The following is a 144179-nucleotide window of genomic DNA, read 5'->3' on the forward strand; positions in this document are numbered from 1 at the left end:
TCATCATTGCCACCTAATACCATTTCTTTTTATTAATTTTCATCCCAAAATTTTCACAAGCCTTATTTAGATTGTTAAGCATCTCATTTAACTTTGTTACACTTTCTGCCAGCACCAGCAAATCATATACATTCTATTCTTCTACCACCTATTGCCAGCCCTCTATTACCCTTCAAACTACTGTTGATGATTTCTTCTAGACAAATATTGAATAGTGTATGTGATTTGCAGCATCCTTGTTGCACTCCCCTTCCTATTTCTCTCTGTGCTCTCACTTCCTATTCTTACTTTTATTTTCCGGTTCATATATAAATCTTTGTACAAGTCTCTTATCTTTACAATCAATTGCTGTAGTTCTCAAAATTATCATTAATTTATCCCATCTTACTCTATCAAAAACTCAATAGTAGAATTTCTCCATTCTCTCAAAGAGCTTTAAGCAACTCATTCGGCAATTCATCACATCCTCCAGCTTTTCCATTAGCCATCACTTTAATGGCCATACTTACCTCCATTTTAATATATTATAACCCTTGTGATCTTCATGAACTTTGTTAACTTCTATTTCTTGATCTAACTCCCCTTGGTCTGTCATTCAGTGCATATAAATCCATGATGTACTTTTCCCATATTCATTTCATTTCTCTCAATTACTTACTGTCTTTGTTTTTTGACTGATACACTACAACTTTTTCCATTTTTCTTGAATACTATTTCTGCAGATTCTTTGTACGTTAGATCGTATCTCCCTTCTTTTTCTATTGTAGCACACTTTTCTCTTGCTATCTCAGTTTTTCTTCGTAATTCATTATTAAGCTTTCTATAGTTCCTTTTACCTTTCTTTGTCTGAACATTTTTCCATTTTCTCCTTTCATTCATTTTTTCTATCATTTCTTCACTGACCCACTCCTTCCATTTTCTTTCTCTGTTCTTAATTCCTATTATTTCCTCAGCTGCTTCTTTTATACTACTGTTAATATTTAACCAATAATTCACACTGTTTGGCTCCCCTCCTGTTCTTGTTTTTTCCAGTTTGATATTTTGCATCTCTTTATTTTCTTGAGCAAGTTTATTTCTGCTGCTACTATTGTGGTCAGAGTTTTGTCTCCACATGGGTAAGCTTTTGCATTTTGTTGTATGATCATGTAACCAATTTTATACTTCTCTCCATCCAATCTCAACACTCATGTATATCTCCTTTTATGATTTTCAAACATTGTGTTTCCCACTACCATATCATTTTCCTGCAGAACTCAACTAATCTCTTTCCTCTTTTGCTCCTACAATCTTGCCTTCTTGTCCTTCACCATTCACTGCATTCCAGTCTCTCATCATTGATATACATGCCTTTCCTTCCTTTCTCTAGTATATTTTCCAGTTCTGCATAATACTCCTCAGCTCAGCTTCTTCTTCAGTATATTGTGATGTTGGCATATATAATTGAATTATTGCAAGATCTTTATCTCTACCTTCTATCCTATCATCAACATATTCCATATTAATTATGTTTCAGACTAGTTTCTTTTTTTATTAATACACCAATTCCTTTCGGCACCTGAGTAGTACAAGTGGAAGTCCCGACACAATATTTCCTCCTCATCTCACTTCACTCATTCCAAGTACATCTAATTTATTTCTTGTTTTGTGTTTTCAAGCTTACACTTTTGCAGTAGTGTCAGTACATTCCATGTTCCTATTCTTATTGTATTCCCCACTTTATTTTTCATTTTTCTAGCCCTCACTGCACAATTACCTTTTCTGTATCCATACTTTATTCTTACTTCTTCATAAACATGAGACCTTGTATTCCCCTTCTGGAGATCCAAATAAGGGGAAACTTTACCTGCGAAGAATTCCCTTGCCATGATCGACTATGGATATCCTTAAGGATCTTTAATACAGTGGTTTCCCATTGCCTTCTGCATAACAGTGCCGTTTAACTGGTGATTCATCTGTCTTTGGGGGCATTTTCCCTCCCCCAAGGTAATAGAGTGCTCTTCCTTCTACCCACTCAGAGGCTGTTGGCACTTTGTAGAAGGGGGACCATTTATATCGATGGCCAGTTGGTCACCAGAGCCACATCTGTGAGAACAGTATGCACCATGTATAGCAAGCCATAGGTACATTTTGTGAAGGTGTGGTTTACATTTATATGGGAGAGGCTTTTGATGATTTTTTTTTAATCTAAATTAATGATTACTACAATAAATTACCAGTGACTAGAGTTGGCTTTTATTAAATTGAACTCTAAAAAATTTTGTTATACTAACTGTAAGTGTTTTTTTTTTTTTAAATAAACATGGAAAAGCCACCAGTTTTATTAATAAAACTGAGTTTAACACATGGGTAAGAGCACCAGCTATCTGAAGTTTTTAAACCATTTTGCCGATACTAACTCCATCATTAATATTTCTAGACTAAAAGGAGTAGCCTGTCCATAAAATTCACCAAGTGAATTATTACTGATGTTCTAGGCTCTCTGATCATATGTGTGAAATAACTAGCATTGATTAACGGATATCCATCTACAATTAAAAACAAAATGCTATATGAAATTGATTTAAAATCATAAACACAAGTAGTGACTAAAAATATAAAGCTAACGTTCATAAATAATTCCCAATATTTTAAGAAAAAGTTTTTTTTACATAAAAATTATATCCTGAATTTGGCCTTACATCATGTTAACTACTACCCGTTTTAAACAGAGTATGAACAGTTGTTGGTTACACTTGTTTTTTTCTAATTAACAGACCCAATATTTTGACTACATTATTTCCAATCTGTTAATTTTTTTTATCTCATCCTTGCATATTAACTCAAAATTTGAATAACGATTCTTTCCCAGTAAGGATCTTCAGTTTTTATGTGCCTCATTAATGTTTTGTCTAGCTAGCTTTAATAAGATAATATCATATATTGTATTCATTAATGAAAAAAGCTAGTAGAATACGAACACTTCTACTAAAGTGCAATTCTATCTCGAGTGTTGATTCTTATGCAACAGAGTTCCGTAGAATGGATATGCGATCCAAACAGTTTTCTGTTACCTGTAATATTCTTTTGGTACATTTCCTAAATATTAGTCAAATCGAATCGTTATTTTTTAATATCCCTGCAATATAGCCTACTTCCCTATCAATGCCAGTTTCCGTTTGATATGCCTCCTACCAGGAACATCTGTTAACTGAGCTACCTCAATAAAATTAATATTAAACATGAATAAGTATTCTTAAAAACCTTCAATTTTGCCATCTCAATTCAGTTCACAATTAAATTTCATTATAATGCCTTTTAATAATCAATAAGATGAAAAAAAAATTAGGAAAAAAATATATTTATGTGCTTAAAAACTATTTGTACTAACAAATATTATTTAAATTATTCAAGTTGTGATATTTTTTAATTTTATTAAATGAAATCTGCTAAATGTTGTCACTTTCAATATTAGTTTTTTTTACTCTAAACTTTTTTTCTAAAATAAATTAATATGAGCAGACCATTTAGATCGAATCTTTCTGTTTTAGCAAATTATCGTTCTGTGCACTGTGTGCAGGTTAGTACCTTCGGTTGAGTCTAATTTCCTTGTAAGCATTCCCTTTCCTGTCTTTGACGCAGAAGATGGCTGAAACCAAACTGTATGATGTTCTAAACGTTCATAGAGGTGCTTCTGATGGAGAAATTAAGAAGGTAACGGGACATACTTACCCAAATTTAGTTTAACTAAATATCAATTATATTTCTGTGTTATTTATTTGAGAATATCGGCTGCTGATGATTTTAATATTGTGTATTTTTGTGCCCATGGAAAAGGCTGACGAGCACTTTTGTCTTTTTTCGTAATGCTGCTTTAGTTTGTTAAGTTGCATTTAATCAAGGCAAGTGAGAAAAAGATAAGCATGAATTTTGTTTTTATGATTTTTGTGCCATACGGTGTTTGCTAGTGAACAAAATCTGGAAGCTACATTTTTGTGTAGTTTGGTATGAGGTTATAAAAAATCTCTTTGTGTTGTGGAATTCGAAGTTAACTGTTAGGTAATGTACGTTTAAATTGGGATTTTTGCGTTGTAGATTGAATAACTAACCCGATCATTTAATCATAATGTAAGTAGGCCTACTATCTCAAAACATTTTACTTATTTTCTTATAATTCCACTGGCTGATGAAGCACATAGCAAATTTTATTTTATTTTACATTCTTATAAAAGAGGATTATTTACAATTTCATCCTTGATCTTACTTGGTATATATAATATGATCCACTCATTCTAAGATTTTTTAAATATTAGTTTTTATAAACCAAATAGCTTGTTAGGTAGGGCTTCATAATTTGAGTTATTAAAATTTATATTATTGGGTTTAATTTAAAGGGTATTTAATTAAATTTAACATCTATTAATTTTTACGTAGTTGTGTAGTGTCTGGTACATCCTTTGGATTTTTTAATGTTTTTAGTTTATATTATTTAGATTTTGAATAATACATTTCAATTTTTATTGTGCTGCTTGCACTGTTTAATACAGTTGTAGTTAACTAAAAAATAAACAAAAATCCTGAAAAAAAGATGAACATAATCCTGCACTTATACACTTATTGCTACAGTATGATTTTTTTAGTATATTATTTATAAAAGTTTCAGCCATTATTAGAACTGAAACCTTGTTACAACAAAAAAAGTGCCATAACTTGTTTTTTGGTTAGTAATAAGTGATCAGCTTCCTACAAGTAGGGATTTATTAATGTGATTAGTTGAAAGTATAGAAAAAAAATAATTTAAGTAAATACAAAAAATGTAATTAGTTAAATGGAATGGTAAAACTCTAATATTAAACGATATATAGCTGAATTAAATTTTAAAGAAACTATTATCATTAAATTCTCCGTAGATTAACTTACATTAGGAATAAATATTTTTTATTATTTTTTGTTAATAAAAGATTGTAAAGCAGTAATTAATACTGCCTAGATCACAGATTAATACAGGTCTGCAGCAAGCAAAATTATTATGTGGAATCCAATTAGAAAATATGGAGAAACTGGGTGGCATCTGGTTAATGGAAAAACATTAAGTAATAAGTTTATATTTCTATATCCTTTACATTTACTTTACTTAATTTGTTGGATTACTTAAGGCAATTCAGCAAAAGATAATCTTTTTCTACTCAAAAGTAGATTATATTTAAATTATACCACTATTACTAACTCATAGTTTTGCATATCAATAAGAAAATAACATACACACTGAAATATTGTCTTATATTAACAATTACCTGTTGTGATTTCCTTATTATCTAGTTGGACACCAAGTGAAAGATTCTTTATGATATAGAGTAAAAGTATAGTGTATATCACGGTATACCAGTTAGTGAAGGCCTATCAAGTACAGTGAGCTATTTTTTACTCTGTGAAAATTACATCAAAAACTTACTATTAAAGCCAAATTTCTGATTCTGTTTTATTAGATATTAATACTACCACTTAATAGTGAATGGTTTTTTTTTTTTTAATAGTTTGTACAACTTTCAACCTTATGACACATTAGACTTGAGTTATGGTAAGATTCAGTCTTTGTTGGTATTAAATTCCATCAAAGAGCAACTGTGAAATTTTGTGCAGAATTGGGAAAAACAGCTACTGAAATATTTTAAACAGTTAAAGTTATTTACAAAGAAAACTTTATAAAGAACATCTGAAGAATTTTTTATTAAATAAAAAATAATAGCTCTTTCTTGAATAAGTCTGTAAAGACAGTGAGTGGATAGGATGTATTTCAACTTCTCAAACACAAAAATCAGCAGAACTGTTTAAAAACGTTTTTGACTGAGTATCAGATTTTCAGAGGGTGGATGATAGAAGAAATGATGCATTAAGAGACACAGTATGTAAAATTTTAATAATAAGATTTGAAAAAGAAACAGTTGTATGTTTGTAGAAGTGTTTTAACATTTTTTCTGTTTATATAATTCCTTTAAACTGGGTTGTAACAAGTGATGAAAGTTAGTTCTTCATGAAATCAAAAACTCATTAAAAGATGGTAGTTGAATTTTGTGATGTCGAAGTTATTAATTATAAATTGTCTTAAATCAGGCTGTAAAGGATAATTTTATAAAAAAAAAAAGTATTATGCTATTGTCCAATTGACTTTTCATGGAGTTAGGTCTTTATTGTAGAAAATGAGTCCTAGATTCTTCTATACGACACCTCCAGTGCATTCTTTGATTGTTGTTAATTCATTTTTGATAAAGCAAGGAATCTCTATCATTCTATCAACACTAATTGCAAATTTAGCACTGATTGACAGTTTTTCTCTTCCCATGCTCCAAAATGAAAACACTAAAATGAGAGAGAGATAATGTTAAAGGATGTTTCATTGATCCAGAAGAGACAACTGGAATAGGTCCAAGGAAGCATTCTAGGTTGAATTCGATTCATTGTACAAGTGATCTAAGAAGCAAGCATATTATGTAATTAATAAACATAATAAATATCTTTTGAGCATGTAATTAATAAATATTTTTTGAGCATGTAATTTATATTTGGCTCGCTCTAGGAATTTAATTGTCATCTTTGTATTTAATAATAGGACTAGACTATTAATTTCACTTAATCTTGTGGAAGTTGATAGTTAAATAGAAAGAATTCTTTTTAATATTCAAACAGAATTACAGATATAGATTGTGTCTAACCCTCTTACTGAGGGTTATACCTTGTTATAATGTGAGAAATTCTTTTTGCATTTTATTTGTAGAAATAAACAATAATTATTTACAGTTGTGATCTGGAATATACTAAAATTGAATGTCCAGATTTTAATTACAGGTTAAAATACTGGTGATATTCTTTTATTGGGTTAAAATATGATAATTGCAGTTTTTTCTTTATAAGCTGTGGAAAGTACCCAATTATAACAAATGTATAAATATAGAACTTGTACTCCTAGATTTAATAAGCAATCCCTTTTATTAAACCTTTAGTTTTGAAGAGTATTAATATATCAAGTACCGTTTAACTCAAATTGTCTTAATAGTATAATTCCTGTACATTAAAAAATAGTAGCTTATAATGTGTTCATATACTGTTGTAAAATTATACTAGAAATTTCATTACACTATTGTAAAAAAATCATAAACAGAACGAAATATAGTAGTAATTGCGCTTTGCTAAAGAACAAATTATTTGAGAAAAATCATAATGTTTTTATAAGAAAGCAAATGTGGCATCATAGATGTATTAAAGATCGGGAAGGACCAGAACTGCTGTTCATGTTTCAGTCTGCACGGTATTTCTCATTTCATGTTCGTTAGTCATAACTAATAGTTTTGAAGATGGCAGTACATTGTTTTGTTGAATTTGTTTATATGATATGTAGTGAGAGAGTGAGTGAGAGAGAGAGTGAGAGAGAGAGAGAGAGAGAGAGAGAGAGAGAGCGAGCGAGAGTGTGTGAGCAAGAGTGAGTGTTAAAACTCATGTTTTCAGGGTTCTTTTGTAAACTGGATATATTTTGAAATGTTGATTATTATTATAGATTGAATGTCAAAATGAAAATTTGTTTTAAAATTAATATATCTTTGTAAAAAACATAAAAAATATCCAAAGAGACTACACCTATTTCTGTGTAATACTGATTAATTTACTTATACTTTAACATCCTTGTTTTAATTTTAATTTGGGTGGAAAGAGTCATTGGCTTTTTTTTTCTTTTTTAAATAAATGTCCCTATACCTATACTTTGAAGCAATACTAATGATAACTGAGTTTTAGTATAAGATGTCATTATAATTTACTAACTGATAAAAATGAATTTGCTACTAATTTTTTTATAATGTCATTATTACTGATGTTTAAAGTAGCATGTAGACTACTTCAGCATATGGAAACTAATGTTATTCAACAGAAACAAACAATTAAATAAAACATATGTCTGAATATACTCCGATAAAAAAAAGAAGTTATGTATTCTTTATAAAAAATTAATATTATTTATTGAAATTTATAAAAGTATAAAATATTCTGAATTTCAATTTAAGTAATTTCGGTACTTACGTATTAACACCGCCGCAGCTATAGCTTTAGGTTATGTTGACTTCGTGTACTGACAAATCATACGTATATCAAAATAACCTAATTAAATATAACCTACACTCACTAATCTCGGTACTTGCGTATTAACGCCACCACAGCTACAGCTTTATATAAAAACAAAGTAGTAAATTGGATTTTGGTGGATTAACATAATTGGATTTCGGTGCTATAACATTAAGGTTATATTATTAATAAGTTGTATATATTATGCATATTTAATGTTAATTATAAGAGGTTAGCGAGTGTAGGTTATATTTAGTTAGGTTATTTTGATATACGTACGATTTGTCAGTGCACGAAGTCAACATAACCTAAAGCTGTAGCTGCGGTGGTGTTAATACGTAAGTACCGTAATTTCTTACTATGTTGTTCTGTAGATTAATGGTTACTTATTTTCAAATATAACTGTTTGCAACTAATATTGAATCTTTAAATCAATTTACAACAGTTGTAAATTAAATTGACAAAAATTTTATAATATACTTATTAAATTTCAATAAATTACAACGTATAATTATTTCTGGGGAAGTGTGTCGGATTTTACCTTTCATTATTACATCATTTTTGTAAAATATTGTCATGCTTACTCTTAAAATGCTACAAACATTTATATTTCACTTGAAATAAGTTCTGCAAGTATAAATTATAGAATTTTTAAGGATGATTTTGAAACAAAGAATTTAATTCTGTTTGTATACATTTCACGTAAGCTGCTCTATATACTTAAAATTTGTAATAATTGGAAAAACAAATAATTTTTTCCAGACATAGTTAATCTAAAGTTTTTTTTAATTTTTTTTTTACTTTTGTGGTAGCATGAAACTGTAAACTGTTGAGTATGAATTAATTCAATGAATCATCATAAATTTATAAAAATATAAAGGTAAATTTACCAAATTTGTAATTTATTATTTTTAGTTAGATAAATACTGAAACTTGGGACTCTTTCCATTATAATTGTGTTTAATTAAAAATGATGGAAGAAACGATGGTACTAAAAGAAAAGATTTTTCTAAACACCGTAGTTTATTTCGATGCTTATTAAGTGTTAAAATAGATCTGCAACTTAATGTATCTCTTTTTGTGATAATTACCTTTTTTAGATAATTTTATAAAAAAACATCATTAGATAGTTTAGTTAGTTAATAAATTGTTACTGTGTTGGATTAGAACCATCATTATTATATGCTTATAGTTTAGTTTGTATATATATATATATATATATACAATGAGAAAAATGTAATGTAATTATATTAAAAAAATATATAATTCAATGAGAAAAATGAGATGGTTGACAGATTGTTATTAGCAAAGGAGTTGTCCCTTGAAACCATATATATTGGTTGATTCTGGATTAAATTTGCATCAATTATTTGAAATGAAATTATGTCATTTTGTTTGATATCTTAGAATATTCTATGATTATACTGTATAAGTTCTTAGGTCTAGAAATAAACATAAAATCATGTGACTGCTATTTGACAAACATAATTTTATGACCAAAATATCTAAAATAACAAACAAGTAAAAGCAAAATAGGTTATTATTCAAACTCTATTGCACTGAGATTGAAAAAACTGTTGATAATTGAGTGAAACTCAAACTAGGTTGGTAAATGCCTGTGTGAAAGTGTTATATTCCTATATTTTTTTAAATTTTATTAGGAACTTTGTGGTTTTTTTTTTTGCATTATTGCAAAGGTTAAATTGTTTGCTTATGTGTGAATTTTATTGGAGTTTAACTAAACAGTTTTGATTTAAAGCATTAACCAAATAATGTTATGATTTTTTCCCAGGCTTATAGGAAATTAGCCAAAGAGTTCCATCCTGATAAAAATCCTGAAGCTGGAGATAAATTTAAGGAAATATCTTTTGCGTATGAGGTTTTGTCTGATCCAAAGAAGCGCTCAATATATGATAAACATGGGCTGAAGGGACTACAAGAAGGGGCTGCTGATGGTCCTGGTTTCACTCATGATGATTTGTTTTCACATCTGTTTGGTGGAGGTATCTTTGGAATGGGAATGTCAGGGATGCATTCACGAACGCAGCGTGGAGAAGATACAGTTCATCCGCTGAAGTTGGTAGCTTTAATTTTTGTTTTTATTTTTGAACAAAAGTAAGAGTATTTTATTTAGTATTGTAGATGAGAAATTTTAATTTTGTTAGTGAACTCTGTACTGTTAATGAAAAATAATGTTTCTCACATAATTTTGCATTTTTGTATCTGAATACATTGTAACATGTTTCAAACAAGTTTATTGTATTTATATTGTGTAATGTTTACTGTTCCGTCATAGAAATTTATGGGACTATATTTTTATTTTCTTATCATAGTGATTAACTTGCTTATCAGTTTCAGAGTTTATATAATTAATGAGATGAAAGTATAAAGTGGATAAAATTACCATTAAAGAATAACAAAGTTACTTTCAATAAAACCCTCCTTTACAATTGTGTTGTTTATGTTAACGTTCTTTAACAATTTTAGAATCTTCATGAGAAAAAAGAGGTACTATTTGAATTCATATATAAAGAATGGATAATCAACTGTTGGATGTAACTTGCTAACTCTTTGTAAGCAATTTTCGGAATTCAAAACACATCTTATAGAAAAGTTAGAAATTTTGAAGAATCACTTCATTTCAAAATCTCAGTCTGAAATTTTAAAAGATTTAAAATGTCAAGTATTAGACATATAACTTAATAGCACTTTCTCTGATAATTATTGGTGTTTCAGGATGAAAGTTCAGTCATTTCACTGGGTGAATCGCTAGAGAACTAGTTACCCTTCATTGTGCATTTTAAAAGAATAAGAAAATGAAATAAATTCCATTAGTTTCTTTAATTGGTAATTAATATTGTTACATGTAAAAATATTTTAAGAAAGAAGTTGTTATAATTATTGAAAAAGTTTGACCAATCACAAAAATATATTTGTGGATTGGTGTGTGGGATTTTATAAATATTTGAAAAACATTAAATTTGTCCTATTATAATGAGGGCTGGAATACTTGCTGAGTGGCATATTTTCGCTATAGAGATTGTGTAGAAGGTAATGTTGGAGTAAACAAAGAAGTGTTGAAAGCCAATTTAAAAATTAAATTCATTCATTTAAATATTTATTGTCTACAGGTATAATTCAAGTGAAAAATAAGTTAAAAGGTTGATTTAATCTCCTACCCAACAGAATATCACTTTTAAATAAATTATAGCATTTTAAATAAGTTTATGGGCATTATTTCAAGATTAGACAAATTTATAGAAGTAAATATTTAAAAAAAAACTATTTAAACAGTGTGGTGTCTGAAACTGACATTTATAATGATTTAAAAATTAATTAATAAATGGTGAACATGATTGAAGAGTTCAATTTTCTTGTTGGAGGTGCCATTATGATCTTTTTTTCTTAAGTGTGATGGTTAATTAAATAAAAGAATATTTCTAAAATTACACTATAAGTGTAATTATAAGATTTAAAAAAAATTCTTAACCAAATCTTATCTAATTTACTGTTATTTGTTAAAAAGTATCCAGATTTTTTGTTCTCTGCTACTTCTAAGTTATTAAACAATAAATAAATATAATCTATATAAGAAATTTAATTTACTTCCTACATTGCTTTAATAAAACAAATAATAATGTTATATCTCATTTTTTTAATGCAATTATACATTATAAAAAAAAAATATTTGCTACCAATTTTCCCTAGCTTCATTTCCTGGTTCTGAAAACCAATTTTTGTAATTTTCAGGTTAAATAACATACAAAAACACTAATTTTTACCAAAATTAGCGTCTTACAAAGTAGTACTGCATTGTAGTATCTACAGAGCAAAAATCAGTGAAATCTTTACACAGCCATAATTTGAAAAGTGTATTTTTGGATCTATGTTAATGTAACTTTTTTATATCTAGCTTTAGAATCACTTTTTGAAATAAGAAACCCTCCCTGTATTAGTATGTGTTGTTATTATAAATAACAGTATATATTATTATTATTAAAAATAACTGTATATATCATGGTCTCGCAGAATGTTTAATTTCAGAAAAATTCTGTCGACAATTGCCGTATTTTATAAAACTTGAGATGTTACTACGCATAAAACAAACGTGACTAAAAGCTTTTTCCCCTACAAAATATGTATGTACAGGAATTGAAATAAATTGATTGACAAAAGACTGCTTTTCTGTGAATGGTTTTATGTTTTATATAAGAAGGTTCTGATTATATCTATGATGTCACTTCCTTTACAGTTGTAGCTTGGTTTAATTTGTTAGGATATTTTAATTCCCAGAATATGTGACTGGTAATAATATAACCCTCACAGTTTGCCAAAGTGACCAAAATTTTTACGTGATTGAAAAATCAAATTGAGGATTGGTAATTATCGTATTGCAGACCTTATATTCTTTGAAGAGACAGTTACTGGTGATTGTTATTGAAATTTTAATGAACTTCATCGGTCAATTCACAAAAGCTGAGATCAGTTAGTGTACAGTTCCAACAAGATTGCATTAAAGAACTAACATTGATTCAGATTAGCAACACTTCTTTCTGTGATTTCTTTGGAAAATAGTAGACTTCAAGGGGTTATGACCTCTCGACAACCAGATTACTTTTTGTTGGAAGCAGGAAAGTAAACTGTGTATTGCAGAAGAAATAGCATTATTAAACATTTGAAAGCAAGATAATTGAATACATGTGTAACATTTCATGAGATAACTTTTTTTTATGACTACAATGCAGTCTATTTTTATAAAGATGAATTTTCTTTTCTGTTTAACTTTCAAAAATTTTCTTGTAAATAGGTGTCTTTTCATAACTCTTAATTATTTATATAAAGTCTAGTCTATACATTACACTATGTGCTGCTACTTAAATCAGTTTACTTCATTTTTGCTTATAAATTTGAAATGCTGTGTTTTGTTTATTACATTTTATACTTTTTGTCAAAATTTTATTTAATGTTTAAAACAGTTCAGCATTCTATTGCGTGGCTTTCACTGGAGGTAATAAACCCTTACTAGTCATCTTAACGAGATTGGCTGCAGTTGGTTTAAGTAAACATGCAAATTAACTAAAACATGTTCACTGAACAACCATTGTAGGAGGTTATTTCTAACCACCTTTTATGAAATTTTCAGTTAGATTGTAATCCTTAATATGTCTTAAATCTAATAACATTTAATCAGCTATTAATAGTAATTTGTGAATGTATATTTACATAGTTATTATTCCCCTAAATTTAGTGCTTACTGAAAATCGGATCACAGTATACTGTGTAATGTATATTGTGACAAAATGAGATATACAAAATATCCATTCAAGTAACCAAACATATGTTTCAGTCCCTTCTATTGGTATTGTAGCAGAGTTTACACAAAGTGCAGTTTGATAACTTTGCTGTACCGTTGTAGTTGAATTAGCTTATTGATTTTAATAATTAGTAAATATAACATGCAGTTTTACATAATTGAAGAAAATTATTATATTGTTATTCAATAAGGTTTGACTTTTATTTTATTTTTAGGTTACCATATAATTTTTTTTTTTTGACAGGGTATCACTAGAAGACTTATACAATGGAAAAACAGCAAAACTGCAATTAAGCAAAAATGTTATTTGTACTGTTTGTAGCGGGTAAGTTTCTTTTTATGTATTTTTTAATCATACATATTTTTAACTCTTTATTTTGAACTGCTCTGTCTCACAATCTCCTATGGTAATATCAGGGAGGTTATTCTGTTAAAACAGGAAAATTAGAAAGCTGGTTTGGACAGGTGTAATGTGTTTTTTTTACTTTTGCAAATTTGCTTCTTATCAATTTGCATAATTAAATGTGTGTGTAAGCTTTGAGCAGTAAATTGTTTGTTTATATATATCCAGCTCTAGAGAAATTTATTATTGATCAGATTTTCACATTGGATGGCATGTCTGTCATTAATCACTTTAAAGAAATAATTGAATTAAAAATTTTGTAATGGTTGGATGGGACTAAATGGACCAGTACAGTGGCTACCAGCTATCAGATTTATATTATCTTGACTTTTTGTGTAGTGCTAGCTTTAAAGTATTATTAAATAAATAACAGTATTTGACCTTATTGTGGAAACGAAGCAATTTGTAAAACTAGACACTTTGAAATCTGTGCAGTTAGTAAAGAAATCAGAACTGTGTTTTTGAAGTAGAGAGCAATATTAATTACATTTTGTGAATGAATTTCATTTAAGAAATTATTTATGTTAGATTTAGAATGAAACATTTCAGTAAATTAATTCAAATAAATTTAAAAAATGTTACCTACATTGAAAAATGTTTAGGTATATTTTCTCTATATTTTCTTAATTAGTATTGCATATAAATTAAAAATTGACAATTATTTTATTATAAAGTATAAATTTATTATTAATATTCTATGGTTTTAAAGTTTAAAATATTTTAAAAAGCATATTTTTGGTATGAATGAAAAAGATATTCTTCAGTTTATATTTATTTATCATTTAAAAATAATAAATGTATATATTTTTTATTTCAAAAACTCTAAAATAAAAATATTTAATTTTTTTTTTGTAATATTACAAAATAATTAGATTTGAATGTACTTTGTAAATTTTAATAGTTAAATGGACACCATTCCGTTTAAAAATTTGAAACAATAATTTTTTTTAATATCAATATTTTTGTCTCTTCAAAGGAATTAGTAGAATGATGTAAAATTGTTGTACTCCCATTGAAAACATAAGTTATCTGTCTCCCTAAGAAAGACTAGTGCCTGTTTTTTAACAGTGTAAAACACAGTGTTTACAAAAAGTAATATCGGGGTTTACAGCTATTTAATAGCTCTTAATATTTACTTATAGTAATAAATCGCAAATAAATTAGGAAATAACTCTTACAGTTTTTCTCTGGAAATATTCAATGTGAGCACCTTTTTTCACTCAGTACACATCCAGTTGATAGGAAAGTTCATCCCATATTTTAATCAGCGTGTCTGGTAATAGAAGCAACGAATGCTTCAATCCTATGTATTAAATGAGGTAGATTAGTTGGTAGTGGAGGAACATTTACAAAATCCTTTGTAAAATGACAGAGAAAAAATCACATGGGGTCTGATCAGGCAAACTTAGAGGTGACCCTCAACAAGTTTTAATAAGGTTCATGCTGACCAATCCAGTGGTTGGAGAAAATGTCATTTAACCATTCCATTACAGAATTATGTCAGTGAGGAGACACACCATCTTGTTGCCAAATAAAATTGTATGTAGCATTCCAAATAAGAAACTCTCTCGCTTCAGCAATAAAAAAATGGTCCATAAACTTGCCATCAGGGTATCATACAGAAAGATTTAATTTTGCCGAGTCTGTTTTGAATTTTAAGAGTATTTAGAGACCCCTCCATCTACAAGCATTATGTGTGTTAACTTTTTCACTAAGATGAAATAAGTCATCACTTAACTTAATATGATGAAGAAAGTCATCTTTATGGCAAAATGTTGATTGTGAAGTTGGCATGCACAGTGTAGTCAGCAGGCTTCAAAGCTCTAACAACTGTAAATGGTATGGACACATATGTAAGAGTTTTCGTAAAAAATTCCTCATTATCACCATCACTGATAGTGTTCACCAATGTGAGAGTCGAATAGCATCCGCATTCACGCTCACTATTCTAAATGCTGTAATCGTAAATTACTTAAGTGTGAATAAAACACACTTGTTCAATTGATTCTTTAATATTTCTTTGTTTATTTTACACATTAAGTTATACTTTATTCTTTTTACATGGTGTTGTATTATATTATTAATGAGATGAGATGAATATACCTGTCTGAGTTATGAACGTGATTTCTGAATATGAAGTGAACAATACAATATATAAATTAATATACATTTTTGACATCAGCTGTATTAAACTACCTAGATATATTTATCAATAAGAAGAAAATTTGACAGTGCAAAATATATCGTAAGAAATGTAATAAATAACATGGGACTGAACATACTGCCTGCCAAAAAATCAATGATTTTTTTCTTCTTAATATTGTAGTAAAATGTAATAACTTAATATTGTAGTAAAATGTAATAAATAACAGTTTTTGATCTGTAATCTCTCAATTGTACAAGAAAGTAGATAATATAATATTGCATTGTTGTATATTTGTACATAAGTTACAATCATACAAAAGAACATATAATTTTGCAATAATAAATATTAAGCATATGTTACAAAATAAATAGTAATATACAATAGGGTCATTGTAATAAAAGTTAGTGCTAGACCAATTTAAAGCCTAATAACATTATTGAGTTCAGCAGTACATAACATATTCTATGAATATACGTAATATTATATTAATAAATAATAATGTTCAATTACATAAAAAATGGCTTTTGAAAAATTATAATGTATTCTATGCCTTTACTGTCATAGATCATTTTAATTCTTGACTATAAAAATTAATTTATGACTATCCTCAATAAGTAGGATATGTCTATATGTTGTGTTTTTTGTGCATCCGATGGCCAGACTAAGCATGATGCTAATGGATATTTTGGCCCATCATCACCATGGATGTATAAATATGGGACTTCTTCAAAGTATTGGGGCTCAACTAGAATGAATGCTTAGAGGCCGGTTAGACTAAGCATGATGCCATTAAATATAAAAGTATACGAGTAAATGTCTTGGGCACCAATTATAAATAGATATAATCTTATAATAAAGATATATCTCATGTGGTGCATCCAATGGCCAGACTAAGCATGATGCCAATGGATACTTTGGCCCAACATCACCACAGATGTGTAAATCTGGGACTTCTTTAAAAGTGTTGTTTCTAGGGTTCAACTAGAGTGAAGGTGAATTCAATTGCATGATGATCCACTGAGAATCTGTACCTAGGATTACTTGGATCTAGGATTTCCTTTAAAAGTGTTTGTGAAATTCCATTCGAGAGAAACTGTGTTCAATGGCCAGACTAAGCGTGATGCCATTGAATATAAAAGTGTATGAGTAATGTCATGGGCAACTTAGCACATGACTTGATGAATAAATCATCTAGGTGCATTAAAAATACAATCTAGTAGTACATGTATACGTGATATGTGTAGTATGTGTGTTAACTGTAAAACAGTATAATAATAGTCTGTAAAGAGTAATATGACAATAATGTTATAATTATAATAACATAAGTATATGGTATACAAAGATTTACAATAACAATTGATTGCAAAGGTAACAAATTAAATGAAATATAATAAATTTTATTATGACTTTAAAAATATGTTATTACTATCTAAATAATTAAATCATTGGAAATTGGGAGCAAACATAATTTATGTATAGGTCTTTTGATTTGTCCTTTAGCAGTATTTAAATCCACAACCCTTACCAACTTGTCAGGATCTGATGAACTTGGGTAACAATTCCATGCTTCCAAAGCATGGGAGCAGAATCCTTGGTCATCAGAGCTAGATCTCCTACCGAAAGGTTATGGGAAGGAAAACACCATTTATTGCATTGTAGATAATGCAGATAATCTTTAGACCATCTATATATTCCAAATTGAGTGAATAAATTTTTGAACAAGTTGCCAGTGGCATAAAAAATTAATCTTAAGATAGGATTAATTTTTAGATAGGATTTTAATTTTTGTTATCTTCTGATAACTGGGTTCAGGCAAAGGTGTAAGAGGGCATCCAGTTAGAAAATGTCCTGGAGTGAGAGGTTCTGGATCCTTATGGTCTGTGGAAACAGATAACATAGGATGTGAATTGAGACATGCTTCTATCTGAGTTAGAATTGTATGTAACTGCTCATAATTCAAAATTGTCTGTCCTATTACACAATATAAATGAAATTTAATGCTCTTTATTGCGCTCTCCCATAAACTGCCAAAATTGGGAGAAGCAGGTGATATGAATGACCACACTGTATGTCTTGTTTAGTTGAAAATAAGTGTATGTCCGATTTAAATTTATCTGATTTTTAGAGTTTATACAGATTGTAGAGGATATTTCTAGTGCAGTGAAAGTTAGAAACATTGTCAGAAAAAATTTGAGCAGGAATACCTCTATAAGATATAAATCTCTTTAACGCCACAATAAATGCTTGTGATGTGAAATCAGTCGCTAATTCTGTGTATGGCCTTAGTAGCAAGGCAAATGAACAGAGGGTTATAAGCCTTACCCAGGTACTTAGATCTCTGCCCACCATGACGTGTTATAATCGGACCACTATAATCTACTGTACAAGCAAAGAAAGATCAAGAGGTAGTCACTCTATAGGATGGTAGTTGACCAAGCTGTTGAATTTGTGTTAATGCAGTAAACTTAAAGCCAGTTAAACATTTATGAATGACTGATGAAATAATTCTTTTAGCATGTAGTATCCAATACCGCTGATGCAATGAATTAGTGGGTACCAACGTATAGAAGTCTTAAATGTTCAGCAGTAATAATTAATCTGGTGATAATAGCATCTGGATGTATAATAATAATAGGATGCTTTGCATGGTAATGTAAGAGAATGTTGTAGCCTACCTCCTGCAATTGATCCAAAAATGGATGAAGAGAAGTAAACTTACTTTGTTTAACGATAGTTTGATTATCTTTAAGACTTTATCTCATTACCAAAGTGTATAGATTGGGATTGTAGCAAGAAAAAGATTAGAATATGATTTAACAAGAGTGTTACGTTTTTGAGAACAAAGTTTACATATATTAGAAGAATGACATTCAATGATTGAATGTCCTTTGAGATAACAATGGTTATGTCTAAAAAAAAATCTGCCTATCATCATTGGATAAATTTAAAAAATCTTACAAACATACAAATGATGATTATAATTACGAAATAGATTCTTATAGTTAGATTTTGAATAATATTTAAGAGTATTTCCCTTATACTGTTTATTAATATTGGAAGTGAAGCCTTTAGTAACAGATATAGTTGGATTGTTATAATGTTTCCCTCTAGCATGTTATTTCCTATATTATCCTGTTGAATTGACATACTTGAATTGGTATTTTCAAGAATTTGATGCTTTGAATTGAGAAATGCTAGGAAATCTTAAAAGGTGGGCAACTGTTGAGTTTAATAGTCTCTCATTCCATTTTTTAGAAGTGTTGAAATCTAATTTTGCATTTACATAAGAAGAGACTTCAATAATAAATTGGGACATGTTCAAAGATTCTCCCTTTAAAGAATTTAATTTTAAAACTTGTTTGGTATTCTGAAAGGCGACAATAAGTATTAGAATCACTTTTTTAATAGCTCTAGTGCTATGATATAATTTTCATTTGTTATGGGCAAGTTCAACAATTGCCAATGTATTATCCTTCACTGAAGAATGTAAGTAATGCAAGTTTTGTAGGTTAGTCAAATAATTTCTACTATGAACAAGATCATTGAAAATACTAAAGTAATATGTTGCTAATCTAATACATTGCCTTTAAATATTGGTATATTAATTGGTTGCAGTTGTAGTTAGTTAATTGCTGTGTTTACATTGGCTTCTTGGTTATTGTACTTTGAGTATTATTTTTTATTGACATTGTAATCTGCATTCAGTGGAACAAAACTTATCTTCAGCCTGTATACGATCTGATGAAATATCATCGTCATAATTAAATTCCATTTCAAGGCGAGATTGTATAATATCATATTTTGTAAATCAGAAGATTTCTTAATTTGATTTGAAAGGCATATCATCCATTGTAACATCAAAATTATCAATGAATGTATTAATTTGTGTAATGACAGATTTAATAGTCCGTCTCTGTTTTAATAATTGTTCTCTATTCATTATAATTAAATTCTTTACAATATAAAGTAACTAAAAATAAATAAATAATATTATATAAATCCTAGATAGATAAGATGATGTAACCTCAATTTCAGTTTAAGACTTCAACTTCCTTTTTTTTACGTATTACTCTGGATCCAATTGAAGATTAAGTGTAATTTTAATTTGAAGAACACATATTTAAATTTTCACTATCACCAATAAATGTTCTAATTTGACCTGAAGGACCAAAAAATTTTCATCAGTGTGAGAGTCTAATAGCATCTGCATTCATGCCCATTATTCTAAAAACTGTAATCCATAAAATTACTTTTAAATAAAACACACTTGTTCAATTGGTTTTTTAATATTTCTTTGTTTATTTTACACATTTAGTTATATTTTATTTTTTTTACATTGTGTCATATTATATTATTAATGAGATGGGGTGAATATGTCTGTGTAAACATGAACATGATTTCTGAATGTAAAGTGAAAAATACAATATATAAATAAATATACATTTTTGACATCAGCTGTATTAAGCTACCTAGATATATTTGTCAATAAGAAGAAAACGAGACAGTATAAAATATATCATAAGAAATGTAATAAATGACATAAGGGTCTGAACAGGTAGTTTGTGGGTTGGCCTTCCTAACAGATTTTTTAGCATTACATAGGAAAGTCTCCCTGACACATCAGCATTTTCTTCAGACACTGTTGGTCATCGTGTATTATTCCCTTTATACAGACATCTGGTTGTTTCAAATTGATTATGCTATCGACAAATTGGAGGATCATAATTAAAATTTCTACAGGACAAAGGTTGAACTGTAACTACAGATTCACATTTAGGAAATTGTAAAACACAAAAGGTCTTCTGTTCAGAAGTCACAATCTTTGCTAGTGATGCCTGTTAAGTGGAAATGTAGAGAATCAGTCTACAGCAACATGTGGAATTAATACTGTTGAATGAACACTATACACTAAGAGATATTATAACAAATTAAAACCCTGATATTCTTTTATGTACAATCGGATGCACGCTACAACTCATAATTCTGCCTTGTTAAAATATTAAAATTCAGTAACTATAAAGAATTTTATTTGGAATTAGAACTTGTTTACATTCTGTATATATATTTACACATTGATGTATGTATTTACAAAGAAAATAAGATGTAACTTTGATGACAAGAAAATGTTTGACAAACATGTGTTGACTAGAATATACTTAAATAAAAAACTTTTTGCACTAGTATTACTTTGGTATTTCCAAATGTAGTTTTGTATATTCTCAGTCCCAGTAAAATCTGTTTTACAGAAGATGAACATATACTTGTTACAGATAAGTATTATGAGCAATCTGTATTGTGTTCCTTTTTTGTGATTGTTATTATTTTTATTTTGTGATTTTTTTAATCCCTAGGCTGTCGCACAGTAAAAATTTGATGAACTCATCTGATCACCTTATTTACTTAACAATACAAATACAAAATCAAATAAATTTATTAGATCATGAAAGATGGTTTAATAAATAAACATATAAAAATTCAAATTTTTATTTGTTATTTTTGTTTGCCAACTTAAAGATGACTATAAAAAGCTTAAAACTGTGGCAGATTCTCTTTCTATGGCAGTAATAAATAAAGAAAGGATGATAAATACAATTTATTTAATAGAGCTAATTTCTGTATTTGTTGAAATAATTTCCACTGGATTTCACCAATTATTGAACATTTTAATATTAAAGGTAGCAGTTTCTTATATAGATTTCTTGTTTTAGGAAAGGATCAAAATCTGGTCTAACTGACCCATGTAGAACATGTCATGGAAGTGGCTTTAAAGTGACATTTCGTCAGCTGGGGCCTAATTTGCATCAACAGTTACAGTCACGTTGTTCAGATTGTGCTGGTGAAGGTCAGTCATATTTCATTGATTACCATTTGGTTTATATATATATATTTTTTTTTTAAATTCAAATAATTCATTAATATATTGACCACTGTGCTAATAACATTTAATATTAAATGAAATTTAAACAACAAAAATTCAGTAAATAGGTAAGTTACTCTACTATGTTAATTCTAAGAATTGATTCTCATGGGATCCCACATTTTTAGTTTGTATTTAATTCTATAATTACATTAATAAGTTGTTTCTATAATTATGAATTTTGGATTTGTTGAAAATGTTACTGTTTTATAAATTTTGAAGTACTAGTATGATGTAATATTTAAAATGTCTCATTTTCCTTTGTTCTAATGTCATTACTGCCAACTGTTAAATTATATTTTATTATGTTATGATAATTAAATGTTAATTGGGTGTTCTTCATTTTAAATTTTTGTTTATATTTATAAAAGTAATATGTTTTTTATTTATTCATTTTTTTATCATTATTACAAACTTTCATCTCTCAATTTCTGAACTATTTTTGTAATCAGTAAATACTATGTTTGCATTCTAACAAATAGTAAAAGCAGTAATAATTTCAAAAAATTCAAAATTAACAAATCATAAAAAAATGTATTTTAATGTAATTATAGAATTAAATACAAACTGAAGATGTGGGATCCCACAGAATTGATTCTTGGAATTAATATGGTAAGTTTAACTTTATTTACAGTGTTTTGGTGGTTTAAATTTCATTAAAAAAAATATATTTATATTTACATTCTATTAAATAAAATACCTAGTACAGAATATGGAGGTAAAACATATCTTACTTTAATTTTTCATGAAAGTAATTTCATGGGATCCTGCATTGAAATAATTCCATTATTGCATAATAAAAATCTAAAAATAAGCAAAATAATGAAAATTTCATATTAATTTAAGAGTGTTATTTATTGCAGTTTTTATGTCTCCCTCAAACACTGTCTGTTGGTTTACCAAATTGAAATTTTGTTTATATTTATATATGCAATATTTTTATAATATATTTAATTTTATGTCATCTTTATTAATTTCTAAATTTGTATTATCAGAAATAGAATTGTTAGTTATGATGTAAATAACATGTATACTAGCATCTATAGACAATAACAAAAATAAGTAAATTAAATAGTAACCAAGAAGATCCAAAATTTATTAAAGGTATCATACTATTTTAAGAAATATACGTCAACAAAACTATTTGAATTAATTAGAGATATTATACACACAAAAGAATTCCTTACCTATGGGATTTCACTATCAGCAATTATGTCAAGAGATTATTTACAGGATTTTAAGAGTAAATTAATACATGGCATCATCACTCATACAAATAAAGTTTTAATGTGGACACAATAAGTTGATATTCTCATTATATATGATCCGGTAATAAACAATAAACATCTAGTAATATTAACACATAAGTGCTATTCCAGTTCCTGGGAGTCTTGAGACAATATAATGTTAACTGTGGTGCCAAGATTTTCTGTCTTCAAATGTCTTAATTTCCTCTCTCCAATTACAGGAACAGTACTAATCAATCAATCTATCAATGTGGCTCTTGTTATCAGCACCCAGAATATAATCATTATTAGTGGTGCCATGTGTTGCATCATGATGAACTAACGTACGTTGTTACATAAAAAATGGAAAATGTTATGTTTGTGCAGTTCCTATTCCTTGAGACAGGAGCTGCAGTAAATGTTTTTTTTTTTTTTATACTCTACTCCTCTGGGCCGGTCCGACTGGTTGGTATTACGCCTCCCAGGGGAGTGTCTGCTATACTGTAACGAGCCTTCCCACCTACCGGCTGTATGTCCGGCATGGCAGGTCGGCTCGCCGGTCAGATCTTTTGAGTACTTATTTTATTTTTGCCCTCTTTTCTGACATCACGCCATACCATGATTTGTCTTGATGTAGTGTCGGGTCTTTTTTCTTTTATTTAATTTAATTTTACAATTATTCCCCTAACCTAAATTCCCATGGAGTCCCCAGTGGATCCTTGAAGCCGGCACACCTCAGCATGCCGACCCTCACCACTGGGGCTGTCCGCCTTTCCCTATCACTATCCCTAAAAACCTAGTGTCCTCTCATCCGCATCCTTCTGTGATATAACCCCCCTCGCAAAGTCCGCCACCTCCCTCCAATTATTCTCGTTGACCATCATATATGTAAATACTTCTATGGGGCTTTACCCATCAATTCCTGAGGTGGCCCTGAGTGTTCTCCATTTACCACACTCAAAAAATGTGTGATCGACACTGTCTTCTATCCCACAATACATGCAGCCCGGTTCCGGCCTTCTTCCAATTCTACACAGGTACTCATTAAAATTTCCGTGACCTGTAAAGAACTGAGTAAGATAGAAGTCGACCTCTCCGAATCTTCTATCCAACCTTTGTTCGTTTGGCGGTCCCCTGCACTCTCCATCTATTTGCCACCTCGTCCTCAATCTATTTTTTGTTTCTTGTACCTCTATCCCCTTTCTTTCTTTCTTTCTTTTTCCTGTTTAGCCTCCGGTAACTACCGTTCAGATAATACTTCAGAGGATGAATGAGGATGATATGTATGAGTGTAAATGAAGTGTAAGTCTTGTACATTCTCAGTTCGACCATTCCTGAAATGTGTGGTTAATTGAAACCCAACCACCAAAGAACACCGGTATCCACGATCTAGTATTCAAATCCGTGTAAAAATAACTGTCTTTACTAGGACTTGAACGCTGGAACTCTCGACTTCCCAAATCAGCTGATTTGGGAAGACGCGTTCACCACTAGACCAACCCAGTGGGTTGTACCTCTATCCCCTGCATCCTCTCTACCCTACTCAATGCCATTAAGTCTATAGGGGGGACCCCAGACAGAACACCTCATATGAGACTTCTGTAGGCTGAGACCACTCCCAGCAAAAGTATCCTATGCACCCCAGTCAGTCTGCGAAGATTTCTCTTTATTTCCACCGAAATTTTGTTATTTCCACCAACACCGCGTACAATATTGATGATACCACTGTAGATGCGATATCTCTCCTCTTTGATGGCCTAGGAGCTCTCTTATTAGACATAATGACATTAAGGTTCTTTGTCATTATCTCTGCTTTATTACATACATTTATGATATGTTGCGTAAAACGACAGCTTTTATCTAGGGTAATGCCCAAATATTTAACTGAATGGGCTTCTGCTATTGCCTGTCCATTTAAAGTAATGAGTGGAGATTCTAATTGTCTTTTCCCTGTAAACATTAAGAATCTGCTTTTATCCATAGCTATCTCTAAACCACGTTCTGCTACCCAACTGCTGATTATCCCTAATGTTATATTCGTTTCTCCTGAACCTCATTGATCGTTTTACCCTCTACAATAATCGCCAAATCATCGGCGTAAGCCAATACCTGCACTCCACATGGATACCTCATTTGAAATATCCCATCAAAGGCCAGGACCCAATATTGAGCCCTGTGGCACGCCACCTTACAAATCAAATTTTAATATCTCTTCCTGTGCTTCCACCTGACACCTTCTGTCTGAGAGGTACTCCCTAATTTGTCGTTGTAGATATGGACTTATATTCTTCTGAGCCATAGCTTCAATAATTGATGACCGTCTAATGGTCCCAAATGCATTTTTAATATCTAAGTGATGAACAAGGGAATACACCTCGTCCTTCAAGTTCCTCTTCTTGTCTCTAGTCCCCAATCCATTACTTTTTGTATTGCATGTATTGTGGATTGCCCCTTCCAGAAACCGAACTGGTTATTGCTAATACCTACACCCTCCTCTGATGATGCGGCTGGCCAACATTTTTTCCACTACCTTCCCCAAGGTATTAAGGAGGCTAAGTGGTTTGTAAGATATATCTCCATTTTCCTTTGGACTTTTCTGAAGGAACACAATTCTGTCTTCTTTCCAGCACGCCGGGAAATTTCTATTCTCCAGGCCCTGACTGGTAATATCCAGCATTTCCCATGGGACTCCCCTAACTAGACCCTTTAGGAGCGCCGTAGGAATCCCGTCCAATCAGGGGCTCCTTTAATTCTCAAGATGCCCGACCGCTGCGTTTAATTCTCCAAGTGTGCACCTCCTGCTGTCACAATTAATGATTCCCTCTATCACCTCTTCTGTACAAGGAAATAACTCGCTAATTTCCTGTTCCGCTTGCGATTTACTTAAAATCGGCAGGCGCCTGCCAAATCTCTTTGTAATTATTTTATACACCTGCCCCCAGGGGCTGTTATCTAACTCCTCACACAATACCCGCCAGCAATTTCTCTTTGCTGTCCTAATAGCCCTATTTAATGATTGTCTATCTTCAATATATACAAGGGTCGCTGCCTCATATTCTTCTCCACCTGTGATCCTTGTTTCTTTCTCCTGGATTTTTGTAACTTATCTCTTAGGGTCTCTATTTGCTTTGACCACCAATATGTTGAGCTTCTCTTTCTGCTCCTACTCTCCTCCCTTTCCATCTCTTGTTTGGCTACATTGGTCAGCGCCAGCGGTGTTAATTCACTCATATTTATGAGCCTCATGGATGTCCTACTAACTATTCTTTCTATCTCTTCTGCCGTAAACTTCCGGGGTAACGGTCTTTCTATAGCAGCAAACATCGGATCATCAATACAAATTCTGGTCACTAAATGATTACCTCGCGATTTCGTGAGAATACTCGCCAGTCCCCCCATTGCTCCCCTCTCCACCTGTTGTCCAGGATTGTAAGGTCCAGAACCGACGAGTGCCCTTGCCTGATAGGTGGGGGTACTGTCATTGACACAATGACTGCCAATAGAGCTCATAGTGTCAGTCAATATTTCACCTCTTCTATTTGTGCAGTAAATGCTGGTCAAATTTTCTTCACATGTGGATCCATTACCACACTGTTGAGGAGCAGTGAATTTCATACATGTGATGAAATTCAGCTTTTATGAGTTAGTGATTTACTTTCATATTAGTCTAGCAATTTTTTTATTTTAATAAAATACTTTTGAGGGGCAGGTAAGACTACGAACTGCAAAAAGGAGAATGAAATGATTTGTTAATGCAGAAACAGCATAAAAATTCTATCGGTACAAATGAAAACTAGTTTCATTTGACAATAAAATTAATGTAAAAAATAATACTGTAATTATCCTAAAATAAAAATAACACGATGAAAACGATAAGCAATAAAAAGGATACTCAAAGCTATTAGAAATTAAATTAAGAAAGTTATTAAATTATTATTTTACTCCATAAATCAGTTAAGATCAATTAGTATTGATAATTACTATAATGTTCAGAAAAAAAAATCTTAAACAAAAAATAAAAACACTAAGCAATAACTAATAGAAATTTGAGTTTTTCAGAGTTGTTTTCATTAAAATTGTTGAGTGAAATAATTAAAACATTTCAAACAATATCCTGGTTTTTCTTGTATCAAAAATAACTTTCAACTAGCTTCTTTGCTAGCCATATCGTTTCCTTTAGGTTTTTAGTATTACCTCTGCACGTTTTTCATTTATTTTACCCCAGACCCTCTAGCTTGATGAAACTGCAGCAAAGTCTCTTGTCTGGTTCTTTTTCTGTTGTGTTGTTGCATAATACTCTTTGCTAACGTTCTCTTGAATTGTATTATAGTAATTTTATGTTACCTGGAACCATCTTATAAATAACGCTTTGCATTAACTACTGCCACTCCAAAAAGTAATTTGAATGCTACTTTCCTGTACCGTTTCACTTTTTACGCATAATGATATGATGACGTCTGGTCATTAACATCTACCTCTTTTTTGCTTTATTATAATGTATTACACTTTGTTTTTTACTGCTTCGACTTTTTTATTTATCTTAGTACTGACTAAATTGAAGTCATGAAAACATACAGTAGTTAACATCATAACCGCTCTTTTATCTTTACATTTTATTACGTTATATTTATTTTTTTCTTGCCAATGATTTCATCTTGTTTTAACTTTGTGTTTTTTTTTAGGAACCTCTTTCCAGTTACTTTGTAAAGTTCCATTGTACGCAGCTTTCTTTTCATATAATTTTTTTGCAAGAGGTATACCAGAATAAAAATTGTCTGCCATTAGTGTTCTTCCTGCTGCATATTATATAGCACTTATTAATTTTAATACTATTTGTTCGTTATGATTTTCTTTTGGATTAGTTGTCTCTTTACCAGCATATATTCATTTCACATGTGAAGCCATTTATTGTACAAAGTTTATTCAAATTTATGCCAAACTTGAGTGTTTTATTGGTAATTAGTGCAATTAATCATTAGATACAGGTGATTCAGGAGGATAGGGCAATACTTTGACAACTCATTCTGGAGGCTAAAAATAAGAAAAAATTTCATATAAACATAAGTCCGAAAACGCTTTGTTAGCGAGTTATACAGGATGAAAGATTTCGCCCAAGTTTCAGTTCCTCCGGGTAAATTTAAGCCTTTCTGAAATTCTGGGAAGGTCAATTAAGGGACAAATTCAATTGTTTTTGAGCTCGGAAATTGAAAAAAAATAGGTCCCAGAACTGTATCTCTCTTAGTTTCTAAGATATCCCATGTAAAACGCCAAAAATAGGGCCAATAAACACATTTTTTTTTACGTTTGACGTACAATAATGTTGTTAAATTGACAATAAATCATACATTTTTTAAACATAAATTGTAAAGAATTTAATTATAAGAAGACTGATGTAAATAATGTCAACAGAAAACAAATAACATTTTAAACATGTAGACTTTTATTAACAACAAACCGATTCATTTTTAACAGATTGAAAAAACTTTTTCGTTATGTACAGTAGAAAATAACTGGAGGAAGAAAGAATATTTACTGTTTTTTTATAATAATGATAAAATGCTGCATTTTATCATTATTATAAAAAATGATTAAATCATTATTATATTAAAATGTTGCAGTCAATTTTTGCGCCCACATAAAACACATTATTGAATGTTTACTTCAGGACATGGTTCCCAAAACCCTACATTAGCTAAACCCCATTTTGATTGAGGATTGTATTTTGAGAGAATAGATGAGGGTGGTATTTCTTGCATTATCAGTGGCACAGATACAAATGACTCAATTGATGAATACTGGCAATGTAATGGTGAGGGAAGGTGTTTCCCATGATTAGATAATAAGTTGAAAAAAATATCACAAATTGACTTTGCACACTTATAGGCATATTGTTCTATCAGGTGAAGAGGAGCATGATAAGACAAAAACCAAATCATCAAAATAAATGTTGATCAAAGAAAAATATGTCCATGAACTTGCTAATAATGTTCAAAAATGATAGCTCAATAATTTAAAAATAAAAAATATTGTTTTTATGTAATGTAAGTTTTTTCATGTTGTCAACTCCTATGTAAAAATAAGAAAGTGAAATAAGTGAAAGTAAGCCAATTGATATAATATCAATTGGCTTACTTTATATGTGTTTATTTTTGATTTTGATGATCTTGGAACATCTTGATTGACGCATTGAATATGTTTGCATTTGGTAGGCCTATATCCATTCATTTTTCATAATTTTTTTTGAAGATATGAACTTAAAAGCAGTCATTTTACACATCACTCATGTTAAGCGGTTGAATAGCAAACTGATAATTTTATTATGTTTCTGTTAAACTATCAATAAATTTTGTCTTGCTCTATTTCAACAGTCAAACTATAAGTTACAGGAGTTTACCTTTGTTTTTGAATGAACGTTGGAATCCATAGGTGTCTACGGAGACTACCTTAGCTGCCTAAAACAGCTAATCATATTTTCTTTTTATTTAGATAGTCAAGTGTTGTTTAAAAATAGGCTTATAGAGAATGATCAGTTATTTTTATTCTCATCACTTTCCAGGTAGTGATTTCTTTCAGAATTGTGTAGTTTGCTGAGGTAGATAGACCCCTCTTAAATATATTTTAAAATTTATTTTACCTCATCATAAATAATGGTCGGTAACAAGAAACTGTAACCTATGAAGTGTTTTTCAGTAAATTCTTATAAGATACTGTTAGTCATCATTTTCCTTTTAGTCTTTTTATTTCATTTATTTGAATGTTTGTAGACTCTCAACTGCTTTAATTTTAAATTAAATTTTAAAATTTAATTATTTTATTAATTAAAATTTTAAAATTTTAAATTATCTGTGAATAATTACTTATCTGTATCCAGTAATATAAAAAATAATTTTTTTTTAGGTGAGGTAACAAATGAAAAAGATCGTTGTGGACATTGTTCTGGTAAAAAGGTTATTAATGAATCTAAAATATTAGATGTTTATATTGATAAAGGAATGCGAGAAAGTCAAAGAATATGTTTCCGTGGAGAAGGAGATCAACAGGTATATTTTCTACAATTTTTTTTTTATTAAACCAAATAATTGCTTTTTATAATTAATAAAGTTTACAATTAATTTAAATAAACTTGATTAGATTGTTTGTTAATGCTGAAAATTTTTGTAAGTTATTCAACAAACATTTCTCTGTAATTTTTTACACGCTCTTTCAAATTTATGTCGCTGTAAAAATAATTTGTGAAATAATAGAAAAAAAGAAATTGAACTATCAAAATGGGGATTTATCTCGAGTTTTTGATAGTATATCTTAGAACAAATTTGCATATTTTGAGAAAAAAATTATAATATTTCTATAAATTGTAAGTAAAACTACTAATATTTTATCATGGCTATAGTTTTTTAGAATATAATTTATCTTGTATATATTATTAACTTTATTCTTATATTGTATATAATATTATATTCATTTCACTTACTTCTGATTCCGAACTGCAGTGTTTTTGGCCTGACATTAGAAGCTTGAAAGCAACTCAAAACTGCCGATGCAGCTAGTCTCTGAAAACGTAAGATTTAAAGCTTTTCATCCTGTGAAAACCAGAACATTTCACACTTATTGTAGTAATAGGGATTGATTTAGTTAGAATATTTCATTAGGCTGTTATGTATTAAAGTCTGTAACTTTATTTCTACAAAACTTCCAGCATTTCAAAGCTGTTTGTTAAGTTATTTTTTTATTTAAACATTATTTGCTTATACCCAACTACCCATACCCTTGCTACTTATTTTATATATATAATTTCTAGCATGCTAAAAATTTCAAGTTTTAGCAGCACTCAAGCTTTTACCTGGCATCTTTTGTAAGAAAGAAGGATGCATAGCACACAGTTATTGTTTATCATAAAGCCTCAGGGGAGAAAAACCTTGCCTGCTTGATGCTCAATAAGAAGTGTTGATTCTGTCTAGAGAACCGCCATATCTTTCAGGTTCTATTTACTTTGAAAATATATTAGAAGATGTAATCACATTTGACCACAGTATATTGTGAGTTAATTATCTCTTAAAATCAGTATTTTTGTTGTGTGAATTAAGTAATATAAAATACATTACTGATTGATGTAATACTAAATTTTCTATCATTTTACTCTATTTTCCTTATTTTCAAATCTCAAGAGATGCTACCGGTAGTCCATTTAAATTGCAAAACAATTTTTTTAAATTTGATGCGGACACCGCATGACTTCTTTGTATGCCTATTAAATTACATATACATATTTTTTTTAAATGAAAAGTACATAAAATTTTATTTCATTTGTAACTTCTGATATTTTTTTTTATTATTTATTGTAAGATTTTTTTTCAATCAGAGGTTAATAATTTAAAATGAATAAATTTAAATTAAAACAAAAAAAAGGAGATTAAGTCTGATTTGAACCAATGTGCCTTCCCCTTTTAAGATCCAAATATTTCATTAATTAAAATTTTATTTGGCTACAACTCTGCAATCAATGAAAATAAATAGCACTTATGATATATCGTTAAAAAGCTCTCAATGACACCGTATATTACTGCAGTTAAAAAGTCCAAAATAAAATTTTGGTTTTTTTTGGACACTCTTGGTTGAGTTGATTGCAATCAAAAGGGAGGTACACAACAACTAGTTGTTACAACAGTCCTAAATCCAAAATTTCAATATTTTATGGCTAATTGTTTTTGAGTTTTATGAGATACATACATACGTATGTACAGATGTCACCGAAACTAGTCAAAGTGGATTCAGGGATGGTTAAAATGGATATTTCCATTGAAACCTGAAACTGAAATTTTTTTCCATCACAATACTTCCTTTACTTTGTCCAAGGAAGTAAAAATTGCATTGAAAAATGTTTTACTCCCCTGAAGCTTTATAATAAACAGCACCTCTGCGCTATGATTGCATCCATCTTTCTTACAAAAGATTCCAGGTAAAAGCTTGAGTGCTGCTAAAACTTAAAATTTTTAGTATGCTAGAAATTATGTACATATAAAAAAAAAGTAGCAAGGGTATGGGTCGTTGGGTATAAGCAAGTAATGTATAAAAAATAAATAAATTATGAAATTTCTGTTTTCACTTCTCTTTGTAATTACATTCAGGTCATTATAAAAAAATAATTGAATTAGTTGAAATATTTATGATTTTTAAAAATATAACAATACCTTTTGTGAAATTATATTTACATAATTATAGAAATTAATGTAAATATTTTTAAATTAAGTTAATATAAATTTTAAAATATTAAAATTTGTACAAGGGTAAATCAAAGATAAACAGAATTTTATTTTTTTTAAATTTATTTATTGAAAAGTAAAAGGCAAATGTAATTTATTTTTTTACATAGTTTCCTGCTTTAGAAATACATTTTACCTAGCGAGAAGGAAGGTTTTTTACCACAGCATCGTAGACTGATGCTGGTTGCATTAGGAGCCAACTGCACACTAATCTCTCCATGTCCTCATCATCTTCAAATCTCTGTTCTCCTAGAGCTTCTTTAAGCAGCCCAAACAAACAAATGAAAATTGCAGGGCAATAGGTTCTGGCTGTATGAAGGATGATCAAGTTGAGTCCAGTGCATTTCTTCTAGTTTTGAGACTGTTATAGCTGCAGTATGGGGCCTGGCATTGTCGTGGAGGAGGATGGCCTCTCGAATCGGTTGGTCTTGTCTTTTGCAGCGATATGCAGCCCTGACCTCATTCAACAGCTTGCAGTAGTAAGCAGCATTGATTGCGTGTTGCTAATGCAAAAAAAATCAATAAGAAAATGCCTTGCTGGTCGACAAAAACTGTTGAAAGAACCTTGCCAGCTGACAGTCGAGTCGTGGGTTCTGCTGAGGCTGCCTTCCCTTTCCTTCGTCACTCCATACTGGCTTGTTTCAACTGGGGAGTAGTGGTGGACCCATGTCCCACATCGCAGGTGATAATCCAACTTAAAAATGCATCTCCTTCTTTTACAAACCTTGTAAGCTTTAGGCAGTCCTCCAAACTTCTGATCTTAGATCAAAGAGGGATCCATCTGGCACACACTTTACGGAACTGTAGGTCATTGGTGTTATCTCTTGACAGCTCCCATAACTTATTCCAAACTGTTCTGCAATTTCAGATACTTTTACCCGTCGATCGTCTTCAAGAATGTCTCAAACTGCGCGAATGTTTTTGTCTTGTTCTCATTCTTCCTTGAACTCTTTATGCCACGCAAATACATGAGTCCTTGACAAAGTTTGGTCCCCGAACTGTGCAGTCAATTTCCAGAAAATTTCCATCGCTTGAACTCCTTCACGAGCAAGAAATTGTATAATTATGCATTGCGCAATGGAGAAGTGCACCTTTTGCTTCAATATTTTGAGCATTACTGACGAATTTGTTGGGAGTGTGGAATGGCTAGTTCACCACACTCCTAATAAACCCACCAAAGCATACTAAAAGCACTGGCCCAGTCCTACCTACCATAGATGCTCAGGAACAAAAATCCCGTTTATATTTTATTTACCCTCATATTAATTTATATAAATTATTAAAAAATTTTATAAAATATTTATAATTTTTATAATATTTATTTTATTTTTAATGTTGATGTTTTTTTTACATGCTCATTCTGTGATAGTAAATTCTTTAGAAGAATATTATGTCAGCGACTACATTTTAGAAATTGCATGTTTTGCAACTGTAACATTTTAGATTTTCATTTGTGTTTTTAAGTGTTTCGATGAATTTGACTGAATTGCTGATTGCTGATTGTTATCAAAATTATAACGGTCTATTTTTCATGTTTTTTTCCTTTCCATAAAGAAATTGTGTTTATATTTTGCACAATTTGTACATGACAAGTTAGTGGCAAGACATGTGCATATGTATCTTTATAACAACCATCTGCCTAACACACACAGTCCTGCATGCACTTCTTGGATTTAGTGCCAATTAGTTTCCAGTTCGTGTAGGTCTTATGATTAAAGATAACTTTATGAAGATGTAGCTACAACCTTAGTATTTTTGTTTGTTTTACAGCCCCGTGTGTTTTTGTGTTAAGATGTTTTCAGTGTCAGATTCATTAAATTTTTTAAGTAGAAATGTCAAAGGATACATGGTAATTTTACACTGGTTCACTGATTTAACATTTAATTAATAGGTTATCTTTTCCTCTGCTAAGTAAATTAAATTCATATTATTTATAATATAATAATGCAGTTTGTCACACTTTTTTTCAGCCTGATGTTGAACCTGGCGATGTAATTATAGTTCTTCAACAAAAGCCTCATAATAAATTTCAACGAAGTGGTGATAACTTGTATATGACTCATACAATTTCACTGACCGAAGCGCTCTGTGGATTTTCTATGGTCATAAGGCATCTTGATGGACGTGATATTTTAGTCAAACATCCAGCTGGGAAAGTAATTAAGCCAGGTGCAGTGATTTTAATTGGATTATTATAATGTCTGTTTCTTTTGGATAATATTCCTATAAGTAGTAACTATGATTTTGTTTTGTGATTACAGGGTTGTAATTAAATGTTAAATTTTTTTTGTATCTGTGCCATTTCTGTTTTTTATACTTGTTTTATATTATTTTATTAACTTGATGCAAAAAATTTACCTTTTTGTAGCAAACTAAAGTTAACAATGTTAAAATCCCTTTTAAGTCAAACATGGCACTCTATAAGTGTAATTTATTAAATTAACTCTTGTTGAGAAGTTTCTTTAGAAGAATGCTGTATGTAGGATTGTGTGTGTAGCATGCTTATTATTCAATCTGTCAACTGGTTTATTTCAACATGTCACAGATTATAAACAAGAATAAAAATTAACATTACATGAAGGATATAATATTTTCAAAATCTTGTTAATGAAAATTAAAATATCATGTTAATAAAATAGAATCTTAGAAATTTTTGTGATTGTTTTTGTTACATTTTTTCACAAGACAATATTGTATTTCTCAAAGAAGTATGGAAAACTGGTTTTATCTTTTTTTTTCAGTTCATCCATGTTTGGATTACTTCTAAACACATTGGTCTTATCCATTTTTCATTGGTTTTGTTTATAACTTTTAATAACCATTTCCATGGTTTTAATTCTAAATGGCGGGGTGTAAATTTTTTTTTTTAAATTTCACTTTCATAATTTAGAGGATTGACTGTAATTGAAGTAATGTGGAATTTCTTTCAAGATAACACAATGCTTTATTTTTAATTTAACAAATAATCTTATGCAGTAGAAAATATATCAAGCCAAGGAGGTTTCACTAGGTTAAAATATAAGACTTATCTTAAAATAAAAATTTGAAAGAAAATAAAAAGCCTTTCAAAATATACTACATGCTATACTTCAGTGAATTATCATAATTAATTTAAAACCCGTACATTGTTAACTTCAGTATAGCAAAAAAAACAATTTACATAAAAATTAATCCCTGAATTTTCTCCCCTGCATATTATATAGAGTTCAAAGTTTGTGTCTTAACATACAAAAGCTGTAAGGCTGTAATATATTTAATTATCAGTATTTATTCACATTATTTTGGTTATAAATGAGATATCTATATCTGTCTTTCTTGTTGCATATTAAAGTTATTAATTTTAATAGTAAAATTAATTTCTATCTCTTTTGACACTGCTTTTTTAAAGCAGTGTCAAAAGAGATAGAAATTAATAAAGGATAAAATGAATAAAATATTTCATGAATATAATCTAGAGATATCAGCTACAAAATAAAAAAATGGCATTTTGAGGAAAGGGCCCATGAGACATGAAATTGTGATAAAGGTTCCATTTGGAGCAGGTTAGTGCTTTCATATATCTAGGACATACAATTATCTATTGAAAGGATGTAGTTGTTTATCATAAAATAAGCAAGTTTCAGACATTGTGTGATGCAATACATAGAAGCCTAAAAAATAATGTCTTAAGAAGAGGCAGAATTGAAATTTTATATGATAATGGTCATACTTGTATTAATATATGGAAGTAAATTCTGAGTTTTGGGTAAAAAAGAAGAGTTGAATCGAAGTAGCAAAGATGTGTATTTTAAGAGATGTGAAGGTTGTACAAAATTAGATAAGATGAAAAGATACAATTAGAGAGAAGATCTGCAAATAGAATCTTTGAATTAGAGAATTAAAAATTACAAGGAAAAGTGAAAATATCATATGGATATAGGATGCTATCAAGAGAATTCCTGCAGAATTTATGAAATATAAACCTATTAGGAAGAGAAATATAGGTTGACTGAGAAACTGATGGGTGACCATAGGGTGAATTGAGGCTAAAAAAAGACCAGAACAGGTGTAGATACCTATGCTGTAGAGTTTTATCCAGCGTTATTCAAAATTGCATGGCAATACTTTTGGAAGCTGATTTTGAATATTAATTATAAACAAGAAATTTCTATAAACATAATAAAATTTTCTATAAAAATCATAATAATTGCTAAAAATAAAAAAGATATTTTAAAACAAATTGTATTTTTTCATGGAATTTTTTATTTCATGGGTTATCAATAATGGCTGATAAACAAATTTTTTTTTGTTCTTTAAGAGTAATTTTGCAAGCACTATAATGTTAACAATTTAAAAAAATTGTTTATTTGCTATTAATATTTGTAATCGTGAGACAACATGAATTTAAACATTTTTGTTTATTTGTAATTTTTTTTTTTAATTTTGCGACAATTTTCTTCAAAAACTAATAGAGATTCAGCATTATGGAATTAAATTTTTCATATCAAAAGACAAAACCATTGAATTTGTCCCACATTTTGGGTCCCTAGAATTATGGTATGGCTTCATTATAATCTGGAGAAGAAACACTTGGAATATTTTTCTTACATTAATGTTCCAAATCAAGAATAATGTTCTAAAAGTGTTGCTGTGCAATTTTGAATAACTTGTACAATGTTATGTAGTCTCTTAATTATTCATTTGTCCAACCAGTGTTAATAATTTGTATTGTTTGGTAAATATTAAATGAAATTATGTGACTAATGATAAACTTCAAGATGCATACTCGTGGTTTAATTGTAATTGGCAGAGTTATTATTTTTTTTAAATACTTGTTTTTGAAACCCTCAATGCCTCAAGTTTATATTTATTGTATTCATTAGTTTATGATTTTTGTTTTTGATGTAATTATTTTCCACTATAATTTTAAGTATCTTAACGACAGAAGTTATTTTCTTATGTAAAGACTGGGGAGTCTTCAGTTTTGATAAATAACTACTTTTAATTAGAAAATTAAAATTAATTTTGTGAAAGATATTCATCCTCAAAATAAAGAATAAAATGCAATCTTTTTTATTATTCACTCAATAACTTACTTGATAATGCCTTACAATGTTTAAATGAAACAGAATGAAGATGTGAAATTGTAGAGATTCCTACAGATGTGTACGTTCAATATAATGATCTCAAATAAAACTTAAGTGTATGTTGATCCGTTTGTAAGTTGTAGAGAGAAAATGTTTGTATAGCTGAGTATCTATAAATTTAAAAATGCTGTGTATGTATGCAATTTCTTTAGCTCTAGAGAAATTGTAATTGTCATTCACATCTATATATCTGTGTAATAGTTGTAGTTGCAGTATATATATAGTGCAGTTTTATTTATTTTTCCTAAACAAGCAAAATCTTTCACATACTTTTGCCTTTTTTATGTTTTTAGAGTAATTGGATAAATTTTATTTATATTTTGATTACTATTATTTTATTTTTAAAGCAGTTAATTTTCAAAAGTTTATGCTTTTCATTGTCTATTATGTCGTTATATTTTTAAATTTTCGATCATTTTTTTTTTTCTGGAGTATGTGCGCGATATCATTGTCGTATTGGATCTGTTGTTATTATCAACTTTTTTGTGCATTACATTAATGCATATATTTCTGTTATTTCACCGATTGTGTCCATTAAAAACTGGAGGTAAAATTCTTTACTTTCCCTCCTCCCAGATCAAACTTGCAATTATCTCATTTTATTCAACAACTTATTGTAATCTACCTTTTCATTTTGGATATGCAGTGAAAGGTTCTGTTTGGTTTATTTGCACAAGCAAACTAGTCTGTGCAAGTTCGTTCTGGAAATTAACTGAGAAGGACAGCAATTTTATAAAGCCCTGTAGATCGATATATTTACAGAGTACTGTTTAATATGAATAAATTGTTAGGTAGCCATTAGAATTATATACCCAGACAATTTTACTTTTATAAATATTATTTTTGTATTGGTAAACAGAAGTGGAGCTTGTTTGTTATATTTAATCATGATTGTATGAGATTTGTTCAGAAAGTTCCCTTTTTCTTTTTATTAATTTTTTGGAGATAACCTATTAACTGAATGATGCTGCAACAGCTGGGGGAACAGCCCTGATAGGCCTCTTTCAAAATTATTTGCAAATTTTCTTTAATATCTTCAACCACCTCAATTTGTCATCCTTTTAAAGAGCATTTCATTTTGGAGAATAAGAAAGATCTGCAGGAACCAGGTTAGGTGAGTGAGGAGGATGGCTGAGCAAAGCATAGTTTTCTTAATTTGAGATTAATTTTTAATTTTTTTATCAAAACCTCAAATTTTTTTGAGCATATGCAAAGTCAACATCACATGATGTTGAAACTTGTTCAAATACAGATTTCACTTACTGATGAATGGCAGCCCTTAAACCATTTATAACAGTGCATACAGCTCATATGTTTATCACCATAAATCTATTATGTCATTACATGAGTCTCTATATACATCTACAAATTATAAGGAAAATTCAATGTCGATTCATTACTCATAAATGTTAATCTTTCTAATTTTACTAAACACATCTTACATAAACAAACAGCTGTAGCTCTTTGAATAACCGTAGTGGTATGTTGCAACTACTAGCAAATCAGACTTGTTAATTAAAGATTACTAACATGTGATTCGAACATCACTACTCATTGTTGCTTACTTGGTAGTGATACCACTACAATGGTGTACTCTTTTTTAAAGTTAGTGAATTTTTTGAAAGAGACTTTATATATGTAGTAGTGAGTTATTCTACAAAAAGTAGAATAACTTCAGTAAGTAAACTGTTCTCTTAAAACTATATTACCATTTTTCTGTCTATAAATTATGAGTTGATCTTTTTCTTATACAGGTGATATTAAAGGTATCAGTGGACAAGGTATGCCTCAGTATAAAAATCCATTTGAATTTGGAAGTTTGTATATAAAATTTGATGTCAGTTTTCCAGAAAGTAATTTTGCTCTTGAGGAACAATTGAAGGTAATTAAAATTTTGCTTTCGTAATATTTGCTTTATATTCAATGTTTATATATTTTCTCATTAACATTTATTGTAAAAGAATTTGTATTCTGTGAAAACATCTATTTTTAAAGGTTGGTTGTTAACATTTTGTTTTACGTTAAAAACCAAAATACTTTTAGGTGTAAAGGGAAAAGAAAATAACCTAATTTTTCAATGTCATACTTAGAATTCAAATATTCAATTACAAATGTTAAAACTTAATTATATGTGTGTGTGTGTGTGTGTGTGTGTGTGTGTATTTCAACATGATCCACCCAAGTACAAAAAATAAATGAAATAAAATGACCTTATTTTTTCATATGACTGCAAAAGTACTTTTGTGGTAACCTACATCTTCAGTTGTAGATTAATTTTTGTAAAATACTTTGTATTAATTTATATATTTAATAATTATATTTGAAATAAGTAATTTCCTCTATATTTGTACTGAGACTGTTAACAACCATGAAGAATAATTATTTATCACTAGCTTAAAGTAATTTATTGTTTTTACTTCTGTAAGTAGAAGCTAACTACAGTATTTTTTTTTTTGTCTAGTCAAGTTGCCAGAATGGATTATTAATTCTGTTATTTTCAGAAGAAAAATAAAGTATTCAGTCTTGTCTCTTCCTCTACCGACTCATTAAAGAATAAAGGAATGAATAAATCAATATCTTTCTCTCTGAGATATATATATATATATCAAACTAAATAAGTTAGAAAATTATCCAAAATAATAGAAAATTTTCTAATGCAATTAGGTCAACTGCCAAACAAACAAAACAATAAAAACAAAAGCAGAAAACCTCGACATTTCGTCCAAGATGCAGGACTTTATCAAGACAAACCACAAATGACAAAAAAACAACACCAGCAAACACTTATAAACCCCTGACCTCCTAATCTAATAATTTATTACTAGTGAAAGATTTCATCCTGATTCCTTGGCAAAGAGTGAAATCAAACCATATTGAAATTCTAGGAACCCAAATTAAGGGAGTAAACTTGATGGTTTTTGTCCTGACAAATTGGATAAAACAGGTTTTATGCAACTGGTTGAATATGAACCACCGATTGTACTGGTTCAGTTTATTCAAGACGATGTCAATAACCTTTACAACGAACATGCTTGGACAGAAGTCAATCCACACATACAACAGTATGTGTGGACACATATATTGACACTGCTTCAGTGTCAATTTATTGTGTAGTCTAGTTTACGATCAGCTAATTCATTCTCACAGGGTGTCTAAATTCCAACATTTACTTGGAATTACTTAAGGATCAATTGCCACTGCTGTTAGAAGATATTCGACTACTATGAAGATACCACATGCACTTTCAGTACGGTGGTGGACCTCCCCGTACTTCTCATGTGATGTTTCGGCATATTTAAGTGAGCAATTTTCAGATCAGTGGATCGGTCGTGGCAGGTCACACTTCTGGCAACAGCAACTAATATTACCTGATCTAACACCAGATTAAGATTTTTATTTGTGGGATTGGATGAAAAGTATTGTGTGCAAGAGAAGAGTTCATACATGTGAAGAGTTGGTTGCTCATATGACAGATACTGCTGCACAAATTAAGGAAAGTCATGCAGAATTGCAAACAGCAATGTTACCAATCCTAACACATGTAGCCAAATGTATTGAAGTAAAAAGACAGATTTTTGAAAATTTACTGTAAATTTTATTAAATGTATGAATCACAATTTTATTTTTTAACATTGTATCAGATTGTTATCTTTTCTGTTTTTTGTCGTTGATTACATTTAAAAGTTTTCATATGGATTTTCTCAGAAAATTATAAATTCTTTTTATAAGTTTTGATAATAAATCTTACACATTTATTAGTCATAACAAATTTTTTGTATTATGGATATAAAAATTGTGTGGTTTTAGACAATAAATATTTCTGTTTTACATCTGATATGAAATTATTGGAGATCTGGTTCTGGAATGTGTTTTATCCAATTTGTTAGGTCAAAAACCATTAAGCTTACCCTATAATTTGGGTAATTGAATTTCAGTATGGTTTTAATTTACTCTTTCCCAAAAATGAGGGTGAAACCTTTTACTAGCTAGCTTGCTAATGGACTGTTTCCAGACCCACATTTATATGAATATTTTTCATTATTTTTGCTAGTAAAATGAGCTCAGAGAATGCTGGTAACTGTGTGAATCACTGTGTGTGCATGTGTGTGTTTATATATCTTTGCATGTGTTGAGCTGTATACATTAATCCTTAACCTTCATTGTGATGACAGCCATCAAGAAACTATAAAAAAAAAATTGTCCTTATTATTACAATCAAATTTCACTAAAAGTTATGCTTATAAATCAAAGTAATTTATTTAATAGTTTTCAGTTTTCATAAAATGTTAATTTTATGACTTTACATGACTAGACTTCTTTTAAGCAGGCTCTAAGTTTATTACACCTGAGAAAATTCCATGAGAAATATTTTCAAGGCTTACATCAATTGTAGCAAAAGAGAAACAAACACTTGTATTATTACATGACAGTTGCATCAACAATAATTATTTTCATCTACTTCACCCTGCCGAAACTATGTATGATGACAAGTTCTTCTATTAGCCTGTTTCAATATATACACATCTAAGATTTTAAAATTAAAAAATTAATAATAGTTTGAGAAATTACTGTAGTAAGTACAGCTTCTTATATTTGTTTTATTCATAATACTTACTTAATATAAAACAGAAATCTTTGTTATTCTGAAAGTTTAGATTAATAGTCAAGAATTATGCATAGTCTTGTTAGATATTTTAAACTGAAGGTTATATGGTTAAATTATCCAATGCGCATTGAACTCTAGAAATTAGGAGTTCTTGTTTCTAGTGCGTTCATTGTAATTATTTTTCCTGCCATATCCAGTATATTTACATGCAAACATCATCGAGACTACTTTATTTTTAAGCACTATATATATTTCTTTAAAATTCAATTTGTCAATTCTCCCAAAACTAATACATTTGGTACATGTTAATCTTTGTAAGAAGTAATCAAATTGTTGGTGTAGCAATGACCCATAGAGCCAAACCCTGAGCATGATTATGAGCAAATCATTCAAACAGAAATGCCTCTAGTCCAGCATTCTCAGCTGAACATTTTATTTTAGATGTACAGTTTAATTAAACTATAGTAGATTTACTTAATTAAATAAAGTAGCTAGAAAAAAACATGGAGTAAAACATATCAGGAAGGTTCGTCTGTTTAGAAAATGCTCTTTTCTGATTTAAAAAAGGGTGAATTATAAATATGTATATACATTTCACCCTGGTATTCGTGAATGAATTCACCTCTTATTTTACATATATGTACATAATTTTTTTATGGAATCTGAAATTTAGATTGGCGATAGAATGTTAATTTTTGTAATTTGTTTAGATATTATCATCTCTGCTTCCACCTGCTCCGCAAGAAACATTGCCACCAAGTGATGAAGTTGAAGAAGTTGACTTGCTTGATTATGATCCTAACGTACGAAATAATAATACAAATAGAAGTGAAGCGTATGACGAAGAAGAGATGAATTCTAGCGGTACTGGGTTCCCTTGTGTCCATCAGTAAACTACCAACCGTTTATGTTTATATAAATGGAAACACGTGAAGTTATAAACGCGTTTTGGTTTTTATCTTGAATATTATAAGTAATACGTATGTAAAATTTAATTAAAATTATGTATAATGTATTGGTTTATAAGGTGATAATTAATATTAGTAATCAATCAATATTAAACGATCTATATTGATCATTTTTTCTCTAAAATATCTAAATACAATTTTTTTACATGTTTCCATATGTCACGTGTATTATCTTAATGTATGTTAACAAAATTTAATATTTATTTTATCTTATTGCCTAAAACCATTTCAGGTTTTGTTATCGAAACAGTGTCAGATTAATTGGTGGTCTGTATTCCATTAAATTTAGTTTTATAATTTTTACAGTTCTTGCTTTTTTTTGAGGCAGCTGCTTGATAAATGCATATAATGTAATCAAGTAGTTGATTTAGTAACGAATGTTGTTTTAAGAATTTTAGTTTATAATTTATTTATTATTAACCGATAAAACAATGGAACTGTGATCATGTATGATTTTATTATAATTTTGAATAGTTAAGCACCTCTAATAATATTTAATTACTTGATCAATAAAAAATTTATCTACTTGGCTTTTTTTTATTTAGTATTTTACATTAACCTGCATGAATTGTTATTTTTATATGATTTCTTTCAGTACAGTATTTTTTCAACAGGAGTGTTGCTACAGTGTTAATTTGGGTTATCGTCTTTTTTACATACATTTTGACATCAGATTTATATGATGTATCCACCTGTCGATGTATTTTTCTTTTCAGGTTTTTTTTAATACTAAATCTAGAAAATTTGTATTTATATTATGTCAAATGATTAGTTTCTTCTACCTTTTCCAAAAAAAAGGGAAAATATTTTCCATTGATCCTGTATGTGGATAAGCATAATATATTTACTGGATTATTCAGATACATTTATATTTATTTTATTTTTTAAAAAGGAACAACTTAAATGATTATTTTAGAAATCAAAGGACAGCATTATGTGTTAATTAAAAATATTTCGTCATATAAAAAATAAATTCCCAGCAAATTAATTTAAAGATTATCTGAATCCTTTATATAAACCTGGTTAACTATAGACCTCACTGAAAACAAAAACTAATAAGTAAAAAAATTCCATTTTTAAACTGCGCTAAAATAATTAGTTCTTAATACAATTTAATAAAAATAAAAAGTTAATTCACTTAACATACTAAATATTATTTTAAAACCTCTTTTTCATTTAAAAATTAATAATGAATAAGTATACATATACTTGAATAAGTACTACATGCAATGTACGTATGCGTTAGTCATATCTGACTAGACTGAGATGTGTGTAGAATTATTATTGCAATAGTAATGTGTAAAAAAAAAATCCAAGACTTAAGATGGTTTACAGCCCAGAAGTTGTCTCGTATTCAGTTTCTGTCACGTAATATCGATAGAAATTCAAAGAAATATTTTTAAGTTGCCGTGTTTGGTTATGAGAGACAATGAATTTTTTTTGTGATGCATAATGTATCAAAATGTAATTTTTTAAAATTGATGATTAATTTAAAAATATTATTTTAATCGGATAAGATTATAGTTGGTTTTTATGATGCGCTTACAGAAATAAAACCTGAGGACCACATAATTTTTGTTTCCTAACATGTGTTACATGATTTTAATCTGTTTTTTTTTTTATGCTGAAAATGAATATGAACTCAGAATCTTTCTATCACAAACCATTTTTGAAATCTTAATTAAAGGAGTTTTTTCATTTTTCAATGTACAGTTAGCATTTTAAGTTCCTATATTGTATTTTGTTAGCTCATTTTTTATTGTTTAACATAATTGGTAAGCTGTAAATAAACAATACTAGACAAAGAATAAATCATATAGTAGTCACATATTATGACATCATATCTAATACTAAAGAGTGAGTCTTTATGAACAAGATTAATCGTGTCTGTGCAGGTCAAAACATGTAGCTGAAAACACAGCTGTGTTGTTTGTATTAAACATAGGATTTAAGAATGAATTCATTTTGTTCAGTCTTATTGCTGTCTTAAGTTTGTTAACAGTGCAGTGTCATAATGCCTCAAAATTATTTAAATGATGTGGATGCCTTTTGTTATGTATGTGGTGAGTTTACAGTAAAATCAAGTATAAAAAACATTACACCTTTAGTTAAAAAATCATATCGTTTGTACTTTCAGTGTAAAACTGGTGGTTCCTTTCAGTGTAAGACGTGGGTTCCTCATATAGTATGCACTAATTGTTCTGAATATTTCAGGGGATGGTTGAAAAGTACACAGAAGGCTTTGCCATTTGGTGTATCTGTGTTTTGGCGTGAACCAAAGGATCATGTTACCGATTGTTACTTTTGTTTAGCAACTGTGTCTGGAATTTCTAAAAAATCTAAATATACTGTAAAATATTCGTCATTCCAAAGAGGCCTCTACCTCACAGTGTTCCAGTTCCAGTTCCGGAGCCATCTGTGAATGTATGTTTAAAAGCAGCGATGAGGAATTGGGCAGTACTGAAGAAGACAACAGTGATTTTGATCTTGAATTGCTTTCCAATAAGCCTCATCTTATATCACAAGGTGAATGACTTGGTTAGGGATTTAAATTTATCAAAAAATCAAGCTGAACTGTTTAGATCAAGACGGCAAGGTTGGAATTTACTTCAATAATACAAAAATTTTGGGCTTTTGAAGCCGACAAAAAGAACTTTCTCAGTATTTTATTGATGAAAATAATTTGGTTTATTGCACAAATATTGATGAGCTTATATTGCACCTAGGACAAGTTTATAAACCTGAACACTGGTGCCTTTTCATATATTCATCCAAGTGTAGTTTAAAAAATGGTCCTACTACACAACGGTAACAAATATCCTTCGATATTAATTGCTTGCAGTATTAATTTGAAAGAGACATAAGATGTGATGAAAGACGTTCTTGAAAAAATAAATTATAAAAAACATAGCTGGAACATATGTGGTGATTTGAAAGTGATAGATATGTTGTTAAGCATGCAGTTAGGCTATACTAAGTACATGTATTTTCTTTGCAGATGGGACAACCGAGCTAGGGATAAACATTGTTACCAAAGAGTGGAAGAAATGGACAACTTAACTCCAAATGGGAAAAATATTATCCATGAGCCCTTGTTGAACTCAAAAAAATATTTTTACCCCCTCCATATCAAACTAGGACTAATGAAAATTTTTGTAAAAGACGTGAAGAAGGATAGTCCTGGATTTTTGTACATCAGGCAGAAAGTTCAGAATGTAAATTAAAGAAGGAATATTTGTTGGTTCTCAAATAATACAGTTGTCAAAGAGGATGTATTTAACCCTCTGTTAAATAATGTAGAAAGTGCAGTTGGGCTTCATTTAAAAACATTGCAAAGGTTTTCTAGGCAACAAAAATCCGACAGTTACGATGATATTGTTAATAAACTTCTTACTTCATACAGAGCTATGGGATGTGATATGTCTTTCAAAAAACATTTCTTCCATTTACATCTGGATTTTTTCCTGGAAAACCTCTGAGATGTAAGTGATAACACAGTGAACGCTTCTACCAAGACATTTCAGTGATGGAAAGTTGCTATAAAGAGAAATGGAACACTAACATGCCAGGCTATTACTGTTGGATATTAATTAGGGATGTCCCTGAGGCTATTTATAAAAGAAAACCATCAGCGAAATCATTCTTACACAGGTATGGCCTTGCAAAATTATAAATTTTACAGATTTAAACTACATTTTCCCTTAGTTTTTTGAAGCGTAATTTATTTAAAACCAAAGGTGATAGAAAAATTGTATTTAAAGTTCTGTAATGTATGCAAAAAAGCAATTCAATATATGGTATCACACATAGAGAAACATTAAACAAATTTTTTCTGTCTATCAGTGTGATGAATGTTTTGAGTTCTTGTAGATAAGAAAATTTTAGCTTTTACATTAGATTCCAGATAAGGTAGTTTGAAGAGTTTGTAAGTTTACAAGTTTGCTTGCAGGTAGCAAGTTGTTGACCAACCCACCAGGTTGGTCTACTGATGAACTTGTCATCGCAAATCAGCTGATTTTGAAGTCAAAGAGTTCTACGGTTCAAATCCTAGTAAAGGCAGTTATTTTTATACAGATTTGAATACTATATCATGGATGCTGGAGTTCTTTAATGGTAAGGTTTCAATTAACCACACATCTCACAAATTGTCGATCTGAGACTGTACAAGACTACACTTCATTTACATTTATATATATCATCCTCTGAAGTAATAATACCTTAACAGAGGTTCCAGAGCCTGAACAGAAAAAGAAGAGAGGTAGCAAGTTGTTAGATATACTTCTTCTGCAGATAATTGAAGATGATTATCTTTTCATAAGCTTTAACAACTGGAAATTGAATCACAACTTTTTTAAAAAAATGTAGGTCGTTCAATAAATCCTTAGAAAAAGATAGAAAAGCAATAGATTTTTTTTTTATTTTTCAACATAATCTTTTAATTCTATATACTTTTCCAAGCATTTCTCCAACTTTTTTAATCCATCCAAAAAGTAGGATTTTGGAAGGTCCTCAAAATAATCATCTGTTTGGGCAATGACTTCCTCGTTTGATGTGAACCGTTGCCCACTGAGCCATTTTTTCAGTTTGGAAATGAAAAAAATCACTGGGAGCCGAATATGGTGGATGAAATAATTTGAACTTTAATTCCATAATTTTGGCCATTGAAACTGCGCAGGTGTGCACCTGTGCATTGTCTTGATGGAAGAGGATCTTTTTCAAATGACGTTTTTCTTGATTTCTTCTCTTGACTGGTGCAATAATGACGCATCATACTCTCCAGTTATTGTTGCTTTTTTCCAAGTAATCAGTGTAGATGATACCGAAAAACTGTGACCATCACCTTGCCAGCCAATTTCATTGTCTTACGTGAAACGGGCATTCTTCGGAGCCCGTTTGCCTTCAGAAATCCACTGCTTTGACTGTTCCTTTATGTCTGGAGTATTGTAGTTTACCCATGTTTCATCCACAGTTATGTATCAATGCAGAAACTCGTCAAGATTGTGAAGGAAAAGCGCCAAAACAGCCTCAGAGTCGACCACATGATTGCGTTCATTCTCCTCTGAGGACACCCATTTTGCCAAACTTTTTCACACCCAATTTTTTGTGCAAAATTGAAAACACTACCTTGCAATATGTGTGGCCGCAACTATTTTGCGCACTTTGATTCATCGATCAAACAAAACTATATTGTGAATTTTGTCAATCATTGACCTAATGAGTGTGTAAATTTTAATTGTGTATCTTCAGTTGCATAAATGGTAAACAGTTAATATTGTATGAAATAGGTTTAGGTTTTACATTTTTGGAGTTGGGCTAAGTAGATTAATAAGACTTATGTATATGCCTTTTCTAGTGTTTACTCGTTGAAGATATTAGAAAATTTATTGCCTTTTAATGAAAATTATAGTTATAGACTTTTTTTAGTATGTTGTAGAAATTGAAACTGACCCAGATTCTGCAAAAGTTTTAATTTTGGTTTGAAGCATGGTCTTATTTCTGCATATTATCAAATGCTTAAACTCAGAAGTGATTTTAATATAATACACTTGGTTACTTTTAAAAATTTGAAAATGAAATTGCCATCTTACGAGGGCTGTTCAGAAATTAACTTCTGATTTGTTATTAAAAAAACATCAATTGATAAAAAAAAAATTTATTATATACATCTTATAGGTACAGTTTTAGCTACTTTTGTATATAATTGTCGTCCAAATTAAGGCACTCGTCATATCTTTAAACAAATTTTTGAATACCTTGTTATTATAAACCTCTGTTGCCTGTGAATTAAGCCAGGTAGTAACACTGTTTTTCAACTCCTTGTCATTTTTAAAATACTGCTTTACTAATCATTTCTTCATTTTCAGGAAAAGGTGATCACTACGAAACGTTGGAGAAATTGAGAAGGGCCATTCAAAATGGCTACAAACAGCATGCTGAGCTCAGGCATTGTTTTTCTTTATGACAACACTTCCCTGCATACTGCAGCAATACACTCTAAACGCCAAATTTACAGTTTGAAATGGGAGTTGTTTAACCATCCTCTATACAGCCCTGATTTGGCTCCCAGTGATTATCACCTTTTCCTGAAAATGAAGAAGTGGTTAGTGACAGCATTTTGAAAGTGAGAAGTTGAAAAATGTTGTTATTGCCTGGCTTAATTCATAGGTTTATAATAAGGGTATTCAAAAACCTTTTTACTGATATGACAAGTACCTTAATTTGGACGGCAATTATGTAGAAAAGTAGCTAAAAGCTATATATATAAATGGTTTTTTTTGTTCAAATATCAGTTATAGTACTACTTGAACACTGTTCATACTGTTGGTTATTCCACAATATGATTTCTATTTATAATAAATCCTTTTTCATGCTATCTTTTGAAATATTTTTGCCAGATAATATAAAGATTGTGGATAAGTGAGCCCCATTTTGTGTGACTGTAGTGTTTGCACATTCATTCTACGGCATTCAACATGAATATTTTACTGTAAGTTTTTCAACTTATTCTGTTATATACACATATGATTGATTGCTTTACAATGTCTGTCCAGTCTTGTTGCTTATACTTAACACCTAAAGCAGAAGAAACACATGTAGAATAGCCTATTCTGAGGATAATGATGTTTATTACTGTTCCTTTTGGTGAAAGAGTGAAGATATTACTTATATGGCTGAATATCACATGCATTTCAGTGGGGCTGGAAAGTTGATATGCTATAATATGAGAGGTGGATCAAAAAATAAGTTACACCCTTGCCATGTTCTTGAACTGAAAGTGGCGGCATTGGTGTGTTGTCTTCATGCTTCCCAAGCAGTAATTGAGTACATCTATAGTTTCGTTAATATGGCGTGTCCTCTGGAGGTTTTGTCCAGGATAGAAGTGCATTCAGTAGTCTTGATTTTTGTGAGGAAAAAATTACAATTTTGAAATTCATCGCCAAATTGTTGTATACGGTGAGTGAGAATGCAGTGTCATGTCTGCTCTTTCTTTTCTTCAACTTTATTCCAGGACTGGTTCACAGTTTTAGAAACAAGTCATCACGTGGGATGAGAGCTTGGTGTTTTGTTACACTCCTGAGACTAAACAAACATGACATGAATGGAGACACAAAAATTCACCACAGCCAAAAAAAGTGAAAACATCCCCGCATTTTTGACAGGTTATGCTGACAGTTTTTTTTTTTATTCTGAAGGAGTTGTTTATAGTGAATTTATGCCCCGAGGAACAATAATCAATGCCGAATCTTACTGTGGGTTTAAAAAATTGCGTAGAGCCATTAAATATCAAAGACCTGAAAGATTAAGCGATGGGGTCGTTTTTCTTCACAACAATGTTACTCCTCATTCAGTTCAGAAAGTAGTTACTGCAAAAATTCAAGTGGGATGTATGACATTAAACGCCTTACAGCCCTCACCTAGCACCCTGCTACTACCACCTGTTTGGTCCTCTCAAGGGAGACCTGGGAGGGGAGTGTTTTGCTAATGAACTGAAGGAAGCAGTCCTTAAATGGTTAAAGGAAATTGGATGAAATCTTTATGAGAGTGGAATTGAAAAACTTGTTTCAAGGTATGAAAAGTGTTTAGAAAACTTGGTGATTATGTCGAAAAATATGTAATTTTTTGTTCAATAAAAAAACAAAAATTGTCTTATAAATATGTTTGTAAAATAGAGGGGGTGTAACTTACTTTCTGATGTCTCTTGTATATTTGGATGAGAAAAGAAGGCAACAGGAAATCACTTCCTCACTATTCTTAGCAAGCTTGGCTGGTGATGCTTTTAACTCATTTGGATGTTGTTTTAAAAGATGACTTGTGATTAATGTCATGTTGTTTACAACCATTACGATTATGGCACTGCTATTTAATTCTTAAGTCATATCTTTGTTAGGAAGTTAGCATTATACTTAAACTTACAAGAAAAGACCACATCGTAGTCTCATTGCCTATATATATATATATATATATATATATATATATATATATATATATATATATATATAGATGTTTGTTTGTTTGTCCTGTATGTGCTCCTATACCATTCATCCGATTGCGATGAAACTTTGGTGAGTTGTGCGCCTGCCCGTGAAGGTTTTTGAATTAGTTTGGAAACCTAGGTGGCGCTGGGGTTGAGATATTTTGAAAAATTGTAATTATTGTCGGATTTGGCTCATATTCAGATTATACCAGGTGTGTAAATATGAAACCAGAATTTTTGTGTAGAAAATATATGTTTATTGTATGAAAATAATAAAAAATATTTTATTCAGAATATTGTCCATCGCTAGCTATACATTTTTCCCATCTCTCTGACAATTTATAAACGCCATGCCAAAAAAATTGTTGCTCTTTTGAGGCAAACCAGTAATTTTAGTACATTTTCATAAGAAGTGAAGTGCTGCTTAGCAAGTGCGTGTCCTATTGATGCAAATAAATAATAGTCGGACGGAACCAAGTCTGGTGAGTAAGCCGCATGTGAAAGTATTTCCCAACTGTACGTTTCAATCATTTTCTTGACTGGTTTGGCGCCAATGATGCAGTTTGATGGTAACTACATTGACGGCTAGGGCCATCTATAGACAAATTCTGGTTTCATATTTACATACCTTGTATATTAGTTGCATGAAAAGAGATATTTTTGCAAAAAATGGACTTGCTGGGGTCGAGATGTTTCAAAAAATTGAATTTATGGTCTGATTTGGTTTATATTCATATGTGTTACTTTCTGAAAAGAAATACCTCTGCAAAAAATGGACCTGCTAGTTAGTGCTGGGGCTGAGATATTGGAAAAATTGTATTTATGGACTGATTTGACTCATATTCAGAATATATATTAGTTTTGTGAAAAGAAAAATTTTTGGAATTAGGAAAAGTGAAAGGTTAAATTTTGTCAAGTTCCATAATGTTCAGTTTTTTATGTTTTATCAAACTTTCAATTGTGTTCTTTTAGTTTATAAATATACTGAAATCTAGCAATAGCGAAGCATTGCTGGATCTGCTAGTTATATAATAAAAAGATTTTTGTTGAAAAAATTAGTTTTCACCATTGATGAGTTTTTGATAATTAAATAAACCTAAATTTTTTTGTAATAGAAAAATGTATGCTGAACATAAATGAGTGTCAAATCAAAATATTAAATATATTTTATTTAAAATTAACATTCATAATTTTTCTCTCTTCATGGTGTGAAAGTAATTTTGGAGTACCTCAGAAGTGTATGAATATCTCTTCAGGTTAAGAACTATAAGCTGTTTGGTGGAGAGTGTTTACCTATGCACCTCCTGCTTTTCATTTCTTTATGTCAATCTCTATGGCGGAATGGTAGTATCTCTATCTTTTATCCAGAGGTCCTGGGTTCAAATCCTGGTTAGGTATGGTTTGTTTCATATGCTATAAATTTCCATCTGGGCTAATGACCATAGCAGATGAGCTCGTGATCAAAAAAAAAGCTTCTTTACTGAATTTGAAAGAGTTTCGTACATTACCTCTTTGAGCTGTCCAAAGCTATGAAAATCACAAACTGGTAGCAAGGTCTGAGAAATACCCACATATGGAAGAACCTTGAAAGTCAAATTTTTTTTATGGTTGCAACTTTCAAACAGTATATTTCAACTGTTTCTGGGGTTGAGCATTGTCATGTAACAAAACACGTGAACTTGATTGTACCTAACATTTGGACTTGATTGCAGGATACAGGCAATTATTTAGAAATTGCATGGTGGTGGTATTCTTGGCTGGATTCAAAAATGTTCCCTTGTTCATTTCTAAAGCAGAAGACAGAATAACTTTCCCACTGTTGGTCATCATTCTGCAGAAATTATTTTGGTCATCTGTGTAGAATTATTTTTTTAATCAAGTAGCTATGACCAAGGTCATAGCAAGGTCCTTGCTCTGTTTAAAGATTTCTGGTTGGTGGTGGACCTAGGCCATCTTTAGTGCCAATTAATTCTTCCTAGAAAATTGTCGTCTTCTGCCCCAAAGTGCCACAAAATTTCTTTTAGACCTAAACATGTTCCAGTTGTGTAGTCAGCAGCATGACAGCCGATTTAGACAGTTGATAGTATTACAGAATATCATGGATTGCATGGCATGAAGTCATTAATTTGAGTTCAGTGTGACCCTGCCTGGTTGAGAAGAATCTGTTCCAAAGTATGTTGGCTGGGAATTTCTTAGTCCATTCATAATTGCTATAATGACAAACGCATCACTCAACTGAACTTTATTAATTTTTGTGGATTTCATCCCTTCACTACTCAAAAAATAAATGAAAGAATGTTTATTCTCTTTGGTACATGTTGCAAATTTATCTACCGTTTACACTACACCGTAGTTGTTTTTTTAAGGTATATGCTGTTAACAGAATGTTTTGTTGCATTCGAGCAGTGTTTATCACTTGTTTTCCCATTCTTCATATGACAAGCATCATTTTGGTTTTCACGGTGTTGCCTGTGTACAGAGTTACATATGTAAAATTTGGTGTGGTATATTTTACCATAACTTCAACAAAAATATACTCAACTATGACACTATAACTGTTGGTAAAGTAGATTTAAGAATGAAATAAAACTAATGATGATAATGTGAATAAAGAATTTTTTTATTGTGCAAATATTTTTAATAATTTGTAATTTTATAGAAAACTACTCAGCTGTATTTTGTAAATTTACCTGATTTTCTGACCATTGACACAAAATTAACTTTGATTGTTGGAAGGTGTATCAGATTATTAGCATGATACTATGATATAGGGTTAATATACTCCCACAGTTGAAAACTGTTCTCTGTTCCACATGACATCACTCACTGACAACTGTCAGTTACTTTGTAGTATATCCACAGTTTATAACTCTATGTAGTGTATTCACTATGTAGTATATTCACATTAGTGTGAATTGCCATCGTGATCTGTGTACTTCTGTGCTAGATTTACTTATTCAAGTGTATTGTTTGCATGTAAATTCTGTGATAGTGTGTATTTAAAAACTGCATGTAAACTATACTGTATGAGTGTGCCCATTTTGAGTTTGAACACGGGTGGATAATTTTACGAATTCAAAATTGTGATGTGTGCTGTTTTTGGGTGCAATAACAATAATAATAAAAAACTCAGAAATAATATTTATAAAATTGATAAGAAGGTTATATTTTACTCATTCCCATAATATAGTACACAAAGAAAAATATGAGTAAACAATTGGCAGCAGACAAGGCAATTTTAATGTAAACGTGACAATTTGTAGCATACATTTTAGACCGATCGCTATGAGTGAGACTTACAAACTGAACTTTTACATTATGAACCGTGAAGAAAAAAATGCTTTTCCTACTGAGCCCTTACCTAGAACAGGAACTGACAGTAGATTAACTGGTTCAAGGAATGTACATAGAGAAAGGAAGAAACAAATAAATGAGGTGCTATGAAATAAAAAAATTGATGAAAATTCATCAGTGACTGCTAAAAAAATCTCACCATGACAGGTTCTGAGAGAGCCGAAAGCATTGTACTAAGTACATCTACAGAAGGTGAAAATCTCAAGCTGTTTAGTTAACTGAATAATATCAAGTTAGAAAACAAACATTTACAGGAGAAATGTCAAAATTAAAATCAGAAAAATCATTAAAATTATTTACTGAGGTATTCATCATTTTTGTAAGTACTCTTAATCAACTTCACGTAATATGCAATAATAATAAAACAAAATAACAATACACATGTAGGATAATGATAAGTGTTTTGTCCATTTCTTTTGGGTCTGGTCCTGTAATAAATAATAGTTATTTTTCTATTATCTAATTAAAAAGTGTCGACGTTGTAAATTATAATCTTATGAAACCATAACTTCAACAAAAATATAATCAACTATGACACTATAACTGTTTGACAATACCTCAAACAGCGTTGACAATGCATTAGTCAATCTTCACCTGGTGACAAGTTGTCAGGAAATGATGTCAAGTGTGGGAATGAGATAGAGCTACACATGCGCAAGAGACTATCTGTTGTCGTAGTGTCATGGATTAATATTAATAAGGGCAAAGAATATGATGGTATTGCTAAAATAATTGTTTAGTTAAAAAATCTACACCAAAGCTTGCATATTTAGTTTAAGTTTAGAGCAAGGTATTTTCACACTGCTTTGTTAGGATACTTTTTTTATACACACGGTTAGTAGAAAAAGGATCTAACTCTGGTCGAAAACTATAGATTTATATCTGATTTTAAAATCTGCTAATATTTTAGAAAAAAGTGAAACGTTAGTTAAATAATTACCTAGAAAATAAAAAATTAAAAAAAAAATCAATTTGGGTTTTGTAGTATCATACAAGAAAAACTTAGATCTGTGACATTAATTATTGTGGACTAAACTAAAAGGTATGCTGTTATTTTCTTGGACTTTGAAAAGGCTTTTGATACTGTTCACATAAAAAACTATTTATAAAGCCAAAAAGGAATGTTGGAATTAGGATTCTATTCTGTGGTTTCACCTGATTTGAAGTATGAGAATCAATACAGTAGAGTAAGATAGTAACAGTGCTTGATTATATAATACTTGCTTATTAACAATTCTTTTAGACTATTAAAACTGTTATAACATTTTAAATGTAAAGAGCTTTGTAGGGCATCTATGTAATGCTTCTTACCTTCTGATGAATCAAATTTTGGTTATAAATTTTCTGACATTTACACTCATCATGTATGGTGGGGGGTGGGGGGGGATCATGCGTTACTAATAAATTATGCAGCCATTTTTTTGGTTTTAACCATCTATTGATCAAATATTAAGACAGTTTTAGCAGTTTAAAAAAGAATACATTTTTAAATGTATCAATTCTTTAAACTATCATTAATTTTTTGTGGGAAATTTATTCAAAAATTTCATTGACTGGGATGGGATATAAGATGTTTTAAAATTATTCAGGATTTTTTAAAAAAATAATTGATATGTTAGCTTAGAAGAATTAGCTGCACTTGAAAATTAACTTTAAATTACTTTGTCATGTCATTTCTTTTTGTTACATTCTTTATCATTGTGCACTAATATAAGGAGGATATTATTTCAATAGATACAATAACATTCTTTGGGTAATATCACCAATTCACTAAAGGATCAGAATTAGTAACATGACTAATTAAGCGATTTTTTTTAAAAGTTATTGTGAAACGAAAGCAATGTTAACGAGTAATTCGATTGTTAACATATTCTTCACATTTTTTGTTAAGAATGTAGAATGGTTGTAGTGATAGGACAATGAGGCCTGAGGGTTATGCTGAACTTTGCCCCTTTGTTATTGACAAAGCGAAGTATGAAGTGGTAGCCGACGTTCGGCGTAATCCTCCAGTACGAGGGAATGCCAACGTCTGGATTGGTGGAGGGGATGGTAGCCGAGAGGGTCTTCTGCATCGATCGGTTGCCGCCGCTTGCAGGTTTGGGCGGAGTCTTCAGAACGGTCACCATCGCCACCGACTGATAGACAAACCAACTGCCTCGTCTATGCCACGCTGTATAGCGGGTCTGGTGGCCAGAGGAAGTTTGTTTTCGGTTTTACTAGGGAATTTTTTGTCTAATATTTATCCAGTTTGTCTTAAAAAATTAACAAGTTGACGGATTTATTAACATTAATAACCATTGGTTGTAAGAATAAACTTGATTAGACTGTATTTCATTGTATTTTGCGGACTTTTTGTCGGGTAGCTGAGGGTTTTGGAGTCTGGCGCCGGATTACAGAATATGCGCAAGGTAAGTGCAAGTCATTTTTTTATGTAAGCATTTGTTTATTTTACATAGTTTTATTGTTTTCACCTCATAATGTTTTAAATTAAAACGTTAAACAGAAAATCTAAGAATTCCCTATTTTCAGATCTGTTTTATAACATGTTATTTAACAAATTTTTTGTGAACCCTTTCATTAGTAAGACTTGAAAGACTCAAGAATTTTTAAAATTAGAAACATTTCCTTTTCTTTATTTAAAAAAAACAGACTTTTAGTATTTAGGAATAATTATGTAAAACAAAATTCATAGATATAGCATTAATAACTAGCTAAGAAAGTGAAATAATTTGTATAAAATGTAAGTTAATAACAGCGATGTTTTGAATGGCGATGCAGATTGAAGAACCAAAGGGAGGTTCGCTGTGATATAACTAGACGCTCTCCTAATGAGGAACTTACATCGTAGTTCAATTTTTATCCGTTGTGTTGCGCCACCTAGCACTGACATGAGGTTGATTACTTCAATTGCAAGTTACTTGAATCACGATATTTAAAATTATATTAAACCATCCAAATTAGTAAACTCTTTCATGGACATTTACAAATTTTGAAAATAAAAAGCGTTCATTGAACCCGGCGTACTGCAGTATATATAATATTTTTAATATCTTATAAAACATAGCAGACTCGAGGTATTTATTCATCATACTTTTACAATAAACTGACAGGTTATGAAATTGGACAATTAGGCAATCTGTAAACTTGGATCTTTTTCAGAACTTTTACGTTGTTGACTAATCTTAAGGAAAAGCTTACACAATCAATTTTAAAAACATATCGTTTTTTTAATTTTATGTATTTGATTATAATACTGTTACTAGTAACCCATTTATTTCATTCATATTTCACGTAGTTAAGTTATCGCAAACAATTCTTAAATCAACGGTTGTTTATTAAAAAATTATTTCGAAATTAAATTGCTTTTATCTTGTAATATGACCAAACGAAAGACAGTCATCAGAAAATACAGATGAAATATAATTAAGCAGTATTATAGTCTGTATATATTTAGTAGATTACCTGTAACCTAAGGGTTATAAAATGAAATTGAATAAAATAATGATAAATAAATACAACTTTAAATTGTTGACGCTACTAGCATCGAAACGCGTTTTAACTATTACTCAATAGATGAGAATATTAGTTAATGACATCACAAAAGTTATTTTAAAAAATTCAGATAAAGCAGAATGGTATGTAATGTAACCAATTGCTTTTAAGCAAGTGGTTACACTTATTAAGTGGGCCTATATATTATTAAATAATTCATATAAATAAGTAACAAAATCATTCTAATATAATACATTAAGTTTCGCCATTTGTGCCATTTTTTGGTTATAGGGATGTACGGATTGATAACCCTCATTTATGGATAAATGAATAGAAATAATACGGGTTGATAAAACGGACTGCATTTGTATTATGCAGTTAAAGAAATATAGATTCAAGCTCGAATGCTCGTCTAGAGTATTTCTATTCGTATAGAAAAATATGTATATTTGTCAGTGTTTTGTTATATAATACCTTTCTTAGTAATGCGTTGGATATTCGTACCCAGGAAAAAATTATAACGGTTCAAGTTTAAGTTTTCGTTATTAAATCGGCGTCATAGAAAACGGAAAAATAATTAATAAAAGCAACAAATACATTTTTAAAATTACATTTGTTAGAAAATGTCCTATTTTATGTAATTTTGTAAATCATTGTAAACATAAAACAGCAATAATACAGGTATTAAAAGTTTGCTAGTTATATTTCTATCGTTAACATCTTATCAATTGTTTTGTATAAGAATCTTTCGGTTTAGAAGAGAAGTGCGTGCTCAAACAATGGGATGCTCTAAAGAGAACATTTGCCATCTGGGTGTGCTGTTCTCTTTCTTTATATACTATTTTTTGTCTTTGTATTTGCCTGTGCAGCATAATAACGTTAATCCTATCTCTTCTTTCACTTTATCGTGTAATGACTATTCGTATGTATATTTTCATTATTTCTTCTCTATCTTATGTTTTTAAGCACAACGTTAAATCGTATCGAAATATTTATATATCGATAGTCGTTTCACCTGCTTGATCAGTACCTTTACGCAACAACTACTATTTTTTTTTTCAGATCTTGTTAATTTTTATTCGCCGGAATGTCGCACATCAATTGTAATCGACATTTATTATTATGTGATTGACGGCAATCGATCTGTACTTTAGGGAAATTGTTTCTCTTCAATAAATATGGAGAAGTGGTAAAAAAGCAAGTTCGAGTAAAACATTTTAGCTTTCTGGGTAATATGAACGTTAAAGTATAAATAACTATTGTTTAATTTATTGCGTAAATTAAATTTTAAAATTATGGCTCTTGATGAACATGTTTATCGTAACATCGCGGATAAGTTACGGACGGAACTAGAGAAAAATTCACCGTCTACCCTAAATTTAATTACATTTTTTACTTTGAATGAGATTTTTCATAAAGAATGAATATGATAATTTTTGTTTCTAGCGACTAGATAAATTCTGTGTAAACTGTTTTGCGTTAAAATATAATTATACAACACTTCTTGAATGCTATATGTTGAAATAATAAATACATATATTAGCTATATATTATTCTAAGTCTGATTTATAAGTTTTACTACTGCTAAGACTTTTAGTGAAATTATGATGGCTAATTATCATAACGACTGGTAATGACTATCCTATCACGTTTAATATTTTATCTAAATTAGGTAAACAGTTTTTAAACCCATCTCATCAAGTATTTTAAAAAACCTTTTGTGGATCCTAACAAAAGTTTTGATCTGGGACTGGAATCTATAATTTATTTTACACTGATTAACTGTGGGGTTAAAGATAGTTGTGATAAATTTTCTATTCCTTTATTTTGTAAACAATTATAAAAAAAATAATTTAATCGCGATCTATATTTATGAACGTCAATCAATTTTAGATCAACACTAAAGAAGTAATCTTTACCACTACTGAATTATGTTATTTAAATTTTCCCTTGCAGATTTCTGTTTTATGTTTCACCTAGAAAAACGCCAAAACGTTTAACTTAATGTCTTCAACCTTTAATTTAATCTTCCTACTCTAATATTTTTTTAAAAACCCACCGATTTTCAAGAACAATTGAAAAGAAAAAGTTTGAATTATGTTAATGTATTCTGTTCTTATGTTGATATTTAGGATGTTCTTAACTAGGTCGAATATTACAAAATCCAACTAAGTGCAAGAAAAATTTATAAGTTCCCAGCCGTGTTATCAAAATAAATAAAACTCCGAACTGCTTTTCTTGACATCCAAAATGTTATTAACGCGCTCGATTTCTGAAATAATAAAAAAAAAAATTTTCCAGAAAACTGTTATATTTTTAACCGAAACATCTAGAAACATACAATTATATAATTATACAGAATTATAGAAATTAAATTTTGTTGTTCAGAGAGTTTTTTCTCAAAATCTACTTGGTTGGATTCCGGAAAATTCATTCGTTTTTTTGTTGTAAAGCAGGAAACTGTTCTTCTTATTTACCGATCTACAAAATGTTAAATTAAAATTAAAAATTCACAGTTGGATTCTACTTTAAGTAGAGAAATTGTATTTATTTTCAAGCAAATAAAAATATCACTACAATGTGTATCTCAACATCATCTGTACTTAAAAAGCAGGAACGGAGTTCCAAATCTAACTTTTGGTTCTCAACTACTTTAACATTATATACAGAGTGATTTAGAAGGAAAGAGAATTCATTTGGGAACTGATTCTAGAGGTTGAAATAAAGAAAAAGTTCATGCAAACAAACTTGTGTCTCCGAAAATGCTTTGTTATCGAGTTAACGGCTAGTGAAAACTTTCGCCCGGATTTCAGTTCCCCCGTGAAATGAGGTATTACTCAAATTTTTAAGCCAGTATAAAAGGGGTAAACTTGATAGTTTATTATGGTTTTGACATGAAACGTCGAATAAAACAGGTCCCAAGTATTCATGATATGAAACGTAAAACAAAAAAATTCGGTGACGGAAAACAAGTCTATTTTTAGATTTGAAGTACAATAACTTTGTTAAATGAATAACAAATGCGTAAATTTTATTATCAAAACTTGTAGAGAATTTAATTCTGAGAAAAATTATGTAATAAAGTCTAACAATCCGCTTTTATTATAAAAACAAAACATAAAAATATTATGATTCTGTAAAAATTAAAAACAGCTGTAGAAATTTTTAATAATCTTCGTGAGAATAGTACACATTCCAGCGCTCATATTTCATCTGAACGTCAACCGGTAGATGGTGATGAAAGGGAAAACATTCTTCAGGTGGTACAGCTTAGTCTTACAACGAGCACGCTAAGAATTTCTACACGACTCAACATTCCACAAATTTCAGTATGGAGGACATTACATGCTCACGGACAGTGTCCTCATCACGTTCGGAAAATTCAACAATTCCAGCTTGGTGACCGTGCCAGATGACTGTAGTTTCGTCCACAGTTAACAAGAATTACCACTTAATTCGGTTCATACTATTTTCGGACGAAGCTACTTTTACCAGAAATGGCATAAACAACATATAGAATTCACATCAGTGGTCTGAAGAAAATCGGCATGCTGTACTTGAATCAAATTTCCAGCAACGATTTTCGGTGAAGGTTTGGTGCGGCACGATCTACTATCATTTAACAAGCCCCTTCGTACTAAAACAACGAGTCACTGAGAGAAATTATCTAGAATTTTTGAACAATGAATTTCTTAGAGTGCTTGAAAATTTTCATTGGCGAAACGAATTAAAATGTACTATCAACTTGATGGATCGCCAACTCATTTCACAAATGAAACTAAACAATTCTTATATGAAATATTTACTGGTAAATGGATTGGAAGTAGAGGGCCGGTAGATTGGCCACCTAGTAGATCATCGGACCTTACTCCCTTAGATTACTGTTTATGGGGATGGATGAAATGCGAGGTATACAAGCAAAAAGTAGTCACACGTGATGAACTGATGGCTCGCATTCTCGGTGCTGTTGCCCTCATCAGGAACGCAAAGATATCAGGTTGGCAGCAGAAAATGCAAGGAAACGATGGAAGGAAAAGTGCATCGTTGTCAACGGTGAAATTTTAAACACTTATTGGAAATTAATACAGTATAATTACATTGAGTATTTTTTTTTAAGGTAAATTAAAAGTATTTTAATTTTTTAAAGGTTTAAATTTATTGTGCTAAAAAGAACTGTTTTTAATCTTTTTAATTCTTAACATTTTTCTGTTAAGTTTTGTTCTATTTTTTTATAGTAATAAAAACTGATTTTTTTTTCATAGACTTTATTACATAAATTTTCTTAGAATTAAGTTTTCTATAAGTTTTGATAAAGTTTACGCTTTTAATAGTTATTTAAAGAAATTGTACTTCACATCTACAAAAACCTATTTTTCGTCGCGGAATTTTTCTATTTTAAGTTGGATATCATGAAAACTACGGGAGATACTCTGGACCTGTTTTTTCGATATTTCTGGTCAAACACTCATAACAAACCATCAAGTTTGCTCTTATATAATGCCTTAAGAATTTCAGTATGATCTTATTTCACCGGAGAACTGAAATCCGGGCGTAATTTTTCGCTTGCTGTAACTCGATAACAAAGCGTTTTCGGATATATGTTTGTATGAACGTTTTTCCTTATTTCAAGCTCTAGAATCGGTTCCTAAATTATTTCCCTTTCCTCCTGAATCACTCTGTATATTTTACGTTACATTAGTATATTTATTCCAAATTTTGCCTAGTTATTTAGATTTTCAATGTACTTAGATCACCTACGGCACACATTATTAATATCAGTCAGCCTTTCGTTAAGTAATTGAATGGAGGTACGGATAAAAACAGTTGCTGGTTTCAAGCAAATAGGTTAAGCCAGATTAATTAAATTTCACTACTTTAATGCAACTCAGTATTTAGTTTTCTAACACTGAATTGTTGCTTTCATTCTAATAATATTTTACCGAGCTGTTATGGATAATATAAACAAATCAGCCCATTTTCCACGTAGACAAACTAATAAAATTTCTTTTTTTTAGATAGAGAAATGTTGCATGCTTAAAAGACCATAATGTCAGCTGAGCTAATGTATGTCATATTAAAAACAAAGTTCTGCTTTATCGGTCCTCTTTACTTCTATTTTTTAAATTGTCATTTTATTTTACAAATAACTCATATATAGTGTAGTTTTAATTAGATCTAAACTTTTTAATTAATTCCACTTGTACATTTTATTTATTATTCGTTCCAAATCAAAGAGAATTTTTTTAACTGCTGAGAGTCGTCATCGTAGCTCTGTGATAAGGTACAAATAATAATTATTGATTTATTGAAAAAAACAAAAAGACTAAAATCGTCCGTAGTATTGAACTGAATAGGCATGCAGTTGTGATTCAAGAAAAAATTATGACAAATAAGACATTTTTAGTGTAAAAATACTATAAAAGTAGTATTTTATAATGTAAATGAAAAAAAAAAACAACAAAACAAACACTTCTGGTTGTATTTAAAATATTACCACTTGCTAATATCACATTGATGTAGTACGTGTATATACGCTACCAGATTACAATTTTATATGAATTAATGAAAGGACCTTTTTTTTTATTCTTTATCTTGATTTTTCAGTGTTTTCAGGTCAATTTTATATTTTACATTCATTTACAAAGAATAATTTTAACAAATTCTGGTTAATAATAAAAATCTTTTTCTCAACTTTTATATAAATTTTTCTGCGTACATGTGTATGGCAATTTTTGACGAGTAGGAATTAAGTTTAAGTAGATTTCATAAGAAAGCTACCTACAGTAAATACTATACTTACCGTATAAATAAAAACAATTAATATTTAATCGAATTGAGCGTAAAGTGGACAGGAAAACAGACACAAAATTACAACATCAATTTTCTGCCATAACTCGGCTATTTGTTAACCGATTGGTTATTTTGTTCAAAATAACGGGCTTAATATTTTAGCATAACATAAATTTTGATAAAACTAATATTTACGGAGATATAACAAATTGAAAAATAAACATGGTCGCCATTTTGTAATTTGCAAAGGTATTTAATTCCTGATCTTTTGCTAATTTTAAAACATTATTTCCAAGACGTTTGCCAAATATTAATGCGATTCCTCTATCCGACCTTGAGATGTAAAGTTTTGTATAAAAATAACAAAATTGCTGACAGAGGGAGAACGAAGGAAAACTGCCATTTTTCCTAAGGATAGTTTTTGTTTAGTTTTATACGTAGAATCCGAAAAAGTATAGCCAGCTCACCATTTTAGAAACACTTTTTATATATATATTTAACTTTCTTGTGGACACGATAATTGTAGTAATTTTGCGCCAATCACTTTCAAATTGATATATAAAGTATAACGACCCAAAATCTCGGTCGAGTTCGTTAATGGGCAAGGAACGACCAAAATCCTCCCAAAAAAGCGGAAAAAAGAAAATATCGCTATAAATCTCTTATTAAGTGAAATATCTAATTCAATTAAAGTTCTTACTATTCTTTGGATAAGGGTCTAAAACTTATCTAAGTAAAGTTTTCTGATATCATCAACCATTGGCTCAGGGGCTGGAAAAAACGAGGTTTCGAAGACAAATAAAAATCATACCTCCCTTAATAGGTACAGTATCGAATCGGTTTAAAGCGGTCGTTAGTCCTCTAAACATTACCTAAAACTTTTGTCTGTAACAACTTTTGATATGACCAACCCTTTCGGCAAGGGATGACCAAAATGTTGCTTGAATTGTAAGATGGGGCTTATATGCTAAACAAGTGAAACTTTTTTCACATGCACCATTGTCGTATTGAATAGATTTGAAGTTTTTCTTGACTTTCAGGTGGAAAAACTTTCTAACCTCTCCTTAGCACCGGTGAAATCTACCTCCGCCTTCGGGCGTACCGAAAGGGATTTTTTTATGCTTATGTAACCGCGTGGTACTCGTGTGTGTAAAATAATTATGTTGTCAATAAGTTTTACAAGCTTTTCCACTGTTATTATATAAATTAACCGCTGAATTTACTTAAACGTTTGTGTTGATGATAAAATAGTTCTTAAAAGTGACGTATTTTGTAGAAAACAATTCAATTTTCTAAATTAAAAAAAATTATTGTTGTTCTCTCTTTTATTTTATACGCGCGCGCACACACATACCTATATATATATAAAACGGTATATATATTTTAATTGTGTGTGTATGCATGTATGTATGTACGTATATATTAACACACACACACACCCATACGTGTGCAGGAGAGAGAGAAGAGAGAGTATGCAATGTATGTGCCAGATTTCATCTAAAGATGGATATGGTAAAGCTAAGTAGAAGGCTACGCCTTAAGTTCGATCGATTCTTGACAGGAGAGGATGGGTAAGCCTTGTAGGAAAAGGATCGAGAAGTAGAGGGGAATCTTCTTAAAACGGACGACGATAAGGTTTAGGAATAGCTAAATAAGATGACGAAGTCGGTGACGTGTGACTGATAGGCGTCCTTGACTAACAACTGTTGTCAACTATCTGCTCTTGCGTATTCTTTGCGACAATAATGTAACTAACAAATCGTTGCAGACATATATTTAACCTATATTTTAATATAAGTATATATCTTTTCCTGGTATACTGATAATTAAAATTTTCATTTTCTAGTAAACTATAGCTGATTAGAAAACTTTTCAACTGCGAACTGTGATATTATATTTGATTTTGTTTATAATATATACATATATATATATATTTATTTATTTATTTATTTATAACTAATATCGAGACCTAGCGTCTAGTCTGTCTGGAAATTTGATCATTGATAATTTACACGCGCCTGCAACAACTGTAAATTCATTTTTAAGTTTATTTTCACATCCGTATTTTCCCATTGAAATTGGTCAGTAATATTCTTATAATGTTCTGGACGTTCCGGATATCTTGTGCAGCTTTCTTGATTCGGATCGACAGGCAGTGCATCCCTTGTTCGGATAACGAGTGTACCTGTAGCTTGTTAAATTCATAGATAGCCAAGAAGTCTTGTTAATTAAAAACGAGCGCAATAGATTGATGGCGGGGAACAGTACCGAGAGGCTAGTAGCGTTAAAAAACTTGTTGGCCCGGAATGAAAGCAGAAAAAGGCAAGGTCCTTGAAACGATTCGGGTACCTAGGAACTTCTCGTTGACTTGTGTTATTCGATGAAATCATTAAACAATTGATTGTAAAATTATTGCACGATTATTATTTGAAAATAGGAAGGAGTAAGCAAGTTTGAGGATGATGGTACTTGGTCGACGCCCTCGACTTGGGTGGAGTTTAGTAGTTTTTGTTTTTCTTGATGATTTTTTAGCTAAACGGAACTTCAAAATTGAAAGATAATTAATGTTTCGGTAAAAAAAGTCTAAATTATTTTCGGTATAGCTATATTTTTGGTTATATAAACACTAGTTATACCGGAAGTAAAACGATTCGCTTATTTATATCGCTACAATGAGTAAACGTGAGGCGCTATACGTAAATTATGATCTAATCTTCAGTTAGTGCATTCATTTTTGCTTTGAAACGGCTAATTCTAGACCAAATAAACTGGGATGGAATAGGCCAGTTATCCTGTTACTTCTGGATTTAATGCCCTTTCCAGAGGAATTCAGTGTTTGTATAATTCAGACTTTAGTTTTTAAAAAACAAAACCGTATTAAATTTTTATTGTCGTAGAGTATATAAAATATAATATATGCGGTACAGAAACATTGTTTGTTTTATGTTTACACGTGTTTGAACTGGTGCGGTATGACGTAGTAGTTACAGGTGTGCTACCTGAAATCGTAATTCTGCGCCGACTCGCAACTTTGCTGTGTTTCAACACTTCACCGATCTCTGTCGTTGCTATGACTCCTCTTTGTACCTGTATAATCGTTTTGGATTTTAAAAAAAACTGTCGCACTGAAGTTCATAGAGGATGTTGAACTCTAAATTTATGTAATAAATTGATTTATATTAAAAGAAATATTATCTTCCTCAAATGAAAAAAAAATTCTAATGCGGCTCGTTAAATATTTATAATTATCTTATTAATATCATACCGTAAAAAAATTTTACCTTTAAAGATAATTTTATAACATTTATCGTGTATGTACTTATTCGTCACAGCTGAATGCGATACGAAAGCGTCTCACTCTTTCGAAGATCTCAAGTATTCAATATTAAGTTACTAGTTGTTTAGGTTTTAAGGACCAAGAACCAATATAACAGAATCAAACAAAAGAAATTATCCTGGAACTTTTTCGCCTATTTCATATATATATAAACTTAGCAAAAACAATTCTTTTGTTATTGTATTTGTCCATATTCCCCTTTGACTAATATCTCAGAAAAAAAGTATAAAAACCGTTTACCACCAACAGTACAGAATTCGATAATGCTTCTTACCTTATGCTTATTATTTTTTTTGTAATAGCGCTTTCGAGGTTTTCCCTCATCATCAGTTAAACATTTTCTTCTAAATCACAAATTAAATTCAAGCCATTAAAATTACAACATATAAAATATGTAGTCATTTTTTATTATTTTTAGTAAAAAAAAAAATTAATTTTATATGTTTTAATATTTATGATACTTTATGGAATTAAGAGGACACAAAAGAGTACCTAACAAACATAAACCTTGTTACGAGTATATTGTCATATATCCATTACGATTTGCGTAGCTAAGAGAATATCTCTTGAGTTTTTTTAAATGAAAACTGGCACCAAATATTTATTTTTAATAATAAAGAGCTCAAAATATAGTATCCGATCAGATACGTTTTGCTCATCGTTTTAATATTTTAAAACGGTCGAAATACTTATGCTTGTAGGTACCGCTTTTCAGATGAATAAATATAAATAAATAAATTGCCGACCTTCGTGGTAGAATGAGAGTGTTTCAACCTTTCATTCGAAAAGTACTGGGCTTAAAAATTTCGGAACCCTAAGCAACTATATCTCATTATACGCTTCCCGATTTAACAAAATTGTTCTTTTAATTTTTGTGACTATTTTTTTTTAAATACTGCTGAAAAATTCTATACTAAAAATATTACTACAAGGATTTTAAAAAAAATTCTCGAGTTGTTCAACTTAACTTATTTTAAACTGAAGGAGTTTTATTTGACATCCGACCTAATGAATATCAATAATATGTTGTTTTTCATTTTAGAAAAAAAATGACTGAATATCCGCCATTTTATTTTCTGTAAATTGTTATACATCCGTTGTTACCTGCGTAATTAATTAAAAGAATCGATCCAGCAATTCCATTTAATTTATTTAAAAATAATTTAAGAAGCTTCACCGGAAAGAAACTCGATTTTAATATTTTACTTCACTCGTTCGGGTTGTGGGATGTATGTTATCCAGTTTACTCAATTTTTCTACTTTCTTTGTAGAAAAAACAGAAGAGGTAGGAATGAGGTTGTAATCTTTTTTATGGAATTTAAAGCTCTTACATAAATTTTTGTGTGAATATTTTACGTTAAAACGTTATCTTAGTAATAGACATAATAACTATATCGATATTTATTATTAAAAAACGGACGCTAGGCATGCGTATTGCAGCTGATTCAAAATGTCCTTACCACGACTAATAATAAGTAACTTATAATATTATTATAATTTTAAATCTTACTTTAAATTTTCTTTTTTACCTATGATGGAAAGGAGACGGTAAATGCATTTGGGGTAAGAGGTTGTGTGTGTGCTGTGCGCGCGCGTGTATGTATGCTGTTACAATTTTCCTCAAAAACTACTGGACCGATTTCGATACGGTTTTTTGCATTACATAGGTATCACTTCAGAGCAGATTCTTAGATTGGTTTTACGTTTATAAGCCGCCAGGGAGCACTGCAGGAGAATTGTTTTTTTCAAAACAACTTTTGAATGTTTTCTAAGTCTTTAATTAATATTTTTTTACTTAACGTTTATTTCGTCGTGGGTTTTTTAAATTTTATTTACTTGTATATTAGACTACAACTTTAACAACATCCCAGCCTTTTTTGATGTTTGACTACCAAAATCTAAGATACTTGAACTATTTAAAGATACCAAATTATTCTTTAATTACTCATATCCGTAATCGGTCTTACAGTTTTGAACTTACGATACGGCTCCTCTTCTTTAATTTTCTGCTTTCTTGTTATGAGGGGAAAGAAAAATCGTAGAATTTCAAAATTGGAAATAGCTTTTTTCAATTATGCGTGGGCTATTACTGTCTGAGTTATCACTATTCACAACTTACCGGATAAAATAAAATGTTTAGATAAAAGATATGTTCTCAAAAAAAAAACTGTTTAATGAAATCAGGAGCATATTGAAATTGTTCAAGAACTACTTTGGTCCCAGTACGGCGAAGTCCAGGAGTTTTAACATTCCATTTTTTGACCGCGCAACGGTTACTTATTTTAAAAGTATTAGGTATTTGAATATCTCTGAAATTCAGATATTCAATTTCAAGGTGATAATCAAAAGCTGATTTAATACCTAACGTATTTCTCGAAGATTGAACTCGATTTTGAGCCGAGCGTTATACGTTGTCTCATATCTTTGACAACGTTTTGGCGTAGATTCACATTAGCTACGATCATAAATTCTGGTAGCCCTAGAAGTTTATCTTTCTATCTGTGATCTTCCTGACCAAGGCTTTATGAAAATATTAATACAAAATTGAAAGTCGAATCTATGACAATTATGTGTACGATTTATCTTGATGGAATTTCTTAGTTCACTACATAAAAATCTACAGAATGCTGTTTTACTCGCATGAGGATGAGTTCTCGTGGGTCGCTGCCATATTACATAGACAATGGCAATAAATTTAGTAAAACAAAATAACTTACTAAGAAGAATAGAATCTAAGATAAATTTATGTTATTAATAAAGAAAGATTCGTGTAGTGCGTAGAGAAAAAATATGGACGACAAGAAAATCAGAAAAATATAAGCCTCCGTTTTTAAACGTTGTCTTACATGAGAAAGCTGAAAATTAAACGGGATGGTAAAGTTGTAAATGAAGTTTTAAGATAAACGGGAGGAAAAAAGCGGACAGATTCTTACTAGAAGAACTAGTCGGTTATCATAAATAAAGTACCAAGAATTTATTAATTAAATAATGGAAGGACGAATAGAAGAAAAAGACTTTATTCTCAAGATGAAGATTAGAATACACAAAACATATAATTGAGGATGTAGGATGCAGTTAATATGTTGAGTTTAACAGATTAAAACAAAACAGAAAAAATTAAGTATGTCAAACTAGTAGAATAGTTGATCTTAAAACAATTCATATTACGTATTACATTTTTGTTAAATAAAAAAAAAATGGTACTGTAAATTAAATTTTTTGGCTACAATAAGATTAAAATAGAAGCAGAAGTGAATCTATATATACGCAGTTTCTTCCTCTAATTTATTTTTGAAAATAAAATATCCGCAACACGATATATAAAAAAATCAGGATTTTGCCATCTGTACAAGTGTTATATTTAACAAGTGTTGTCCCACACGCACAGAACATAGCATTATTTTTCTATGCATCTATATCAGCCGTGTGTATAATTATATAAACCTTTTTTTTCGATTAAATTTTTATAGGATCGTCATCGAGTAGGAGTTCTGTTTACTTAACAATATGTTGAGCTGATCTTGTACATTTTAAAGTCGGTTGGTTTTTACGACTTTTTGTATTAGACTTTGTTGCTGTTGTGATAAAAATTCCAGGTTTTCTTCCTATCTGGTCACTTTTTACATTTTCATCCATACTTACTTCAAAAATAGGTGTAATCTTTTACATGGAATAAAATAAAAGACAAAAGTAGCTAATTTAATCTACAGTGTTTGTAAAGAAGATTATATTATTCTTTGTTTTTCTTCAGTATATAAATGCTTTTGCATTATATACAATACATATATAAATATTAATTAAAGTAGAAACATTTTTATCCTGTAAAAAGATTTTAAGTTTATTTGGCACATTCTGAACATTTTTATAAATTAAAATTATTAAAGTAACACTAAAACATTTGTAATATTTTCATATGTGGGTTTTTAAATTCAGATTCTTAGGAGCGGGTTGGGATTTTAAATGTTCAATGTCTCTGTTTAAACCAGGGATCGTTGATGATCCGGATAAGATGTGTAGGATAGAACCTTCCATATATAATTGGAAGATAAACTTTACGAGAATTATATAGAAAACATATTGCCTTTATCGTTAAATTATTAAGATCGGGTTATAAACATTATTTTTTCTTTTAAATTAGACTTGTTAAACTTGTTTGATATCGATAAGTTTGATTACTCCGTTTAGAGATAAAAATTTTAAACGTAAATCTAGAATTATCGGGAAAGTTTTATTTCTTAGCTTATTTTACTAAAACGCTTTCGTTATTGCGTGACTTTTTATACACGATGATGGAGGCTTATTATAATTATGAAAATCCTCATAAGGTTACAATTTCATAAGTTGATTTATGTTAAATATGGATAGGTATGCAAGCATGCCGGTACAATAACGTGAGAGTAGGGTACAGTATACCGTCTGATCTATCTATTATATTGTCGCGTGTTAGCGGCTCGATCAGGATATTAAGAGATTGTCAATTGAAAATTGACAAGTAAAACAGACAAATCAATAATAATGACAGCAGTAGTAATAATAATAATATTAAGCGACAATAATAAACTACTCACAGTAATAATCAGAATAATGACAATAATAAATAAACAAACAACGATCGTAGTAATCACAACACCATATAAAAAATAATAAATAAATTCAGTAATAATAATTCAGAAATAATAAATTTCAGTAATAATAACAGTGATTACATACAAAACAGGATTTAAAGTAATTGTCAGGATTTATTCACAAGTAGATAAATAATGAAAACCAGAATTCAGTCCCATAAATACATTAGTATGACCGCTAGCTTAACCACTACTAGTCTTGTATTAACAACAATAGTACAATAGATAAGACAAATAATATTAAGTTCTTTCACAACAAATACCTTTGCTGCTCACAAGTAAAACTACCCTTAGAGTTTATGAATGAAATTCAGTACATCATCTCTTTCACTTATAGTCTTACAGTAAATCACCGAATCATTTCTTGTTTTCGTGTACTGGAATTACTTGTACTGTCACCATAATCGCGCCGAACTTAGTTCACTAGAAATTCGCTTTTTCACTGACCTCCTCGTAGAATACTCCCGCTGACTGACATCATAACGTCTCGCGTAGACTCATTTCTCAGTACTGATCTCAACTGGTCTCCCTGGAGTATTTAAACTCCTATTTTCTTTACCTGCCGGACCAGACCCCAGTTGAACGTGAGAACGATCGACCGAGCCCTTTCGTTCCCATGCATTCCTAATCTGGGTCCGGTATCTCTTCTTACTGAAGAACATCTATTTATTATGTGTCAGTGGGAAGTATTATAAAAGACGATTGTTAAACGGACCTGTTACCTTTACTAAAATGGTTTCTTTTAGTCCCTTTCTGGATTCCTCCAGTTATTACATTTTCTACTACTTTCTTTTTAATTGGCAGGAATCCGTTATTCGGGTTCGCTATACCGGTCTTGTTACTCGTATATGAAATACTAGCGGTTTCTGTGAGTCTATTACTCTTTCGCGTAAAAACTTTTCGATCGATTGAGCTGAAATCTTGCATGAAAATAGTTTTTATTCCTCAAAAGGCCGTAGTACTGTTGCCGTTACGAAATATTTCACCGTTTCAAGATGGTGGCCGTTTTAACGGTTTGCGGTAACAACTTTATTATGTTCCTTGTCGATATTCAACTTTAATTGGCCAAACCGTTGGTCAAATCGAATTCAGAAACCGCTTACAGTATCTAAAATTAAATTTTCAACATAAAAGATCTTATTTTATATCTCTTTCGGTTATCGGTAAAAGTAAATGTGTGATGTGTATATTCCTTTAGACTTACCTTTCATTTTCAAGCGCCTCCAGTTTCCATTTAAAACTGCTTTTTCGATGACATTAAATAAGTCATAAGGGACAGACGCTTTAAGCGGCCGGTCTCCACTTGGAAAATAAATGCTTTTCACATGGGAAACTGTATTTGGCTTGTTCCAGATTCTCCAGTGGGAACAATTTGTGTATATACACTCTAGAGAAAAAGCTGAAAAAATTGTATGCAAATCCATTCTTCAGATAAAGGTGTTTACAAACTGTTTTATAAAACATAAAATAAAATAAAATTTAAAACTGAGATACGAATTACGCTCACGTCCTCGTGTTTGTCGAATAACGCTAAGAACTGTGCAAAATAATTTTTTTACCCGTCCTTTTTAGGGTAATCAGCTAGCTATTACTATTATTTTTAAGATGAGGGCCAATTATTTTAAAACCCGCATATTTCAGCTCACTCAAAGTTTCGAGTCTTGTGCTGACCAAACTGTTGATCTGATGAAATTACAATACACTGATAGTTTTTATAAATTGAAAAAAATTTAATTGTTATTTGCAACATTACTTTCATAAGATGAGGGTAATGAACTCAGTGGGGGTCCAGGGGGCTTTGCCTCCTAGCTAGACGGAAAGGGCAAGCGGAGCGAGACCTAACCGGCTAGTAATGTATAATTACATTATAAATAATGTATATTTCCAAGAGTTGCCGATCTCCGTAGCGGAGTGGTAGCGGCTCGGCCTTTCATCCAGAGGCTACGGGTTCGAATCCCGATCAGGCGTAGAATTTTTCATACGCTAAAAAATTCCATTTGGGCTAATGACTTTAGAAGTTGATGCCCATATATCTAAAAAAAAAAGGGTGCAGTAAGGACCGCAATCCTTTGAAACCGGTCAAGTACAACTCTATTATTAGATAGCACATCACCATTTCGGTTCAGTTTATTGGCAGTATACTTTTCTAAGACAGACGTGAATTTGTGTATGCAATCGCACCCAAGCTCTTTAAAAGGAAGAGAAATAAAAAAGAAGGAAAAGTTAAAGTTTTTAAAACCTACGTAATATGAAATAAGATTATTTAGACTACTTGTAGCAATAATCAGTCGAATTCATTGATGTCGAAATTACCTAAAATTCCTCTTCTGTAATATGCTTCATATAATATTATGATATACCCTTAAAATTGGAAAACAAGGACCAATTTTTTATGTAAATTCATTTATACTAATATATTCTTTGATCGATCGGTTTCAGTATCAGCTTTATATTATTTGGAGTTATATCTTTTGACGATTTCCCGTTTAGTTAGTGATAAATTATATTTACATATATCAAGGATTAAACGATATCAAATGTTTTAATAAGTTATAAAAGTTTCTGTAAAATTTTGAATGAGGTGAGAAAGTGATAGTAACAGTCACCCGTTTGATGAATCAAAATTTTTCATATATTTCATCATTTTAGATAAATACATACATATTAGTAAAATTATAAATAATATTAAAAAAAAAACTAAAAACTTAAAAAAAATACATGTATGTAAATAAAAGCTACTAAATAAAAAAAGAACATTATATAATTAAACGTGTATAGAAATAAAAGAACATCATAGGCAATATGCTGACGAGCGAGCGTTGGTACACGCTGATCTCGCATGGCGTGGGTGATTCATCAGAAGAAAGTTCGGGTAGCGAGGGGGTGATGAACAGTTCTCTGTGGAGTCGTCGTTCGTTTGGGCTTGTTCGGATGGGTGGTGGTGAGGAAGCAAGGGGACTCCTGACCCTCCAAGCTGAAAAGATCGAGTCCCGGCGGGGTTGCCCGTCTGGGGGAGCCCTCGTTAGAGGCCAGACATCAAAGGACCGAATCCCGACTACTAGGTTGGGGCGGCTGGGAACGGCATAGCCGGGCCTGGCTCTGCCCCTTTCATGTGTTTAGAGGCGACGGCATCTCCCAGGTCCGTGTTTTTGCTTAAATGCGGATCCGGCCCTGGAAAGCAGGGGAAAAAGAAGAAAAAATAAATAAAAGCTACTGCAAACATAATGTTCTTTATTGTTTGCAGTAGTTTTTTAAACAATTAAGAAAAATGATGTTTGCAGCAGCTTTTATTTACATACATGTATTTTTACCTAAGGTTCTCTTTGGTAACGAGTTTGTATTATAACAGTTTTATTATATTTTAATTTATAAGTCTGATGAAATTAATGAAAAAGAATTGCTGAAAATTAAAGCTTGCATCCATTTAACTAAAAATTACAAGCGGGGAGCTGTAAAACATTTATGATAATGAGATCTAATTCCAGGTATAAAATATTTAAAAGTTAATCAGAAATTAATTATATCTTTTTATTAATCGATTATAAAAAAAAACAGGAGTGTAAAAATTATAATTATCACCGTTTGATTAGTTGTCACTACAACGAGTTGTAGGATCCTGAGGTTCAAATCCAAATAAAAGTACGACTATTTCTATTTAGCAGTAATATGTTTCTGTCGGTATGATTTGTCGTTGGGGTTTAATGAACGGTACTTTTCCATATTTGTCCATTGAATCTAGGCAAAACTAACGTCTGAGCTTTAAATAATTTGTGAGAAAGTTATATATTAATTAAAAAAACATGGTTTTTAAATACGCGTTATTTGAATGTATTACATACATTATTCTTCTTTTTAATTAATTAAATAGATGGAGATGTAGTTGGGTAATAAGACAATGATAGCTTAGCACACTATTATTTTTTGTTACTGTGTTTTAAAACTGTTTCTTAAGTAAAAAAATGTTTGTTAACAATGGTCGTAAAGAATCTCCTTACTGCCTGCAGTGCCTCTGCCTACATTGTTGTGTATGTGTCTATTTGCATACACATCCCCACAGATATTTTTGTGTTTGTGAGCGAGTGTATATATGTGGGTGTGTGTAGGATAGCCAACTGTCGGAATATACTTTTGAACGTCCATCCTTCCTGTTGCTGATGCTGCCTTTACATCCCATTCTCCTCAACGACAGTGCCAGATCACCCTACCATCATCTAACCGTCTTCCGATACTTACAAAATCCTTGCTGTTTCTCTTTCGTTTTCTTTCTTTTAGAAAAAGAAACCTTTATACATTCACACACTATATATATATATATATATACTAGCGTATCCCCGCCGCGGCTTCGTCCGCGCTGTATGGTTATTCGCGTTCCCCGTCTTTGTTAGAGGGATGTTTAGCTGGTCAGGGGTCGCTTCGCTCGCCCTTTCCATCTAGCTTGAGAGTTCTTCCCTCTGGACTCCCTGTGTTCATTAAGCTCATGCTTGTGAGAATAATAATGATAAATAAAACTTAAAACCGGTTCAATGTATAAAAAAACTATCAGTGTAAAACAGAACTCACTAGTTTTATTTTAGATTTCCCGTCGCGGCTTCGCTAGCGAAATAAATAATCAGAATTACAAAATAAATTACCATCATAATCTTACCAAATCTCATAAAGATTGATTCAATAGCGGTAATCAAAGTTTGTCTAACTCAAAAAAACGGCAAAATGTTAAAAAAAATTTTAGATTTTTTATCCCCTTAAAATATTAAAATTAAAAAAATCGAAAACAGTTTTTAGATATTTATCGGAAGAGTGTTTTCAAGCCAACCCACATCAAGTGAATATCTCGATTTTTATAGTCGGAAATAGGGAAAATTTGCAATCATTGTTTAAAGGTTTTTTTACCTTTCTTCACTCCTTTCAAGGTCGAATTTCGAAATATCTACAAATTCGATTTTAGAAATTCACATATGAAGATTACGTAAACAAAAAATCAAGAGGATATCCGCATTTTTTTATAGAGAAATGATAAAAATAGGCAGTTTAAAAACAAATTCAAAAATGTATTTTTACTCTTTAAACTCGGAATTTCAAAAATCTAGAAATTCAGTTTTACGTATTTACATGAAGATAACACACACGAAAAATCAAGTTGATATCTTCGTTTGTTACGGAGAAATTAAACAAAAAATAATAAATTTCATTGTTACTCCATTTTAACCTTTTAATTTAGAATTTCAAAAAAACTTTCTTAGTGTGCACTTACATCGTAAAAAAAATATATATGTATATATATATATATATATATACAAATTTTCATCAATTTTACTTCAGTAGTTTTTGCTAGCTGTTGATGAATCAGTCAGTCAGGACAAGTTGCGTTTTAGGTACAGATATATATGTGTATGTTTGTGCGCGCGCGCGCGGGGTTTAAACGTTTTTTTAAAGCTTGAAGTCTGTAAAGCCAGTACAGTGAGATCGTTTGCAAACGGTGAGAATGAATTCAACTTCCATTTCACTCTTATTTTGTAATCTCGTAATGGATTGTATTTCATACGTTTGTCAAATTATACAAATAAAATAAATTATCGTATTTTCATCGGTAAAAAAGCTTTCAATTTATTAATAAGAATATCAAATTATAGCCTGATACCGTGTGTGAACAAAGTAACGTATAATGAAAATTTCTACGTGTCTCGTACTTTTTTGTCGATATCACTAATTGCAAGGATTATTTTTCTTGGTGCAGACCGGATAATTTTGACTTTCAAAATGAAATACAATTCTGTTTGTGTAAGTAATTTATATAAATATATATCTTGATTTATAAATAACTTGTATTGTAAATAAATCATGAATAAGAATAATCTAATTTAAAAAGTGTCTTTTTTACTGTAAAATATCAGAAGAAATGTTTTGCCTGATTGCATTGGTTTCGCCATAAATTTAATATAGAATCGCTATTTAAAAAAAAAAAGATGTATATATGTTTTTGCACATATTTATTAATGTGGCTTTTATTACTGATTTATCCTCTGCCTTTACACATACATATTTACCCATTAATCAATAGTAGATATATTATATAATATGTTTATCTTTTAAAAACAAATAATTAATACGATATAACTTTTATTAATAATTTTTTATATTTATATGTCGATTAACTCACACATTATATTATTGAGTTTTATAAATGAAAACTACTTATTGAAATTAAACCATTCATAAAGTAAATTTGCTTCTACATCTAAATGGCAGTGAGAACTTAATTAGTAAGTTTCACTGATCTTGTCCCAGATGAACGGTTACCAAAGCAGAAGGTTAGCTTCTTATTCATTTAACCTTCATTCATTTATTAGTACGCTTAAGCTCTTTATAAATGTATCCTATTGTTATTGTTAGGATAAGATAATATTCATTTATTATTTTTTCAGATACTTATTTATATCTTTTCATTGAAATTACATTTATTAAAATCGACGTTGTCAAAGCGATGTCCATTTTATGATATTTAAACGACTCTGTACTGTGAAAGAGGTTTCATTTTGGTCAGCAGTTTTCTAATGCAGTTACCTTGTTAGAATTAAATACAGATAGTATGAGTGAGTAATTATTTTTTATCATGACCGCGAGTATGCCTGCATGAGTATTTTAATGAGATGGACGTAATTATTGGTTAAAAGATGACGGACCGTTGCAGGTAGTTGAACTCGAGATCGGTTTTTACAAATGCTAGCATAGTAACCATTACATAAACTGACGAGCCAATAGATAGAAATAAAGAATCGATGGCGTTAAAAATTAAACCTCCTCGTCTAACCCTTGATCTATTGAACTTCGTATGGAATAACTGCTGCGCTATTCCGATACCCGTATTTGCATTATCTCACCAAAAAAAACTTGTCTTAGAAAAACTGTTTTTTTTTTTAACTATGTGATGAAAAAAGAACTAAAATTTATTTTATTAATTTTTTTTTTTTTTAATTAAAGAAAATCTGTAGGAATTACAACGATTATGACACGCAGCAATATTTTCCCTCGATTAAATTATAATAGTTTGTCGAATAAAATTACCGTTTTAAGTATATTTGATGCGAGTTTGTTAAGAATATTAATAAAGATTTTTAAAAAGATTAAAATAACGGTTTTTAATATTTCCATTAAATTGTTTAACCATTTTTAAAAAATTGTTATTTAAGCACTCGATAAAGGTAAAATACGGAAACTTATTCTAAAGTACCTCTAAGTAGTGAATGGAAAATTTCTTCCCAAATCAGCTGATTTGGAAGTCGAGAGTTACAGCGTTCAAGTCCTAGTAAAGCCAGATATTTTTACATGGATTTGAATACTAGATCGTGGATACCGGTGTTCTTTGGTGGTTGGGTTTCAATTAACCACACATCTCAGGAATGGTCGAACTGAGAATGTACAAGACTACACTTCATTTACACTCATACATATCATCCTCATTCATCCTCTGAAGAATTATCTAAACGGTAGTTACCGGAGGCTAAACAGGAAAAAAGAAAGAAAAGTGAATGGAAAATTATTCTTCCAATTGAATTATAAAGTTTAACAAACCGTTATGTGCGTAGTTTAAAAATTCAATTAACGATCAGGTGGAAAAAAGATTGTGAAGGTAGTATTTCCATTAAAATATGTGGGAACTTGGTCCTCCTGCTAAGAAAGAGTACAGTCACTTCACGTAAGCATAGTACACGGTGCGATTACTACGTTTGTCTTTCGATGAAAACTGTGAAGAGATTGTGCTGTTAACTAACATGAGAAAATTCATATTTTTTTAAAAAAAAAGAAAATCCCTGCATATCTATATAAAAAATTATACGAACAAAAAAAAAATTATAGGTTTTTTAAATTCATTATTATTATTCACTGACCAACTTTCTATATAAGATTATTTTTAATAGATCCAAATTAATTTAACTTCACTTCATTGAACTTTGAATGTTTAAGAACAAAAAATAATCACTAGTAACATAATGAAAAAGAAAAAACTTTTTCTGACTTTTCTTCAATTTCTTGGTACCTAATTTTCTTAACACAATCTTTATAAGTTTCCCTAGGTCCTGGTACAACAACCTGCGATTTTGTTCCTAAACCCGCTGTAGTGATTCTCCTTTCAGTTTCAGTAATACTAGTCCTGCCCTGATTATTTTTACCTAAACCCATTTCCTTTCTGATTTTTTTGTAATAATTTATTGCCAATTATCTGAACCCAAACCCATTTTTGTCGGTTCTTCGTATGTTACTGTCGCTTCTCTAGCTTTCATGTAAGTTTCCTTTAATTTATTTGGGTGCGGTTGATCTGGTTTCCATATTTAAGTAGTCTTTCCTTTGCTCTATCTCTGTATTTCTGAATTTTTTGTTGCGGATCTGACGGATCTAAGATAATTTGGGCAATAAATTATTACAAAAAATGGGTTGGCAGGAAGGAATGGGTTTAGGTAAAAAGAATCAGGGCAGGACTAATATTATTGAAACTGAAAGGAGAATCGCTACAGCGGGTTTAAGAACAAAATCGCAGGCTGTTGTACCAGGACCTAGGGAAACTTATTTATATTGACACTCCGGTAAAAAAATATTCGTCCCATTATACGATTACCGGAAACGACCACACCAACACCAATTTTCTGATCGTGAAGTGGACGCTCGAATATCTCGTAAGGATTCCTTGCCGTCCAATACCTGTGTTCTGCGAATTTAGATGGCCGGATAAATAAAACCGTACCTCATCTGACATGAAATACGACATCGGGTCTATCTGTTCACCTACAATGTTTTTGAGAAGCCAGTTGCAATAATCAAGTCGTTTCAGTTTGTCTGTCTTCTTCAGTTGTAACGCGGTACGATTTAAATTTTAATTCGTGAAGAATTTTACAACAGATGTGTGTTTAATACCAGATTCTTGGGATAACTTGCGTAGTGATTTTTTTGGACCGGCAGTAATTTTCCTTTCAATAACGGAAATGGTCTGAAAGGTTGCCTATTTCGTTTTGCATTTGAAACCGAACCTGTTGTACGCCATTTTTTAAATAAATCGTGTATGTTACTCTTCGTTGGGTACAGGCATTCGGAAACGTTTTACGAATACTCGACGTGATTCTTCAATTGATCTAGAACGAATTTAGGCCTCAACTATAGCTATCCTCTCCTGGACTGAATAAGACATTTTATACAAACAAAACTGCACTTGCAGTACTGCACTGCAAAAAAACTTACACTGCAGTGATACGTAACCACCTGACAAACGGCAGCAACAATCAGTAGTAACATACACATCCACCAGTCGCGCTAGTTGTGTAAGCGTTCATAAAAAGTGTTGGGTAGCGGTTTCATTATGGGTTCGGTTTTTTGTTACTCTATATAAAACACAATTATTTCTAACAAATGATTATAAGATATAACGTTTCAAAGACAAGCTTTTTGGTTAAAAAAGTAATAACAAAAAAATAAAATCCCACAGTAAATTTCAATATTTGTGTTCATTTGGATTTGAATTATAAGTAATAAGGGATGTTTAAAGATTATTTCCATTATTTATGTTAAATACGATAAAGGCTTATTTTTCATCATTTATTTCAATCAGTGTTTGTTTTAAGGTAATATTTATCTCCATCCTTTACATTTCTCGCTAACATTTTAATTTCAATATGTTTGCTTGTTTAGTTATTTGTTTTAGGTATTCAAATTTTGGCTTCTATGTAGTTTTTATCTTCGTCTACATTAATGAAAATAATGAAAATTATGAATAGAAATTTTTTTTAAATTAACATTATTCAATAATATAAATAATATTTCCTGAAGCAATCTTAATATTTTTGTTGGACTTCGACCAGAAAATTCTTAGAATTTTTACGATATTTAAAAAAAAATCTTCGTGAATAGAATCTCTTGTATCATATTATGTGATTTGTTTATGTTTGAAACTAATTTTTAAAAGTATTAAAAATAGAGTAAACCTATTTAGTAATCGAGTATATTAATCTGAGTATTGGCTAAATATTGGTTTAATAAATCATGAAAATTACAAGAGTAACCGTTTTGCGTAATTGTAATTAGATATTTTTTTTTCTTGTTGGATAACTAAAGATTATAATAAATGTCATTCATACTTAGTGTGATTTTTTTTTAGGAATATGCTAATTTAGAACTTCATACTTAAAAATTTTAAGAGATAATATTACAGAGAAGAGATGATGGATTGAAAATTGTGGTCGATCACGATGATGCCGGTCGGGGGGCTTCTTTTGTAAAGTCGGTTTCATCTTGCTTGATATCGCCTGACGTTACCAGACAAGTATGGAGTATTTCTGTCTTGCGGTATTATTAAGTTCCATCATACGATATGCCTTTGAAACATAACCGAGGCTTTCACAATACTCATATAGATAATGCGATGCCATCGCATACATATCTATGCAAACAACAATCGTAAGAATGTTCGTACCATACACACGCGCAGGCACGCGCACATGTAGTAGCTACTCACAACTGATGCATTTCTTTTCTTCATTTTATTTCTGCATATATAAAAAAATAACATGAATTTATTTATTATTTATTATTACGTTTTTAAAATAAAGCTTAAATTTAAAATATTTATTCAAAATTTCAGTCGGCGATTTTATAATTCTCGAATTTTGAAATATATCCAAAATTAAAATTATTTAACAGTAATTGTTTAATACCGAAAATGGCGAAATGTGAAGATGTCAAAACTTGAAAAGTTTGAATTCAACGACTAAATCGAAAACAGAAACATAATTTTTTAGGGCATAAAGTAAGGACGAGTTAATTAAAGTATTAATGAACAGAAAGAGGTGTTAGCATCAAAACTTTTCTTAATGGAGTTTGATAATGATTCGAATGAAATAATCTACCAGTGATAGAAAATATTACATGAAGGTACTGTGACCGATTACTTCTGTTCGATACTTCGCGTAATTTTATAACATATCCGCAAATAATTATATAAAGATTACTTTCTTTTTGTTATTTTGTAAGGAAAGAATTTTGTGAGTGAAATGTTAGCCGCTTTTTATATTAAAAATTCAGCCTATTTCACCAGTTTTATTCATCTTTCCAATTCTTATTTGTTAATTCTATAGAAAAGCATTTTAATATAAAATTAATTATTACTTTTTTGCTTAATGGAAATTGTGAAAATATAACAAAAAAAAAAAAAAACATTATATTTTAACGTACATATCCTGGGCTTAAAATTATCAACTATTTGAAAAAATTCATGAAGCGACGGTTAATTAATTTTGTGTTTTATTTTTTTATTTTTTTGGTTATTTTTATTTCATTAATTACTTCTGTATTAGTTTTACATTTTACCTAATAATGATTCTTATTTTAATTTAGTAAGTTATGATGATATACACTGATGAAATAATAGATAGTCACCGAAATGAATTTCACACTAATTCTTCTGAAGTAGATTTTTCTGCGGTTTTCCTTTTTAATTTACAGAAAATTATTTTTTTAAATTGGAAATGAGTGGATAATCAAATGTATCTGTTTATAATTAATACTTTGTAAATTTTATCCTAATTTGTTATTTACGTAATTAATTGTCATTTATTTATTAAGGGGAATTATTGAGGGAGTACTGTATCGAATTAGGTACATTGTCTCTGCTTTGTGATATTTCACAAACATTACAAAGGCATTGCTGTTTTTTAATCTTTCTTATGAGTTGAAAGTATCGATGTAATATAGTACGTATTAAATTTTTTTAATCGCATTCTGACCGATACTGTTGAAAGAAGCAAATTCCTTCAACAGAAGTGCATCGCGGAATGGACAGGATCAGCATAATATTAATCTTCTTTTTTTACATATGTAGTATTTTAGTGTTTTTATTTGCCAGTCAGTCTAGAGTATAATAGAATATTTTGCTACAAAACATTTCTTGTTTCTTTGTATTTAAATTATTTAGTACTGGAAATCACACTTATCCGATTATATTTCTAGAGAAAAAAAATTATTATCGGTTATTATACGTGCACCCATGATTTCAGAAGTCAATTTTTTACAGCGGATTACCAGCTAGTTATAAGTAATTTTCTTTGAAGTAGATATTATAAAGTAGAGTAGGGTGAGAATGATTGGTCAAAAAATAAATCAATTTAGATTAGATTTGCGTGGAATATATGACGGTATGTTAAGATTAATTGATTTTATTCAACCAGATGAGTTATTATACAGAAAATTAGGTAGTGAGGAAACATACGTTGTTTTAGTTAATGAAATTCAATTTTATAAATTGAATTTATAACAATCGAAGTGAATTTCAAGAAGAAATATTTTTAAGAATTGTTATTTAGCAAAGCCGTTCCACGATGTCTACCATCAAACTGAAATATAGAAAGGGCGTTGGTGATGACGAACTAAAAGAAGTATGGAGGTATTATTACTAACAGGGATACAAAGGAAAAGAGAGAGCTGTCGACGGGATGGGACGGTTCACAGCCTGTCATTGTTAGAAGGGCGGTGGCGTTCATTGCTCTCTGTCAGACTCTCCCCTCTAGAGGCTTTGTAGAGAGTTCTCCAACTCGGCTCTACTGACTGCGGGAAATCGATGTGGCACAGGAAGATGATGGTGACTTGAGGTCGTGTTTTATGTTATGGTCACTTGAACTGTTTCTTTGGTCGCTTGATTTCATTCTTTCTTACTTATAGTACCGTACTGTAAAATGTAAAATATTTAGTCAAAGAAAAAACTACGACAAAATTTTATTTTATAAAAACCGATCGCGCTGGATTATTTTTTATAATTACTTAACTTATAATGAATGCTCGTGTGATGATTCCTCGTTTCATCAAATCTACAGTTTACGGTACGGTTCTAACTTATCAGAGTTTTAATTATTTTGGATAAAAATCAAACTCAAAATACGGATTTTTTGTAAATATTTCTTTTTATTTAATGTTTCATTATATTTATGTTGTAAAATAAAAGCCATTATTCATTGTTTATCGAATAGTTTTATGTAAACAGAGTTTAATATTGTAATTCAGTCGATTAGAGAAGGCCATCACGTCATTGTATGCTTTAATTATAAAATATACAATTAATTGTTTGTTGACTTTTTGAAGTCCAAAATCATATACCTGAAAATTATTCTATAAAAAATGCAACTTTACCTTAAACAAAATTTTCTCCTAAATATAGGTAAAAACAATTAAAAGGTCATGCAGTTTTATTTGTATTAGAGGCAGTAATCAAACGGTTGTAGGCGACCTAAGATGGAAGTCACCACCAGAAAATGTTTCAACAGGAAATTAAAAATTCACATCTCAGGCTGGGTAGTTTAAAAAACAGAAGTGTTTTATGAAAGTACGTCAAAAATCCAGTACGGTGAGAAACCCGAAATTAAGTTCTGTTTCATTTTTTTAGGAAATCCTTTTGGTACGCTTCCTTACTTTAAATCTCTACAGCAAAACTTATGACTAGAAATTTGACTGGCATTTCGCTGCTTAAATCATTCTTACGATCTTACATCAGATTTTTAAATTCAATCATTATAATAGAAGATTTTATTTTCAGTCTTATTCAACGTGAACAAAAAATAAGTAAATAATTGAAAGTAACCGGTTCATTTGCATAACGTATTAGTTCTGCGTCTTCGTTTAACGTCACAAAAAGCAAATGTCCTTAAAAAAAGCCAAATTTCCAAAAAAAGATCGGTTAAGGTTTAATATTTTTAACGTTTGGCGCCGCTGGTATTATAAAATTTATGTAAAAATAGAGTATCCACTTACCAACAGTTGTGAGTATTAATTATGCTAGCGCTTTAGGATAATTCCTCCATCATCAGAGATCATTGATTAACTATGAATTTTATAGTTGTGCATAAAGCATTTTATAAACAGGAATTATTATGAAAATAAAATTTAAAATTATTATGTTCATAACAGTTGATTGTCAATGGTTGAAACAATCAACTGTTATGAACATAATAATTTTAAAACTTTATATGCACCACTATAAAATTCGTAATTAATCGGTAATCCCTGATGATGGAGGAATAATCCGAAAGCGCTTGGATAATTAATACTCACAATTGTTGGAAATTGATACTCCATTCTTATATAAAAAGATTGGTTTATCAGTGTAAAAGACAAAAAAAAAAGATTGAATTAGAAATCATTACAGTTACCTCAGTTATGATAACTGAAATGAGATTATACCAAAAGTGGTACAGTTGTACCTTTTTTATACAATTTCACCTCATAAATGGATAAAATATATATATTTTTTTAATAGAATCAATGGAATATGGTACAAAATGGGGATAAAATGCAGTTTTAAAAAAATAGTAAATGTGATAATAGATTTGTATTACTAACAATTGAAGAATTTGTCATTTTTAGATTCGCGGTGAATCATTCCATTCGTATAAATTTTTCACGAAATTAAGCATTGAATTAGACTACCTTTATGCTGGTTCTCCATCCACCAATGGCTGACATTTTCCATTATAGCATTTTGCTGTTAGTTTCAGACAAGCTACCGAGTACTTCCTCTCTTGTTTTTTTTTTAATTTTGCAACCTTTAAGGCGCCTTGTATTCTTCCATAAATAAAAAAAAAACACTTCATTTTAGTACGTACTGATACACACACTACGATTGGGTACATATTTTATATAAGAACTCTTATTAATTATATCTTATTAAATAGGGACAGTTTTCTACTTGCTACAGCAGGCCACATTCTGAAAATTAATACGGTAGGCTTGTTAAAACCTTACTTGCAGAATGCGGTAAGGTTATATTGAGGGAATATTGTAAGGCTATACGTGCAAACATTTTCAAAGGTGAAACAGTTTCTCAGTTCCATTTTACATATGCGCGCGCACACAAACTCACACATACACAATGTTTTTGCATCTTTTAAATCTAATTGAAAATTGAATTAAAAGTTGAATATCACAGACAACTGGTAAAACTTTCTAATAAATTCCTGTATTTGAAATTTTTTCTAGATGCTTGTAAGTTTTAACAAACTTAACGCTAAATAACTTTTTCTTCAAATTTGTATAAAATTAGTGTAATGGTTTTATCAAAATCATCACATCTTAAAAACTAGTTAAATTTTATGTAGCGAACATTTACAGAGTTCGTACTGCTGAATAATGTCACTATATTCAAAATACGAGTATATGTAAGTTATTTTAACATCTCGCTTAACTGAAAAATCTAATGTGGACACCACATGACTTCCTTGTACACCTATTAAATTACATATACACATTTTTTGGTGTACTTCATTTAAAATTATTTCATTTGAAAGTGAGATATGATCCTCCAATTCTTTAATAAAGTGGATAGTTACACAATTGCTGAAATATTAGTTTTTATTAACATCAAATATTTATACATTTATTAATTCAACAATCTTATCTGAAATATCATGATAAAGTAAAAGTCCCTTTATTACTCTTTAAATAAATGTAAGTCTCATAACATTTAATACCATTTTTTTTAAATATTATGATGTAAGCATCAACAAAATGAAAACAAAAACGAATAATCAGATGTTTTATCAAACTGATGTGGACACCACATGACTTACTCGTACGCCTATTAAATTACATATACACATATTTTTAAAATGAAAAGTACATAAAATTTTATTTCATTAATAAATTCTGATATTTTTTCATACTTTTTTATTTTACTGTTATTGAATTATTTATTGTAAAACTTTTTTACAATCGGATATTAATAATTATTAATAAATCAATATATTTAAATTAAAAAAAGTTATAAAAAAATGAAATGACGTCTGATTCGAACCGATGTGCCTTTCCCTTATAAGATCCAAATACTTCATTAATTAAATTTTCATTTGGCTATAACTCTGAAACCGATGAAAATAAATATCACTTTTGATATGTCGTTGAAAATCTCTCATTGAGAGCTTATTACTGCAGTTAAGAGAAAGTGCAAAATCCAGATGTTTTGGATTTTGGGCTTTTTGGACACTTTTGGTCCAGTCGAATGCAATCAAAAGTGAAGGTGCACAAATTTTGGAAAATCCAAAATCCAAAATTTCAACATTCTACGGCTAATCGTTTTTGAGTTATGTGAGATACATACATACGTACGTACAGACGTCACGCCGAAACTAGCAAAATGGATTCAGGAAAGGTCAAAATAGATATTTCCGTTGAAATCTGAAAACCGAAATTTTTCGCGATTACAATACTTCCTTTACTTCGTACAAGGAAGTAAAAAGCGACGTCAAGCTACAAAACTTCTGAAATAATTTAAAAAATTGGAAATTTTCAACCTGATTTATCTTAGTTTAGAACGTTAACATTAGAAGTGACTTATCGTCACTTTACTTCCATTTCTTTTGAATTGAAAGAAAAAATTATATACTTTAAAATAGCGATAACTAAACCACTCGTTAAACTTTTTAACAGTCTCAACATTTATGTAACGTGTCATATTTGAAAATTCGCTGGAATCAAATGTGCTTTCAGCCAACGAACTACCACAAAATTAACGCTAATCATATTTAAATTGAAATGAATTATTCTGAATGTTATGTTATAACAGTCAAAACAAGTTAAAATGGTAAACATTACTTGACCAAATATGAAATAACAAACTTTGAACGAAAAGATAATCTAAACCAAAATACAATTGAAAAGCAGTTTGTTCTGCTCAATCAGTTTAAGTTTATGGTGTTCTATACGTAATTATATGCACAACAAACAAAATTAATCTATGCATTTGTGTGTGTGTGTGCGCAGGCGCGCATGTGTTTGTATGTTATACAATATACAGGGGTAATTAATATATCCTACTTAATGGAACAATAATAATACAATACTACACAATTAGTAAATTGGAATACAATAATGAAAATTATTTATCTTATGCCTATATCCAACTTGAAAACAAACCAACACTCAACCGACAGTTAATTCTGGTGTTCTAAAATAAACTTTATTTACTTCTAAAATACATAGATAGGTAAAGATGTAACACGATCTATTTACTTAATAAAAAATATGTTTGTTTAATAAATAATTAATTTTTATTTAATTTGATGTATATCTGCAAAATGAATTTTAAGATCAGAGTGTATCAAAAAATATTACTACAAGAAAACATAATGTAATAGAAAACGCAGAATAATTTTATTTGGATAATAAAATTAGCTTAGGATAAATTGTTTTTTATTAGATGAATTATTCGCAACATAAACTCAAAGCTTGTGGGTAGGCATAGGATGTGAAATGTTGGTAGTGTACTCAAAATACGGACAAGTCTGACCGAGATTCGAACCCAGAACATTATTGATGAAAGTCAAAGACTCTCTCTACTAACGTCTCCGCTGTCGAGATTGGCAGAGTTAAGAAGGAATAAAAAAAAAAAACAACACAGAATAAAAAATCGATGATAGTTTTCATACAGAGAAGTCTGCAATTGTGAAGAATCGATAAAAGAATTGAAAGATTTGGGAATTAGAGAGAAATTTCAAAAGTTTTTTGAATAAATTTTTTATGGCAAAAGAGAAAGAACGATTTTGAAATATAATTTTACAAGATAGTATTGAATATTAGATGAGTAAGTTTCGAAATTAAATTTTAAGGGAATGAACAGCAGAGAAGACAGTGAAATGCCAGAACCTTGTAAAAAGAATTACGTTTGGGCACTATCAAAAGCTATTCGAGGACGGTTAATTTGAGTGATAGGTACTGGATGAGTTCGTAATGATTTGCTTGTTTTTTTATCTTATTGTACTCTAGGGTATTTTTATGACTAATCAAATCGGTTTCTATTTTACCGGTTGGTTTACATTTTAATCCCTTATAGGCGAATTGTAACCTTCATTCATATAAAGATATTTTGCGTTTTAACTCTATATAGGAGTTAATTTTGTCTCACAATTTTTTCATGATTGTTTTATTTAGCGTTTATTCTTAAGCGTAACCTGTAAGTGCATTCTGCGTATTTATATGATATAGTATATAAATTTGACTATGTTTTTGTGTTAATTTTAATGCGGAAAAATAAGCCTTTCAAGAAATCTTTAAAACTATAATATCGATACACACAGGAGCTGAGTCATCTATTATTTCGATTTCTATTATTATTTCTTCAACTTCATTGTAATATGTAGTTCGTCTGTTGTTTTTGTGTGTGAAAAATGTTTTTATTCAAAGAGAGTATTGTTATCTTTCAATTCTACAAAATAAAAATATCTGGTTTAAAACATCTAAGTAACAATTTTGAACCATCATTGTAGAATAATTGAAGTCTTGAATATTTAATATAATAATAAAACGAACCGTTGATTAATGTGTACCTAGCATCTATTTATTTATTTTTTTGAGTTTTTGAGAAAAAGAGTAAAACTTAAATTTTACAATGACTGCTGGCTGTGTCGATCAAGGATAATAAACACATTTTTAAGCCTTTAAGAAGGGCGTCATAATTTATCTGTAGATTTGGAACGTAAAACTTATTTCAATATATCACCAAAATGAGTCGTTTTTAAAAATGCTCCCGAGTACAAAAAGGAAAAAAAACGAAAAGCAAAGTCGGTCAAAAATCACCACTGATTCTCACAACCTGCTATTTTGATAGTAGAAAAAGGAAGATTAAGGTGGTATGAAACTGAAGGCAAAAAAAAGAAAATTTGTAAACCAGATAATTGATGTTGAAGGATGTAATAAATATTTCGTAATTAAATTAGTCCGTATTACATCAAAATGCATAAAAATTATCATACTCTTCAGTAATTTTGGAGATAGATATTGCTACTGTAATAAAATTATAAGTAAATAAATTTACCGATTTCCAGTTAAATAAATTTTAAATACAGAAATAAATATATACATAATATAAAATTATTATCAGTTGTGTTTTTAAGTTTTAAAAAAGTCTATCGCTTACAGTGTTCAAATTCTCCATTGGGAATTCAAAACCCCACCCGAATTGCAATAACTGTATCTGTTTTAAGTCGTCATCCATCTCTGTCCAGTTGCTTTCTTCTTTAACATGATATACGTCACGTTTAGATCCCCTGTGACGTTTCCCTCAATCATTCTTGTTTGGATCTCCGATCTTCTTTTCCTTTTTCAGGAGAAAACCGATGCAATAGAAAAAAATAAACGGGAACATCATAATAATAAAAAAATAAAAAATAATATAGTGATGAAAATTATAGGGATTTTCAATGTTCGTACGTGGTATTAACTTATCGAACTATTATATAAATTCTACTTTACAATATTGATAAATCGTTTTCAAATGTAAACTGAATTTCTTTGAAAAATATATTTTTAAATTTATATAAGATTTACAGTACTTTTGGTATGTACAGGTCAATACTTTTTATCTTTTTTTTTGGTTTTGAATTAACCTTAATAGTGTATATATGTATATATATATATATATATATATATATATATATAATTTCCTAATTTTTACGCTGCAATAGGTTCAACTAGTGAACATTAAGCAATCCCCTATGGTCCAATGAGATGAGATGATATGCTTGACATGTAAATGAGGTGTAGTCTTGTTAGACTCAGGGAGACCATTCCTGAGATATGTGGTTAATTTAATCCACTAAAGTATACCAGTATCCACTGTCTAGTATTCAAATCTGTATAAAAGCAACAAACGTTTCCTAGGATTGGAACTTGAAAGTTTCAACTTCAAAATCAGCTGTGAAACAGTAATGGGTTTGCGACGACGACTTTACCACCATACCAACCGGGTGGGCATAAATAATACATATGTTTATATATATTTATAAATAAATTAGTTATACTGAGGGGAAACGTAAATAATAAATAAGAAAGAAAAATTGCTAACACTAACAAAGTAACTTCGTTAATTCATCGTTTTAAATTTAGTAAAAAGATTTTACACAAAAAACGTAGTTCTAATAAAAAAAATCTACTTCAAAGTTTGAATAATAAATTTTTTTGTGTAATCTTGTTAATTTATTACCACTGAGGCGTTAACGGATCCATTGATACATAATAATTTATACCCACGACGGAACGGAGACGGTATATCTGTTTAGGATAAAAAGCTTTCTCTCTCTCGCTCTCTCTCTCTCTCTCTCTCTCTCTCTCTCTCTCTCTCTCTCTCTCTCTCTCTCTCTCTCTCTCTCTCTCTCTCTGTATGTGTGTGTGTGTGTGTCAAAAATGGCTGGGCCGATTTTGATGCGGTTTTTTCATTACATAATTATTTCACCTCAAAGCAAGTTCTTAGATTAGTTTTACGGTTATAGGCCACTAGGGGACGCTGCAGTAGATGTGTTTCTTTAAAACGGTTGGGCCGATTTTGATACGGTTTTTTGTATTACATAGGTATCACTTCAGAGCGAGTTCTTAGTTTAGTTTTATGGTTATAAGCCGCCAGGGGGCGCTGTAGTAGATATGTTTCTTCAAAACGGCTTTTGAATGTTTCTAAATCTTACTAAATCCATCAAGACTATACATTATTGCGTAGATTATTAAATAATTTGCACTGGTCAATTATACTAAACTTTCATCATCATCAAACATCCCACTGTTGGGCAAAGGCCTACTAATCTTTAAAAATCTGATGTAGACACCAAATGACTTCCTTGTACGCCTATTAAATTACATATATACACTTTTTTTAAATGAAAAGTACATAAAATTTTATTTAATTAATAAATACTGATATTTTTATCATGTTTTTTTTTTTATAGCTATTGAATTATTATTTATCGTAAAAATATTTTACAATCAGAGGTTAATAATTAATAAATCAATCAATATATTTAAATTTAAAAAAAAAAGTTAAAAAAAAGGAGATGAAGTCTGATTCAAACCGATGTGCCTTTCCCTTCTAAGATCCGAATATTTCATTAATTAAACTTTTATTTGGCTATAACTCTGGAACCGATGAAAATAAGTACCACTTATGATATATCGTTGAAAAAGCTCTCAATGACGACTTATTACTGCAGTTAAGAAAAATCCAAAATCCAAAAAGAAGTTAGATTTTGGACTTTTTTGATTCAGTCGGTTGCAATAAAAAGGGGAGATGCACAACTAAATGTTACAACAGTTCTAAATCCAAATTTTCAACATCCTGAGGCTAATCGTTTTTGTATTGTGCGAGATACATTTGTACGTACAGACGTCTTGCTGAAACTAGTCAGAATGGATTCAGGGATGGTCAAAATGGATGTTTCCGTTGAAATCTGAAAATCGAAATCTTTAGCAATCCTTTACTTCGTACAAGGAAGTAGAAAGTAATAAAACAAATTAAAAGTTTAAAAAACCCACGACAAAAATCCTTAAAAAAACGTGATAATAATTAAATATCTATATTTTTACCTTATAATCGTCTGTGACATTGTGATATAGTTTTTAAAACAATAATTTTTATGATTTTGACTGACCGTCGTGCGTGACCCGTAGACTGAATAGATAAGCTTTAGTTTTCATCATAGTCACGCACGACGGTTAATCAAAATCTTAAATTTTATTGTCTTAAAAACAATATCACAATGTCACAGAGGATTATAAGGTAAAAATACAGTTATTTGTTTCGTGTTTTTTAAGGGTTTTTCGTCGTTGCCTTTTTAAAATTGTTAATTTAATTTTTTATTAATAAAGTGAACAAGTGATTTTTGCTTACATTTCCGATGAAAGTAACAATTTTAATTAAACTCCGTAATCCTTTATACCTGAAGCGGTAAGCTTAACTGTTTATAAGAAGTAACTTGAATATATATTAGCAGTACTACTCAAAATTATTATTCCCCAGTTTTATCACTTAGCCCACCGAGTTGGTCTGGTGGTAAACTCGTCGCAAATCGGTTGTTTAACAACTGATTTTCGAAGTCGAAATCAGCTGACTTCAAACCTTCGAAATCAAAGGTTTCAGTTAGAATCGTAGGAAACGTTTGTTGCTTTTATACGGTTTTGAATTCTAGACTGTGAATACCGGTGTATTTTAGCGGTCGGGTTCGATCAACCACACGTCTCAAGAATGGTCGGCCTGATTCTGTACAAGACTACACTTAATTTAAATGTCAAATATATCATCCTCATCTCGTTGGGCCGAGGGGGAGTGTTGCTTATTGTTCACTAGTTGAACAAATTACGACGTACACATTAGGAATACATAATATTTTTATCATTTATTTTTTTATAATTTCATTACAATTACATTATCACTCGCATGCCGGTCCCTTGCGTCCTCTATATGGCATCCTGAACAAGTAAAAGATTTCTACGTAAGACATTTTAAAAAGATTGACTGATGGATTTACAGATGAGTAACTTAAATAATTTTTTAACATTTTTTATAATTAAAAATTTAACTCAACTACCTGATTTCAAATATTTCAAGAGTATTACACCTTTGAACACGATGAAAAATGAACTATTCGATAAAATATTTTAAATTATATTACATATATATGATTAATACAGCATGATATTTAATTTTCTCGTTAATATAAAAAAAAAACGTCATTTATAGCTAGGATAAATAATATGTCATAACAAGTTCGGTGTAAATATACAGTATCTGGAAATAAAAGCGTTAGGAAGATCTCTGTATCAATAAAGGTCGAATTCTCGATTAAATTCACAAATATCATTCCTACCAAAGATGTTTGAAAGTTTAGTTCATGTATTAATTTCAGTGAGATTCTGCTAAATTTTTTTCCGAGCCACCTGATCTAAAAAGATAAAGCTTCCTCAAGAGTAGAAGGAGATAAAGCGAAGATAGGAAATTTAGAACTCATCATTCTAGAAGAGTTATTAAAAATGTCTGCTTTAATATGCATTTTTAAAATTATTTTCAAAAGAAAATTTTATAAAAATGAGCAAATGAAATAAAACATCAAAGGAGATGCAGAAACTGTTCTAAATTTCGAAAGATTTCAAACAATATACTTTGTTCGAATAGATATCGGATACTACCTACCGTCAAGAAGATCGCGGCCGTTTTATAAATGTTAATTTCAAATTGTAGTTTATATTTAAACTACGTTTAAGTTAATGTCATCCAGAAACAAAACATAAAAGTATTCAATTTTATGTATAAATTAATTTAATAGTCCGAGTTTTTGAGAATTTCTTAATCATCAGAATCATCACATTTGGAGAAAGGCTTGTCGACTTGTTGCCAACTAAGAAATAAGGCCGACTAACCAGAGAATTCCTTAAAATAAAACTCTGATGTGGACTCTACATGACTTCCTTTTACATCTATTAAATTACATGTACACATTTTTTGCTGCCCTTCAATTAAACTTATTTCATTTTAAAGTGAGATACGATTCTCCAATTCTTTAATAAAATGGACAGTTACACGATTGCTGAAATATTAGTTTTTATTATCGTCAAATATTTATACAATTGTTAATTCAACAATCTTACATGAAATATTAGGATAGAGTAAAAGTCCCTTTATTAGTCGTATTACTAAATCAGTGTCATTCGTATCTTCGTGAGTTGCTGATTAACAAACGTTTCAGATTTCTGGTGTGTCGTATAAATAAAAGTTAATAATAATTAAACTATTCCGTTTAGTAAACTCCTGTATACTGATTACAAATGTTAATTTCGACCTTACGGTGAAATTGTTCAGTTTTTATTATTGGATTACTTAGTGAATAATCAAAAATGAAAAAATAAACAATCATACAGGAAAAAGAAGGATAACATGAAGAAATATATCTTAAAAAAACGACAAGAAGATGAACATGAAGAGGAAGAAAATGTTAAACTCTAAGAAAGAATAAAAACATTAAGAGAAGATAATAAATATAAAGAGGAAGAAAATGTTAAAACCAAAGAAAGAATAAAAACATTAATAGAAGATGATAAATCGGTCATGTACGCATCAGTGTATATATTGTTCTTGAGAAGGTCTATTTTTCAGTCACTCTGTAGTTAACGTTTAATGTAGATAAGATTAAACAGAAATTTCAGAATAATTAAATTAAACAGAAATTAAAATCCGAAAATAATACGATTCTAAATTATAATTTTCAATTAATATTAAATAATCAGATGTTTCACCAAATCTATTGCATATACACATATGCAATAATGCCTATTAAATTACATAATACACATTTTTAAAAGTATATAAAACTTTATTTCACTAAGAACTTCTGATTTTTCATATATTTTTTATATGTTATTATTGAATTATTATTTACTGTAACAATTTTTTTTCGATCACGGGTTAATAATTATTAATAAATCAATATATTTATATTGAAAAAAAGGTTAATAAAAACTCAAAAAAAGTTAAAAAAGAAAAAGGAGATGAAGTCTGATTCGAACCGATGTGCCTTCCCTTTTAAAATCCAAATATTTCATTAATTAAATTTTTATTTGGCTATAATTCTGGAACTAATGAAAATAAGTACCACTTACGATATTTTGTTGAAAAGCTCTCAATGAGAGCTTATTACTGCAGTTAAGAAAAAAACCAAAATCCAAAAAGAAGTTAGATTTTGGACTTTTTTGATTCATTCGGTTGCAATAAAAAGGGGAGATGCACAACTAAATGTTACAACAGTACTAAATTCAAAATTTAAACAGCCTACGGCTAATAGTTTTTGTGTTATGCGAGATATATACGTACGTACAGACGTCACGCCGAAACAAGTCAAACAGGATTCAGGGATATTCAAAATGGATATTTCTGCTGAAATCTGAGAACCGAAATTTTTCGCGATCACAATACTTCCTTTACTTCGTACAAGGAAGTAAAAAAGACAAAAGATACATCGATTTGTTTCTTTGTACCAGTTAACTACTATTTGTTTGATTTTTGTGTTTGACTTAAGTGAATAAAATTTTAACCCGAAAAAATTAAAATCAGTAACTTAAAGGTAATAATTTAAGTATTTGTACGTCCATGTTAAGAAGCCAAATACAAGTACTGACCATAAATAAGTCGATTTTAAGCAAATTAAATTAGATGAAAAATTTATTTCAATTTTAGCTTAATCGATAGTGGAAATTTATGTATATATATATTTTAAGTTTAGGATACTCCATCATATCCTACATGAAAGTGTGGTTTTAAGTCAGAATTTTTTTTATTATTGCCGCTGAAAAATTTGTGTATTCGTATTCCATCGCTTTATTCAGGACGATGCCCGCAACATTATCATTCGATATAGCTTAATTACCATTACTATGGAAATATACTCGACTCGCCGGGCCGGGGAAAAACACTCTGCGTTTACACATAATAGCAAATAGTAAATTGTTTAGTTCATAAATGATAACGATGTCCTCTCTCTCTCTATGTATATATATATACTAGCAGGTCAGGGGCGGAGCTCCATGGATCCCCGATGCATTCGTTATCCTCATAAATGCGAGAATATTCAATATTTTGGAGATATTAATTAAAGAAAAAAGAATTAGTAATTTTATTTCACTATATCTCTGTTGTCATGGTGACAGAAATATAATGAAGTAAAAGAATTAATCTTTGTTTCTTTAATGAATATTTTAATCCCCAAGAATGCTAAGGCCTCGATCTATGGCTTCAGACGTTATCTGGTATAACACGAACATATCCTGAAAATTTGAAAACAGTCGGTCGGTCGGTTCTCGCTTGATGCTGTTGAAAACAGACAGATCCACAAACTTTCGCATTTACGTCTTTACCGATCACATATTAAATGTTTTAGCATCCCCGTCGCGGCTTCGTCCGAGATATATGGTTACTTGCGTTTCCCATCGCGGTCAGGGGATATTTAGCCGGTCATGGCTCGCCTTCGCTCGTTCTTCTCGTCTAGCCAGAGGGCTCTGGCCCTTGGACCCCGCTGTGTTTATTAAAATCATGGTTGTGAGAATAATAATGATAAATAAAAATTACAGCCTGTTCAATTTATAAAAAATATCAGATTATTGTAATTTTTCAGAGCAACAGTTTGGTCAGCATAGGACCCGAAATTTTGAATGATCTAAGAATTGGGTTTCAAAACAGCCGATCTCCATCTTTTTTTTTTGTTTAGCCTCCGGAACCACCGTCAGGATTACTTCTGAGGATGATATGTGTGAGTGTAAATGAAGTGTAGTCTTGTATATTCTCAGGCCGACCATTTCTGAGATGAAACCCAACCACCAAAGAACACCGATATCCACGATCTAGTATTCAAATCCGTAAAGTAATTGTCTCTACTAGGATTTGAATCGTAGAACTCTCGACTTCGAAATCAGCTGAATTGCGAAGACGCGTTCACTACTAGACCCACCTGGTGGGTTAATCTTGATAGCTGCTACTTTAAAAAAATCCGATGTGGACAACACATGACTTCCTTGTACGTCTATTAAATTTCATTTACACATTTTTTAAAATGAAAAGTACATAAAATTTTATTTTATTAAAAACTTGTGATTTTTTTCATATCTTTGTTTTTGTTATTATTGAATTATTATTCATATTGAATTATTATTAGAGGTTAATAAATTAAATATATATTTAATTTATTAACCTCTAATTGTTAATTAGAGGTTAAAAAAAGGAGATGAAGTCTGATTCGAACCGATGTGCCTTCCCCTAAGATTCAAATATTTCATTAATTAAACTTTTTTATTTGGCTTTAACTCTGGAACCAATGAAAATAAGTACCACTTATCGTTGAAAAGCTCTCAATGAGGGCTTATTACTGCAGTTAAGAGAATCCAAATTTGTTTGGATTTTGAGCTTTTTTAGACACTTTTGGTTCAGTCGATTGCAATCAAAAGGGAAGGTGTTCAACTAGATGTTACAACAGTCCTAAATCTAAAATTTCAACATCCTACTGCTAATAGTTTTTTAAGTTATGCGAGATATTTACGTACGTACAGACATCACGCAGAAATTATTCAAAATGGATTTAGGTATGGTCAATTTGGATATTTTCGTTGAAACCTGGAAACCGAAATTTATTGCGATCACAATACTTCCTTTACTTCGTACAAGGAAGTAAACCTCAGCGAACTAGAAAACAATTGATCAGAAAACATTCCACTTGGATCAGAACCATGAGAAAATATTACATAACTCAAGAAATTTTTTCCGCCTTTCGCTAAATTACAGTCTTCTTAAATAAAAAAATGTAGAAAATTTTTTACCTCTTTAATTTTCTTCAGTTTGCTGAAAAAATTGAGTAATTAATTAAAATTACATAAGTTATCAGAGAAAATTTTGGGTTTTCATTAATATTAAGTCCTTATACTGATAAATTACTGTTCAGTGTAACTTCAGATTTCAAGAATCCGTATAGCATTTACTTCTTATTATGTATAACTTCGTAAGAAGTACTCTAAAATATAAAATGAAATTTTATATGACCGCCTTCCTCGCATTTTTTTACCATTCTTATGAGGTTATTAAGCCTCAAACTCATCGACAAAAATGTACTGTTACTGGTATAAATATTTAATTAAATGTTAAAACTTTTGTGTGGGAATGTCGTAAAAAATACTTATTTTCTCGATCCAAATGTAATTTTACGTAAGCGCGGACATGCACGCGCACACAGAGAGACTGTCATCTATGTATATCTGTTTACTTTTTTGTTTTTATTTATTTACTTTTTCATCGTTGATTTCTTCTATTTACTCAAGGTAGAAGAAAATTATCATCGTTATAGATAGGCTTATTGGCCACACCGGACGTATAATATGATTTAGGTTATGCCGGTACTTAAAGATAGTTTATTTTAGTAAATTAAGTTGTTAAAATAACGTAGATAAAATAACAAATAAAAATACGTAGACTTTATTGGCTTATTGCATCGGTATTTGAACTTACCATGCTTTAATTAATAAAGTTTTAATTTTTTTTTCAATTTTTAGTAAAATTATTATATTAAAAATGAATGAACGGTGTTAACAATTTTTTTTATTTATAAATTGTATTTACAATAGTAAATATTTTAGAACGGAAAGTGTTGATTAATAATGAATTTGAAGGCATAAATATTTTAAATTATTTAACTAAATAAAATTTGAATCGTTTAACGTAAAGAAGACTACAATATTTATGTAATTACAATAAGAAAATTGTGAATAAAAAATAAACATTAATGAATGTCGGTAAAAAACTGTAAAATAAAATGAAGATTATTTCGTTTCATGTTTGTGCATCAAAATCTCTAACTTAAAGAGGGGTGGATACGTGGCGGGTTAAGTGGAAAGGGTGTGAGAAATTTAATCATTTTATTAGGCAGACAACCGAACACCATTCAGCGGTTCGGTGTGGTTTGGGAGAAGGTGGGGAAATTCAAACGATACGCAGCACGAGTAAACTGCAACACAGTGGTGTACACCAAACCGCTTTTTAATTTTAATTAATAAATAAAACAGTAATTTATTAAAATTTTTTAAAGTAATTTTAACTGTGCTTTTAGTAGTTTTAAATTCAGAGGTACACAAGTCGCTGGCGATAATAGTGGTAGTGTTTTCAGGCGGGGTGGTTCTGCGGGAATGTATAACGCCGGCCTGCCGGGGATGGCGGCTGCTACGCCCTCGGCGCCTGCCTGTGCTCGTTCACAATCAATACAAGCGAGCTTGAAGGACTTCTTCGAGGAATCCCATTTCCGACCCCCTCTGCCCGAGGGAGTACGTCGCAGAAATACTCTGTTAGTTTTCCCTTCTACTGTATCCGACCTTATAGCTTTGTTGTCTTGGAGTATTTTAAATTTACCAGCAGATCTACGATGATTTTTTAATTATTATTCATTATTATATTTCTGTCGATCAGCTCTGTACTTTTAGTACTACCGCGCTGGATAATGTTACATAATTTTAATGCAAATTCTATGAACTTATCTGCCGTTTAAATTTCGTATGTAATCTTAAAATTATTATTTTTAAAACTATTAAAACCGGGTTTATTTATTAGGTCTACATATCTTCGTAAAATAGATTTAATATCGTTGCCATTAGTTTACTAAATGTCGATTCTGCATATTCTTGATCGCTGTGAACATTGAATATCTGTTAGAAGATAGAAGGGGTATACGAGATTTTTACAGTCGGAACGTCTTCTTGACGGTTACGTCCAAGAGAATGTAGCACACTTGTAAATATAAAGAAAGTAAATACATAACGTTTATATTATCTTTGCTTAACGTTCAAGCATTCTTGTAGAACTTAAAAATTTAGTATACAATTCTATCCAAACGGATTACCACTTCTTACAAGACCGGTTAGGAGTAAAGGTAAAGTCTAAAGGTTAGATTTTCAAAGCCTAAAGGGTTCTTAAACTGAAACAGTATTAAATAAAAATATACCTGGAGTAAATTTTTGTTTAATTTTCATAATTTATTATATTCTATTTTCGTAATTTTTTATTTACATGATTTTAAGTTAAATTTTGTTTTAAAATCTACAACTAATCTCTTTTCATCGAGATATATTTCGCTTTATAAATTTTACGATCTTATTCCAACATCTTCCGGCTCTGGAGAAGAGCGAATTTCTAAAAACAATTATATATTTTTTAAAGCGTAAAGAATTTCTTTTATTTTAATCAAAATTTTAGTAGTTATTCCAGTAAGAGATGGAAACGCACGAAATTAAAACAGAAACGTTACGAGTAAAACCTCTAACCATTTGTTTTTGTTTCCTGTAGAAGAAGCAAACATTTTGTTAAATATGCAAATGTATTGCGACAGTCTAAAATTAATTATTTTTTTTAAACTACAGATTTTTTCTCTTACAAATTTGGGTCCTATAAGAAGGAGAAAAGCTTTATAAGTTTTTCAAAACTGCAGAGTTGTAAAATATGTAATGTCTTTCTTATATAAGGTCATTCTTGTCCTTCGTTCCTTTTTTCTTCTTCCGACAACATATCCAGGACACGATAGCACATTTCAAATGCTTTTGTTCTTTACTTCTATATTTCATATTTTCCTACTCTAAAAAGTCTTTCCAGGTTTTAATACCCTTGTTTTTTTTTTTATTACATTTTGTTTTTAGTTAAAAACGTATGTGCTTTGCAAAAATATAGAAGGATAAGTACAATAATATTTCTCTCGTACGTATCGTATTATGCAATAGTAATGCACGCAGTTCACTTGCAACTGTAATTTAAACAATTAGTCTATGGTGATAAATGACGTAAATTATTGAATGTATTATATCTCTTATTACAAATAATTACGTTTCATCGTAATATGATGCAATTTAATGGCATTTATTGAACTTTATTTAAATTGTTGATTATACCTTTTTAGTATTATTATTATTATTATTATTACTGTAACAGTCACGAGACATCAGGCGATGATTTTTTAATAATTTACTTCATGATAGCAGTAAATAATGTAGTTATTTTATTCGGCAACTGTCCATCTTCTGTTAACCCGTAAAATTTCAATTAGTTTTCATTAAAATTGGAGGAGAATAAAAGAAAACTCCCTTTTTCTGTCTACATTTTAATTGACTTAAAACTAAACCCGGTTTAGTTTAAGTCGAGTAATATTATAAAACTAATATTGTTTAACTAATAATGTTTTGTGAAACATTAGCAGACAAAAAAGAATCTAAAATAGTACACTTTAATCTGCGTAAGAGCACATCTTTTCTTACAGTCCCTACCTGGTTTGAGTATTTCTCAGTAATACCAACAATTTAACAGTTTTCGGGCATTCTTTTTTTTTATTTATAACAGCCGTGTCAGTCAGCAATACTTATTTATAAAAACTAATATATACTAAACATATATTCGTATTGGTAAGTAAAACATTGGCTAAATTTAATTAAATGTTTTACTCTGTACGAGCGCTTCACTAACTTTCACATGGAAATGACGCTTTGACTCTTGTTTTCTAAGCAGAAATCCTTAAAAGTATTTTTTTTTATTTAAATATAAATAGAAGAATTCTATTTTACAAAAATAATATATAAATCCTGTAAATATAACATTTATGTAACATCAACTGACCTTTGCGAAAGATTTATTTATTTAAGATTATTGCCTATTATTTAAATTTCACATGATACATCTTTACATATATTACTGGAGTCTTTTTTTTTTGCTGTAATAGTAAATTCTGAATAAATTATAATAATAATGAGTAAAGTAATCAGTTTTTCCCCAGTAGTTAGCGTAATAACAGATTACGTTAAAAGATTTTTTTTGTACCATTCACCCTCGTTATAGTAATATATTTGACTATTGGTTATATTTAATTATTTATTTCAAATTATTATTAGTGTACCAGACTCAACTTATCCAGTTTATTTTATTTTTTTAAGTAATAATTTCAGACAGAAACTATTACTTGAAAAAAATGGCCGATAACTAGAAATCGCTAGTCAAAAACCGCTAAAATCGGGTGAAAATAAGAATGAGAAAACATTACGAATAATAAATACTGAAGGGTTTTTAGATGTCACATTCACTTCGTAAAAATTAGTCAAAAGGAGGAGGAGTTTTCTTTAATTTTCTTTCAGTTTTTATTTTGGGAACGAAAATTGCGTAGGTTAAAATAGAAGTGGTTGGGGAAGGGATAAAGTAATATAAATAAGATCGTTTTCGATTTTTACCGAAACTATTAAACCTCAAAGTCGTTAAAATATGCTTAGTATGGTTTGATATTTTTTAATTATCTATTACAATTCCTCAAACTTATGTTCATTAAATTAAGTTTAATCCTCACGAAGATAGAACTTCATTACTTCGTTAAGATAAGAAAAACTTCAACGATTTTTCAATTAATTAAAACGATTTAATATTTTCCCGTATTATAATAATTTAAAATTGGATTTAAACTTTTTCTAGGGAGTAATGTAAATATTCTCATCCAGTTTTATGTGTGGTCGTGGAAAACGTCTAGTTTTATCACGGGTGGGGACAAGATGGTATAGATCGGTAAAAATTGATCACGCAATTTGTGTACGGCTCCATATTTAAAACCAAATTTGGTTATTAATACTTTATTAGTTAGTACTTCAGTACTTCGAGGATACTTTCCCTAAAAAAAAAGTAAAAATGCTTAAAAATTTGTTAATGAGTAAAAATGATAGTTTCCTACCGATCAGAACCCTAAATAAGATTACCTACCGGCCAGAGTATTTAAGCTTACGAAGCCCCAGTAGAGTTCAGTCTTACTAACAACTGCTCCATCTGGAAAGAAATAAGAATGCAGATGTACGTATAATTTTGTTATTTATATAACGTTTAACGTTTCTCATATTATTTAAATTGTCTGTAACTCGTGAGCAAAATATTTCTCGTAATACCGTTGTCACAGGCGATGCTACGCAGTATTAATAAACTTCAACGCAGTCGAGTAGAGATGTCAAATTTTGGCACAAGTACTGTAGGAACAGCCAACTAAGGATTTCACAAAACGTTTAAAATGACGCTGTCAAACGATAACAAGGCTTAAAGATTTTCCGTAACAGCAACAAACTTGTTTTTCCTTATATTACTTCTGTCATTCTCTTTCCTTTACCCTTTTACCTGGTATTGTGCGGGTACCAGTGCATGTGATTGTATAAAAATAAAAATAACGGTTTTATAATAATAGAGGATATGTATTTATGTGAATACTATGTATTGTCTCCGTCTTAATGTATTATTTATGTAATTTAACAGGTATTTAATACCTTATTAAATTACAAGTAATATTAAGCCGTTTCATAATTTTACGCCCGGTTATAATTTAAACATTAATTATACTCTGTAATTTAAGTAATGCATTGAAATGTTAATTAAAACGGATGGCATTCCTCAAAATATATATTAATGAATACAAAGATGTATATATATATATTTTTTTTTTCTGAAAAAAATTTTAATATTTTATTGTAGAAAAACACCTAACGCAGTTATATAAACATTTAATAAACTACTTCCAAGAGTTAATTTTCGCGGTTATCCTGCGTCGTCGGTTGGTGATTAATGTAATAATTAATGAAAAAAAAAGTGAAAAATTAAATGAACATTTTTTTTCATATAATCACAATATTAATTACCAACTGACGCTGCGGGATTATCGCGAAAATTAACTCATGGAAGTAATTTATTAAATGCTTGTTTAACTGTGTTTGGTGTTTTTCTTTACTGTATCATCTTAATATATATATATAAAATAGTATATAAATTATTTAATATTCTCGATAAAAAGCTAGGTTCATATTTATTTAAAGCGTTAAAAAGTTGGTATCATTATTTTGAAAATATTATTGCGATACGAATTTGTCAGTCATTAAAAAAATTCTAATAAATTATCATTTTTTCCTTAACAGTAAAAGAAATTAGCGAAATTTGATGTTTAATAATTATTTATCATTTTAAAATAAAAAAAATAATATAATATTTTTATTATCATTCATTTCTGCATTTAAGGACGGTGTTTGAAATCGAATGTTTCATGATTATGCGATCCTATGTTGTTTTCTGTTCCCAAAATCTCTTCATTCTTTGACTGTGTTCCTGTTTCCTCTGCTCTGTCCACTTTGTTCCTGTTTTCTTCTTTTTTCCACCTCAGATTTCGTGTCCATAATTTTGTTTCTAAATTTTCTTCTTTCTTCCATCATTTCCCTGTTGATTCCTGCCTGTCTTATGTCGTCTTCTATCGTGATGCCGGTTGGTTTTCCTAATTGAGCCGTTAACTTCATCAAAGATCCTCTTCGTCAGTCTGTTCTTGTTCATTTACTGTATGTGCCCGTAGAATGTAAGTCTGCGTTTTCCGATCATGTCTGTTCGTTTTTATAATTCTCTGGTCGGTCTCTTCATCCATATCTCTATATACTGTTCCAAAACGTTTTCTAAGTACTTTCCGTTTTATTTTTCTGTTTCTGTGATACCTGATGCTCCAATTGTGGTAGTTTCTAATGCGTATAGCGCCTCTGGTGGCATAACTGTCCTGTAGTGTCTGAGTTTGCTTTGGCTCCATATATTTCGTTTGTTGGAGTGCGACCATGTGAGTCTATGCTTTCTGAAGTTTTTCTGTTGTTTCCATGTTGAATGCCTTGTTTGATCGTCCCATTTGTATACATTCCCCTAGATATTTGAATTATACCTAGGGAATATAAATGATCTATACCTGATTTATATATATATATAGCTGTAAAAAAATTACTTATTCAATGACAATGGAACTAATACTACTTTTCAACAAAATCCCCGGCTACGTTTAAGCACTTGGCGGTGTCTGAGCCACTCTTGACCTGATCATTGCTGCAGAACTAGATGCCGAATAAAAATATTTTCATGGGAGCAAACAAACAAAAAATCTGATTGTGCGAGATCGGGTTTGTATGGCAACACCTTCCGATCCGCCTTTTGAATAACTTCCCATGTCTTTTGAGCGGTTTGGGGACGGACGTTATCATTCAAAAGAATTACCCATTTTAAGAGAGAACCAGGACGTTTCTTCCTTATTTTGGGTTCATTTTATTTTCCCACACGAGACAGTAATAGTAACTTCTGTTAACTGTACGTTGTTCTTCCAAATAATCGAAATAAATTGGGCCTTTACAGTTCCAAAACATTATTACCATCACTTTACTGGCTCACCCGTAGGTTTTGAATTTTTTTCTGGCCGACGAGCTCGGATGTTTATATGTTTACAATGCAATGAGGTTTATACTCCGACGCTAAATGATAATTCTAAATTTCATTACAAGTTATTATGCGATATAAAAAGCATTATCTTCTGCTAAAACCCATTGTTTAAGTTCCGTAAAATGTGAATTCGTTTCTTTGTGACTTTGAGTTTACTGTCTCGGAACCACCTTCAGTACATTTTGTGGTAATCATAAATTCAGCTCATCATGGGTAATGGAATGAATATTCTAGCACTACAAATTTAAAAATTTCCACATTTTATGCGTCTGTCATAGCGATTAAGAACATGATGCGATTTTACAAAGCGTCAGTCGAAGTTTACACTGATCTTCCGCTGTGATGAAATTCGGTGACACTTGTTCTGCCCGATTTAAACTATTCTGTACACTTATAAAAACTTGCACGGTTAATACACTTTTTACCGTACTGTTTTAACATCCGTGATTGAATTTTGGCCGGTTTTATATCATCAAAAATTAGAGTCTTAACTCAATCACAACAATCTGTTCCTCCACGATACATATTTAAGCAGAAGGACCAAGATTTTGAAAAAAAGGTGCTAATAATTGAAATTTTTTTCGAATAACTGATATTTTCTATGTCAGAGGTGCAAATCAAAATCAGACAGTTTTCATCTTAATTCATCTTAATTTTAGTTATATATATATCTCATAAAAAAATCCTTGTATATTTCAAAATTTCGAGTTACGTTTTAAGGTCTTAATCACTGAAAATCTTTACCTTTCTATTTATCAATAAAGCGGTGTATATACTTGTACTTTCCGGTACGAATATAAATATGCTAGAACGAGTATAAAAATAAAAACTAACGGAAAATAGTAGAAGTTTTACCGGTTGTTCAGGAAGTTTCTGTCATACTTTGTAGGCGTATCCCTCTCATCAGAGTGAAGAAAAAATTTCTTACAAACGTACGCGTAAGTCTGAAAACACTGTTTTCAAGTTATGAATAGCGCGTCAGGTTTCTACTCTCAAGATCAAATAATTCCATATTAAAACTCTATGGACACAAATTATTGAACTAAATTAATGATTTTATGCGCAATCTCTCATGAAAAGTTAAAAAAGAAGCGGTCTCAGTAGTGTACTTTAGTAATTTCCGAGAAAATTGTTGTAAAACCCAAAACATTGAAGTTAAAAAAATCACGATTTTTTAAGTTTGGCGTAAATTTTCTTTCATAAATTGCCAATAACCGAATAATTAACGAATAAATTCTAGAAAAAAATTATTAGAGAATTTAATTTTAAGAAAATTGATGTGATTAATGTCAATAAAAATCTATTTTTATTAAAAACAAAACGTAAAAGAAATTTTTGAAAATAATGCGACGAGTAAAAAAAAACCTTGTTCTTTAAAAATAATATTATAACAAAACCGTACAATTATTTAACATACCATCTAATTAATTTATTGTGATAATAGTAGCTGCTGAAATGCTATAATTGATTCTCTGAACGTACTACACTTTCCAGATGTACATACTAAAGATGGAGTGGATGAAGACCTTCACGGCGTAATGTCCTTCATATACTAACATGGGGAATTTGCGAACGTGCAGATAATCTTCGTGTACTTATTGAAGGACCTCGCTGTGTAATAGGTAATACCTGTTCACGACTGTTACTTTCACGTTCTAGATTTACTTCGAATGACCCTCTTTCTTTAAGTTTTCTATGAATAACTGTAAATACCAATCTAGTTGGAATAATTGGATTAGAAAATCGACTACGATATTCCTCAACACCTTCTTTAGTATCAGTTTCTATTATCCGTAGATAAAATATGTATCGATGAAAATGTGTCTTCCTCGTTTGTTAATGTTTACGGCATTTTTCGGTGTCGTTTTACCAAATCACCATCGGTAATATTATGAATATAAAAAATAATGCCGTACGAACGGTAACTAGTAACCTAAAATCACTAATAAAAGTTTGTACTTTACTCATTTTTATTTAACGTTGAACTTTAATTTAATTGAAATGAGTTCAGAACAAAGCTAATATAAAATATTTAAAACGTTAACGTGTGGTATGTTTTGAAACGGAAAGATAAATTAATTATTGATAATATCATCTAGATTAGCGCTCCTAGCGGGTTAAAAATGCATTAAAAGCAAAAAAATAAGTACTGTATAGTAGAAATAACTTTTTACTCGATTGCAGTGCAACATTTTCAGATTTTTATGTTTTGAATGATTTTCAATAAAAATGGATTTTAAAAATTTCATTTGACTTTTATTGACTTTAATTCTATGATTTTTTTTTCAGAAAAAAATTTTTTTTGAAGTTTTATTTCGTTTTTGACGGTTTAACGAAGTAAATTTACCCCAAATCTAAAAAAAAAACTTGCATTTCAATACTAATAATTTAAGTTTTACGACAGTTTTTTCGAAATTATTAAATATACAGTACTGAGACCCATTTTTTTCAATTTTTAATGTAAGATTGCATATAAAATCATTAATTTTGCTTAATAATCTAAGTCCGTAGAGTTTTAATACGACATTATGTGATCTTTAGGCCAGAAATTGGGCGAAATCTTTCGCTAACCGTAATTTAAAAAAAGAGCGTTACCAGACCTTTATTTATATGAACGTATTTCATGATGTGGATGACAGGAGTACGCCTGCGAAGTTTGACAGAAACTTCCTGAAACACTGTGATTGTTATTTAAATATTCTACTTTTCGCATCACAAGTGCAATACTATATTTTAATTTGAATTCGTTACTTAATGCTGGTGTGCTAGAATACATACATACAAGGAGTTATAAATTAAATAATTCATACAGGAAGAATATAATATGCTATAACATAATATGCTATACAAGCTTTACTTAAAATTATAATAAGGAAAATACAAAAGAGCGGATTGTATGAAGAATTACTGTTTAAAAAGAAAAAAAATGTTCACTACTTAAGTGATTTTATTAACTGTAAGCGTGTATGAGCATTCTGTTTTGTAATACTGCTATCAAAATACTATTTATTTTCAATATTTTTTAGTAGAAATAGCACTTTATCTATTTTCCTCAATATCTGCCGAAAATTTGTGTTGTAATAAAGTCAAATTGTACAGTAAGAATAAGTAATTAAGTCGACTGAAGATTTATTATTCTACTTTTGATGGTAATCTCGACGTTTCATATATTTTGTAAGTTATTATATTTCTTTAATGATTATCTTTTAACGGTCGCAGGAATATTAACGGTGTATCGTTAGAGTGCTCCTTAAGCAGCAACTATTAGAGGAGATAAATTCCTTGCGGAATCGGATGGAACCAGAGTTCTAGTAGTAAATCTAATAATCGAAATTTTCGAATGCGCCCGCGGTAATAAAAACATTTCATATCGCGTCCCTGCTTTATTGAAGAATTCCATTTCCGATAGCGCCTGTTTCGTGAAAGTCAGGTTAGGAGGAGACGCACTGTTTACTAAAGTCAACAAAAAATTTAAAAAAAGTCTTATTAATAAACTTTTTTGAGACGAATTTAGTAAATTTTCAATTAATTTACTTAATATTACCGCAAGAAAAGTACTTAATAATTTATATTTTAATGATTAATAATTTATCTTTCTTAACAAAACAATATTATTTTCTATTCCTCCATTTAAAATTACAGGACCGGAGGAAAATATAGAATCATATCTGAAAAAATATTTTTAAAATGTTTAATTTTTTAAAAGTTTCAACGGATCAGTTATCAAAATTTTTCACTTTTAATAAAAAAATGTTCACGATCACACACTCCGATTTCTTGTTGAAAATATTATATATTCAACTAATAAAACACTATACGACATGATATATTTTGTTTATATATTTTACAGTTTCTTTTTTACCTTTTAACTAAAATTAGAAAATAAATAAATAATAATAATAGAAAATAAATCATAGAAGGTTTAATGCATTTAAAAAATAAAAGCAATGGATAATTAATAAAAACTCCCTTGTAGATCTAGAAATTTTCCATGACTAAGATTCCACTATGTTATTTTCAAATTTTTTTAGTCAATAAATATAAAATATATGTAATAATTACGTACAGACCATATTCGACGGAAAAGCAGTGTCAAAACGAATAATAGATACTAATAATATTCATTTTAAATGTAGAATGAGGTTCGGTTCAGTTATTCTCTTGGAATACTCCCCCAACGACATAATCCTGGGCTCAGTTAGCGAGCTTAATCGGACTTTCAGTCTTGCAGTTAAATTTTACGTCTGGGCTCTATACGCAGTCATCCACCGGTTTACTAGTACAGGAGTACTTTGTTGAAGTCGTTCATTTGAATTAGAAATCTGGGGTTATATTTTTTAACAGCGATTGATAATAGAAATGAATCTTTTTTTATCTTATTGACGTACAATAATGCTGGACATAATTTATTAATAGATACCAGGTTTTATGTACCCCTAGTACGGCGGGATTCTAGGTCAGCCAGTTATTTTAAATGGAGCTAAACGACAAGTAATTCAAACGGATCATCATCCCTACTTGCATTCAATTAAAAATATAAAACCGTTGTACCGTAAGTATAAAAAGGTTTTCTGTTCGTAGATCCAATTGGTGTCGGGTAAATTGTATTCGACCGTTACGCTCGGTTACTTGCACGTTTAGATTTTTAAGATCACAAAATAAATTTTGTGTTATTGAACGTTCGACTCGAGATTTATTATCATTATTATTTTTTTATTATTATATTAAAACAGTACGGTCTGTGCTGATATAATTTAAAATACGCTGTGAGAAGACTTAAGATATTCAGTAAAATTTAAATTTGAAATTAAATTAAACAAAGAAAACATTAAAACTTCCAAATGATGATTCCAGTCATACGAAACTTAGACTTTTATTACTAAACATAAAAATAATAATTATATTAAGCGCGTTACTTTTTGCGGTAGATATCATTCATTCATAGTGTTCTACCATTAGGGCAGGTCCTGTCACGGCTGCTGCTCCCACCTTTTTTTATCCTTTGTTAACCTTTTTGTTTCAGCATATTTTCCCTTTTTCATAATTCCACCCGTCATTTGAAATTTCTTTATTTCTCTTGCTTTCCTTTCATTCACCAAGCTCTTCTATCGCATCCACTGATAAACATCTTCTCGTGCAATAGCTAGTTCCTTTTCTGTATTCGATCACGTTTAGCATTTTCCTGTTCTCTCCGACTTTTTAATATTTCTTCATTTGTTACGTGGTCTTGCCATCTGAAATTTATCATTCTGCGCCACATTTCAAAAGCCTCGATTCGTTTTCCGTCTACCTTTCTCATCGTCCATGTTTCAGCTCCATAGAGCATTACACTCCAAATAAAACATTTCATTAATCTCTTCCTTAATGCTAAGTTTAACTTTCCACACAGCAGTCTTCTCTTCTTATTAAATGTCTGCTTACTTCGTGATATTTTTATTTTAATTTCTATTGTGCAAGTCGGGTCATCAGTTATAAAGCTCTTTAAGTACTGAAATTTCTTCACCTGCTCTAAAACTTCATTTCCTATCTTAATCTCAATCCTTCCCTCTTTTCCACCTGAACCGTACATTTTGTCTTCTTCTTGTTTATCTTCATACCCTGAATTTCGCAAGCTACATTTAAGTTATACGTATTTCATTTAGTTTACTTGGGATCTTTGCCAGTACCGCCATGTCATCAGCAAAACGTATACATTCTATTCTTCTTTCCCCTCTATCTTTATTCATCTTTTCTCATTCAGGTAGCATTTAATTATTTCTTCCAAATATATACTAAACAGTGTTGGTAACATACAGCACTCGTGCCTCACACCTTTTCCAATCCCTATTCTTCCTGTTATTTCGTCTTCTACCCTCACTTTTATTCTGTGGTTATAGTTCAGATCTTTTATTAAGCGCCTCTCTTTGCAGTCAACTCCCTTCTTTTCCAAAATTAGCAGTAATTTATCTCACCTTATTTTGTCAAACGCCTATTCTAAGTAGACAAATGCAATATACACTCTCCGTCTTCTTTCCACGTATCTCTCACCTATTCTTAGCAGCCCTACAGCGTCCCTTGTTCCAACGCCTCTTCTAAACCCATACTCTTCTTCCTCAACACCTGCCATCCAATTTATTGTATGTCCTCTTATTTAGAACCCTCATTAGTACCTTAGCTGCATGTGATATTTAGCTAAATCGTTCTATTTTCTTCACATTTCTTTGTATTTCTTTTCTTTTCTGTTGGTACCACTATTGTATCTCGGAAGTCCTCCGGCCAATTTCCTTCTTAAAGTATTCTACTGCATACGTCTTGTAATAACAATTTTTCTGACTCTCCTAGCGCTTTGAACAGTTCAACTGATATTTCACCACATGCCTCAGCCTTTCCTTTTCTTATCGTTTTAATTGTCTCATTTATTTCACTTTTTAACTTACTGTACTCTTTTTGAATTTCATGAACTTTGTACTCTTCTTCCACTCATATTTATTTTTCTCCTAATGCATATAAATCCTCGTCAGTGTACTCTTCCCATTTCCTTTTTATTTCCTCTTTCTCATTAAGTGTTTTGCTACCCTTTGTCTCTTCTTGATGGTATCACCCAATGTATCGGTAGATACCATCAAGGAGATTAATTACAAGGAGTATTCTGAAGGCGGTTTTAACGCTAATACGTTTAATTGAATTAAAATATTTCTTCTCCCACCGTATTTAACATCACATCATTGAAGATAAAGTTTTTTTTTAATAAATTGACATATTTTTCTTAAAGTTTTGATAAAGAAATCCTAACTAGAATCTCGATATTTTATTTACAGGATGCTCTCCAAGTGGAATTCCGTTTATTAACACAGATTTTAGTACTGCCTTTACACACCGCCAATTTCCTAGACGTTGAAAGTTTTTGTTTGGCCCAAAAAACCGAAATATATTACGGAAAGCAAGGCGCAGGTGCTTTCTTCTCGTTAAAATGTGATTTCAACGAGGAATATGATTTAATGTTAATACTTAAAAAAAAAAAGAACGGGGAAAAAGTATTTCCAAACAAGATCCTTCTGAGGGAAACAACTGATCTTTTGTTTTTGTTATTGGTTTATCTAATGCTAAATGATCTTATTTTTACATATAAATTAATAATTTTTAATAAAATTTGTTCTCTATCGCATAGTTTAAACCTATCGAAGGACTAATAGGCGTACTTAACCATAATTTTCGATCATTTATAAACTCATTTTGTATAATCTATAAATAAATAAAAAGCAGTATTCGTGATGCTCCAGCTTTATTACTGGGGGTTGAGTCGACGTACTGGAAACTGTGTCTTGCGTCAATATAAATTTTCCCCCGGTATCTTCTTTCTTGTTAAATTTATGGTAAACATTTTTCAGAATCATTAATACAACAAAATTTCAGTATTTTTTATACACATTCGTGTTATTATTATTGTGTTTAATAAGGAAAAAACACAATAAAATCCTGTTTATAGAATGTTGTTGTTTTATTAATTATAATAAACACATCTGGTAGCATTAAGTATCGTTTTTAAATTATTTATCTTATCGTAAAATTTATGAGAAGCGCAATAGATATTTAAGAAGTACTTCGTTATCATGACGTACTATCATTAGTAGCTTGTCGATGAAATGGTGACAAATACGTCAACTGTATAATTTATAGATCGATAGCTTCAAACTGGATCGATTTGAATCCGTGACTTCAATTGCTGACGCCTTCACTCAACTCGTTGCTGAGGTAGAAAATTTTGAGTTTCTATGCAATTTCTCATTTACGCCGATATGTATTATAAAGATTGTCGATGTCCTCTTGTCAAATTCCAACAGAATCCTTTTGGACTTACGGAGTTTTTTGCACTCCTTATGTCAGTCAATTCGCTTGACGGCTAATATTTTTTGCTGTACAAAAATATTTAACCTTTGCCAGGATGAAGCGGTCTATTATAATTAAATTAATCGAAATTTTTCATTTATCCCGAGAAACGTAAGCGTGAACAAAAGCTCTCAGTAGTATTTAAAACCTACTTGCTTTCTCTTATATTTTCCTGTTTTGTGAATCGTAAAAATATGTTTAATATACGGTAGACTATCTTCGATACAAACTTATTCACACCTTAATCTCTTTTAATTACTTAGTTTAAGCCGCTAAGTTAATTTACAAAGAACGCAATTAAATGGTCGATAATAATGACAAATATTTCAGAAACAAAATACTATTATCAACTCGATCATCCGTTAGTCGGAACAGTTCGAATAAAACTTTATCATTTTTTAATATCAGGCTAAGTATGTTGAATGCAATATCATAATAATTTCTGAAATCTCGGTTCTACGAAGAAAAAAAAGAGTAAATTACTGTTAACGTTATTTTTTATCAAGATTTAACCTAATGAGTTTCGTAATCTGAGTCAGAGTACTTCTTGGAATCGTGACTGCATTCCTCTTTGGGGCTTCCATTTGAATATTTTGGCGTCGGACCAACTTTAAACCATTTGTTTCTGTTTTGTTACCGCCTGACCATGTTTAACTTAAAGGCCACTTTGGCAACAACTTATTCGAATGCGTATTATCACTTAAAAATATATATATATTGTCTATTGTTATATATATATTGTCTATTGTTATCGCAATTTTATTTTTATTTCTAAAAAGATAGGGTGTTTATGATATGATTGTTAACGACAAACTTTTACCCGGTTTACATTTCACTTGCATAAAGATGTTCACAAATTTTCCTTATTATCATATAAACATTCAACAATATATATATATACATATATAATATATATATATATATATATATATATATATATATATATATATATATATAAACAAGGTTATTTCCTCTCCCAGTGTTGTAAAAGTAATTATCTAATTTAAGCGAGTGAAGATTTAAAAGTGAATTTTCTGTTACATAAATTCTTCAAATTTATTATGGATTTACCAATAATAAGTAGGTTTTAATTAATTTAGGTGTATTAGAATTTATAAATATTGGAAATAAAATAAAAATAATATTAAACGATTGTGTGTAAGCTTACTTTTTAGTTTTTAAATATCTATTCTTATTTAAATTAATATGGTTTGTTATACAACAAATCAAAAATTATATTAAAAATATTACGAAATCAAAGTTTGTAGACAGATACATATTTTAGTTTCTTACTTATGTAAAAATAATTTTCTTTTTTAATGACATAAGCACACAGATGATACTCGGTAAGTTTAAATCTACACTAGCAATGTATATTTTTTGTAAATAGAATTCTTAACTACAATTCTTAGGGTTATTTATTTAAACATTTGATTTGCAGTTAATAGACCCTTTTCAACCTTAACAAGGTGAAAAAAAAAAAAATTAAGGAAAATTGTAATAAATTTTATGCATATTTAACATCATAACTTTTAGTTTAGAGTTTATAAGAGTTAAAGCTCCCTTTTGAAGACTCCGTATAGTTTTGGTTTCTATACAGCCGGGGATTTGGCTGCCAAAATCGTTTTTTTTATATATCTGCCATGCTTGTGACTAAAACTGTTGTAAAATGCCACGCAGTAGTTTATGTTATAATTCTTTAACTTATAATTAGATAAATTTTCCCGCTACAAACAAATATTTTTACTGTTATTAATGTAGATTTGTGAATAACCTAAAAAAAGTATAACACTTGTCCGTAAAAAAAATGTTTTTTCTTTTTCTCCAAAAGTTAAATTTCGCCGAAATTTAATCCTTTAGTTTTAGGCTTAATATCTTGTTACATAATAGTTTTAAAAAATAACAAGATAAAATAATATAATTTATCTGAAATCTAAAACAGTCATTTGGGTTCAAGATAATATCCCTCCCTAATCATGTGTGATCTAATGTTTCAGCCGATCTGGATACGTTTCTGTTCAGTTTGTATGCTATGTTACGTAATGTTCTGTTCGTAAAGTATTTCTTGCAACTCGTTCATAATAGTTGAAATCATTGTGTTTTTTTAAATTTAATTGTAAAAAGGTATTTAGTAAAAATGTTTCAGGCATTAGATATATTTGCTCGTTATTGTAAAGTATAAACAAATATTGTTAATCTACTACTTAATTGATGAGTAATTTTCCGGCGAAATAATTTAACGGTCTACAGTATTTGAGAAAAAAGAACCGATCAAACTGAAATTAAATTTTATCCAAACATGGAAGTATTTCCTCACAAGATAACTAACGTCACCTGTAAAAACAGCAGTTACACGTATTTATTGAAATCTAAATATGTTGATACGTTTCGGGTGACATCATTTATAAAATATTATATTGTGAAATCTATGAAGAATTGCAGATTCATTTCTCCTTTCCATTCTGTAAGCGTGTAAAAAAAAAACATTCTACAGTAATTTTTGAAAGTAAATTTCTTAAATGAGTTTTGTTAGTGTATTGTTTTAAGGCGCATCTTGTTTCCATTGTTATTAATTTATTATTAATTTTTTAAAATATATGCCAGCATTAATGTTTATTAATTTTATTTAGTGGAAAAATAGCGATCGCGTAAGTAGTAAGTCATGTACACTCCTCATTCAGTTAGGTACATCATAAGAAAATCAATAAGAGTAAAAAAGGATTTAATATAACATAAAATTAGTTAGCGGATGTAAATTTCAATGTCAGAAATACCTCCATCATCTTGTTCCCGTTACGTTTGAATGACTAATTACGTCTGTTGTACGACTAAAAATCATTTTTAGTAAAAATTAAATTTTTTTTTTTCTATAATGAATTTTTATTTTAAAACTGTTGGTAAAGTATATATATATATATATATTTTTTTTTTTTTTTCAGCATAACTGAAATCAGTTAAACGTATGTTTTAACAAGGCGGTCTAAACTCAACAGTAATTTTTCTTTCCCGAGCTTTCCATCTGATGTTCAAGCAGTTACCCCGATAAAAACACCGTTAAAATCTACTCAAAAACTATTATCGTATGTATACAACCAACAGACGTTAAACAACTTTAATGATGTTTTACAACGTAAATAATGAAATAAGTTTTCTCCTTTATTACATTTTTTTAAATAATTTTCTTTTTATTATGAAGGTGTGGGCGTTAACAGTTTCGGTCGTTAGACCGGGTGGAAATTGGTAGCGTATAAAGATTCCATGCCTGACCGGGATTCGAACCCGAGACCTCCGTACGAAATGCCGAGAAGCAATTTACTCAGCCAGGTCGGCTGAGTAGGTAGCGGCATTATTCTTTATAGTGATTATATTAATTTTTCTTAAATTGTTTCCGATGGTTGCGCGTAAGATATGGCAAACTTTGTAAGATTTTAACTTCTTTAAAAGATGTTAAATTATTTAAAATAATTTATTAACGGTAACACTTCTGTTCTGTCTCCCTTTTATTACTTTTACGACCTACTATAAAGGTGTTGTGTCTTAAAACAATACCTTTGTTAAGTTTTATTTGATCTCACTGATAATGGTATCGTAAAATATTTATTATGAGGTAACACATGTTTATAGATATTCCATCATTATTAATACTTTTATCTCTCAATTTATCGATTATTTTCAGGTACATTTATAGTTTCCAGAATTAAGATTTGGTAGCTATTAATATAGTGAATGTCGATTAAAAAAATGTATAAATATATTCAGTCGCTACTTCGATCCGTTAATTGCAACACACCGATTTTATATAAAAGCCCTCACTGGATTCACAACCCGCAAAATAATTTAAAAGTAAAATTACTTTTAAAGTTAATAAATGTTACGAGTGTTTGATCGCACATCATCGTACAAAGGATGAGGTTCTTGGACTATAATTAATCGACTTAATGACGTGGAATGAACGTATTTAAACGAAATTACTCTTTAACTCCCTAATAAAATTGTATGTCTACTACCCGGTTTCCACAGTACAGGATATTATTTGTTGACATGTCGGTTTCACAGGCCGATTGACTATTTGGTCTTGCGGGATTTTGATTATTGTGCTAGTTATATATAAAGGGTTAGGAAGGGATATCCGTACAGTTATCGAACTTATAGTCCAAATTACACAAATCCAATAAATAATAATTCTTATTTTTGTGTATCAGGGAAAAGTATTTTAAGTAATATAAAAATAATAATTTAAAAATTAAATTTTTGTAACAATAAACGAACCGAGTTGTACAACAAAAGCTTTTTGAAAAATTTATTTCTATTAGTTTTAAATTTTTGCGATGATCATTATTAAGTTTTTAAGAACTTTTTATTATGTTTAATTTTTTAATTAATTTTACCTCATGGATAAGAACATAATAAACAACATCACAAAATAATATTCATTTATCTCAACTTTATGTCACAATCTAAGTTCAAAAATAATCATTCGATAATTATTACATCACTTACACACAAATGTAATTTACGTTTTGCTATCTTCTTTCTGAAAAAAAATAAAAATAATATTTTGGTTGTCTGTAAATTTCAGATATATATTAAATTAATTTATGTAACTTATGAATTTATTTTCTTAAATGCAAACTGATTAATTGTGTAAAAAAAAGTCTATATTAATTACAACAGAACTATATAATAACCGAACTGCAAGCAGTATTATCAGTAAGAGTAAGGAAAGTTTTGTCAGTTTTGCGAAATTTTTATGATTTGAGAGCGGAAAAATTTTAATTTAATCAATAATTACATAGGTTAATAATTCGAGCGATTAAATTGCTTGTACTTCACATTGAAAAACAAAAATAAAATTTCGAGGCTTTAATTTATTAAATAACCTTAAATTTTGTCATAAACGCAGTTATTTTTTTGTTTACGTTGAAAATATTTTTAATGAAACTGAATTTCGATAATTTTATCGGTTTAAACAACCATGTCCTTATTTGGACTTGGTTGTTTATTTTTATTATTAAATAATTTTTCATAATTCAATCGACCGGTTCGATACGCTTTCAATTAATTCCTTTCCGTTTTTTATTAACCGTTTCACATATTTACAATATCCTACGTCTTTAATTATCTGCAAAATTTCATTAACTCGTTTAGAAATATCTTAAACGAAAAGGAGTACGATTCGCTTACGACTTTGATTATAATTTCATCCTTTTTTTTCAATTATAAGTGAGGTTACGTAGTGTATCGGTCACTGGGGCTTGTTGATTCGCTTTCCTATCGACTGCTACAGCACCAGTCCTCACTGGCAGTGCAGGGTGCCAACACCAGCTGTTACAATATACCCCACTGTGTTTGTATCGTCTTGCACAAGCGTGCTAGTTCGCCGTGTTATTTCTGTCTTGTTCTAATCTTGTGGTACTACTTGTGTAAGAAATCAGTACCGAACAGTGCATCTGTTGATACCGTCTCGTTCGATGTACTAGTACTGGGGTGTTCAAAGCGGAACACACACACACACACCTATAGGTCGACACGTGCTGTCGTACCGTGTCATCTGACTTAGCGATCGATTAGTCGACCTCCGTGCTATTCTTCTTTACTTCTTCGCCTCGCTTTTACCTTTGATGAATGACCCTTATATTTTTAGCAAAATACCGGAAAAATCCGAATATAACGCGGCCTTGAATGTAACGCCAGTGTTAAATTTTTTCCATTTTTTGGGGGAAAATTAAAAATAGAGTAGCAAAATATACATAGATTTATTTTTACCTTTATTCATGTTGTTTTCAGCTTGTATTATAGACATTTTAGGCTGTCTTCTAATGCTAGCTAGCTTTCATTTTGCAGATACAAAACGGTTACATAATATAACCTAACAATTATATATTTTAAATTTAAGCATATTTTTGTTCCATTTATGTTTTTTTTTCTTCTACTAACGAATAGTGCACTATTTTATTTATTTGTAGTCATCAATATTATAACTTCTTGAATCTTACTATCGGAACGATCACTGCTGTTGTAGATTCACTTTGAGCTAATTTTACCATAAAATATTATTTTCACTTCTGTTAAATTCATTAATGATGAAAAATTATTAGGAACCACTTTCTACTGATGCAAGAGACTTTGTAGTTTTAATCGATTCGATTAGTTAAATACGGATGATTTTTTTAAATTTATTTTCTCGTGTCATAAGCGAATTATCGCCGGTTAAAAGACTTACAGATGGCCAGATCCTACAATTGAAGTCGGATTTTAATTCCACCCAGTATAACTTTTAGATCTGTATTAATTTATCTGATTTTTACGCGTTGTTTCAAATTCCATATAAGGTGACTGCGAGATGCGACAAATGTATGAATGAAGTGAGTTTTTCTAATCCTACTTGATTTTTGCCTCCCACACAACTTTTAGTCAGTAGATTACGAAAGTTTTCATCATTAATTCTTTTTTATGAGCACGAAAGATGATATTCCCTCGGGCAATGTTTTGCAATTTAAAATAACATACAACAATTCGAGAGCTTACATCATTTATCGTTACATTTGAGATCTGTCGTTTTTATTATGACTGATTTCGATCCTTTCTTATAAATTAGCTAACATAAAAAGAAAAAAAAAAATCGCAATTTACTTAATTTTATCCAAAATCACATAAAAAACATTGAGCTTCTGTCATTAACTCAATGTCCGGAAGAAAATGCCTGTCGTTGATTCATTCTTTTACGTCATATACTTTAAATAATAATTCTTAAGTAATATTTTATCCATTTTTTTCTTCCACACCATCTAATCCACTGTCACTCAGTGAATCATAATGAAGCCACCTAGTAAATCGTAATATGCTGTGTTATTTTGCTAGTAATGCATGCATAATGCAACTTTATTTCGATAGTTTTGAATATTCGATAGTTCATTCATAAATACTGAAATTAACATTATAACGTTTTCCGATATCCGTACAGAATTATCCATCTAAACGTGTCTGAAATTATTTTCATTCAATTTTATCCGTATTACAGTTTATTGTTTACCTTTAATACAATGTATTCCTTATTTTACTGACAGTGATTATTATAAAAGGAAGGTGTCGCGATTTTATTGTTTAATTTTACTTAAACAATAAAAGGCATCTTATTGTGAACGGTGGTTGAATAAAAATAATTTATGTAAAAATAATTAAATTTAAACTTCAGTGATTGAAAATAGATAAATAAAAAAAAGATTGCCATTGAATTACGAAAAGAAATCCAAGTACAGATCAACTGTATCTAAATAATTTAATATTTTTCTATCGTGAAAAACTTGAGTCGTAGAGCTTATTTACCATTTCCTGTAAGTGTTAACACTGGGCTGACTGTAAGTCTTATCTCTAGGAAGACTGCATTACATGTTACGATAATATAACATAATAGAGAGCGGAATAAAAGCTAAACCAAAAGAGTGCCTGAAACATTCGTTTAAAATATTTTGTCGAATGAGATTCAATAAACATATTATAATACGATCCACTTTTTCAGATGCTAAAGTGCGCATCGTCGCTCAGCCATAGCTCAACCGTTCTAGCGACTACGGTTGATAATTGTTTTTTATTTATATAAATAAATTTACATTATTTTAATATACGAGTATATTATTTAATATCCGACAAAAATTGATAAAAAATAAATTATTAAAACTATGAAGGTTATAAAAGTCTTTTCATAAAACAATGGCCATTCCTTTACTTACATATGGTAGTGAAATGTGGACCAACAGAAAAACAGATGGTTCCCGTATGTATATAAGCGGCAGAGATGACGGTTCCTGCGGAGCGTGAAGGGTTGTACGAGAAAGGATTTATTAAGAATGAGGGTCATTTGCGAAGATAATAAGATACAAACAACCAACGGGACGATCAGACGATATCGAGAAAGATGTTATTATAAGCCGGATGGAAGAAGAGATGTAGGCAGACCGAGACGTCGATGGACGCCGGAACAGCGTAATCAAGCCTAAACCGTGAAGGAGGAAAAAGAAGAAGACGAAGGTTTTGTGTTCAATGATTGTGACATTTTTTGATCGTGTAGATATTTATTTTAGTTGTACATAAATGTATTTAGAGGGTTACCTATAACGTTTAATTGATTATGGAACATCTACAGAGGTCTATAGAAAAGAATTGTTAAATGTGCATCGCATCTGAAACTATTCTAAGTTATATATAACCATGGCAATAGTGGCTATGATCAACGAGTAAGGAATTAGAGAAGAGCTAATATGTTTCACGAGAAAATAGAATATGAAACAAAATCATTAAAAACAAGTTTGCTGAAAGTTTCGGGTAAAGCGACCGATAGTCTATAAATTAATTGCATAAGGATTAGAAGAAACTGTAAGACTTAATTCGTTGAAAGAGCTTGTAAAAACACTTTCAGAGGAGAGCAAATGAGTCGCTGAAGGCAGTAGTAGTAAACCCCAAAGAAGAATAGAAATATTGCTTAAAATCTTACCATGCTATACCCAAACTCATGAAATCAGCATTAAATATTGTTAGCATTGAATATTATGATAAGTAATGTTTAATCAGATAAAACATTACGTATCAAAATAAAATGTACTTTTATTATATATCAGAATCCGTGATGAAATGGCGATTTGCGCCGAGTGATGAGTTTTTGTGTGAATAGTTTGTAGATCAAACTTCCAAAGTAATAGGATATTAACATTCTCTCTGTATATCTTTGAACGATATTTTATGTAATGAAAATTATCAGGAAATTATTAAGAAGCCCGATGGTTTATAAACGCATATTATTCACTTGTATAACAGTGATTTAAATTTAAAATTGAGGCTGAGCTATGTTGATTTGTGAACATGCCAGCAACGTCATTTTGAAGGATTAATTCCAGTTTAAAAGTTTCCTGTTACAACCTCGATCTAAAAGAAGTTTTTTTTTTCTATCGCGATAAAGCCATCAATTTCAAAACAAACACAACACAAGAACTACTGCGGAACAATGGTATCGACTTCTTTAGTAATTCGAAATGGCTAAATGAAAATTCTGATCTGAATTTAATTGAACGCTTGTAGTCTGTTCTGAAGGATGATGTTGAATTTCTGATACTGCTGATGTTAGGTTACGAATCCAAACATTATCCAAAATTCCTGAAAAACCCTTACGGGTTTAATAAACGATGGGAAAAATAATCTTGAGTTATTATTTTTTAAGTTCTGGATTGGAATCCAGAATTATTTGATCATGTATTATGTTCCTGACTTAAATGATTTCCAACTGTTCGGTAAAGTATTGGTGGAAATATCAGATGTTAATGTAAACCGGGTGTAAAGAGGCTACTGAAGTGTAATATTCTAGCTGCATAAGAATTGTGTTTCATTTTATTGACAGATCTCTGAAAAATGATGATGGACCACCAACTCTGTATATGTTTCAGTAATTTACATATTCATTATCATATTTTAAAAAAATTCAGAGTATGAGATATGACTAGAAGATTTGTTAAAATATCTTCTTTTTATTGCGCTATAAATAAGCAAGGTTTTGCTTTTTTCGTTTTACCAAATTTCATCGCTAAAAGAGCAACTTCTAATCGTAACCTTCGAATCAAAGAAATAAAAAAAACCTTTTTAATAGAAGCTTTTAAAAACTAGAGATACTAGTAGGAAAATACTAGATGAAGATGATTGTTCCTTCATGGAAAATATATCTTTAAAAATACTACGAACTTCATGTATCACTACGCCCTCCAAATTTTAATCCATCCTATACCTACCCGCATTCTCATAATTACGGCAAAATTATTTACAGTAATTATCTTTGTGTTTAGACCAAAATTAAATAACTGTGTTGATTTTTGGTTAATAAATTATAATGATTAGGGCCACATTTTATTTTTCATTATGTAATTAAAGCAGTTGAATAATTGCAAAACGTAACTGGATTTTATCAATGCTGATAAAGAATATTAATGCATTATAATAAAAAAAATATCGAGCCGAGTTTAAACTTACACCCCAAATTTTAAAAAAATCAATTAAATGATCTATATTTGTTTGTTTTTGTTGAGAATTTTTACTAAAATGAGCGATATCGATACAGATTTATTCCGTTTATGGAACACAAAATTCCGTTTATGGAAGTATTAGAGGAAGAAAAGTAAAACTCCTAATAACCACACAAGAAATAGAATTTATGGAGGTAATAAATAAATTTTAACTGATCTTATCAAATTTTTTTTAGAAGATGTTACATTTTTATCTTGTATTTTTTAATCCCCCGATATTCCAGGTTAATTAAAACCTGTTAACATAGGTATTTCATTTTGGAATCCTGTAAACTCCGTGTATATCTCATAATAATGGACATTGCTTGTAAGTTGGTATTATAAATGATGTTTGAAATATGTAACCTGCATTAGTTATGTTCACGGTTAGAGATAGTCTGTAGCACTTTAAAATGTGTGCTTTCTGCCTGTCTTCATTAAATCACATTGACAGATGAATATAATTATGGTGTGTTATTGTTATCTTCTCTAAGTTACTATTCGATTTTCTAATGTTTTTGAACAGCTAATTTTCAATAAAAATCTATTCCCCGATGATAATATTCAAATTAATTTTAAAATTATGTGTACTGTATTTTACGGTATAATTTATTTTGACGTTTCTGTATAATTTGTCCGATTGAAGGAGTTTGATTTCGTTTTTCTATAATGATTTGTAATCGTCATCTGCATTTTTACAAACTGTATTCTTCTATTTTATATTTGTTTTTCTATTAGCCATTTTGTAATTATTCCATCGTTTGATATAGACCAATACATATCTAGCCCATAAATAAAAATTAATATAAAAAATGTATGGATTTTTAGAACTTGAATATTCAAGTTTAGTATTATAGCAAGATGTTAAAATAGTTGATTTAATCGTACGCAGAAAAAAACTATGTATGATTTTTACTTAATCTATTATATGCCAACCCACCTTTTGTTCACATTCTAAATATGTTTAACTCAATTAAAAAAAAAAAAAAAAAAAAAAAAAAAAAAGTGCCAATATTAATAATATCAACATCGGGTGGGTTTAGTCGTAAAATAGTTGTCGCAAATCGGGTTTAAACAGCTGATTTTAAACAGTTAAAGTTTTAAACATCTGTTGTCGCAAATTTATCACAGCTGATTTGCGACAACAATTTTACATGGGCTGTTTATCAGTCCCATGGCTGTTTAACAGCCTTGACGTTACTTATTGTTCAATGGTTAAACAGATTGCAACGAACACATTAGGAATAGAAAATAAATTAGTATTAGCTAACAACAGTATTAGAACAGCAGCATCAGTCACTAAAGACGGTCACGGAATTTGATGAAAACGTTCGATATATATTATTAAAAACATTAAATTATATAATTTGGTTCGGTTTGTCGATGCAAAAGTATTTAATTTTAAATTAAAAATATTTTTTCTGGTTGTGTGTAACATGCAATATTTGGTCCAGCACTCTTATCGACGTGTATAAATGCTCCCTACACTCGTTACGTGGTGTGAAGCTTAAAATATTATATTTATTTTCAAAAAATGCAAATTCAAATAAAGCAGTGAAACTGTCGTCTACATGAAAAAAATTGTGTTCTAAAATTTATACATTTATAATAATATCTTTTAATTTAGTTTAATATAATTTTTTTTTGTGAATTATGACCTAGTTTTTGTATGAAAGATTAGATTAGTTTATCTACTCTTTAATTTACAATTTCGCTTTTCTTTCTTTAGGTTAATCTTTTAGTTAAACCGAGTGTTAATATTTTCATGGATATCTGATTCGTAATTGTGACGGTCGAATCAAAATTACAGTCTATTATTTATGTGCTTTCCGTTTAAGGAGTAGAACATCTTGAAAGGTGTGGTTGCCTTTTTGACCTTAATAAAACCGATTCCATATCTATAATGAACTATCTTCTAATCGATTATAAACGTTATGGATATTCTTACCGTTTTTAACACTTTATAGGTACTAATAACATAAAAATATTTCTCCTAAATCTTAAACATGACCATAAAAGAAGTAAGATATAAGAAAAGTACTATGATTATTATAGTTAGATCGATAGTTATTCATTTCTCTTTGTGTTTGTGTGTGTGTGTTTGTATGTGCGTGCACACATTTACTCTTATTCGCTTGTACTCATGCACCACGCTCTTTTACTTGTTCGTAAAAATACGAGTACGTAGATACATGAGATTTGCCATGAGGGGGATGTTAATGAATATTTCTATAGACCTACAAGAAAAGCAAGAGGTCAGAAGAACGTACTCGGCTGAGAGTTTGGAGCACCTTTTGTCCTGAAGTCTTACAGTCCTTGACTTCTCGCAACTCTTACCAAAAGAGATGATGAGTATTATATGGTGTACAGTATCTCTGGAACTTATGTTGTATTCTTTTCGGTACAAATATATTAACAATTTTTGTTTGATAATCCATTGTTATTATTTTTTAAACGGTTACCTTGTTTTGCCACTAATCATAAATAAACTTTTAATGTTATTTTGTATAACTTATTTTTATTAGGTTACGAATAAATGCAAATTATTATTTTTTTTAAACATAATTTTTATGTCTCCATCAATATATATGAGATTTTAATCGTTTAAAAGTTTTATTTTTTCCGACTTGGCTTTGAAACGACGAACATTTTTAACAGAAATTCTAGGAAACCGGATTAAAAACGTATCTTAAATTAAAATTTTACAGCATCAGTTGTATTTGATTTTAATATTTTCTTTTTAGTGATTAAAAAACGTTTTTAAAGCTTTTCCACTTATTTTGCATCGGAGAAAAAACTTCCGAGAACAAAAATTTATCATCAGAAATTCTGTTAGAAATTTATTCAAATCATTGAGAGAACTTTTACATCTACCCTTCTTTATTCGATAGTTTATTTATATTTTAATGGATACCGCTGGGAAAAAAAGGGATAAAGATGGAGAAAAATTATAAGAATCCAACGACGTTTCCAAACGTTTCCGGAAAATTACTGGAGATACAATCTCTGATCCCTTCTGTTTCTCCACACCTTTGAGACTGACTTCCAATTTAACACCATTGCATGCCAAATTTGAAGATTTAAAACTTCAGCGATTCTGAGTTATTAATTCAAGTATATACCAGCGCGCGCGCGCGCACACACACACACACACACAAATAAATACGAATGAACAGAATTTACCTCTTCTTTTTTCATTTCTTTACTTTTCATTACCTCCTAAATAATAAAAAAATTAAAAAAGTGACAAGGTGAATTCTGGGATGATTTCCACACTTTACTCTTGATTTATGTTTACTAACTATAACTATCAAGAAAGTAAAAATATAAAAGATTGAACTTCCATAATGAGTGAACAATCAATAGCTGTTTTACTATCACTTTCTATTACCAAAATGTTCATCTACCTACCTAGCTTTCTAGCACCTTTCAGTTGTACTGTCAATCCCGTGAATGTAAATAAAACATGGATATAATTTAATTACCATACTAGAAATTATTATTCTTCATTCAAGGATTAGATCGTTCTATTGTCATCTTACCTAAGATCTTCCTCGACCTGATCTTTTCTATTCATAACAGGGATGTGACAGACGCTTTACTAGATTACCTTTTTCAGTATTTTCCAGAATTGATTGCCTACAGCGGGAAAGAATTGTTTGGCTTTCTAAAACTTAGTCACCCCACTGCATATATGTATGTAATGTAACTTTCATTTAACAGTTTCCAAACGATCGGTCAAACACGCTGTGAAAAGTAACGATTGTACTTGAGCGACGATTTGGTAATATTGCATCCGCTCGAATGGTAGTGATACTTTTTGCTTTGACTACGGCGAGTTCTTATATAAAAGCTAAGTTCCCTCCCGGGAAAATCTACCGAGAGCGATAAAAAAAGTGAATAATACTCTTCACTGTAATTTGAAACCAATAAAATATTTACTTACGTATAAATTATACCTACTGATAATATTATTCAAAAACATATTATTACGTGAGGACTCGGAAATAAGATTTTATCGATCTAATTTCAATTTATTTTTTAATCGTTTGATTCCTATTAATTATATTCATTTAAAGTGATAATTAATGTTTAATTTTCCCATCGTTATAATTAATAATGTACCCAATGAATATATTAATTATCTGAGTATAATATATTAATTATACATTAAAACATCTGAGTTCGATGTTTTAATGTCGCTAAAAAGTTTGTTTTTTTCCATGCATGCTATTTCAGTACTTTAAGTAGTACAATACTCATGCAGCGCGTGTATACACACAAGCAGTTACAAATTTCAAGATCTTTTTTCATATTTTAATGTAAACATATGTATTTTAAACATTTTTGAATATTTTTAGCAATTATTTAATTTTGATACGTTTAATACAATTTCCTTTTTTAATTTAATTCATTGAATTCACTGGAATTCCTATCCATTCAAAAAATGATAAATCAAAGTATTTCGGTTAATCGAATTAACTGAAGTACTTAATAATGTACACGAGATTCTTTGAGTGTGTGTGTATGTCAATGTTGCATAAAAAAGGTTCGTATTCTGCACGTTCGAGTGAAAGTTAGTTCAGTATTTTATACATGAGAGTATTAATACCGTAGAATTGAATACCAATATAATATTATAAGCTTTGTTACCAGAACTATTATTTTTTTTTTTTTTTGCTGATATCGTATACCGCATAACAGCGGCTATAATGTTACGATTTTCTTGAAATAATTTCATGCATTCATCTTTTAGTGTGAGATTCAAGAAGGTTGGCTATGTTCAGTTTCCTAAGATATTTCCAAACCGCTACACCATTAAGAAATGATACTAGATGGCGGAGGAACACATACTCCAATTAGATGAGTTATGTAATATGTGCTACAGAGTTAAATTGTGCAAGTGAGAGAGAAAGAAAGAGGGAGAGAGAGAATGTGTGTGTGTGTGTGTGTGTGTGAATGAGGGATGAGGTGAACAGCCAGCCAGTGGTAACATTAACTAAGGGGCGTTATTATCAATAATGTAACTTAACTGTGACGTCATATATATATATATATATATATATACATACGTATTGGCTGTCACTGTAGGCATATTATATATATATATATATATATATATATATATATATATATACATCTTCACCATAATTATATTGCGTATTACTGTTATAAATAATTAACGTATTTCACGAGGAGTCAAAGAACTCGTAATTAAGTTATAAAAAATTCCTCTTTTTTTTTCAATTCGCATTTAAACTTGAAGCTGAGGGTAACTATTCTTGATTAAAGATATTTGTTTCCTTTTTAATTTTTAATATCAAAACCATCTTTGAACAATCAAGGTTTTGTCTTATAAATAAAAGAAATTATGTTATATATTGTGATTGTTACAATATGATCCACGGTTTAAACAGTAGTAATGAGATTACGGAATCCGTCTTAATTTATACTGTAAGATTACATATTTACTGTATCGTTTAATTAAGCGCTATCAATCCAGTCCGCACTTTAGGCAAGTAAGTAACACCTTTATGAATTAGTAATTACTCTTTTTTATTACTTTTCGTTTTACTTCACATTTTATATATTACTCTCGTTCTTTAGACGTACTTCAGATGAGAGGTAACGTAAATGTTGCTAATGATAGGGAGACTACCTTGGTTATTTGGTGTAAATCTAGTTTTAATTTTTATCGCATTTATGAGTTGAACATCTACTTGTATTTTAGAATAGCCTTTTACCAAATCTAATTTTTATTTCTGCATAGAAGATCACTGCTGAAGTTTTAAATACCTTTTTTTGTTACAGAAGTTTTATACGATATTATTCTACGATTTATATCTTTATACAGATAGTTTCAAGAGTTTTCAAAAAGCGAGTCTTGTTTAGAGTAGTACTATTGATATTCTGCATATTGTTAACGGATGAAATTATGACACTAAAACCCGAGGTTATTAATATAAAGCGGTAGAAATGAATGTGCAAGTTACATCAAATAAACCTCAAATTATTTATATTTTTTTAATAGATATACGTGCTATGAACTGCAAGGTCTTTTTTGTTGATGAAAACTGGAGAACTGACCATAGTAATCCAAATTGCTTTTATAAGTTCACCCTGTTTCCATGACACTTAATTTTTGCCGGTAGCGGTAGTTTATTATTTAGTAAAATTTTAATTTGGTTTTACTTTGTAAGATAAACCTTGATTTTAAAGAATTTTATATTTTTTAAAAACGTGATTTTCATATCATCGCTTTAAAATCGTGGAATTTTTTTTTATGCTGCATCTTTTTTAAGTTAAGAACAATCTGTAAAAATTTCGACAAAAATTAGTCAACTGTCATTTTTCAAGAACATCTTCTCCCCTTGAGTTTTCAATTCTTTTCCTATATGATATCCTTGCATTACTTCCCATTTCTGATTAAAAGATATTATATTTTACATTTTCGATAAATGTTTATCCGGGTGCCTTTTTTATTTTATGAATTATTTAGAATAAGAAAAATAAAATAAAAAAATTTACTCGCTACAAAATTACATTATAATAAGGCGAATTGGATTGTATTGAGAACTAAACAACTATTTCAATTAATAAGCAAACATTTCAGAATTTTACAATAATTGTTTTTTTTTTATAAAATAAAAAAACATTTTCTGTTAATTGATTTACAATTACTTCTCTTATACAACCGTTATTATTTTCGACATACTTAAATTAGCTTCCACTAAACAACTAAATTTTAAAATTATTAGTTGCGTTTTTATTAACCCCTGCAATTTTTTGTTTAACAAATTAGTGTTATTTTTTACTCACTTACAACTATTATTTTACAAACACACTGACAAATTACACAGTATTAATTTAACTTTATCACAATAATGAAAGTTATTAATTTACATTTATTATTTTCTATAATTTATTAATAATATTTAATATTTTTTTATCAAAAAGTACTACATTTATGATTACTCTGGCTTATTTGTAACTAAATCACGTTTACACTCTACGCCTACTGTAAATCACGATATCTTAGACGTTATTATGGTTTTGTCCGCTATAGTCTTCAGGTTTCAAACATATCGGCATAATCCGATATTCCTTCATGAATTTTTCGATTATAAACAGAGCAGTAAAGATTTTAATAACGTCTCAGATTAACTGAACGTTTTCGTAAAAGAAAACGGGGAAAAACTGTTTCAAAAAAAAATTCTGAAATTAGATGGGTGCATTGAAACAAAATAAAGGTATGAATTAAGGCAATTTGGCCAGTCCGAGTAAAAGTTCAAATGGTTTAGTATGTTCCTAACCTAACTTTTTGCTTTTGGTTTTTTCTATGTGAAAATATATTTTATAAAGAAATTAATCTTTTTGTAACAGTTACTATTAATTTTCTCTTGTCTGTTTTTTTTATTATATTATTTTGCCTATCTGTAATTTTGTGTTTTTTATTAATAATAATTGCTCTGTCTCTATTGATGAATGCTAAACAATCGATACACTTGAAATCCTAGATTTAAAAAAAATATTTTTTATATTTTTGTTGAATGTTTTCTATTTATAATTTTATTTAAAGAACAGATTAACATAGTTCCGTTTTTTGTGAAGAATACCGAAAAATATAAGCAAAGAAATATTTTATTTTTTCTAGATATAATTTTTTTTCACGATATCACAGCAGTGTACTTTATGTATTTTCATGTCTTTAGGATTGGAAATTTAGAATCAAATTTTTTTAATATAACATTTTTCCCGATATCACAACAGTGTACTTCTACGTATTTCATTCGCTATTTCGATGGACAATTTATTTAATAACCGAGATGGACATTTTTTCAAGTTTATTGAAGTAATATGATAAAAGAAGAATACGGAAGGTGTTCGATAAGTATATTTTCAACTGTAGGATCGTATTACGGTATTTTCATTAATTAAGTGTTTCACGTAACAAATTAGCAGTAAAGTTAAAAATAAAATAGTTAAAATTTCTCATATCATATTCTTTACTATTACTGACTAGTCTATTTACTCTGAAATTTAAAAATATTTGCTAATTTAATACACTACTTTCCATTTTCTAGTTAAATATCCAAAAAATTATAGTCGTTAATCTTCTGACCGTGTGCCATTCAGTTCATAAGTTTCTTTTTTGTTTTTTCGAAGATTAACATAAATTTTTCATTTTAAATCTGCTGTCTTGTAACAGTGATTTTATCTAACGGAATACATTTTGTTCTTTAACTCTTCTAAATAATGTGATACTATGTTATCAAAGTGATAATGATAATAACTACGGAATGAAGTAGGTCAGTTTATAAATCAATTTGACACGTTGTCATTTTAGCTGTTGTGTTTCAATAAATTAGAACCGATTATATATATGCATATATCTTATTGGGAAATATTTTTACAGAAGGATGCAAAATTGGTGCTGTTGTGTTCTTTTTTAACTGAGATTGTGTTATAAATAATCTTCTACGAATATATGTACACAAATAACAACTTCAGTTGATTTTACTATCATTCCTTCATAACCGCTACACGATGATATCCAAGTTGCATCACAATGTTTATAAAAACAGAACACATCACGCAACATTTTTAAGAGAGGTAGTGAATGAAATCAAATTAACAAAAGTTTACAGGATACTATTACTTAAAAAAAATCGTCATTAGTTTTATAATCAATATTTAATTTCCGCAACTTGATACGGCTATCTTGACGTTCATTAGGACTGACCTGGAAGTCACATATACGAGTGTATGATAAATGGAAGAATTTAATCCACAAAAATCAAAAACTTTATTGGATATTCAATAGAAAAATCAAAATAATCACTGAATTACAAGTTACTATTATAGATAAGAATCGTTAAACCCTTTCTGTACGTACGGCTTATAATTCATCGGTATATCGTCATACCAACATTCAAATACTTTAAAGACTCCGGAAAGAATATTTTGGACTATTTTAAACCTTTTTTTCTGTTTAGCCTCCAGAACCACGTAAGGTATTACTTCAGAGGATGAATGAGATGATATGTATGAATGTAAATGAAGTGTAGTCTTGTACAGTCTCAGGTCGACCATTCCTTAGATGTGTGGTTAATTTATTAACCACAGGATGCAATTATTAAGTAATATTTCTTAGTATGTTTAACTCTGGTGAATGTAAAATCATTAAATTTGTTACGGTAGCAAAATATGGAGCAGTAATACAATTTATTGTCTTTGAAACTCGGACAGCTGGGTGGGTAGTATCCTTTTAATTCATGATTACTACTTAGATATTTTGATAGATATTTTGATAAAAGCTCACTATAGTAGGGGAAATACTGAATTTTGTTAGCGGGTAAAGATTTGCATTTGGTAAGAAGTTTGCTGGACATTATAAAAGGCTATTAATAGTAATATAAACAAATTGAAACATTTACTTCACCCCTCCCACCTTCCAAATAAAAAAATATAATCTTAATGTTCGGGCAATTAATTTTAAAATAGAAATACAGATAAAGTGTAATACAGAAGCTGGAGAGGCACAGCCCTCATTTAAGTTAGCGGGAGGGAAGAAAATACTTATTAAAAAAAAATTTATTCCATAATTTTTCATACAGTGATCTTAATTTGTTATATTTTGGGAGATTTTGAAAAAAAGATAGGATGTTATCTAAGAAAGGATGACTTATCTCGACCTAGCTACAAGTCGGTGAAAACATAACCTGGACATTTTATAAAATTTTTAGTAATAGAATAAAGAATATTTTTAGAAATACCCATATCCCCTATCAACCAAAAAAAAAAAAAAAAAATTGAATAACGTACGGAGGGAGTTAAAAATTGTTATTTGATATATTTAAATGGAAATAAAATAAACAGCGTTGTGAGAATTGGAAAAATTCTAATTCCTTCTTGACTCCATTGAAAAGTGTAAAAATATTTTCATTTTTTTACAAGATGTTAATCATTTCAAATCCGAAAAAACGTATGAAATGGCTTCCTTCGAATCCATAACTATTATTTCGACAAAGTAAAATTTACGAAAACAATTATAGAAGTGTTTTTAAAAAACTTCCTCTATATTTCATACGGTTTTCGAATTTCCTCGTATCTTATCCAAAGAAAAGGAAATGAGTGTGATACAATTTTTCAAAAAATACAAATATAAAAAAAGGTTACCGTTTCATACCAAACTTCAATCTAATTTTTGACAAAAAAATAAAATACCGTATATATTATCGCGTAATTCACGCACCTGGAATTTTAAATAATTTTTTTTTAAATATTCAGAAATAAAATATTCAGTAAAATAAATTTCATTTTCTCACTGATATCAGATTTTATTTTTATTATAAATCTACGTAAAATAGTTTCCTCGCACAAATCACACACGTAATTTTAGATAAAAAATTTAGGTCAAAAGCGTGCGTGAATTACGCGAGTAAATACGGTAATAAATTGCATATTAATTAATAGTTTTCGCCTGAAGAGGACTTACATATCACTTCTTCAATGTACGTATTACAAACGATTCATTGAACTAAACAATGTAATTTATAATTGTTTTAAAATCATAAGTCTACTTAATAAACTACTAATAATAGTAATAATTTGTTTAAAATTATTTTTTAAAAAATCGAAATAAGAATATTTTCAGTTTAGGTTTACTAATAAACAAGATTTTTTCCAGAAATGCAAGAAATTTATTCCCTTCTAAATGAACATCTTTGTTACTGTTAAACGATAGTAGAAACTTATAAATATTACGAGAGGAAATTGGAATTAATAATAACTATTAAATTTTCTCAACCGCTTTGCCCGGAAGTTTTTTGATTAGATTCAATAATATATGTATTTTAAAACAAAAGATCATTTTAAAATATAAGAAAGGTCGACTTACATTCGTCTTTTAACATTACGTTTAAAATGCTCTTCAGTTAAAAACAGTAGAACCTGATTTAATTTTCAAAAATGTGTTTTGGAAATTTGTTATTACATCATCGATTCATAAATTTTACTTTATGCAGAATACAATTTTCTTATTTTTTTTTCTTTCTTCTTCGTCTTACAACTCGGCTATATTTGTTTTATATAAAACTATTAACTATTCAATATATTTTTTCCATAAATAATGCACGCAAAGTATTGGATCTAAAAGAAAAGTGTAACAATATTATTATTTTCCGGAAAAATTTACTATGCTGATTAGATTCATTTCATATAATAATTATAGAGAGAGAATATAAAAAATATATAAGAAATGGATTTTATGATTAGTATTTAATATTTAAAAATGTATGTTGTCTTATTTAAAATCTATTATTTTTCTAGAAAGTCCACCATTTGCAACGTAAATTGCAAGATCTTCTTATATATTCTGTTCTATGTGGCTATCTAAAAAAGAATATGTAGCTGTGTAACCTGAGGTCATTTTGATGACATAGAGTGATAACCTATTTGTTATATATGCAAACAGAAACGAAACTGTATCGAGTTATTTAAAACGATTGAATATTTTAATACAAATGAACTGTATTGTTTGTTCTGTAAACTCTTTTTAAATAAATTTTATGGTGATCCCGATCAATTCTTCCAGAGATAAAAATTTATGAAAATTATGCAGTAAAATATTATTTAATACCTGTACTGTACGATACTTATTTATACTGTACGATACGTTGCGATGTTTTCTTTTCGATCGTTACTTTTTATTTCGATGGAAAAAATCATTTAATATAGCGAAAAATTCTGAAAATTTTACTTTCATTATCATCAACATTTAAAATACATAAAATTGTTAGCTTGATATGTAAATGTTCCTGTATCATAAAGTAAAACTTATATTATTTTACGATTGAATTTGGTTCATATAATTATTTCGGTTATGAAGGAATTGAAAAAAGTTGCATGTTATTTTAATATCTAAGGAGATATTAACGGGAATCGCGAATGAAACTATGCACCGATTTTACAAACATCTAATTTATTATATTTAAATAACAATGATAGAAGCATTAGTAATACTAGAATGAATTTCTTTTTGTATGAGATGCTCAGTACGGGCAACATTTGCCTCTAGGGATTCCTGAACGTGTTTGAAAATACACGAAGAAGCATAAAAGAAATGCATTTTACAAATTCAGTTATGCTATTTCTTAGTTAATCCAGGATATGAGGATTGTTCGTGTAAACAGATCATTCGATTGCTTCCCATAAATAAAAATCTGTAAGTGTAAGATCCAGGGATCTCAGCGTCCAGATGTGCTTTGAAATGAGTCTACCTCTGAATATTCTGACGTTAAAAAAATTGGCAAATGCGCAATTTTTTTATCTTTTTGAAAGTACGCTGTAGCAATTTCTTTCTCATTTAGACCTGAATCTACAAAACAAAACCTAGTCAGTCTCTCCCGAAAAGCACCATGCCCAGAAAGGAACTGCGTAATATACCGATTGGGGAAATCCACCTAACCGGGCGCAAATCAGACACAATTGGAAATATGCCATGCGTGTAACGACCAACAGGGGAGTCATCCTACCTGGCCTGCGAAGATGTAAAACCCTGGTCTTCAATTTCCCGCATACGTTCCGAAGTAAAAATACTATCCTGTTTGGAAATATAACGTTCCTTATGTTCTACGGCAGGAATATCTATCAGCTTATTGTCACCAATAACACAGACTGCCTCGCGCGACACAGTTCTGTAACCGCCAACAACAGCGAACAGAACGAGAACCTGGGCTCTCAAAAGAATGTCCCTATAACAACTAAAGATCATGCGATGAGCCCAGACAGGCGCAGCGTATAACATAATAGCCTCACTTACACCCTTGTAGAGGATACGCATGGTAAGGGAATTAAACCCCAAGTCGGGATGGATAACTCTGCGAATTCAAAAAAAGCAGCAGCAGCCTTCTTGGCAACATATTGAAGATGTTCCTTGAATCGAAGATTCTCATCAAGGATTACACCCAAGTATTTCCGAACAGAAACACACCTAATGGGAAGACTGGACATTGAAACCCATGCTCGGCGTGAATTGGCCAGCCGATCCTTCAACAAGATCATCGTGATTTTTTCTGGACTAAAAATCATCTTATAGGGAAATTCCATAACCTGAGAATCTCACATGAAATGCACGGGTAGCTCGGAGTTCTATCTCGTTCCGCGAGTCTCCCTCAACCAGCAATAGCCCATCGTCCACATAAGAAATAATGCAGCAACCACTAGGCAACCTGAACCGTAACATAGCATCGAACTGAATTATCCAAAGAAGGGGACTTAATACACTGCCCTGCGGGCACCCTTTGGATAGGGTCTTCCCTATTTCCGTGTTGCTATTACGGAGGGCGACGTTTCGATGGGTGAAATAACTTGAGAAAATCCTTATTTCTTTCCACGTACAACCACGTTTCTGCGTTTGAAACAAGGCAGAGGGCCACCATAAGTTATTAAAAGCCCCGGATGTATCCAGAAAAACACCTAACACATACCTACATACACTGGAGGAAGCAATATTCATCACCTTCAATATGGTTTCCTCTGTGTTCTTGCGGGCCGGAAGCCATATTGGCTGTCCATCAATAAGCGCTCAGAAGTTAACCTACTAATAATACGGAGACACAAAACTTTTTCAAAAACCTTTCCAATTGTAGGCAAGACCGTCAAATGCCGATAAGAAGAACTAACAGTACTTGTCACCACCTCTAAAAAGTAATATCAATTCTCCATGCTTCCAACATGCTGGGAAATATCCAGCAGAAAGCATCCTATTAAAACCCGTAGTCAGAGGGCCGAGAATCACGGGCAACGAGCGAACAAGGAGTTCCACCGTGATACAATCATATCCAGGAGCTTTATGTCGTGCCATACTACAGACCACCTGACGAACCTCCACCTCAGTAATCTCAAGAGACTGTACCTCAGTATGGAACTCAGCGATTTCTCGCCGGACATATTGGTGATACAAAGTCTCACCAGCTTCAGCGTCATCAGAAAGCAAATCATTTAACAAAATGTAGAGGACACGATCTTTGGCCATCATAAGAGCATTCTGAGACGAAAGGGCTAATAAAAGGACTTCCTTCCTACACCTAGGACTCCAAGGACTCTGTACACAACACCCCAAGGATCCTTATTTCCTTGCTTCTTCTAAACAAATGAGCGCCAGGAATTACGCTTAGAGGACCTAATATAATGACAGCACCTGGCCCCTCTCCATGCGATAATTTGCAAGTAGAACCGTGCACCGTCCAGGATCGCCTTCATGTTGTGCAGCTCTCCTGAGTCGACACACAGACCGCTTGATCACAGTCAAACCCCAAGTCCAGTTCACAAAATTTTAAACACTTAAAACATCTTTGAACAACTAATGTTTCTCTCTAATGTTTCTAATTTTAGAAACATTACATTATATTTCTAATTTTATAAATATAACATTTTAGAAACCCCCTTCCGACTATCGTGAAGGGCAATCTGAAGGTCCTTTTTCGATTGAATACTTGGTACAGTCGAGCCCTCCGCCTTATTAACAAAAATAATCTCAGGCTTCTTAGAAACTTGATTGGCTTCACGTCTTTCCCTGACTACCTCAGCATACCGTTTAGTTTGTACTAAGATCGGGGCAAACTTTACCTCTTTAGGCTGGGAGGCAAGGTTCTCAAATCCTTCTACAAGTGCAGAGAACGCTTCCTGAAACAACTTCAGGCGGGGTAAAAATCTACCCTTCGTAGTCGCACTGACACTAGGATAACTAGATAACTAGTTAACTGAACAAGTTATCCAATTTGGCATGAAGCTTCATGGGTCAGCAGAGCAGAATTATCAGGTCTGCTCCTAGCCAGCAGGAATTCATCAACTAAAGGGTTAACTTCCACCCGGGTGGATACCCCTACATCTGCCACCGAGCCTTCATTATCAGAGACTGAGAAAGTCGAAGGAAAAAGATCCGGCCCCCTCTTACTGCCGGACTTCCTGTCTACCTCTTGAGTATCTGTTATGGCCGGAGATACCCTGACCTGACATTCTGCGAATATAAATAATGCTCACTGTCTTCCTTCTACTTAGACTCTTGGGCAAGCTCACAAATGTGACTACTACCCGCAGCGAGCCACGGACAGCCGGAGACCTTCTATATTCTCCTGTCAGTCAGTACATCTCTTCGCTGCTGCTGGGTCAAATACGTGAAGTTCAGAAACTAACACTGTCACGGATTGCGGCCCTCGTTCTTAAAAAAACGCAACTAGGACTAAGGAGGTAACCCCTTTGCTTGTTGCAGGGTCTTACGACCAGAAGTCGTTGCCACTCTTTCGCCGTGATGAGGCGGGTACTCTAATAAATCGTAAGTCTTGAAACTCAGAATTTCCGTGAAACGGGGGAGTCATGTCTAAATATATATAGCGTAAAACCGTTGCAACAGTGGTCAATCAGCAAAAATTCAGAAACTGGGGAAGGTACACACTTGACCACCAGTTTAAAATAGCACTGAAAAAGACTCAGTTACAACGCATAAACTCTGTTCGAATCAAGAGACCAGACCGTCCATAAATCAAACACAAAAATCTATAACCGCCATTAAATAAATAATGACCCAGCCGATAAACGAAAGACACAGCAGCAAAGGACATTCGTCCAGGTTCTGCGATTAGTAGGAAGTTAATAAACTCTTCTGCTATCTTTGCATTCCGCTCCGTTGCGTTAAACAACTGATTTTGCGTCGACGAGTTTACCACTAGACCAGTCGGGTGGGCTAATTTAGTTTAAACTAATAAGAATAAATGAAAAGATGTGTGTCAGTTTTAATGTAATAGTTCCTCTTCTTCTTACTTTATTGCGGCTGCATTGTTACATTAAAAATGGTGCACTCGATCCTAATAGGGGGCGAAAATCTATTCTACGTCACTTTTATTCTGGAGGTTGCTCATTTTGAATTGTTTTTTATTATATGAAGAAAGCTGTTTCGTTAGGAATATCTTAATTACATTAAACAGCACCTCAGCTTTCAAAACAATAAGTCTTTAAAAATTTCTACCAAATATATAAATTCCGCGTTATTTGTTTTGGTTTTCAAATTTATGAACTCATTTTATAAAGAATAATACAAGTAGTTCATGAATTAATAATTTGTTTACCTGAATAGTTTTGTTATTTCGAAATATTGAATCCGTAGGAAAAAGAAATACTAACAGGTGCGTGTGCAGGGTTTGACTTATACGTTTCGGGAATTGGAATGCGGTGTGAAAATCTGATGAGACCAATAAATCAATTTGCCGGCAAAGTTAGTTATTGAATAACTGTTAATTTTAACAATGAAAATAGAAGCAACACTCTTTCCTAACCGTTAAAGTGTAATAGCACCTTGGCAATCCAATAAGATTTTTGCAACTTCAGCAAAGGTCTTTGGTATGAATTATTGAAGTATTTGTCATAATCAAAGTTTATGGGTAACCTGACATTAAAGAGCCATTAAAGAGTTTATGGGTAACCACTCAAACGTGGTTATCCCTTGTGAAGTGGGTATCCCTCAAATGAAGTGGCATCCTTTCATCAGTGCCCGAATACATTATTTTTTCTTCGGCATGCCGAGTCCACCGAAATTCAGGTGATATTTAACCGTACAAATGACTCTTCATTCGTCTCCCTATAGAGGGTGGAAGTACAATGAACGTCAGTACAAGGAAAGTAACACTTTCTAAAGCTATTTTACCTCAGGATATTCTACATGTGTCATAATAACTATAAGAAAAACTAAATAGATAATTCATATAAAAGAATGAATTATTATATTATTTTCTACCTCTTTACATAAAAACTGATGCATTATATAAACTATACCCATTTATTACGAAAGAGCTCGATTATTTTCTGACTCAATACGATGTCGTCTGTTCTGTAACCCAAATGTGCAAAATTAGTGTACAATGCTGTTTGTTTTCTGTATCTCAAAAATAACTTTTCCTTAAATTTGTAACGATTGCTCTCTTACTTGTTTTTTCTTACAAGAATTTAAGAATAACTATTTGGATTTTGTTGAAATTTGGTCGAAACGCAGTTCATTAATGTATTCCGTGTCAGTAGGAATATCAGTTTTCAAGCGACACAACTCCGATAAAGAAAAAGAGAGAACTGCTATAGAAATTTTTGTGATTTTTAGCAAACTAACCGTGAAATTTCAAGAACAAAGAGTTTTGTTCGTTTTCCCCCTCAGACAAATAAATCGTTGAAAATCATAAGCAGCCTTGTTTCAGTATCTGTAACATTGGACTAGCAGTAATAGTAGTAATTTAATAATAAATAACTTCTGCAGTTATTGAAGAAATCTAAATAATCCTTTTTGTTTATGACGCTGCTAAATTTCACTACATTGTACATAAAAACAATTTCTATTTATTAATTATTATTATTACTAACTCTTTTCCATTAATAAATTTATATGTTATCTTAATTACCTTTTCCTTTTTTCCTTTTAAATTTACAAATGTCTTATCAGGGTGTTGATAGGTCTTGAGTTTTTCTTTTGAACCATGATAAATTGGTGATCTAAGAAGTTAATTAATTACGATAAAATGTCGCCAAGCAATCTTTTATTAATAATTTTTTATCGCAAATAATTGACAAGGAATTGGATCAAATTTTTTTACGTCCATAATGCTACGTATGATTTTTTGATAATGTACAGGATGTCCCATATAAAACTCAACCCATCAATCACTCATCCATGAAATTTCAAAAGTCAAGCTTACTCCCTTACTCGTTACTGAAATGGACTCGTTCAACATCTGAACATCGCGGCGACGCATTAGAACACTACCGATAGTAACAACAATGCAATCATAACGTTCAGTGCATTGCTAGAGACAAGATGATGTTTTCCTAGATGAACGCGTTTTCATTGTTGAGTCGTACTTCAGTACGAAATCAGTGGTTGTAGTGCAAGATTTGTTTCGCCATAACTACCCAGATAAACCAGCTCGTAACAAAACATCAGTATTAAGGTTAGTTGCAAAATTTAGAGAGACCGGTTCTGTTAATAACAAGGAACACAAAAGATCTGTGTCAGTGTTGAATACAGATACAGTCACTGAAATCAAAGACCGATTACCCGCCTCGCCAAATAAATTGATCAGACGTTTGTCTGCTGAAATTAATTTCTCTAAATCAACTTTTCATCGGGCGACCAAACAATTACAATCACGACCTTATTCAAACACTTCTTGAGCCCGACAAAGAAAAACGGCTACAATATTGTCAACGGTTCCGTCGATTTCTGCGTGAGGGAATTAATGTTACGGATTCGTTATTTTTCACAGATGAAGCACGGTTTCATTTGGATGGCTACGTAAACAGCCAAAACAGTAGAATTTGGAGTGCTGAAAATCCCCACGTTTATCACGAAAAACAATTACACCCGTAGAAGTTGGGCATGTGGTGCGCGATATCGCGGAAGAAAATAATCGGTCCTATTTTTTTCGAGTACGTCATTAATGCAGAACGATATCATGATATTTTATTTCAGTTCAGCGCACTCTTGGAAGAGGAAGACAGACACTGCCGGCTACAACATGACGGTGCGACATCGCACTACGCAGGTTCAACTTCTGATTTCGTTGAGGAATTCTTCGGTAATCGTGTTATCGGTCGAGGCTTGTGGCCACCAAGATCTCCAGATTTGACTGTGGCGGATTTTTTTCTATGGGGTTACCTCAAAGAAAAAGCCTACAGCAACAAACCACGAACACTTGAACAATTGAAAGTCAATATTGAACAAGCTGTATTAAATATCCAGCCACAAACTTTAAAAAAAGTTGCAAGAAACGCTGTAAAAAGAATTGAAGCTTGTATTCAAGAAGATGGCGGCCATTTCCAACATTTACTCTAAATGTAAGGTAATGGATGGTAATAATAAAAATTACATTTACATATGCCTTTTTATTATTTCAATACCTACCAATATAAGGCTGACTTGCGTTTTATATGGGACACCATGTATTTGACTACGCATTACAGTAACAAACAAGACCCACAAGAAAGACAAGGACACACAGCGATAATTGCTGGTTGTGATACAAGGCAGAATATTAAAATCTCAGTTACAAAATATAATAAAATTACTACCTACAAAGGACAATTTTTGGTATCGGTCAGATGGATAATTAGGTATAGGTATGTAAGATATAAAGGGGGTAAGATATAACATTTTCTGTACTGAATGTAAGCCATCCGTTTCTGATTTTTTATATAATATAATTTTCAACAATCTGAGAGGTTTTTTAAGCCCTTAGAGGGTTTTACTTGACACGGTAGACAAATAGGAAAACGAAAATAAATATTCTTGTTTAATATATATATCTCTTTTATTTTTGAACCAAAAATGGTAGGAGGAACGATCTCTCTGCACAAAACCACACTAGCCCTACTCGGGATATTAATCTTTAGATCCAGAAGTACAATTTTAATTGTTTTTTATGAGTTCAAAGATGGGCCCTTAAAAGGAAATTACTGATTGTCCCATTGCAAGCTGATGAGTTTTAACACTATTTGAAATTTTAATTTTAATTAAATTTTTTTTTTGTGTGTGACACACACACACACACTAATAAGTTAAAAGCGCTGGTGGTGACTATCTATTTTGGTTACAATAACTTTATTTTTTTTATTTGATGAATCGTTTTTATTTTTTAATATAGGAAAAGAAAATTTATTCTATTTAATAAATATTAAGTAGAATGTATTTTGATAATCTCTTTAATGAATGACGTACGTGCTTTTAAAAATATTCTCCATAACTTATTATAACTTTGAACTTAAATTAGAAACAAGAGATTAATTGACTGTTAAAGGAATCTATTTTCATTGACTGTTACAGGACAATAAGTCCTTAATTTGGTATTATTTGCGGCAAAAATTTAATGAATAATATAGGCTAACGATCTGATTGTTATTACTTTTTTTATGATCAATCATTATTGTAGCGGTAAAAATATTTAACTGCAGTGAGTAATTTGAGGACAACTACGTTTTGTTTGTGTTTTACGTGATAAATAATTAGTATTCCTTTATTAT

General features: G+C 30.3%; 1 protein-coding gene across 1 annotated transcript; it reads left to right on the plus strand.

Annotated features, from left to right (window-relative positions):
- Nucleotides 1-3531: 3531 nt before the first annotated feature.
- LOC142320557 (dnaJ homolog subfamily A member 2-like) lies at nucleotides 3532-43581 on the plus strand. The gene is made up of 8 exons (XM_075358472.1): nucleotides 3532-3690; nucleotides 9878-10161; nucleotides 13644-13724; nucleotides 21657-21790; nucleotides 29989-30131; nucleotides 34322-34520; nucleotides 39232-39359; nucleotides 42794-43581. The coding sequence occupies exons 1-8, from the start codon at nucleotides 3622-3624 to the stop codon at nucleotides 42974-42976; spliced, it is 1221 nt and encodes a 406-aa protein (XP_075214587.1). The 5' UTR covers nucleotides 3532-3621; the 3' UTR covers nucleotides 42977-43581.
- The last annotated feature ends 100598 nt before the right edge of the window (nucleotides 43582-144179 follow it).

The sequence above is a fragment of the Lycorma delicatula genome, chromosome 2 (genome assembly GCF_047948215.1).
Source record: "Lycorma delicatula isolate Av1 chromosome 2, ASM4794821v1, whole genome shotgun sequence".
Taxonomy (NCBI): domain Eukaryota; kingdom Metazoa; phylum Arthropoda; class Insecta; order Hemiptera; family Fulgoridae; genus Lycorma; species Lycorma delicatula.

Coding starts and splice junctions, on each gene's coding strand:
- LOC142320557 (XM_075358472.1), top strand. CDS start 3,622: ATGGCTGAAACCAAACTGTATGATGTTCTAAACGTTCATAGAGGTGCT. Junction 34,521..39,231: donor TGGGAAAGTAATTAAGCCAG/GTGCAGTGATTT, acceptor TTTCTTATACAG/GTGATATTAAAGGTATCAGT. Junction 39,360..42,793: donor CTCTTGAGGAACAATTGAAG/GTAATTAAAATT, acceptor TAATTTGTTTAG/ATATTATCATCTCTGCTTCC.